General features: G+C 35.1%; 6 protein-coding genes across 10 annotated transcripts in view; 5 read left to right on the forward strand and 1 right to left on the reverse strand.

Annotated features, from left to right (window-relative positions):
- The window catches only part of LOC114301825 (protein FAR1-RELATED SEQUENCE 1-like), a 1839-nt gene extending 674 nt beyond the window's left edge, over positions 1-1165 (forward strand). The window contains exons 1-3 of the mRNA XM_082899592.1: positions 1-631; positions 719-859; positions 952-1165. The exon at positions 1-631 is cut by the window's left edge and continues 674 nt beyond it. Of these exons, the coding sequence (XP_082755718.1) occupies positions 1-631; positions 719-859; positions 952-1023 (844 nt within the window). The 3' untranslated portion in view covers positions 1024-1165. The remainder of the gene's footprint in view (positions 632-718; positions 860-951) is intronic.
- A 14971-nt stretch (positions 1166-16136) lies between these two features.
- Positions 16137-28702, forward strand: LOC114317243 (RNA demethylase ALKBH10B). 2 transcript variants are annotated; one of them, XM_082899593.1, is made up of 9 exons: positions 16137-16891; positions 24800-24930; positions 25022-25139; positions 25693-25809; positions 25915-26030; positions 26132-26286; positions 26433-27499; positions 27593-27887; positions 27986-28702. In XM_082899593.1, the coding sequence occupies exons 1-7, from the start codon at positions 16387-16389 to the stop codon at positions 26920-26922; spliced, it is 1632 nt and encodes a 543-aa protein (XP_082755719.1). In that variant the 5' UTR covers positions 16137-16386; the 3' UTR covers positions 26923-27499; positions 27593-27887; positions 27986-28702. The 2 variants fall into 2 exon arrangements, with proteins under 2 accessions (XP_082755719.1, XP_082755720.1); XM_082899594.1 differs by lacking the exon at positions 27593-27887.
- A 762-nt stretch (positions 28703-29464) lies between these two features.
- On the reverse strand, positions 29465-31064 carry LOC114317207 (putative galacturonosyltransferase-like 4). Its single transcript, XM_028263911.2, has one exon. It carries the CDS (start codon positions 30753-30755, stop codon positions 29691-29693), a length of 1065 nt encoding a protein of 354 aa, XP_028119712.1. The 5' UTR covers positions 30756-31064; the 3' UTR covers positions 29465-29690.
- Positions 31065-36155: 5091 nt separating this feature from the next.
- Positions 36156-37677, forward strand: LOC114317255 (protein FAR1-RELATED SEQUENCE 5-like). The gene is made up of 2 exons (XM_028263966.2): positions 36156-37228; positions 37308-37677. The coding sequence occupies exons 1-2, from the start codon at positions 36156-36158 to the stop codon at positions 37675-37677; spliced, it is 1443 nt and encodes a 480-aa protein (XP_028119767.2).
- Positions 37678-71168: 33491 nt separating this feature from the next.
- On the forward strand, positions 71169-73495 carry LOC145803813 (uncharacterized). Its single transcript, XM_082897174.1, has 6 exons — positions 71169-71184; positions 71923-72050; positions 72198-72759; positions 72923-73142; positions 73230-73319; positions 73441-73495. The coding sequence occupies exons 1-6, from the start codon at positions 71169-71171 to the stop codon at positions 73493-73495; spliced, it is 1071 nt and encodes a 356-aa protein (XP_082753300.1).
- A 10927-nt stretch (positions 73496-84422) lies between these two features.
- LOC114290702 (piezo-type mechanosensitive ion channel homolog) lies at positions 84423-121211 on the forward strand. 4 transcript variants are annotated; one of them, XM_082899599.1, is made up of 21 exons: positions 84423-84938; positions 87109-87189; positions 91033-91192; positions 91297-91454; positions 92117-92273; positions 92504-92690; positions 94578-94693; positions 94879-94950; positions 105463-105678; positions 105764-105941; positions 106743-106871; positions 106971-107144; positions 107317-107550; positions 108038-109585; positions 109935-112444; positions 112828-113223; positions 115441-115599; positions 116879-117388; positions 118388-118529; positions 118625-118769; positions 120931-121211. In XM_082899599.1, exons 9-21 carry the CDS (start codon positions 105592-105594, stop codon positions 121064-121066), a joined length of 6348 nt encoding a protein of 2115 aa, XP_082755725.1. In that variant the 5' UTR covers positions 84423-84938; positions 87109-87189; positions 91033-91192; positions 91297-91454; positions 92117-92273; positions 92504-92690; positions 94578-94693; positions 94879-94950; positions 105463-105591; the 3' UTR covers positions 121067-121211. The 4 variants fall into 4 exon arrangements, with proteins under 4 accessions (XP_082755725.1, XP_028090451.2, XP_028090452.2 ...); XM_028234650.2 differs by having other exon boundaries at positions 84433-84938; positions 94879-94963; XM_028234651.2 differs by lacking the exon at positions 115441-115599 and having other exon boundaries at positions 84433-84938; positions 94879-94963.
- The last annotated feature ends 16147 nt before the right edge of the window (positions 121212-137358 follow it).

The following is a 137358-nucleotide window of genomic DNA, read 5'->3' on the forward strand; positions in this document are numbered from 1 at the left end:
GAAAGAGGTTCCTCCACAATACATTCTGAAGAGGTGGACCAAACAAGCAAGAGCCGAAACTGCGCAGCACATTAAGGAAAATGACATTGAAGTAGATGCGAAATTCCAACAAGCTTCGCGGTATAAGACATTGATGACTGCATTTAGAGCAGTAGCAAGTAGAGCTGCTGAAGCTGAAGAAACATATGATTTTTGTATTGCACACCTTGCTACATTAGGTGCAGATGTTGAAGGCAAGTTAAGTGCTCATTTTGGTATTGGAAATGAAGTATGTAATGATAATGATACCCAAAGCTTTGAAGTGGAATGCGAAGATGTGAATCATGTTCTGCAACCAAAAGGATTGAAGAAAAAGGTGGCAACTAGTAAGGGCAAAAGGAGGGTCAAAGGTGGATTCGAAGCGGCGTTGGTAGCGAACTCCAAAAAAAAATCCCGTGCTAATAGCTTGGCTTCGTCACAATCTATTGCAAGTTCAACGGTTGCACCTTCTCCATTATCTGTTGGAGGAGATATATATGTTCGTGAACATGTTCCTCCGCTTCAACCTCTTCCTCCCCTTCATCCTCTTCCTCGATCTTTTCCCATGGGTGGTAATTACATTCCTCCGCCATTGATGTATCCCACATATCATGTAAGTCTTACTTTAACATTGTATTTTTTGTGTGGATATAATATGTGACTAAAACCATAACTGAAAGCATATATGACATTCTTGTAGGCGAACAATTTGCGGGAGATGTATGTGGTGCCAAATTATTTGCCAACTCAACCAACATTCCAATCACTACTACAAGGTTCATGTGGATATGACATTGGGTTTCGATATTCTCAAGAATCAACTACTCCAATGTGTACTGAGGTGCGTCCTTCATGTATTTATAGTTTATAGTGGCTGAAAATTCTGTGATATCATGTATTTATAGTTGCTTAAAAATTGTCTTTCTTTTTTAGGCTATGGACAACCATCAACAGAACCAAACTGATGCTGAAATTGGGCTGCAACGTGAAGACATGGCCTCTTAAATTGTGAAGCAAACTGTTGCTACAAAGTGATGTTAAAGTACCAATGTGTCAATTTTTAAGGACCAATGTATTAATTTAGATGTTAAAGTTGTACTGGTTGATGTTCAGTTACAGTTGATTTTAATTTAAATGTTAAACCCAAGTGAACTGATTCTGTTATTGTTAATATCCTTTTTTAAAATATGTGTTGGTTGGTTGATGTTCATGTTCATGTTCATATTGAACATGTTATTGAACTGGTTCTGTGTTCATGTTCTGTGTTGAAGTTGTTACAAATCAAATGGAAAGTGCATTGAAATAGAAAGAAGAAAGTTTAAGTCAGTAGGGTTGATATGCTAACTAAGAGAAAAATGCAGGTAGCTTACTGGCATGCCCAGATAGAAAAATGCAGGTAGCTTACTGTCTTTAATAAGGAATGATTTTGACAAATTCTTCCTGCATGACTGTTTGAGATAATCTGCACCCATACAAATAGGTGATGCAGCATTTATAGGAGTGGTACAATTAACAGGAGTAGTCGATGCTGGACCAGATGGTTTGCATCTGTCTCCTGGTGACACTTCTAATCTGGCATTTCCTCCAGCATGTTCACCAGCTGACATGGTATCTGCATCACTCTGTCTCCTTTTTGTTTTCCTTTTCACGCCTAGATCCATGGAAGGACTCACAGCATTGGTCTTTGATTTGTTTGATTTTCCAAGAGATGTTCCATTAGTCTCCTTCCCAACAAATTGATTGATTGATTTATGAAGGTTGCAGCTTCCATTTAACGGACCTGACAGTTTTCGCTGAGTTCTTCTTCCTCTGTTGTTTCTCAATTCACCAATTCTAACAGCAGCAATCGTATCAGTCAACTTTTGATGTGATTTCTCCTTCTCCGTAATGCCCTCTTGTCTTCTGTCATTCAGATGTTTCCCTTCTCTAGAATCATATGACGCAATCCCAGCCCTTAATTTATATTTTACCCTGTGCTGCTGCCTAGTTCGACAAGCTATGGGTGTACACCAACTTGTTCTTCCAACCGGCGTTTCTTGACTGATATACACCCACTTGATGATGCATTGGCAAGGCATCTGCCAACCTCATCAATGTTACTTCTTTTCAGAGCTCTTACTTCTTTTATTTGCTCATTAACTTCAGGAGATACTTTGTTTGCATTTTCAATCAAATTGGTGGTTAAGTGTACTCCATCATTTGACTTGGCCTTCTTTGGTTTTGCCACTAACTCAATATCACTTTCCTTCCTCACATTCTTAGCCTATATATCATTTGACATAGCTTAATCTTCATGCTTTCCTGTCAAAAGTTCTCCAATCAATAGCCTATATATTTGTTCATTTCTGCCATGATGTTGAAACTGGATCTGCAATTAATTTGACAGTAGCATCCAAACATTTCTGCCATAAAAGCATCCTTTAGATTGAGGTTTGGTTTTTGTAGCAACATGCTCAGCAACATGGCAGTCCAATGCTTCAAGGAGGAGAAGGGTATCCTGATCTGTCCACATAAATCATAATCTGCTTGTGCAACAAGAACAGAATCTGCCGGTGCAACATAACATTCCATCATTCATTCCAAAATTCCATCAGAATCAGCCTGTGCAACATAACATTCCATAACATTCCATCATTCATCATCACAGAATCTGCTGGTTATCATGTATTATAGTTACATAACATAACATTTCATCATTCATTCCAACATTCCAAAATTCCATCATTCATTCCATAACAAATAAGAAGTTTAATGTTCCCCAAAATTCATTCCATAACAGATAATAGATAACAAGTCGGAGTACATAAAATCCAAAAAGATACAAACTTCCATTAAGTTCCCCAAAAATACAATAAAGTCAAAAAGTTACATCATAAAGTACAAAATGATACAAAATACACTGAAGTACACCATCTTTTTCATATTATTTTCCATCGTTTGCAGCCTTCGACCATAGTCATTTTCCATGTCATGAAGCCTCATCCTTACATCGTTCAAGTCTTCTATTGTTATACCAGCAGCAGCTGTACTGTTGGAACGGATTCTGGATGTAACGTCTTCATCATCTTCAGACACGAACTTGAAGTAATTGCAATGATGAGGGGGAGGGTTACTCTGCAATGCATGCGAATACATTAGTTCAATAAGACAAATATTAATGTGTGTAATAAAGGAAAAAAATAGCTAGAATTACCAACTTACATATTTCAATGGGCAAACAAAGTACAAACGCCCTTCATTTCCGTTCTCGTTGGTTCTTACAATATGTATAGCAGCTGTTCTTCCACAATTGCACAGCCTCGGTACCAATCTCATGTCGCTAATGTTAGAAGAAGAAGCCATTTTTTAAATCTGCATACATGAGGAGAAGGCTAATGAGAGTTGGTGCTAATGGAAGTTGGTGCTAATGGAAGTTGGTTCTAATAATATGTCCCATAGGAATAACTTGAACACATTGTTACAGATGCAAACTAGTTCTGATGTTAACAAATGCAAACATGGTTATTAACAGATGCAATTGTCTAGAAGACAACTTTGTTAATATTTGCTTCCTTTTATTTTATGCTAGAAGACAACTTTGTTAATATTTTATGCTAGAAGACAACTTTGATAATATCTAAATTAAGTCTATCTCCTTTCTACACCAATTGGCCCCCAATTCCCTGCCACAATATTTTACAAGGTGGTTGTCCATAATCTTTTTTCAGTCAATCTTTCATAATCCGGCAACCAAACAATTAGGAAACCATGCCCAGTTGTTACCCATCTAGCAACCCAGGAAGCATCCTCTATCTTATGGAACTCCAATCCTAAAAGCTTCACTAGCCCTAATGCCGCCACAATCCTAAAAGCTTCTTGTATATCTGCATTCTGCACCATTTTTGAACAAAACTATCAGTGGGCACTCCATGAACTGCTTCTTGTATATCTGCTCCATTTTTTAACAAAACTATCTATCTTTGTATTTCCCCATTCTCGTTGATATGCAGTTTGTAACCCTTTTATAAATTCTCTCTAATTTAATAATGATGCACGAGTGATGCAGTACGCAGTAGAAGAAAGAGAGGGAAATACTGGAAGAAGAGGGCCACAAGCCTTAACACAAGGCCACAACCTAGAACACTCTCAATTCATTAATTCCAAGCTAAGATTACTATGCAAATACCAAATATTTATAGGCTAGAGAACCTAATCAAAATAGGAAACTAAATCATAATCTAGACTCCTAATAAAATTCAATCAAGTTGGGAAACTAAATCCTAAAATAAAAGGAAGCAAATATAGTATACTCCATCAGATTGTATGGGTCAGAAAATTCTCTACATCACAAAAGAAACAGCAAATCGCATTAGTCCTACACAGTAATTGCAAGGAAAGACCTTTAAATTCAAACTCAGAACAACTAAATTTTCAACAACAACAAAGAATCAGATTCATATTTCAGCACTGTGGGTTGGTTACATTCATATTACATAACATCAGAACTGTGGGTTCATCTTTACCCTCATCATCTCCAAAAAATATTACCAAATCATCCTCAAATTGAAAAAAAATTCAGACGTTAAAAGCCCTAAATGTTTAGCCGTTCGAATAGAAATTCGAATCCCTAATTCCTAATTCTGAAATCCCTACTTCTGAAATTCCTAATTTTTCTAAAAGCCCTAATCCCTAATTTTTCAAAAACCAAAATTCCTAATTTTTCAAAACCCAAATCCCTAATTTTTTTAAAAAGCCCTAATTTTGAAATTATAAAATCCCTAATTCTGAAAATATGGAACGAGCAGATGAGGGATTCCCTTTCACTCTAACTTGTCCATATCAATTCCAAACCCAAATCTCAATCTCAATCTCAGATGTCGGAAGACAAAAGATCTTTGTTCGAAGACCAACCTGGTTCGTGAAGAAGAGATCTTTGCTCAATCGATGGTGAGTTCACGAAGCGTAGAGCTGGAGCGGTGGAGTTTGCCGTCGGTGAGGATGGAGCTCGCCGGTGAGGATGGATTCGCCGGTGAGGATGAGGGATGGGTTCGACAGAGGCGACTGCTGCGTAAGAGTGAGAGTGAGAGTGAGAGTGGTGTGTAAGATTGAAAGTGAATGCTGTGTTGTTGTTTGTTTGGGCGGGAAGCATAAAACACACTGTAATTTGATTTTTTTTTTTTTTTTTTTTTTTTTAATATGAGCCGTTGGATGACAAACGGGTCATCGTGGCCGTTGCCCGCAGGAACTCAAGGACCCTCCTCAAGGAGAGGATCCGAACTCCACGCACACACCTTCCCTTCCTCTTCGTCCTCGTCCACGTCAATTAGCTAGCATTGGGAGCTTAAACGTGGACCCAATAAGTGTAAAGAAATAAATAATAAGAATAATAATCTATCTATCTATCTAAATGTGTCTTAGGTCATCTTCAACCGTTCATCAAATTCAATATCAAATTTAAATTTGATGAAAAAAGTTATTTTTTGTATTCTAACGGTTGCATCAAAACAGTATCAAATTGAAAAAATATCAAACGTTTTACCAAACTGAGGACGGTTTGTTCCTTTCACCAATTCACTATGCATAGCCGTTAAAGCAAAAATTTATAAAAATTTTATACTACGAGGTCGACCACCTGGTTGACTACTTGGTCGACCACCCGGTTGACTGACTCATGCAAAAATTGGCCTGCGAACTGGTTCAAATTATTGGTTCAAACGGTTCAAAAAAAATTTGAACCGGTCGACCCACCGGATGTTCCTTTCCTTTTTTGATGCACACTACAGTAACCATAACTATTGAAGTTACGCGTATCAGATCAAGAAAATCAACTTTTTTTTACTCAGATTTGATGAAAATTTTGCTAAACCGTTAGAGATACTCTTATATACCAAAAAAACAAAAAAAATCATATAATGGGAAGATTCCTGCTTGCTAGTGTCAACATAAATGTGTCTCATATACAAAAATTATGAATGGGGCCTAAACCTATGATATTGGATTTCAGAAACAATATCTTTATCACTTCAATAACTCAGAATATATATATTTTTAAATTAAAATTAAAATTTTATAAATTTAATAATACACACATTGAATTGGCACACATCCATTAATAATAATAATTGAATGTAATATCATGGTGTCGCTAATCCAATATAATAAATTTTATCATTTATCTTATTATGTATATGTGATAAAATAGTTTTCATTCTCATATGTAGATTTATAGGTTATTTGGATGAGCTAATTAAGCCTCTCTTTTTTTTTATAAAAACAAAATTGTGATTTATTTCCAAAATTATGTCAATATTTTTTTATTTTTTTAGTTTGTCTTGTGTAGCCGATCTAAAAAAAATTAGAAATTAAAAAGCCAAAAAAAAAAAGGTAAATTATTTTTGGATTTTTTTTTGTTTTTTTAATTTTTTGGTTTGTTCGTTGAGCTAAATCCAAAAGTCTAAAGTTTTTTTTTTTTGTTTTTAAATTAACTAAAAACAAAAAAAAAAAATCACAAAATAAAAGCAAACTTCGAACACCTTTAGTGTTAGTTAATGATATCATGTCATTGGTTTTACTCTAATAATTGGTGAATGTTAAACCCAACCCTTGAACTCTGAAGGAACATTATTGGGAAATTAGATTTAAATAGAAATAATTTAAAATCTCAGTAAATTTGAAAATCCAAAAATTGGATACAGATTTTTATCTAGAATTCTTTTTTCTTTTTCTTTTTTTGATTCAAATTTTTTATCTAGAATTCAAGTGTGTGGTGAAGGTTGAACGGGTGTATTGTGAAGTCTATTTGTAAAATGAATTTGAATTACATATTAAAAATTTTGAGTAAAATTTCCGAATAAAATGAATTTTAATTACATATTAAAAATTTTGAGTAATATTTCCGAATACATATTATTACTGTTAAAGTTTTGACATTTTCATAGAGGTGTAAATTGGAGTAAGTAATAATTTATACCTCATGTCGTAACTCTCACTTGGACCAAAAACACAAACTCATTTACATCTCCATAAAATTATGAGAAAATTTGTCTAGGGTCCCTCTCCCACTTTTCGTAATGGAAGAGATCCACAAAATTATTTTTTGATGTCTAAAGTCCCTAAACATATCCCTTCTTTGTCTCTCTTTCCGTGCCCGATCTAAACGAAGAGCTACCATCGGAAGCTATGGACAAACAACTCTCTTTCCCTCTACACTGAGACAGCACCACTGCGAAGCATCGACCAACACCAACCTCAACACCACGCGCAACCATGGCAGCAAGCTTCTGATCAACTCTCTCTCACTCTCGGCGTCGCTGCCGCCGCCGCCGCATTTTCACTCTCCACAACACCACTCCCTTCAGATACACCGTCTCCCGCCTCTCCTGGCTCCTCCGCGTCTCTGTCTCAGATTGCGATCGCCGTCGCCGCCGTCGAAGAAGAAGACGATGATTGGTTTTATGTTCTTCATTAATTGTACAGTACTTATGAAGGGGGTAATTATATACTTTGACTTAAGATGTGAGTGGGTTTCATAGGCCATTGGTGTTATGTTATCCACTAAAGTGGTTTGATTGCTTTAATCTCCTTGCAACATCTCCCATTAAATTTGGAAATTTTCTTGTTAGTTTTCCCGTGGACGGAGGTCAAACAGTGAATAAGTAAATCTCATGTGCAGTACTTGTGGTTTGTTTTCTTCATTTTTCTTCAATTTCCTTGATTACACTAGTAAAAGATCCTTGGGGCTTCTATGGGCAATTAGAATAAAAATGCTAATTTAGTTTGAAAACGGTTTCACTGACAAAATTCACAAGAAGTACCACCGGAAGCATTTGGGCTAACGAGTTGAAAAATTGTTAAATAATTAAGATTTAACTGGTATATTATTTGGAGCATATATCTAATAAAAATATTATGCTACACTCTTCCAATGGATGTGTTTGTGTTTGCAGTGTGTTTGTTAATGTAGGAATTTAGAAATCAAAAAGCAAAATATAAGAGAAAGATCAGTGGCTTCCCATGAGGACATAGCTTTGTAGATATCCAGAGAAATTCCTTATCATTTTCTCTGCCTTCAACAACAACAACAACCATCTAGCTTTGAATTTCTCTAGTCCAAATTAGAGAAATTCTCTCCAAACTAAAAAAATTCTCTCTGGTTTACTTAAAATTTTCTTTGATTTGTTTACCATTTTCTCTGCCTTCAACAACAACAACCATTTGAATAAATCAACCCCAACTATTAATTAAACAACAGATTTAAGAACATAAACCTTGCAATGGTTTGGACTAGAGAATTTCTCTGGATTGTTCAAATTTTTCTGGTTGTTCAAATTTCTCTGGAAGCTTTGTTATTGCCTCATGCTACCTCTAGTTGATCATTTGTCATCTTGTGTATTTGTGTTGATGCTATCAAAGTGCTCTTGCTTATATGGCTTTTATGGTGCTACTGCAACTACTTATTTGATGTAGGAAGAAGAAGATGATGATGATGATGAAGGCTATCAAAGAATTTCTCTTGAGGAAGAATTTGAATTTGAACTCAGAGAAATTGGTCTAAGGTCTGTCAAAATGATTTCATAAAATGATATTGTGATCTAGAGAAAATTAGTTAAAATGAATCCAGAGAAATTTGAATTTTCTCTAGTTTGAACTGAAATTTCTCTGAGTTGGTCCAGAGAAATTTTCTGATTTGGATTGAAAATTTCTCGAGATTAGTCCCTGGTATTAAGATTTTTCAACATAGAGTTTGTCATTTATCTTATTTCCATCGTCAACCTCTATGTCATGTTGCATCTCCAAACCACCCTCTGATATTGAACCACAAGCTTGCCCTTCATGATCATTTCCTTCCCAGAATTGTCATCAATCTATTCTCAACATTTTCAACTCAGAGAATTTCTCTGGACTAATTTTCTCTGTACCAGAATTTCTCTGGACTAATTTTCTCTAGACTAATTTTCTCTAGACCAATTTTCTCTGGATTAACTTGAGGGACCTTAGACATTATGAAAATATTAGATGTCCTTTATGCTATAAAATCTTAATACAAGGGACCTTAAAAAAAAAAAAAACTCAATTATGAGAAAATTATAAGGCTTTTGGTGTGTATAACTTTATTATTTGTTAACATGTGCCCTAAGGACGTATGTTAAGAAGATATTAAATAAATACATTTATATCAACTTGTATAAAAATAATTCAATTTTAAAAGTTGTCTTAACTAAATTTTTTTATATTTATAATGAGACCAATATTCTTTTTTGCTTTGTACCCTTCTCCTCCCTTATTTTTTTTTATACCTCTTCATTTTCATTCAAATTTGATGTTTATATTATTTTTCTTAAAAAATTAAAATTTATTTGGGTGAAATTAAAAAAAAAATCAAATACTAATTATTTTCATATGATTTTTTTTGGAACATAAAATAATATTTAAAATTCACACACACATATATATATATATATATATATATATTTATTTTTATTTTTGCAGAACTAATTTATAATTTTTTTAAAAATAAATTCAAAATACAAATTCTCAAAAAAAGAAAAGAAAAGAAAATTGTCTTGTAAAAGCAAGGGTGCTTATGTCCATATGACCAAAAAAAAAAAAAAAAAAAAAAAAAAAAAAGACTCTTCAAAAATATCATAATTAATTTTCCTTTTACTCTTACATTTCCTATCTGCAAGTAGAGGTAATTAATAGTCATTTATTATTTTCTTAACATGTACCTTAGTAAGATCCAAAATATAATTATGTCTAGTTATTCTTATTTAAATGCACATTTCCCAAAATTACATAATTAATTTTCCTTCTACTCTTACATTTCCTATATGGATGTAGGTAAAAGCCATTTATTATTTTCTTAACATGCACCTTAATAACATTCAAAATATAATTATGTTGAGTTATTCTTATTTAAGTGCACATTTCCCAAAAATTACGTAATGTTGTTAGGCAAAGTAATGTCGTGCTTTAATTTTTATTAATTTTAGTGTCTTATTAACATGTGTTCTTAGAGCACGTAATAAAAAAGTTCAAAAATATTATACATCTTTTATTATTCTTAAAGGGTGATTTGCGATGATCTAAATAAGTGTATTTTTTTTATTTTTTATGAAATATGAGTTAGGTATGAATTAAGTTTGAAGTGATGTGATAGAAAAGTGATGTGACTTAAATAAGATGATATAACTTAAATAAGATAATAATTTTTTGACATTTTTAAATTATGACAAACAATACCTTACTTTCATATATAGCGGCAAAACATTTTCACGTGAGTTCTAAGGATATATATTACTAAAATCCTCAATTTAAATAGTAAAATTTGTTATTTTTATGCTGTTTTTAAGAGATAACAGAATAAATATCACTAATTAAATAGTATAAATTATTGTTCTAAGTTGCCAAATAATCTCTTCCCTATGAGGCTCCACTCACCAGGCATCGTATGCGTCACCTACTTCGTGTGCCAACTGCCAAATTGAAAATACCTAACAACAATCAGTGCTGCTACAGACCCCACTGGGGGTCGACCCCCAGTGACGTGGCGGGCCTTCATTGGCCAGTTTTCTTTTTTTTTTTTTTTTTTTCTTTCTTCCAATCCCGTAGTGCCACGTGGCACTGGGGGTCGGTGGGGGTGGCATTTGCTGGGGGTCTAAAGTATTATTCAACAACAATACTATAACCACAAAAATAGATTTTTTTAGTAATTTTTTACTTTTTTAGCTAAAATATGATATAAAAAAAATTAATATGCGTGGGATGACCTTTAGTTTTTTACGAAAAAATATACAAAAAGTAGAGTGAAAAGAGAATTTTTGAATTTTTGATATAAATTGTTGAATTTTTAATTTTTTTTAGTGACTTTTAAATTTTTAGACTAAAAAGTTTATATTTAAATTTTAATTATATTAATTCAGATCTCGTTTGGGAACATGCTATTTTAAGTAACTTTTTGACTAAAATATAAGGTAAAAAAAAACTAATATGTTTGGAATGACTTTTTAGTTTCTTATGAAAATATGTGTAAAAAGTAAAGAGAAAAAAGAATGTTTGACTTGTTTGTATAGGTTATAGACTTTTTAATTTTTTTTAATAACTTTTTGACTTTTAGACTAAAACAGACAGTTTCCAAACAAGGCCTCAATCTTCGCTACATAATAATATTTCCTACAAAATTTTTTTTTTTTTTTTTGGGACAACCATTTTTGCAAAAATAACCAGAGGGCAACCATAAGTTATAGTTTTACATTAGACCTATTTGGTGCACTTTCATAAGATCAGAAGAATCATTTTCTCAACTTCTAAATAATAAATTTTTTGATTTCTAAATAAGTGCATTTTTTGATTTTTATTTAAAAAAAATGTAAAAAAGTAGAGAAAGTGGATAGAAAAGTAGAGAAGAGATGTTGATTGATGTGACCTAAAAATAAATGTATGTATGTAAAAAAATATGTTTTTTTAGTGCATGCCAAACACCTACTTAATAAGTTATAAACAGAAACCGTACTGAACAGTTTGACATAAACTCCTAAAAAAAAAATGACAAGCAGCTTAGAAAAGTTACATCAAACAAAATAATCGATTGAGATTAGCTTAATTGATCTGTTTTGTACATTTTTATCTGAAAAGTCAAATATTTATTAAATATAAAATTGATAATTTGTTTGTGTAGTAATATGATGATATTAATTAATTGAGATTAAACCTATAAATTTATGTAAAAATTCTCAATCCATCAATAATAATTTTCTTATTTTTATAAAGTAAAATATAACAGTATTTGATAATTTGTATAATGGTATTTTCATCCCAATCCAATTGGTTTGGATTGTGAAACCCAAGTCTCTCACCACCATGTGATTGCTAATATTCCTTCGGAAGGGATTCCTACTCCCATAATATTATTGCAAAATAAACATAATATATGTAAAGATTTATCGAATTATTAATCAAATCCCACCACTTTCAAGACTAAGGGGTTGTTTGGGGTGTTCTAAATAAGTGTACTTTTTGTCATTTTGGACTAAAAAGTTAAGGGAACAAATATGAATATTTGGATTAACTTTTTGACTTTTTATGAAAAAATATGCATTAAAAAATTATATAAATTAGTGTGTAGAGAAAAATTATGATTGAGAATTGTGCGGCCATAATTTTTTATTTTTGATGAATAGTGATAACTTTTTAACTTTTTAATTTTTTTACGCTTTCCAAACTTGGTCTAAAACAAACAGGGTCACCTAAGTTTCCTAAATTGAAGTTGATTTGAGGTTGCTTTTATTTTAGATGCTAGTTTCTCGTTTGGAAGCTCACGGGACTCGAGTGAGTGAGCGGGTGATCATGGAGGGAAAAACAAAAGTGGTGCACCGGTGGGGAAAGCTCCGTTTTTGTCTTTAATATATCATTTTTAAAGTTATGTTTGGTTTGGGCTTATTGGTTAAAAAAAAAATACAAAAGGCAAAATTTGTTACATAAGTTAATAAGACAAAATATTACATTTAAACTATAATCATTATGCTTTTTTCTTTCATAAAAGTCAAAAATAAAACCAAACAAGACTAAAAAAATCAAAAAAACCAATTTATTCTAGCTCTTCACAAACGAAGGCTAAACAGGTTTAGTACACGAGTTTAATTTCTCTCAAGTTTAAATTTAAATTTAAAAGAATTTGAAGGCTTATAAGGGCCATTATGGATCATATTTTGATAATTCAAATTATTCATTTTGTAAAAATCTTAATCTCCATGCATATTATTCATTCATAAAAAAATTAGATTCATATTATAATCGTAATATTTTTTATTTTATTGTGTCTGATTCTAAAAAAAATGCATAATCCATTTGAAATATATATTTGTTGTTTATTTTTTTAAAGATAAACGCCGTAAAATAAAAATATTACAATTATGGAATCGATTTAATTTTTTTTCTTCCATAAATGATATATATTGATGTCTTATAAAATTAACTAATTGTAATTGTCAAGTGAATTTTATTAATTTTTATTTAATATATTTAATTTTAAGTGCTAAATAAAATCGTGAAGCACTAACAAACCTAAGAGTTATCACCAATTTTTTCCTTTTGATTTTTCATTTTTTGGGAAACCAAACAAGGCGTAACCCTGAGTACCGGCCTATAAAAAAGTAACTTTAGCTCTTCTTTGTTTTTGCCAACCCTGCCGTGAACATCTCCGCCAAACAAATTTTCCACGTGCAGTAGAGATATAACCTCTAATCAAATATATAAGCTAACTATTTCGATAGGTAAATGAGGAATTACACTGACACGTGAAAAATGTTTTTGAAAAATTGAAAAACATAATAAATATTATTCTTTTCGTCCCATATTAATCTATTATTTTATTTTTTATTATTTTAAAATATTAATCTCTTTTTAAAAATCAATAATTAAAATAATATGAATTTTTTGTTGTCTTTTTTTTTTTTTAATTCATTAACAACATAAAAAGTATAATTATGACAATTGATATTCTCAAAAAAATATACTATCAAAGGATAATTTTGAAAAATTAATATCTTCAGGCCTCTTTTGAGAAGTGAGTTAAAAGCCACTTTTCAACTTTTAACCCATTTTTAGTCACATCATCTTTCATATTTTTTATACGTTTTTTCAAAAAAAAAATAAACAAGAAACAGTTTTAAACCATCTTCACAAAACACCCCTTAAAGTGTAATAATTGTATTACCAAAAAAATTGAAAAAAAAAATTATTATTTTGAGACAGAAATAGTATTTTTTTTGTAAATAATTTTTGTTGCTGGCACTGATGTGTTGTTTCTCCTAGGAAAATTCTAAAGGGTAGGATGGGTACTATGTGTACTTTTGTTATGTATTTTTATGATATATATTATATATTTTTATAGTTATTATATATATATTTGATAGAATTAAAATAATTTATAATTTAAAAATAAAGTTGTATAGTAATCTTATGTATTTTTGTGATAATATTATAAACTTTTTTATCCAAATATTATTTAATCACAAAATGTGCAATATTTTTCACAAAAATACATAATATTACTACAAAGATACGTGACTTAATATCCAGTTTTTGAAAATATTTACCATGAAAATATATAATATTTATCACAAATATCGTAACTCAATCAAAAAATTACAAAATATTTATCATGAAAATATATAATATTTATCACAAATTTACGTAATACATACCATTTAAAATTTCCCACATATATATATGTATATATTAGTGCATGTCTGTTCTCGTGCCTGAAGGCACAGTGTAAATAAAATAAGTGAGCCAAAAGAAGAAAAATAAAAATGAAAAAGAAATAGGAAGGAAAATAATAAAAATAAATAAATAAGAATGGGTAGGAGAGAGAGAGAGAGATTGCATGAGTGAACAAAAAGGGAAGAAAAGGAGAAGGGAAAAGAAGGTGTGTGATTGAAAATTAAAGAAATCTTAACCCTTAATGAATTTGGAAATTAATCTCAACCCTTAAAACAAAATGCGTCTCTAAGACATTTGGACACATTTTCAAAAATCTCCATACTTTATTATATAGATATATATGGGTAAATTACACTGACACTCTCTAAAGTTTCTATTTGATACAGATCCCCTCATGTTTGAAAAATTACATAAACTCCCCTTGTCAAATTGAAATGACATATTTGCCCCTTATCTTTCTACATATAAAATAATAAAAGAATACTGATATTTTGTTCAAGTCATTTCAAAAGAAATAACAATCATCTTATTTGGTTTAACTCACACAAAAAATTGAATTTCTTTATTTTTTTTTTATTTTTACTTAATTTTTTTTTAAAAATATTTTAAGCAATTTGTTTATTTTTTAGATACACTATCTAAATATACTTAAGAAGTATAATATTTTATATTTTTTTTTTAAATTCAACAAATACAAAAATTCAATACCATTGTAATAAATGTGAATGACGATATTTGGTAATAGTGCAATAAATGTGAGTGAATAGACAAGAAAGAAAAATGATGATGGAAATAACAATGAAAAATTTAATTAATATATAAAAATCTATACAAAAAATATTATAAAAAAATTGTGATAATGATATTGTTGTAAATATAAATCATGTTTATGGGTGTTTTGCTTTAAAGTGAAAAGTCACCTTTAAACTTTATCATTATGTTTGAAAATGTTATATAAAATTTATGTTTATATATCATTACTCAATAAGACTATGTTTAGATAAATTTAATGATAGAAAGTAGAATGTATTCATGATGATAGGAAGAAGAAATGGTAGAAAAACGACAAAATGGTTATTTAAAAAAATTTAAGGCATGACATCAACTATCCAGGAGACAATTTGAAATGAGATTACAAATCTCAAGAAGATAAATGTAATTTTTCAAATACGAGAGAGAAATCCATATTAAATAAAAATCTCGAGAGTGTCAGTGTAATTTACTATATATATATATTAATCTTTAAGGGAATTTTTTTTGAAAGAATATCACATCAGTGAGATTTAAAAAATAATAATTATAAATTAATGAAAAAATTTATAAATATTAAAAATTAAAATTATAAACTTTTTAATATATATATATTTTTTCCTGACATGGATGTAATCACTCCAAATATTTTTTTATTTTTGTTTTTTTGTATACATCTGAGATTAATATTATTCATGCGATTTTAGACATTGGGCGTTTAGAAGGAGAATTGAGTTAAAATAGTCCTTGAAAGATAAAAATAAATTAAAAATAATTAATAAAATAAAATGTCAAATTTAATTCAAAATTATTTTATTTTTTATTTCACACCTACCAAATCAATTATAAAAAAATCAACTAACTTTATAAATATAATTATTTTAACCAAATTAAAATAATAATAAAAAAAAATCAAATAGCCAACCTTACGAGGCCACTGTCACCATCCCCTCAAAATAATTTTGCCAGAATACCCCTACTCCCCAACCATATTTCCAACCCAAACGGAAACAACGGACCTTCCCTCGCCTGAGTTATGTTGGGATGTAAATAAATTATTAAATTTTTTATCAAATTTCTAAAATTTACGTACATATAATTTATATAAATTTTACATTCATATAAAAATTTTAATAATTTATTTAGAGTGCATTTTTCTCCTCACCTGACCATCACCAGTCCTGCTCTTTAATTTTGACACGTCATCAACTGTCCCCACACGTACGGACAACACAGCCAATATAAATGGGCAAAACCCTTGAGAAACCAAACCCTCGCTTGCATCCCCAACCTTTTGGCTTTCGCTCTCTCTCTCTCTAGAAAACCCGTTAAAAATCACCGTAATTTCGGCCGAAACGTAACCACCAAAACGATAACAGCATTCAACGAGAAGGAGAAGAAGAGTTAGTACCTGAGATGGCGCCGGCGGCAGGCGTTGAGTCACAATCCGACCGAGTCCCGATGATGATTCCGTCGACGGTTCAACAAGCTCCTGCGATGATGTCGGAGTCGTTTGCCAAGGACGCGATTATCGCGTGGTTCCGGGGAGAGTTTGCGGCGGCGAACGCCATCATCGACGCGTTGTGCAGTCACCTGAAACAGCTTGAGGGCGGCGGAGGATCGGAGTACGATTCGGCGTTCACTGCGATCCACCGGCGGCGACTGAATTGGATCCCGATTATACAGATGCAGAAGTTCTACTCCATCGCCGATGTCGCGATCGAGCTTCGACGAGTGGCTGAGAAGAAAGTGAAAAACAGAGAGGAAGGCGAGGATGTGAAGAAGAAGAATAGCGAAGAGGAGAAGAGTCGAGGAGTTTCTGAAGTGGAATCGACGGAGAGCAATGAAAATGGCGGTGGTGAGGTGGTGGATGAAGATTCGATGAGACATGATTCACCGGAGAGTGAGATTACTGATACAGGTAAGTATAATTTTAGTAATTTCGATGTTTAAGTTTTTATTTTCCTCGCTTTTACATGAATTTTCTGTGTATAGTAAAGTTCGTAGCTTTTATTTATGATTTTTTGAATTATTATTGGAAATAATGATCTCGAATTGAGTGTGCGAATAGGATCCGCGTAAATCGGACGCAGATTCTCAGAGTACTCCAAGGCTCTGCGACGTAACGATATCTCTGTCTAAGGGGATTGTTTGGAATAACTCAATAAGTACATACTTTTTATTTTTTTATCATATTATTTTTTTATTTTTTTTATATTTTTTTATAAAAATTAAAAAATATATTTATTTAAATCATTCCAAATTACTCTGAACTAAATTCTCTGTTTTCACGTTCTGGTTCTTCGGTGAGTTGTGATTATTTTTTTCATCATTATTATTATTATTTGGTTGGAAACTTTTCTTAAGCATGACAAAGATCTCTTTTGGTAAGTGAGTTATAATTTACTTGTCAAATTATAATTCATTTTTTCTTTTACAAAAATGTTATTTATAAGTAATTTTTAATCAAAAAGTTGATTATAATTATTTTTTAAAAATAGTTTAAATTTTAACCTTCAATTAGCAATGACTTTTTTAATTAATTTTTTAATTTTTTTAACTTTTTTGCTCGTTTGATATTCTTGATTGATTTTTTTAATTTTTTAACTTTGAAATGGTAGATTTTTTTTTTCCTTTATGATTTTTGGCTTTTTATGATTTTTAAATTTTTTTTTATCTTTTTGTAATTTTTTAGCCCAATTCAAAAACCAAACAACAGCTTAATTTTCTCCGATTTTGAATTCAACTGGGGTTTGGTGGAGAAATCGAGTAGTATGAATACAGTTTCTGATTTTGAATTCAACGTGCTTTCCGTAAAATAAAAAACAGTATCTATTGTTCAAACTTTTCAGGAGCGAATTCAGAAATTTGACTGACTAGCAGTTGTTGTATTATCTATTTTTTTTTTTAAAAAAAAAATAATCTTTTGGGTTGATTACACTTTTAACTATTGATCATAAAAATAAATAAATAAATAAACTCTTTTAGATGGGAGAAGGGAGCAGTTGCCCAGTAGTGTAGCTTTGTTTTAGGACGGTGAAAAGATTAGAAGTTTCGGGTTCCAGTTAATGGAACGCATGTAATTTAGGAAGAATTATGTATAGGTTTTAATAAGTAAATTTATTGTTTAATAGGTTATATGATAATTAATGGTATTTTTTATCAAATACTATTAAAAAAATCACTAACTGTTAATTTTCAGCGATAATTTAAAAATTGTTATAAAAAATATAACTAATTATAAGTTTTAGCGTCAGTTTAAAAAAATGTCACAAATTTTAAACTTTAAGTGATAGTTTGAAAAATTTACCACAAAAAAGTCACTAATAGTAAGTTTTAGCTACAATTTATAAAAATTGTTACAAAAAAATTACTAATTGTCCATTTTTAACAATATATATGTAAAAAATTGTCACAAAAATTATTTTTAACGACGATTTTATTATAACTTATTTTCAATAGGATTTAAAAGAAATTAAATCCAACTAGTTATATCTATTGCTAGTTTACCCTATAATTTGGCTTACTAACTCTTAACATACTATCTTAGCATAAATGTGTATATATATAATCTTATAGATTGACTCAAATTTTACTTTTATTCCTATCAAATTGAACATTTTAAAAGAGTTTTGAAATGATAGTTAAAAAATCATTATAAATTATCACATCACTCTCTCTATTTTTTTTACACATCTTTTCTTAAAAGTCAAAAAATTCTCAAATGGGCTAATTTTATTTTAAAAATAAATTTAAAAAGTTAAAAAGAGTTTTGAAATGATAGAAAAATGGATTTTTATTGATAAATCTCATTTAGAAGTGTTCTAACTCAAAAAGCAGAATTTTTTAACCCACTTAGGCCCATGTAGTTATATTTTTATTCCATAAAATCTTTTTTTCTTGATTTACACTATTTTCTTAAACTCTTATACTCTTATATTTAATATTGATATCTAATGTTGAGGGGAGGTGAGAGAAGGGAAATGACCAAGGTATAGGAAATTTCATACACAAATTAAATAACATTGATGTTATTATTTTATATTATAATATAATGTGAATATATTTTTAATTGACAACACATTAAAAACAATGTGAACATTCTCTTTCATCTGATGTGAACGCTCACAACACATTTCTAAAAAATTCTCTCTCATCTAATGTAGTGATGTGAATGTTCACAATATGTGAACATTTTTATTTTTAATTGACAACACATTAAAAATAACGTTCATTATATTTTTAATTGACAATACATTCTTATTCACAATATGTAGTGATGTGAACATTCATATCATGTGAACATTCTCTCTCATCTAATATAGTGATGTGAACGTTCACATTCTTATGTTTTAATATGAATATTCACATCATGTAATTGACAACACAATGACAAAAATTCATTTCAAATTAATATGAATATAATGACAATCAACATCCTGATACATGAGAACTACCAAAATATAATGACAATCAATATTAAATATCAACATTAATAGGGGACAGGAGATATTGAGGATGTTTTGATTTTCTTATCTCAAATATGATCTAATTGAATAGTCAAAAATCTCCCATAGAAATATTTAGAAATTTGTGAAACATATTTTGGGAAAGGGAGTGCACTACCAAAAAAAAGAAATGAATATGAATTGAATGAAATAAAACTCTTAGAAAGAGAATTTATCAAAAATGTCCCATAGAAATATTTAGAAATTTGTGAAACATATTTTGGGAAAGGGAGCGCACTACCAAAAAATTAAAAAATAAAAAAAAAATCGCATTGGCCCTGTTGGACAAAAAGATAAAATAGACTAGACTGTCCATAATTATGGATTGTCCAATCTGGCCCATGGAGCCTATTTTTTGGGCCTCGTTTCGATAATCCGAACTGTTAATGTGTAAAAATCTTCGATTACTATATCCCTATAAAAAATTACGTTAATCGGATATCGATAGCTATTTGATTGGATTGGATTTCTGTCAACCGTTTATTTTTTTACTGTCCATTTTTTTATATATAAATCTGACCCGATCAAATAACTATTGATATCCAATCAGTGTGATTTTTTACAGGAATATAGTACTCAATAAGTTTTACACATTGAACGGTTTGAATTATCAAAATGAGACCCAAAAATGGACTCCATGGGCCGAACTAGACAGTTCAATCTTGATCTCAACATGAGACAAGCTGGATCCAAGAAATTTATAAAAATTTTAGTGTACTAAAATAGTCAAAACTAAATAACCCATTATAATAGCGAACTTTCCAAACAAGTTTGATTGGTTGAGTTTCTAGATTTTTTTTTCAAATTTTAAAATTTAGCTAGTGAAAATGAAATTAAAATAAAAACATTCATTGTTTTTATATATATTTTTTTAGCCGGGAAATAATTTTTATAAATTTTTAAAAATATTTTTTTTTGTTTATTTTTGTTACATTAATTTTTTATTTTAAAAAAATCAAAAAAACAAAACTCAACTGAGGGTATGTATGACCAATTTTATTATATTTTATTTATCATGTGATGTTACTTTTTGTTTATGTATATTATTATGGGTCATGTTTTGGTACACACCTTATTATATATTTTTATAATAAATGTTATGTAATTTATTAACAAAGTTACAAAAATTTTGTGATTAAAAATGAAGTTATACATTTTTTTAGTAATGTTATGGATTTTTGTGATAATATTACATATTTTTTTATTGAAACATTTTTTAACCACAAAAAGTTTAATACTATTACAAAAATGTGTAGTTTTATATTTGAATCACAAATTGTGGTAACTAAATCAAAAAATTAGATGATATTTATTACAAAAATGCGTACCATACTCTACAAAAATATATAATAGGTTTTATATGTGGGTCCGTTTGGCAAGCAAGGTTGGGGCTAAAGTAGCCACAAAAGACAAAATAGGCTATTTTAGCCACAACAAACAAAACATCACATCCAATCCATAATCATTACACTCTTCTCTCACAAAAAAAGTCAAAAAAGTCAAAAAGCCAAAAAGTCCTTTCCAAACCAAGCTTTTTAGCCCAGGCTAAAATAGCCAAAATAGCCAAAAAAGTCAAAAAATCAACCCACTTCCCAAACGGACGCACAGCCTGACAAGTTTGGAGATTAGTTAAAATAATCATAAAATCAAAAAGTCATTACTAAGAAGTTAACTATTCTCTCTTTTTTTTATAATTTTTTTGTAAAAAATTAATTAAAATAGTTAGTTCTCTATTCATTAGAATTTCCTGTGTTATTAGTGAACTCCCTTTATAGTGTGTGCTATATAGGTATGTAATTATGTATTTTTATAATAAATATTATGTAAATTTTTAGTAAAATTATCACAAATTATAATTCAAGAATGAAATTTTAATTTTTTTTTTTTTTTTTTTGTACAAAATAAAGATTTCGTTACATACAAACATTTGCCAAAAAAATGGTAGCATATTATTTGGTGGACCTATTGTGAACCAAATTTAGTGATTCGAATGGTTTATTTTTAAAATTTTGTAAGGTAAAATAGTACTGCAAAAAATTAAACATGGGGAGTTATCAATTTTTTTAAATATAAATAAAATTTAAATATATAAATATTAATAATATCTGATCATTTTAATTTTTTAAATAAATATTTTACCCAACAAATGGCCCTCCAAGTTCATACATTCTCTAAAATTATGATGAGAATTTAGGGTTGGTTTGGAAAGTAGGTTGGTTTTTTGATTTTTTTGACTATTTTAACTTGGGCTAAAAAGTTTGATTTGGGAAGGATTTTTGACTTTTTGATTTTTTTTGTGAGAAAAGAGTATAATGATTATAGATTAAATGTGATATTTTATTTGTTATAACTAAAATAACTTATTTTGTCTTTTATAACCATTTTAATCACAAATCATCTTTCCAAACGGTTCCTTAAACTCTCAAAATAATAATAATAATAAAAAGCTTTTAAGATACGCGCACAATAACCAATGCGAGGCTTATATTTCCCCGAGGTTTAAGCAAGGGTTTGAGTGTTTCAAGGTTTGGAAAGGTGTTGTGTCCTTTTTAACTGTTACTTATAGTTTCGGGAGTAGCGAATTCCGATTAATTGAATGGCTAACGAAACCTCGAGATGTGTGTGACCGGCTGCTGCTTATTAAAAAATCATCTCATCCTTGGTGGAGAAATTATTGCATGTGATATTCGATATTAATGTATTCTTCTGGTGCGTGTAATAATTTATAAATTAGCACTTAAATTATAACAAATTTTTATAAGGTGCAAACATTTTCCTTAATGATTATTAATCTGAACCCATAAATTTTGTATTAAAATCTAAATTAGTAAGGAATGATTTGATAAGCTGGATAAAAATAAACCTTTGATTGTTTTAATTTTTTTGTCCTTTTGTAAATAAAAAATGTAATAGGTGAGAAACCAGCTTTTAACTAACTTGCCAAAAGATCCTTAAATGAAGTGAAGTAAGAACACTTACTTGTTTGGGACGTGAGTTGGTTTTTATTATTTTTTGACAATTTTAGTTTAGGGTTAAAAAGTATCGTTTGTGATAGGTTTTTTTTGACTTTTTTGTGAGAAAAAATAAAATGATTATAAGTTAAATGTGACATTTTATCCTATTTAGTTAAAATAGTCTATTTTACCTTATATGATTATTTTAGCCCAAAGGCCATGCCAAATGAACCCTTAATAATTTCTCATGTTGGCAGCGGTTTTGTTGTTTCTTTGTTGGATTATAATTCTGAGATTTTATGAACCCCCGATCTCCTCTGTATGTAGGTCGTGTTCTGCGATCCTGAACAGGCACACTTAGGATAGATGGTGTTTGGACAGCTGGATAAGCTATCCAGTTCTACTGTTTGGAATTCTGTGTGGTTCCTGTTTTTAGGAAACAATTTTGTTACCCACATTACTGACTGATTTCTATTGGGATCTTTCTTGCACTGGGGTCTAAAGTATCGACCCCAATAGAAAGCCAAGATAACTTTCACCCATAATGAAAGTAGGTGAATAAAATGGAACTGCTATTTTAATCCTATCGCCACCAATGCCCTGCATTCATGGCCGCAATCATGGGGCACTAGATTCCTTCATTTAAAAAAAGCTGCAAACACTTGTTTCCAACAGCAAGGGAAAGGAAAGGAATTTGTTTTGGTTGTCATGCATATAGAACATGTTATATTTTATTGGGTAAACAATTGTTTCAAGCTTTAACCAGTTTAATTTTTCTCACCTCCATCAATAAGCTATATGATGTTTAATTTTGATATGGAAGTTGTTGGATGACATTGAAAAATTATGTCAAGTTCAAGACATAAAATAGTAGTTTATCGTGTTTTAGTTTACTTATTTTTGACAGGCGAAAGAAACTTGTCATTATGAAAGGTGCATGCTACATATAACAGAAATATCGATATATAATACAAGTAATATAAACAAAATAGCTAGAAGTTAAGAAATAATAGAGTAAGGAGATTTAATCATTCAAAAGGATATATTTGTGATACCCTCAAACATAGGGTTGCTAGAACTAATGTGAAACAATGGTTGTTGACTATTTACGGATTTGAAAGGACAAAATCAATTATATAGATGCTAGTCAATATAAGAATAAAATTTAACAATGGCAAGTAATAATAGAGAATGATGATTGAACCACCAACGCAGTTACAAATCAGAGATACAAAATTTAATGTGTTCGTATGTGGGCCAGTTGTTTTTGGAGAGATCTAATATGTTTTTTCTTATTAGTTAATGTCTCTCAATAATATTATTAGAGAAATTACAACTTGTCACAGAAAAATTTCAGAAATTACAAAGAAATGAGCTGAAATTTCTTTATGAAGCTTTCATAGAGAAATTTCTCTGTGAAAATATTATATGCCCGTTATCTTATAAAATCTTAATACTAATGACTTTAAACTAAAACCCCTTGTTTTTGCTCTCTTCTAATGTGATCTCAGAGTTACTGGTCAATGCTGTCTATTAAAATCCCTTAAAAGGAAAAAGGCAAGATATACAGAATTCCTACTTATTCATGACTTATATTTGTTTCTATTATTCTTCTATCTAGCCAAACTTCAGTGATATTAGAAATCTTTTTTGTGAAAAATTCTTCCACATTTGCTACATTACCTAAATGAGTCAATCATATGGCATAATGGCATTGGTAGTGCAAGTGTCCGGCAAAATTTGCTGCATTACCAAATGAGTCAATCATATGGCATAATGGCATTGGTTTGCAAGTGTTCGGCAAGATAAGTGTGGAATGTTTCTTTTTGCATTGCTCTTTTGCTGTTATGTTATGAATCCTTCTAATTAATTCGTAGTGTTTGTTGACATTATCCATGCATATCCATAAATTGTCTTTTGAACCTGAGTTGAAGTTAATGGAAAACTATTTGAGTTGAGTTGACATTACTGTGTTATAGAAAGTTTTTCTTTTAGTTGAAAAGAAATAGAGGTTTAAGAAGCCAAATAACATCTTACTGTCGCAATGATAACTTGACCAAGTCCAGCTGTGTGAAGGGAAAATGAATGGCTATAATATTCTTTAAACTTGAATTGCATAGTTGGTATAACAGTTGTTTTAAAGCAACAAATTAAATATTTCAAGTTAATTTGGGTTGATCTATCCCAACTGCCAACAGATCACCTCAACGTATGTTCCGCTTACACCAATTTCTGTTAACTGAAATTTCATCAGCATATGTTTAAATTCAGTTCTTCTGTTTCTTCTATTTTTTATGTTTTTTTTTTAATTCGAATCAGAATATCAGATTGTGGATTCCAATTCCATTTCTACTTCTTGAAATGCAGGATCTCAAGAAGTGCAGCCCACTGTAGAAAACATAGACTTGTGTTCTAACCATGAAGACTGTGAGGCACGTCGTGACCAGATCAAGATGACAAAAGGGTTTGTAGCCAAGGAGCCAGTTAAAGGGCATATGGTAAGTTCTTTCTTTCACTATTTTAAGTATCTTTCTATGTATAAGACTAAATAGCTGGTATGGATTGGTTGAAAGTCAAATGGACTGGCAGGTTAATGTTGTCAGAGGTCTCAAATTGTACGAAGACGTATTCACTAATTCCGAGCTTTCTAAGTTGAATGACTTCGTGAATGAACTTCGGGTTGCTGGCCGGAATGGTGAACTCTCAGGTGGATCTCCGTGCTTCGTGATGCTTTTATAATTAAACTTGTTGTTTCCTTTGGGACCAAGGTTTTGAGATAGTAAAGGACACCCTCTGTAGTTTTGGTTGAGCAGGTTTGGCTTTTTATATTTTTTCTTTTCATTCTTGTTAATTACGATTATATTTAGAAACTCATTCATCGAGTTTCATCCAGATGCGGATTTTAAGTACAAAAACTGCAATTAGCCATTCAAGTAGGAGATTGAGGTGCAGACCTCGCTTCTTGGAAGAAATTGTAGTTTTTTAGTTGTGCTCTTGAAATTGTGATTTATCTATAAGATTATGAATGTAGTGGTTAAAAGTTAAAAACTTTAGCAGTTCAACTTTAATAAAGGTATTTATCTTTTTATTGTTACTGGAATTAGCTCTGATACTGTTTTGAGGCTCTGCTAGTTGTATCAATTATTCTTTGATGATAGAATATGTTTTCTTGTGGTGGAAGAATGATGATTACTGCTACTCTTTTATGTTATCTTTCTTCACAACATTTAATCAGATTTTATATGAATGGATATATATAGGTGAGTCCTATATTTTATACAACCAGCAGATAAAGGGGAACAAAAGAGAGTTAATTCAACTCGGAGCTCCAATTTTTGGACAGATAAAAGAGGAGGCAACAACTAAACATGAAAAGAGTTAGACAAGATTCTCAAACCAAGTTTATTTATTTTTCATCTTCAAGAATCAAGGTTTCCATTCACCTTCCACCAAAGCCTTGTAATTATGATTTATGCTTACAGGTTATATCGAGCCAATTCCTACTCTTCTTCAAGGCGTTATTGATCACCTGGTTCAGTGGTATCTGATCTCAGAAAATAGAAAACCAAATAGCTGCATCATTAACTTCTTTGATGAGGTATGTTCATTCTCTTGCTGCTTTATCATGTTCGATCCATTTAATGTGCCTGATTTGTTTGAACTGTAAATGAGCTGAGTTCTTAATACTTGTTTATGTAGGGGGAATTTTCTCAGCCTTTCCTTAAACCTCCTCATTTGGACCAACCTATCTCTACCCTTCTTCTCTCTGAATCAGCGATGGCATTTGGGCGAACTCTCATTAGCGATAATGATGGGAATTATAAAGGGCCACTCATGCTTTCACTGAACAAGGGGTATACTCAAAAGTCCCTTTCATTTAAGTTCTTTGTTTACAATTTCTTCTTTCTAGGATTCATGCATTGCTAAAATTTCGAGTTGAGCATGCACCTAATTCTGTGTGGGAATTTGGCACTTGACATAATTCTGGTTACTTCTACAGGTCTCTTCTAGTCATGAGGGGAAACAGCTCTGACATGGCAAGACACGTCATGTGCCCGTCTCCAACAGAAAGGGTGAGTATCACATTCTTCAGAGTCCGGTCAGACATGAACCGAAACAACTCGTCAACAGTACCTCCTCTGACTAGAGCCATGACTCTATGGCAACCCGGCGTCACCAACTCATTTGCAACTCCAAATGGGGTTCTGAATGGCTACGAGGCAATGGATGTGATTCCTAAATGGGGAGTACTCCGTGCCCCTGTGATCATGTTAGCCCCAACGCGTCCGATGGTTCTGAGCCCCAAAACAATCCCACATGGTGGTACCGGAGTCTTCTTACCCTGGACCGTCGGATCAAGGAAACCAGCAAAACATCTTCCTCCGCGTGCTCAAAAAGGCCGGCTTCTCACACTACCTCCCCCTGTTGAAATGCACATATTGGATCCCACTTCTGATCCTGACATCAGCGTTGACGCAAAAATAGTGTGAGGTGTCCCACGGCAGCACCCGGGCAAAAAAAAAAAAAAAAAAAGTTAGCTACAAGCTCAAGAAGCGCTTCTCTTACTGTACAAACAAGGCCCGGGGTGCTGATAGATGAGTTTGCATTTGTTTTTTCCCCCTATTTTTCTCTACCCTTGCTTATTAGAACAAATTAAGTTTTAGTGTTGGTTGTATTAGCTTTTCTTGAATGCCAGTTGTGGTAGGGCTCTAGAGATTATTTAAGTTTTGATCAGCCCTTATAGAGTGCTGAATTTTGTAATAACTTAAGTTTCTTTTTTTCTTAATTAATCTTTTCAAATTTCACATCAGATCATTTTCACTTGTATGATTGTATTATTGCAGTCTGTCATGCAGGAAGAAGTGTTTGGTATCCAAGAAAATTTGTTCACATGATGTCGTAGAAAAATTGTTTCGCGTGAAAAACACTAGCCAAGAATCTTGTAAACCAAAAATTTGACTGATATCAAACAGTTAAGAGATTCAGCAAGATGCTTCCTGAGATCTGACGTCATTGATGGTATCGCGTGTTGGGTCCTATTCAGGAATATCGCAGGCTTCAAGGAAGGTAGAATTTTAGTTTCTCTTAGTACTGCATAATTGAGGACTTTGCCCCTCATATGCTGGGAAGCCACTTCATTTTGCTTTTGACTAAAAGCAGGTTAAAGGTGGGAGAATACAGGGAGAGAACCCTTCTTCTTCGGTTTTAAAAGAGCAGCAACGCTACTGAACCTGAAAAAAGTTATTCGAGAAATTACCGGGAAACAAAATATGTGGATCCTATTCATTCTGGGTGGGACTCACATCACGGAAAGTTTCAAGTTTACATTGCAAACTCCATTTTCTGGCCATTTTCCCAACTACTTTATTGGATTCCTAACCTTTTTTTTTTTTCCCCCCCTCCAAAAAGGGTGAAGATTAAGATGGCATTCTCAACTTTTTTGTTTCCCCATCTTGTAAGATTAGAATCAAACATTTCAAATGCATGTTTTTAAATACCTGCTTCTGTCTTTTGTCTCATCTCACCATTTTTTATCACACAAACAAAATGCAGAGAAGGGACGGCAAGGATGTCCAGCATCTTGGCATCTGCGAAAGGTTCTTCAGTTTCTTCATGAATAGCCTCGTTGGTTGCAGCCTCAAGCGGGTAACCACGGGTCATCCTCTGTCTGATCATGAATCAGTTGACATCCCTGTTGAACACAACGCGAAGCCAGCCCCCAACCATGGAGGAGAGGGAAGCGAGCTCCACATAGACCGTTCAAGTTCTGAAATCAAGGTTTTTTTTGGGCACACCAATGGGTTAGAGCACGGTGTTCCCACGAAAGATAATCCTCCGGTGAAAGAAGAAAAGGGAAATTTTCGGGTTGAGCGGGTGACAAGGGCAATAGCTCGAGTTCCTGAGAAGTTGACACCACCACCAGCAGGGGTTGAAGACAAAACAGTGGAGCTGCCTCAGAGAGCAATAGTTATGAATGGTATAAATGAGAAATCAGAAAAATTTATTGCAAAAAAGAGAGAAGATTTGGCAAAGACTGACAACCTCGACTAGCGTTAGTCTACATGGTGGCGGTGGGGCTCGGCTTTGCCACCATGACACTGGTGGGTTATTCTTAGAATGCATAGTAAACATAATCTATCTCTCTTTAAGCTTGTGTAAATAAGTTGATGATAAGTTTATTTAGTTTAATAGTTTTCTGTTGAATCCACAGGCTTTGGCCTTTGGCCTTTGTTAGAAATTGAAATAAATAAATAAATCAGCTTTTATACACCTGAATTTGTTCATATTCTCCTCTGTTTGCATTGGGGTATGTTTATTTAACCACAATAGTGTGTGTTCTTCCTTGCATAAGTCAAGTACCAAGATACTCATCTTCTTCATGGAATTGGTATTGTAAAAGTAAATCTGTTTTGTTACGGTTTCAATATCTGGTTTTTTGAAAAACATTAAAACTAATTTGGTAAAAAAATAATTAAAAATTTCAGAAAATTTTGTTGTTTTCATATTGGGTTGATAAAGTGGGTCACGAGCAAGGCTCAACCACTGCACCATCACCTTCGCCTTTCGCTTGACAGGGACATTCACATGCTGTTTGTATACACACCAAATTCAGCAAGAATTTTTTCTCTCTCTCTCTCTGTGGTCCAATCACTTCAATTGAAGTTGTTAAGGGGAAAATCCATTTTTCATCTGAATTCATAGTTGTGTCATTGAAAATTTTGAATTACATCGCTCAAAACCATGATAACCCATGTTAATATAAGGTAGAAAAAAATTTCAAAAAGATTAAATTGAAAAAAACCAAGAAAAGAAAAAGAAGAACAAGAAGAATTAAGAAAATAGCATTTTCAAGACCAAAAATTAGACCCAATTTTTAAGTTTAGTGATGTGGTAATTAATTAAAATATTAAAGATAATACTCTCTCATTACTTACATATCATTGGGTTTAGAAAGCGGTCTTATATATCATTTTCGATAAAAAAAAATATATATATATAATTATGTAGGGATTAGAGAAGACAATTAGTATATATAGATACCTTAATCAGAGATGGACATGGATAATCTGATTGAATTCATAACTCTACACAAATGACACCATCATTGTACCAATGCCGATACAACAAAAACTTGATTTCAAAAATAAAAATAAATCTCCCTCCATTCTCTCCATTTAAAAACACAACCATCTCTCTCCCCCTCAAGATCCTCTCTTTTCTCTTCAACCAAACCCTCCAAAACCTCCCATTTCCAACTCTACTCATCAAAAGTATGTTTAGAAGAATGGTAGAGATCATAAGGCGCCCAAAGATGATCGACATTACAAGGCTTCCTCGAGTCCAATCTCAACCAAGGCTTCCCTTTCCCGCTCCAATGCAACAGACTAATAGGCCCGGGATGCAAACTCCTACACTTACCTTCAATATTATCACCACCCAAACCATGTTGATTCCATCTGTGATTAATTCCCTTAATGTTTCCTGCCAAAACAAGCAGAAAAGGAGGCAAAGAACCCAAATGGTAAATCCTCTTATGCTTTTGTACCGCCATCCAATCCTCCACCCTCCGCGTATAATTCCCCTCTCTCCATTTATCGACGTCAACAACCATAACCCCCGTGTTGAAATAACACGGTTGTCGGTCCCCAAATGTTCCCGACAACTCCACGTCCGACCAAAAGGCATGGGTGAAGTACTTGGTGAAATTAGCATGGCAATATTCAGGTGCAGCTAAAACTTTGTCACCCAATTCAACTTCCCATAGCTTAGAAATGTCGTCAACCATGACTAAATCGGAGTCTAAGTAGATGACTCGCTTGACATCAATGGAGATGATGTCGGCGAGGTAGATTCTCGCGTAGTTGAGAGGCTGGTCGAGAGCTTGGCGGATTGATTTGGAGATTTTGTCGCGAACACGATTGGTTTGAAAGCGGTAGAGCTTGAAGTTGAGGTAAGGGAAGGTTGATTTTATGCTGGAGTGGATTTCAGGGTCGAAGTGAGACCAGAGGAAGTGGAAGACGATGTTTTCGGGGCAGGTGGAGTGTTGGAGGATGGAGAAGACGGCTGCAATGGTGCCACGGAGGTAGTTGGCGTCGAGGGTCATGGCAACATGGATGTAGTTTGCTTCACACAAGTCCCCGTTGCGAAAGGCGGGGGCTTCATGGAACACGGGGACATCATCGGGGGAGGAGGAAGGTTTGAGGAGGCGGAGGAGGGGGGTAGTGGTGGTGGTGGTGGTGGTGGTGGGTTGGTGGAGGAGGAGGAGGAGGAGAGACAGGAGGCCGAGGAGAGAGAAAGAAGAGGGGCTCCTCCGAAAGGCCATCCTGCCCTTTGCATTTAGTAAGGTGGTGTCGGGGAGAAAAGAGGTGAAGCAGCCATTGGAGGCTGGTTAAGAGAAGGTTTAGGAGAGGTTAGAAATGAATGATGATAGATTGATAGATAGAGATGGAGAAACATGGGAAGAGGGAAGGAGAGAGGTTGGTGGGATTTTGTGAGGAAGGGAAGAAACCTCGGATATAGGATCTTCTATTCTATCAAGGGCCCATGTTCATTTTCTCTTTTGTATACTTACAACTATTATATACTAGTTTTTTTTTTTTTTTCTTCTTCTTGTTATCGTTCAATCATATTTTCATACAATGGGATCTACTCTAAACATGAGATCCATTCAATGGTGCTTAGAGATGAAAAAAATATCATAAAAATTGAGATTATACATGTTATTTTATTTTCTTCTGAAGCTTATCATAAGCTTAAAAATGAATGAATTAGATTATCAAAGTTAAACTTGTGATGAGTTCCATAAGTTCAAACAATACAATCTTACTCTTTTGTTTTGTCTCTTTATTTTTCTTTTGAAAATAAATCATCTCTTTTTAAAAAAATACATATAATAAACAGTAATACTACAAATCTATAAAATATACTCATAAATTATTTAGAGATATCAATATGTGGTTCAAATTTATTTTACATATGGATTTCACAATAGACACTTTCAATCTCTAACATGCACCCTCATTCTTGACACAAATTAAGAAAGGACAGTCCGGATCGTTACATTTAATGTGCTACTTAATAATAAAAAAAAATATATCTAAAACTTAAATTTATAATATAAATTTAAATTCAGTATAATGTGAATTACATTTAAAATAAATCTAATTTATTTATTTTGGAAAGGGAAAATGAGTTATGGAAGGAGGCCAGAAAGGGAGGTTATAGTAGATGAGAGGGGTGGTGGGGAGGGGTCATAGTTGGCAAAAGCTGAGGTTTGGGGGTGGTTGAAGGAAGTGATAGTTGAGAGTGGAGGTAAAGTTAAGATTAGACAGGTTAAGGCGTAAAGATGATGGCATATTTGTTATTATGGTAATGCGGGTGCAAATAAATAAAATTAAAGGAATGTTTGGAAAGCGAACATTTTTGTCAAAAATCAATATAAAAAGTGTATTCATTTTATTTATTTTTTTTTTAACATTTTTATAAAATTAAAAATGTTACCAAAAAGATCAATTTCCTAATGAATCTTAAAATTTTAAAAGGAATGTAATTAGAAGTAGAATGTCAAATGACACACTACAAGAAAAAGCACTTTTGACGATTAAATTTTTAGTCGCCAAAAGTCCGTCTTTTGTCGTCGAAAGTCGAAATTTTACTTTTCCCGACAAAATTTTTTAGTCGCCACATTTGTCGCGTATACGTGGTCGGCGGAGGTATTGGCGACTAAAACTTTTTTAGTCGCCAAAATACAGGTCTTTGGTGACCAAAGTTTTACACTTTTGAAAATCATACATTTAACAACTAATAATTTAGTCGCCAATACTCACTGAATCGCCGACTAAACCGTTTAGTCACCAAAATAAAGACTTTTGGCGACTAATAATTTTAGTGGCCAAAGGTGTTTCCGTGGAAAAAAAAAATACCAACTTTTTTGCTTTTTCTGAGATTCAAACCGCCAACCTGTCCCACATTCCAAACCTTTAGCAACACACTTCCTCCACTATGCCACTACAACATCACATGAATGTATATGCAATATATATTATTTATATAATATATTGACCGGTATTAATACAAAACTATATATATAAATACAATTATTTTTATTCAATATAATTTATGTAAAAAATAAATTATTTACTAAAAAAAAATTTAGGCCACTTTTGGCGACTAAATCTATTATTTAGTCGCCGATTCTATAATTTTGGGCTACTATTTTTTTTGTAGTCGCTAAAAAATTAAGTTCCGCCTAAAAATAAGTAGTTTTGGCGACTAAACCTGTTTTTAGTCGCCAAAAACGTCCCCTTTTGGCTACTAAACTGAATTTTAGTCGCCAATTGACTGTTTTTAGCTACTAATTTTTTTTGTAGCCAAAAAGCTTCACTTTCAGCAACCACATTATTTTTAGTCGGCAAAACACCTATAATTGGCGACCAAACTGTTTTTCAGTCACCAAAACCATCACTTTTGGCTACTAAATTATTTTAGTCGCCAAAAACAGTCACTTTTGGCTACTAAACAAACTTTAGTCTCTAAAACCCCTATATTCGGCGACTAAACTGCCTTTTAGTCGTTAAAACCCTTATATTTGGCGACTAAACTCTTTTAGTCGGCAAAAGTGGTCAATTTTGGCTACTAATTCAATTTTAGTCGTCATTTGTTCTACTTTCAGCGACGAAATTTACATTTTTTGTCGCCAAAACTGCTTTTTGTTGTAGTGACATTTTCTTAAGGGTTTGACTTTTTTTAAATTGAGCATATTAACTAGGGAGAATTTGGGTTTAGTACGTTCATTTTGGGATCAATTTCGGTGATTTAAACTGTTCATATTTTATGATTTATTAAGTAAAATATTCATGTAAAAAATCAATATGGTCAGACATCGATAGTTATTTAAATCAATTTTATATTACAAAAAATGAATGACTATTTTTGAAATTATATTTGTCACTAATTTTTTGAAAGACAAATATGATTCAAACATATAACTAGTATGATCTGATTATTATAATTTTTTGCCTACGTTTGGGAAGAAAATTTTGGGGCTTTTTTGGCTATTTTAGCCACAAAAGACAAAATAGGCTATTTTAGTCACAAAAAACAAAACATCACATCTAACACATAATCATTACACTCTTCTCTCACAAAAAAAGCCAAAAAACCAAAAAGTCCTTCCCAAACCAAACTTTTTAATCCAGACTAAAATAGTCAAAAAAACCAAAAAACTAAAAAGTCAACCCACTTTTGAAACGTAGGCAAATATGATTACTTTACCGAACAAGTGTTACAAAGTGAAGATTTTAAATAATTGAAATTGATTTCAAAATGGGTCTAACCTGACCACTTAGAGAAATCAAATCCATTTTTAAAATGCGCAGTGATTGAGGGCCCCACGTTTCGGGGCTCGAATGCCCCGAAATTCCGTTTAAGGTAAAAAAAAAAAAAAAAAAAAAAGGAAAAAAGAAAGAAAAAAAAAAACAGTTTCCAAAATTAGAAATTAGGGGCATTAGGGGCAAATTTTTTAGGACCACCAATCATTTTTGTTTTAAAATATAAAATAGAATTTAGAAGCTACAAGATTGGACGCTTTTGGTTTTGATCGTGTCATGCATTGGCCCAACTGATCCAGTCCAGTATTATTTTTCTAAGACTTGAGAATCTTGTTTTAGTCATAGGGTGGAGTTGGATCAATATTTTTAGTCTGAAATTTTAATAAGTTGGGCTTGGAATTTATACTTTCAATCTAGGGGCTTGACAGCTATTAAATTATTTATTTATTTATTTATTATGAGGTCCTTAACTTTTGTAAAACCTATTAAGTTCTTGACTTTTAAATTATTTCAATAAAATCTCTCAAATCCTTATTTGTTTTCAATTCTAGTTATAGAGTTGAACATACGCGCCAACCAAAAACACGAAAACCCTGATTGAACTCGAAACTCAAGAATCTTTTTAAAACTATAATAATAATTAAATTAATTTTCTAATTATATTTTACGCACAAAAAATCTTAGGTTTTCGGTTATTAGTATGACTCACCGTTTAATCCGAAATAAAAAAACTTTAATCGAATTGAATTTTTAAATCATAATTAAATTAAATATTACACTTAATTAAATGTTCAAATTCATAAACTAATATTTCAGCCCTCATATTTTTCTTGAATCACATGTTGACCTCAAACTAGCATCATTACATATATATATATATATATATTTCTATACATTTCTTAAATAAATAATTTTGTACACAAATATTTTCAAATTGTACATAAAAATCATAACAAATTCTCCAAAATTTCTTTCACATGGGCCGACCACCCCTTTAACATATTATATGTACTTTTGAGATAAATTTGCTTGATTTTAGGAAGAATATTTGACTAAGGTACAATTACATTATGTATATGTCTTGTACTTGTAACCAAGTTAGTTTACTTAAGCCCTAACTCTACCTAGAACATATTTTGGTACACAATTAGGCTTCATAATCATCCTACATTCTATTGAATTCAAACTAAATCCAAAATATCTAATCCATTTCCAACTAAAGGGCAATTTGGACCTTTCACACCAATTTTGATATAAATACACCAATTCTCTGGGAGCTTCTATCTACACACACCAAATCCCCTCTATACACACACTTAATGATATTTAATTTTATTACAATTTTATCCCTAAGTGAAATTACTATTTTAGACATCATTGTTGATTCAAAACATCTCAATGCACACATCCATCTAGAGTTCACATCTGTTGCATCATGCACACATCCATCCAATTCAAAACGTCTCCAAGTTTGTAGCTTCATTGAGCTAGAAGTGAAAGCAAAGTATTCACTCATTCGTAGCTTTTTCCAAGTTCGTAGCTTCTTCCATTAAGCTCCAAGTTCGTAGCTTCGCAATGCACTCATTCATCAACCTTCCTCATTTACAGGGAAAGCATCATTGTTATGGAGGCCTTGCTTTCTGAAAATCAGCAAATAAGTGTTTATGAGAAACATAGCGAAGGAAATGTGAGTTTCTCTTTTCTTTTTTTCAGCGTCGTTCGGATAACCAGAGTCGAATTGTATTATTTGGTTCGAAAATCTACTACCGAAATAAGTATTTATTTTCGGAAGTTGTTATCCGAACAAAGTAATTAATTTCGAAAGTTGTTGTCTGAACAAAGTATTTAAATTCGAAAGTTTTTGTCCGAACAAAGTTAACTTTTACAACATTCAACTTCCAAAATTTTAAAATAAATTCGGACAACTACTTCCCAATGAAGTTAAAAAAAAATTTCCCATTTTATATTCCAATTTTGCAAACTACATACCAAATTTACAGTTTCGAATTGCCATTAAAAATTTGTAATGTTATAATGCCATTAAAAATTTACAGTTTCGAATTGCCATTAATCTTTATAATGCCATTAAAAATTTGTAATGTTATACAAAACATGTAGGAATATGCGTCAACTCAAGGAAGTCAGGTTTGTGCGGATTTTATGTTCGATTACACTACTCAATTCACAACTGAACAGGTTCACTCTACGAAATTATAATGATTATGTTTCGAATTGCTCACCAAATGTAAATGTTTGATAATATTTATTTAACTTTGTAGGTATTCAAAAGTAAGGATGAATTGCTCAACTGGGTACGTGAAGTTGGAAAGAGAAATGGTTTGGTCATTGTAATCAAAACATCAGACTATGGTGGAAGAAAAAAAAAACCCAGGATGTATCTTGCTTGTGAGAAGAGTGGCCAATATAGAGCGACAAAAAAGTTAAAACATGATGGCAACAATACATCAAGAATAACCGGTACGGAGAAGTGTGGTTGTCCTTTTGATATGAGGGTTCACAGGTTTACCACACGTGATGAATGGACATTGACCGTAGTATGCGGATTGCATAATTATCCACTTACGAAGCACCTTAAGGGACATACATATGCGGGGAGGCTATCAAAGGATGAGAAAGCATTGTTAATAGATATGTCAAAGAGCATGGTTCGGCCAAAAGAAATTCTAGTAACCTTAAAACAGCGAGATGCCCTCAATGTAAGCACACTTAAAACCATTTACAATGTACGCCATCGAAACAGGGTGGTACAGAGAGCTGGAAGATCACAGATGCAACACTTATTGGGTGAATTGGCCAAGTATAATTACATTGAGCGCCATCGGTCTGAAGAGTCCACGATGACTGTGACAGACTTGTTTTGGGCACATCCTACCAGTTTGGACTTATTTCGGTCTTTCTCACGTATATTAATTATGGATTACACATATAAAACCAACAGATATCGTCTTCATCTTCTTGAAATTGTGGGAGTGACATCAACTGAAATGACATTCTCTGTAGCTTTCGCATACTTACAGTATGAGAGGGTCGATAACTATGCGTGGGTGCTAGCTACATTGCGTGATGGCATAGATGGTTTTGTTGTGCCAACAATTATTGTTACTGACAGAGAGCTAGCCTTGATGAATGCCATACAGAAGATATTCCCGAGTGGCAGGCATTTATTATGTCGTCGGCATATCAGTAAGAATGTATTGACCAAATGTAAGAAAATGTTTGAGACACAGCAGAAATGGGAGAAGTTCAACCATGAGTGGAACTCTTTAGTGTATTCATCTTCTGAAATTCAATACGATGAGCGTCTTAAATCATTACTTAAGGAATTTAGTAGTTATCCTGATACAGTCAAATACGTCATGGATACTTGGTTGGTTCCTTACAAGGACAAATTTGTGGCGGCATGGACAGACACGTGTATGCATTGTGGCAATGTTACAACGATCCGGTAAGATTACTTTTCTTCAATATGTTAGTAATAAGTGCCATGTACTTGATTTTAATTTGACTTATATTGAATTGAACAGGGCTAAGAGTGCACATGTAAAACTTAAAAGACAATTGGGTTCATGTCAAGTCTCATTTCAGGCATCATTTGAGAAAATACGCAGTCTGCTTGAGTTGCAACACACTAATATCAAGGCTTCATTTGAGAAAAGTCTAACTATTGTGCAACATCAATTTAAACCTTCTCAGTTCAGGAAGCTACGGGGTAATGTGTCTATCTCTGCATTGGAGTATTTGCTTGTAGAGAGTAAGAGAGCCAATTCCATTGGTATTGATGTTGAAGCTTGTGGATGCGTCCTTCGCCACACTTATGGTTTACCTTGTGCCCTTGAGATTGCTGACTACATCAGAGAAGATCGTCCTATACCACTTGCTACCATACACTTATAGCGGAGGTAACTTTATATCTCCATATGCAAGAAAGAAGAGGAAACGGAGGTGAGTTATCATGCAGAAGTAGAGTTGTTTGTGAACAAGTTTAATGAAAGTGATAGAACCATGTGGTTGGAGCTTTTGAAGAAGTTGAAAGAGATTGTATATCCGGGAAGCACTTTTCTTGTTGAACAGGAGGTGAAGCCCAAAACACGTCCTCGGGATCATAAAAAGTTCAATGTTTCTACCCATCGTGACCCGTGTGCATTTGAGTTGGTGCAATTTGGACATGATTCCTTCTCACCTAGGGACACTCAAATCACTACATTAGCTTCTACTTTGCAAACCAAGAAGAAGTGACCTGTTAAGGAAAAGGAAAAGGTGAATCCGAAAGGGAAGGTATACATTACTAGAACAGTGAAACCTGGTGCATATGTTGATGCTTTCCCTTCTGGGTTGAAACCATACATTAAGTTTGTCAAGGATGTAGCTGCAGATGGGAATTGTGGTTTTAGGGCTATAGCTGCTTCAGTTGGTCATACAGAAGATGATTGGGCTCAGGTTAGGCGTGATCTGTTGGGTGAGCTGCACACACACAAAGAGGAATACATTACACTTTATGGGTCCTACGAAAGGTTTGAAGAATTAACAAGCATATTGTCATACTTTGAAGACAGTCCTGGATACTCACATTGGATGACTATGCCAGACATGGGGCATCTTGTTGCATCGTGCTACAATCTTGTGTTATACCACTTGTCATTACAGCAATGTCTCACCTTTTTACCTCTTAGAATAGTGCCAGTACCTCAATTTGATAGACGTGAGATTGCCATTGGGTTTGTCAACGGAAATCATTTCGTCCAGGTGTAACAGAAACTTATCAATTGGGTTTGTGCATGTACAAGAAGTTATGAGGTATGACCACTAACTCAATTGATATTTGGTGCAGGTTTTGTTGCAGCCAGGCCATCCAGTTCCTTCTATAGCCACTAATTGGCGAAAATACCGTCACCCTTGCGCTGTCGATTGGGATGATGCATATGTGCGTCGCATTCAACATTTCAAGGACATTATTCATGATAATGTAGCTACTCGAGAGACATTTGATGTTGTTGATGTCGCATGACACATGTATGCATTTGACAATGTTAGAATTATAGAAGAAATTAATGGATGTGTTTTTTATGTTGATGTGTTCTGTTTTGCAATCTGGATTGAATGTTATTGACCATTGTTACCATTCCATTGTAATAAGAAAATATCATTTACAAAATTAACGACCATTGTTACCATTCCATTCTAATAATAAAATGTCATTACAATACCATTGATGTCATTCCATTCTAATAAGAAAATATTAACCATTGTTACCATTACAACAATATCATCTTACAAAAAACACCCAAAAAAATTCATCAACTAACAAATAACATGTCACGAATCAACTGTATGCCTACGCCTACGCCTACAACTGTATGTCAATGTCGAAGATGGAAAGCGACCTCCAGTATAACTAGGTCCAGCAGAACAAGGTCTAGCTTCGTCAATGTGCTGACCTTGAAGGACATGCGTCATACTCTCGATAGCCTGGTAAAGTCGATAAGGATGTCGAATCCCCTCCTCATAACCAGCGTCAATAATATGATGTGAAATCTGCAGTGCATGTGTAATACGCTGCATTTGAAAAGAATATCACATTTTAGGGAACATATCAGAAAATAAAAAGCAAATTACAAATGCATAAGAGAGGATAATATATTACGTCGACATGTTGGCTGAAATCCTGATGGTCATGGACACGCGGTTCATCAGTGTACTCAACATATAGGTGCGTGATATTCTTATACCAATCCATGTAACCCAGTACACATTCCCAAGGCTGACGAACTGGTGTGCTCCTCTGTTGCTCAGATAACACGTGGTTATCCCAAGCCTTCCAAATCCTATCCAAGTATCTATACATGACTGTATATCATGCAAATATATTACCTCGAGCACCACGACTGGGAGCTAGCGGTGCATCTGGGATGGTTTGAACCCTGCCAAACTGCCTCAGAACTCTATCTAGATGATAAGGTTTGACAACGTCTAAGCACTTTAAGCATCCATGGTAGAACGTAACCGGGTTACACGGATACCGGTCTCTGCAACTGTTGAATGGATCCCAAATAACCTGTAAACGTAAAGTGTTTTTGAATTAAAGCATATAAAGGGTAAGATAAATGGAACGTGTTAAAATTATCTCAGGATGAGTAAACTTATATCAGTAGCTACCAAACTGTCAAGCTCGGCTCGAAAAGATTTCAAATGATCAATGGAGGAACCCGCCTCTCTCCTAGATGCCCAATGGTACACGTGTGGCATGTCTTCATTGTAGCCCATGTTCTGGTGAGGTCGGAATGCTCGGAAGTGCTCATAAATCCACACCTCCAAAAGAGTCATATAACCACTCATCTGCTTAACATCGGACCGGCTAGCATACCCCAACTGTTTGTATAAAATGCTAATGCAGCAGCACCCTAGGCGTAAGTATGAATGGATCCCAAATCCATCAATAAGCCAAGGTAAACAATAGGAACCCTGCCGCCACTCTTGTCACTGAAGAGTGTACATCCCAACAGAAACAAAAAATAAGCTCTAGCAGTGCACTGTATAACCTCTTCGGGGTCTGAATCTGTGACACCAGCAAACTGATTTCACAACCACTCAAGCCTGACTGAATTGCCACTAGCAGTAGAAACCTCTTCATGTGCTGCACGTTCAGTAATCCCCAAGCCATAAACCAGTAGTGTAACTGCATGATGATCTATCACATCTGGTACGCTGACTGATTTGCCTACAATGGGAAGGCCAAGAATAGTGCCAACACCATCCAGGGTCAAGGTTATCTCACCAACTGTCATGTGAAATGTGTTTGTCTCAGGTTGCCATCTCTAAACAAAACTAGAGATTAGAAGCTTGTTGACGAACCGATAAGTGCAACGAGCTAACTGTGACAGCCCAGACTACTCAATAATGGCTTTGAATCTGCTGTTGTTGTCTACTGACCACCATGGCCATGCAAGGATCTTCGAAGAGTGATTATGACACTTTAGGGGCCCTCGTTCCTATAACACAAATGATATCTCATTAGAAACTACTATACAACACTCACACAAAAAAACCTCATATACAAATGAATTTCACTTCTACTCAGGAATGTTTACCTCCCCGTGCCAAATAGCTGCAGCGACATGACTATTGAAACTCCGCAGTATTGATGGATCAGTCGGTCCACCTGGAAAAGCATGAGTAAAGTACTCTTCCTGGACAGTAGGAGAATCGGGTAAAGAGGTGTCCTCCACAGCAATGTCAGGCATATTATCACCTTGAACTCGTCTTTGGCTTCGGCTTCGACTGGCACTGGGGATATCATATTCTACCGAAACTGGATCACGACCTCGTCCACGCCCTCCACCTCGTCCCCGCCCACGCCTTCATCCCCGTTCATGGTCAACATCCAATTCACAACGTCGTCTATTTGAAGCAATAGGTGGGACACATTGTTGATATTCAAAATCCATATTATCTGCAAAAATTAATATGTTTGATGACCATCATCTTGATCAAACATAATACAACAATAATCTCATAATATATATAATTATAAACACATTAAGTATCACATTGTTAAAAATAAAATTAAAAAAAATATATAATCGATCCTAGTGCATTACTAATGCTCTTATTCCCTAATTCTATCCCCAAACAAAGCTATACCATTTTTCAATTCCATGTTAGTACCCATTGAAGCTCAAACAAGTTTTGAAGAGGCAATCTCAAATAGAATATGTAGTGATGGATTCATATAGGTATAAATTATGTTACAATAATTAAAATTTTAATGCATTTTCTCAAATTATTTATCACTCAATAACAGATTACCACAAGTGTAAAAAGAATATACAAAAGAATGGAGGAAAAAAAAATGTTCAAAAGTTGAAAACCGAAATTATATATACTGTTCGGAAGTTAAAAACCGAAACAAAAAATTATTTTCGGAGGTTGATTGTTGTCCGAATTTAAATTATTCGGAAGTTGACTGCCGAAATAGTCAAAAAAATTCGGAAACCTACTGTTGAAATAAATCAGTAATTTCGGATTCCTACTTCCGAAAAAATTCCTTAATTTTGGAAAACCAGTTCCGAACGGTTTGTTTACACTCCGTGGGCCTTCATTCGTTTTCAAAATGATAAAAACAAAACTCTACATTGCAAATTAAATAGGAATGAGGATTGAAAAGTAAACTCACCAAAATACGAATGAGGATTGAAAATGTGTTGGAATGCTTCAATGGGATGTCTTAATGGATGCAGCTTTGGAATGAAAGCTGTGCGAAGCTTCTATCTACACGGTAAGCTTCAGCTATGGGGTAATGTCTTCAACACGGTAAGCTTCAAGATTAAAGATGTAGCTCCAGCTTCAATGGCTATGTGTATTTGCACCGTTGGGAGAGCTGGGTTTGGGGTCGAGGGTGTGTGTGTGTGTATGAGGGTAGATGTGGAATGAACCGTGTGTGTAGTGAGTAAATTAATTAGGAATTAATTTTTTTGGTGTGTGTAGTGAGAAGGATGTGCAAAGAGGGTATTTAGTGTGTGTAAATAGATGCTCCCCAATTCTCTCTACACTTTTGAGCACAAAACACACTCACACACTTACATATCCAGTTGAGAGGAAAGAAAGAGCAAAAGAGTGAGCTTTGGTGATAGAGGAGATAAAAAGAGAAGAACCTTTATAGAAACTCTTCAACTAGGCAACAAGTAAATCACATCACATTCCTCCTTCTATTTCCTTTTTCAAATATATATTATTAGCGATTTAAAATCATATTTTCAGATGTGTTGTAATGGTGTTCATGTGTTCACAATTGGTAAATTGGACTTTGATCCTTCTTCTACTCATATTTCCTCTTAATAGATGCAAAACTACATTTTTCTTCATATTTCTTTCATGATTTCCAAAGGCATACCATCACTCTAAAAATATGAGTTATTAATACATTATTTAGTATATTTTAATGACAAAAGAAATGAAAAATTTTCCCTAGTTGGCCTCTTTTCTCACTAATCTTCTTATTTTAAGCATTATGCATGAAAAACCAATTTTTACAACCAACTTTTGAAAATTATAGAAAAATGTAGAAAAATATTTTGGACCACAGTTTTATGTCAAAAACTTCCTTAAAGAGTTAGCTTTCAAGGAAATTTGGTTTCTTTGCAAAAGAGTGAGCGGTTTGTAAGAAAATCCGATTTTCGTAACGGTCAACGAATCTAGACAGAATTGGAGTTTTTCTTAAATAACTAAAAATCTAAAAAAAAAAAAATTCCATTTCTAAAAAATATTCTGAAAACTAAATAAAATTCTCTACGAACCACAGGAAGGCTAGGCTTGGAAAAAATCTGAAATGGTCTTTTTGATTTTAATCTTTAAATGGTACTGAATCTGGAAATTTAGTTTTGCATTGGTGTTTTATGCTCTTGTCTTCATGAATATGCTTATTAGTATATGATCATGTCTTAGTATGTTATTGCGTGTGTTATGGTTATGTTCCTTATCTTCTTCATTTGATGTTGCTCATACTTATGTGGATATTACTATCTTGTCAAGTTGTTCTAACTTTAATTTAAGACATCTAACTTAGCGAAGGTAGTGTTGGGTTTTTAATCACTTGAATAATGAAAAGATAATAATGTGGGTGTTTGGAAAGTTGCTATTTTGGTAGGCTATTTTAGTTTTTGATTATTTTAGTAGGCTAAAATTTTTGTATTTGGAAAAATAGTTGGATTTTTTTGTAGTTGGATGTGATGTTTGTGAGAGAAAAAGTGAAATAATTATGGGTTTAATGTGACATTTTATCTTATTGACTATTTTTGCCTATTTTGTCTTTTTGTGAATTTTAGCCCAAAAAGTCAAAAAAAAAAAAAAAACCTTGCCAAACACCCCCAATGGGTTATGTATAGATTGATGGGACACGCTCTCTTAATTAAAGGTTAAGTCTTGCGTAAATGGTTATCGCGTAAACCATAGAATGGAACAGACTTATTTGCACTCTTGTGATGATTTTTTTTGGTGAGATAGTGTTGGGTCTAGATGGGATATTCAGGAGGATAAAACTTTTTTTGGAAGGATAAGGTTCAATTTGGGATAATAAAACCTTTTTCTTTTCGTCGTCTCTTTTGAGGTCCACTGATGGTGCTACACGGTATTGTCACGACCCAAACCTGCTCCTATAGGTTTAGCGTCGTAACCAGCCAGTAATCCTGGGATTACCAAAGCCTCTGTGACATATTGACATAGTATTAGGGGCTAGCAGAAGCAAATAACAAATATACAACATCCATTGAGCTGTACAGACTTATATGAGACAGAAAAATTTGAAACTTTTCATATACATATTTATGCACCATTCTTATGTCATCATATATATACAGATTAGACAAAAAGGGACTTAGCCTTATTTACAAAATAAACAAAGCCTTGTTTAACCAAACAAGAAAACAAAACTTGAACTTTATGTACTTAGTCATAACCACTAGGCATATCCGGAACCTCCACGGGAGGCACATAGGTTGGCTGACAAAATAGATTCCAAGCAGAAGCTCTAGACTTGGTCACACGGCTGATCACCTACATACATAAATAATACAGTGAGCTGGAGCCCAGTGAATAATAACAAAGTAAAGAGTTTTAATGAATGATGTCCGTCACAGAGTCTTATGCATATTCAGATTTCAGTCAGAAACGGATTCATATTCATGTGCTTATTCAAATCATATACAGAAATTAGAGTTCATGCTTAATCTTACATAGTACATCCGTTAGCGCTACAAATCACATACAAAGCATCAAAGGTCATACTTGTCAGTTCCATAAAGGAATCTCCGGCCGGGTAAGGATAACTTGTGAGTTCCATAAAGAAACCTCCGGACTGGGAACTTGTAAACTTGTCAGTTCCACCTAGGAACCTCCAGCTGGGTACAGATAACTTGTCAGTTCCATAAGGAACCTCCGAACTGGGAACTTGTAAACTTGTTAGTTCCACCTAGGAACTTCCAGCCAGGTATAGATAGATTGTCAGTTTCATAAGAAACCTCTGGTACCGGGAACTTGTAACATACTTGAATCATAGCATAATGTCACTTGTAACATACTTGAATCGTAGCATATTTTCACTTGTAACATACTTGAATCATAGAATATTGTCACTTGTAACATACTTGAATCATAGCATAATGTCATAAATGTTTGTTATAGTTGGACAATCATTCATAGAATGAAACATAGCATCTCATTGAACAGATCTTACTTTGTAGACGGAAAGTATCTTATCTTGAACTTAGTTTTACTAAGTTATTACTCACAGTGTTCAAATGCCTGGTTCGCCCTTGTAGCTGACCCTACACAATTTGTAATACACGTAGAAATTGGGTCACAATACAATTTATTCCATTCTTTAACTCGTTTAACATTCTTAGGCTTCTCTTATGTTCTTTAATTCATTTACAATGTTTAATGCATGCCTAAGAGTGCTGTGGAAAGAAAGAGAACGAAAAGCGAAGTATAGAACAACTTTTTAAAATTTTCGAAACAGGGCTCTCCACTCGTGTGTAGCTTAGTCCGCTCTAGCGGACTCCTTTTGGTCTGAAAAAGTACTGGTTACTTGCATTTTACGCTCGAGCGAGACTTTTGACGCTCGAGCGAGGAGTCTAGTAAAACAGGGTACGCTCGAGCAGGACTCTCAACGCTCGAGTGGACAGGTCAAATTCTAGGTTTTTCCAAATTATGTTTGAGCTTCAAAACTTGGTTCCAACCAATGTAATTAATATCATAAGACTCATATTTCCACCATATAACTTTTAACATGAATATAAGGGCCAATTTTACAGGATTTGAATCTCAAATTTACATAAATTCATCTCACAAACTCGAATCATATCAAACTCACTTCATAACTTCAAAGCTCATGCAAATTAATTTCTATATCATTTTGAAATATACATGCATGTGAATTATAGGTTTCATTTTCAACTTAAATAGTACAATTGATGATCAACTTCATGAAATTCAACATTATTATGCTTGCATGTGCCAAATAGCCTTAAATTCATTATAAAATGCAAGTTTGTACTCAAATATGCAAACTCATGACAATCCTTTACATGCATATACATACAACTTCAAATTCATCAAATTCAACTCAATTTATGTTCTTCATATTAAGCCCAATTCCAAACTCACAAATTCTAAAACTTGAATTGAGCTTCCAAATTAATTTCAAAACTTGGGTTCATACATGGCTTGTTTAAAACATACAAACTCTTAAATAATCAAGAAAATATGATCAATTTCAAATCATTTACATCAAAACTCCTTTAATTTATAAATTAAGCTCATTGTTCATAAACTCATAAATTTCCAAAGCTTAATTCTTATTTCATCAAAACATGAAATCAATTATTAGAAATACATGATGCATGTACAATTAGAATATTAAAACCTGTAGAATTTGTCCATGCATGTAGAAATTAGACTCAATTCATGCATGATATTCTAAAATCAAACCCAAAATAATTAATTTTTAAATTAATTTCCATAATCATGAATTACTAATTTCTTTTCAATCACATGAAATTGATCTCAAACTCATTTTTAATTTCAAATGTAACACAAGGATTCTATAAAATCAAACATGAATTTCATACCTTAAACTTTAATTTTAGCAAATTAGTTGATTTCTTCCTTAACTCTCTATTTCATCTTCAACTTAACTCAATCTATAGCCAAAACTTAATTTATGATCATAGATGTTCCAAAGTGTGTTTAAATTGAATAAAAATTTTAAATTAAATTTCATGCATGGATCAAACAGATTCATAATTTTCATAATAAAATAAAAACTTTGTCTCACTTTAGGATTAATTCCAAATTTCTGTAAGTTAGATTTTTCTAAAGCTTTTTCCTTTTTCTCTTCAAAATATGAGATTAAATTAGTCCAAATTCTTCAAAATCCATGATGCATGTATTAAACTTGTAGAATTTATTCATGCATGTAACAATGAGGCTTAATCTCACGCAAGATCAAAACATCAAACCCAAAATAATTAATTTCCAAACCATGAATCTAACTTAATCTCATCATCCTTGTTTTCTAATTTCTTCCCAATTATATGAAATTGAACTCAATATCATCATTAATTTCAAGTGTAATACATGAGCTCTACAAAATCAAGGCTGAAATCCTTACCTTTAATCTTTAATTTGATAGATTTGAAAGATTCTTGATGATCCTCCATTTTCCTTTCTTGAATTTCCTTTTCCTTGACTTGAATTCTCCAACACAAGTCTTTCTCTCTCTGTCTCTCTGTTCTCCTTTCTTTCCCCTCGGCTCTGTTTTTCCCGCACACACATGACTTGATAATAAATATATATATATATATATATATATTTGTTGTCTTGGACTTCCAATACACCAGCATTCCATTGTAATATAATTTTATTAAAAGTAAATTAATAAATCATTTACATTTAATTTAATTGGACATCATCTAATTTTAAATAATCTTAATCAGTCCAATCACAAATCCTACATAAATTAATTAGTCTAATTGACTTCCTTTAGAGCCCAATTAATTATATTTAAATTTATTAATCTCAATCAGATTTTTGATCAAACTCCCAAAAGGCTCCAAATATTAAATTAAACTTACTGTTATCATCAATTTTGATATCTCAAATCATTTAGGCCTTCAATTTCTGATCAGACTCCAAATTTTCGTTAATTAAATTACATATTCAAATTAGACACCCCATAAATAAATTTAATTCGTAATAATCACAATTCTCATTCTTCATAACTTAATTAACTTGATTAACTCCAATTAGGATCTAATTAATCGAATCTCAATTTTACTAAACTGAATCGAATATTTAATTAAACTCTCAAATGAATCTGTAATTAAGATTAAATTGATTCAATTTCTTAACTTCACTTCCTTAAGCCACTTGGACCCTTAATTTCTAATTCTAAAATTAAGTCTTTAATAGAATCATATACGAGTCAAATTCCACAATTCTCATAAATCCCAAATTAAATTTGGATAACGACTAATTAAAACCCCAAATCTCCTTAATTAACCAAATATAAAATATTATACATGGTGGGGTCGTCACAGGTATGTAATCATTGCAGGCATCTGTGGTAAGGTCTGCAAAGTAGTAAAATGAGAAGTTTTGAATAGTCTGTTGTCCAATTCTTGCGGTTGGGGAGGATGATGAAATCCTTTTAAGGGATTTCTAAATTACTAATATCTAACCTTGTAATCCTTTTATTATGGAATGATTTGTTGAAAAATTGGTTTTATTAGGCTTATTTTGGGTCATCTTTGAGCCCAAAATTGAGTGAGCCCCAAACGTCATTTGGGGTGAGTCCGAAAAGGTGATATGTTACTTGCCGCATGGCAAGTCACACGGTGAAGACGGTTTGTCAAAACCATTTATGAGCGAATGGAAAGTTGACGTCGTTTTCGGATTTGTGGAATTGACAATTTAAAGAAGTAAATGTGGGTTTCAATGAAATGGGTTGTCCCACATTAAAACTTTAAGAGAGCTTGTGTATGTATATAAGCTCTAGACTATTACACTTGGGTTGGGCCCCAAGGGGCACCCCAAGTTTGTAGAAGGGAAGAGTTATGGACAAAGTGAACATTAACCCAAACCACCACACACGCGTGTGGGTCGGGCGCGGGTGTGGGTCGGGTTGGTTCTAATATTAATTTTTTGAAAAAAATTCAAAAAATTAAATTTTTTGAACCGAAATAAATTCAAATTCAAATTTATTTTTTCTGTCCAAATATTACCTCTTCCAGTCCATTATTTCTTAACAGATTAATCAGTCCAAACAGGTCTTAAAATCTGTTGCACCCGAACATATTCAAACTCTCCAGAACAGATTCAAACTATCCAGTTTCCATACTAAATCTGTTCAAGGGTTTAGCATCTGTTGAAGTTACAAAAACTTTCCTGTTCGGACAACCTCTGTATGCCTATATATACCAACATTTCCAGCAGTGTTCTTAGGTTGAAAAAAAACTGTCAGGGAAAAAATCATTTTGCTATCCTATTTGCTCATTTGCATTATTTATTCTTCATTCTAGTTTTAGAATAACATAGAGAGAGTATAGAACACAAGGTTCTAGTTCGCCGGACAAATTTATTTGAAGTGCTACTACAAATTTGTAAAGATCATTGTATCTTGGAAGATAGACGCTATTAGTCCATAAGCACCGAAGCGGGGCAAATCTGTGTTAAGGATAGAGTGTCACACACTCGACTTGGTCTTTTATTTTAATTTTTGAATTTGGTTCGACAAATAAATTCGGTACGTTATTTATTTATTTGGTTGATTTAGTTTCAATTTATTTTATATACATAGAAGATTGTTCCAACATGATTATCATGCTTCATTACTTGCTTATTATAATTATGATGGTGTATTGGATTAGGAAAAAATGACAAGGTGTGTCTGCGTTTACTGGGCATTCAAAGTTCATGGCGTTTCACACCAGGTATTGAAGACTATTAGACCGGTTAAAGGCAAAACTGAAGTATTTGAAGACGTATTGCTACCCTATGAGAGTTAGGAACTAGTTTTGTAGACAAGTTTTGAGGTTATAAGTGTTTAATTGCTGGTTGTATTTAAAACATGATTTTGTAATCATTATATATATATCATTTGTAACCTATCATTATTCTCCGTAAACTCATGTAGTCCTTGTGTTAATACTTTGTCAAGATCTGTCAAAAATGTAGCTTTGCTATCTAAGATGGTTTGTCTTAGAAAGGAGGCTATATTGACTCCTTTGACCTTCTTAGGATCTTACTTGGTTATTAGCCAAGGGACTTATTACTGACGTTTCCTACTCTTGTAACCTTAGATAAACCCTATATTTATTTGTTAATATATTCTCAGATGTCCCTAATTTTTAGGGCATCACATTTATAATACATTAATATATATATATATATATATATATATTATTGGGGTCTATATTTTATCTTTGTTGATTTTATTGAAACTCGCATTTGTGATGATGTGTGATTGAATTTATTTAAGAAATTCTTTAATTTATACACAAAATTTTTAATTTATAATAATGCCAATGTATTTATTTAAAAAATATAATGTGTGATTGAATTTAATTATAAAATATTTTAATTTTTTTTAACATATAGTCTGATGGATGAACTTGAGATTTATAATTATTTTTTGGATCAAACTTAGACAGATATAGAAGCCCAATGTTAGGACCAAGTAGAGCTTGGATAGATACAAAATCTCTTATTATATAATGCAAACCGGATCTAAACCCAACTCGACTCGACGTTTCTCCACCCTCATGCGTGTACGAATAAGGAAACACATGTTTCTTGTATGCAATGTTTTGAAAACCGAATCGATGAGTGAACCGAAAAATAAACCAGATGGACGGGTCACCGGTTTAATTGTCGGGTCAAATTAGTCGGACTGTGACGTCATAATTAATATTATATAATTAAAAAATATAATTATAAATAAATAAAAATATATATAAATACTCAAATAAAAATAAAAATTGTTGCATAGTTGTAATGACCCCGACCTCCGATTAATGCTAATTCATGATTAATTATGCTTAACAGTAATTTAGAAAGGATTTGGGATTTATTTGCATGTGTATTGCATTATTTATGTGTTTTTATTTGTTTGCCATAAAATGATCTGTTCATGTTTTGACTTGAAATTGTGAAGTGGAAGCCTTATCGGCGTTCGAATCAGAAATTGACTTGATTTATGTGCTAGTTAGGATTTATAGAATTTTATGGTAGGTTTAACTAAAATTCGATTCGGAGCGATTAAATTAGATTAAATCATGTTAATTTATACTTGTTTGAGTTATTACACAAATGCCACTTAGTGACTTATTGAGACCAACTTCATTACACTTAGAAACATCTATCCTTAGCCATTTTTCTTGTCCAAACCGTGGGTTAGAGGAAGAGTGAGAGAAACTTGAATTCATCTAGAGATTGGGCTTGGAACATAGGAAAATTGAAGAGGCTTGGTAAATTTGAGCTCCTAGACTTGGAATTCAAGACTTGAGGTAGGAGATTTCCCTTTCAATTGTGAATTTCAGATTAATTCTTTCATGGTTCATGGTTAATTAGTGTCTAAAGTCAAGAATTGGTTTAAATGTTAAATTGAGTAGTAATTCATGCATGCATGCATAAATTTCCATATTTTGAGTTTGAATTTTAAGATTTCTTCCATGCATGTATTAATTTCACTCACATTGTGGCCATTTATCTTGTTGTCCATCAAATTAGCAAGTTTGAACATGTTTTGGAGGGTTTGGTTTCAAGGAGATTCTTGCATGTTACATTCCAGTTTTGTTCTTGAGATTTTATTTGAAATTGTGTTCAATTGACTCACCCTTGGGTTTTGATTTTACAAATTGATCTTTGAAACACCTTATATTATGAGTTTACAAGTGTTTTCCAGAAAATGGACCCAACAGGTCGAGTTTTGAGATGTTGAATACTTGGTTTGAGCTTGGGAGGCAAATCTGGAAATTCCAGAATTTGGCTTCCTCGCTCGAGCGAAAGATTCCACGCTCGAGCGACCATCGTTTGTTCAGAGCTACGCTTGAGCGAAGGAATGGTGGCTCGAGCGTAAATTGCAAGCTCTTAGGTTTTTGGTGCATGCAGACACACGCTCGAGCGACGAGACCTACGCTCGAGCGAAGAGCTATGTCTCACGCTTGAGTGAGTATCGAGTGGGCATCAAGCGTAAAATTTCAACAACCAGTACTTTGGCATTTTTACAGACCGCTCGAGCGAAGGAGTTTACGCTCGAGTGACCCCTCTGTTTTGACAAGCTCGCTCGAGCAAAGAAAGCCACGCTCGAGCAAGACCTCTATTTTCAACAAGTTTTGAAAAATATTTTCCAAGGCATCTTTGCATCCTCATTCCACCCTAGGCATTCCTAGGCCATGCTTTAGACCCCATAATGAGGATAAGAAATTAGAAACACACTAGGGGCCAATGAAATAAGTTTTGTGCAATTACATCGTGTGTTTCAAGTGTGCATCTGTTATGTGTTATGTAGGTTACGTGCCATATACCGTTTGACCAAGTTTACTCCGTCTGTCTGTCTCACGGCCCACTGTTAGTAATAACTCTGTAAAGTTATGTTTAACCTATGTATTTTCTGACTGGTACGGTATAATCTGTTTTCTAAAATGCTATCTTACGAGTGATGAATGAATGTCCAATTTTTTGAAAAGTATTTGTGGCACCCTTAGTTCACGTGGCCCTCGCCCGGGGGTAACAATACCGCGGTCAATTTGCACGTGGCCCTTGCTTGGGAGTAACAATACCATGGCTACTTGCGCGCAAGATATGGACCTTTGTGGTCGTTGGTACCAACTATATATGTGGGTCTCTGGACCAATCTAATCTGATAGCTAATGGGTGTACCACGTATGATCTTATGCAAAATCTGAATATGAAAATGTATATGAATTTGTTTCTGTTTGAAGTCTGATTATGCTCTGATTTAAATGTTGGATTCTAACTTGTGCTGGACATCATTCATATAACCCTTTTACTCTGTTATTATTCACTGGGCTTTCGCTCATAGTTTATATTATGTATGTAGGTGAGCCGGCACATGACCAAGGCCAGAGTTGACGACCTTCTGTACTGTTTTTGTCAGCTAACCGTTGTGCCTCCGAGTAGGTTCCGATCGAAGTTTAATGCCATGAATGTTTTGTATTTCATGCTAGTCTTAGTGTTTGTACTGTATAGTCAGATCTTGGGAAGTTCACTTCTGTAATTATTTTGTAAATATTGGTGTCCTTGACTGGCATGTTTATGTATATATAAATAAGTTTTGAAATGTTTTGTCCCATGTGCGTTATCACAGCTCATTGGACCTTGTCTATTTTGTATTATTGCTTCCGCAGCCCCTTATTACTTGATAATCTGTTCAGAGGCCTTTGGTAATCCACGGATTACTGGCCGGTTACGGGACTAAACCTATAGGAGCGGGTTTGGGTCGTGACAGAGTGGTATCAGAGCATGTGTTCTACCATACACACAGGTCCGTATGAGCTTAGGATGTCCTAGTAAGAGTTAGGGGCATTCCATCTGCATGTGTGAGTCTGTGGTAATGCAACTGAATATGAAAACTGAATGTACATTTGAATCAAATGAATTGAAGGAAACAAATAAGATTATGCCTATGCTTATTATCATTTGATGACTGTATAGTAAGATGGACAATGCAAGGGGAAGTGGTGAAAGTGAATCTTTAGAGGCTCGCATGGGCCGAATGGAATAGATGTTAGCAGCATTGACTGAAGCCTGGACACAACAACAGAGACAACAACCTTTGCCCCCTCCGCCTCCATCAGCACAAGCCGAGGCAGATAACAATGACATCATCAATCTGACACAGAAATTCATAAAAATGAAACCGCCAACGTTCTATGGCGGAATTGAACCTTTGAAAGCTGAGACGTAGTGGTTGCTTGAGATGGAAAAATTGTACGAAGTATTTCCTTGTACCGAAACTCAGAAAGTCCTCCTAGCCACCTACACTCTGAAAGATGAAGCTCGCAGGTGGTGGTTATTGATCCAAAATGGCAATGGGAATATGACATGGGCACAGTTTAATGCTATCTTCTATGACAAGTACTTTCCCCAATGTTTCAGGGATCGGAAAGTGTCGGAATTCCAAGAACTTAAATAGGGAAGAATGACTGTAGTAGAATATGAAACCAAATTCACCGAGTTGGCACGTTTTGCTCCACATATGGTGGATACTGATTACAAGAAAGCACGGAAGTTTGAGGGAGGGCTGGACCTGGAAATATTTGACCGAGTGGGTGTCCTAAAGTTACCTACTTATGTGGAGGTACTCGACAGGGCATTGATGATAGAAGCCACAGTAGCAGCTAAGAAACAAACTACAACACCAACAACAGAATGGAGAGGAAAGAGGATCGGATTCAGTTTCAAGAAAGGCCGGTCAGTTTCGAAGATGCAATATACAGGATCCTCCAGCATCTCTAGCCAAAGTAGCGAGTCTACTCCAAACTGCCCCGACTACGGAAAAAAGCACAAAGGTGCTTGTTGTCGAGCATCAGGTGCGTGTTTTCGCTGTGGCAAGACTGGCCACATGGTAAGGGATTTCTCGATAAAATCCAATGAGGTTAACCGTCCTATGCCAAGTTCCACTGGGTCTGTTTCCGCAACAAGACCAAATGCAAGGGCCGATGTTAGAGGGAATGCAAACAATGAAACATTAAGGCAAGGGAGAGTGTTCGCCTTAGTGCCTGGTGACGTACCCAACACCTATACTGTGGTGTCAGGTACACTCTCTGTATGTTCTCAAAATTCATGTGTACCGATAGATTCTGGTTCTACACATTCCTTTGTATCGCATGCTTTCTCTTGAAAATTGACTAGACCACTAGAACAAATGACATATGTGTTATCTGTATCCACACCGTCTGGGGATTTTATGATATGTACTCATGTTTATCCAGCGTGTGATATTATGATTGGTGATATGGTGTTATATGTGGATTTATTACCCTTGGATATTAGTCATTTTGATTGTATTTTGGGGATGGAATGGTTGACTAAATACTGTACTACCATTGACTGTGCAAATAAAACTGTTGTGTTTAGACCACTGAGAATGCCTGAATTTATTTTTATTGGGAATGGGGTAGTTCCTCCCCCGTATTTGATTTCAGCTATGAAAGCTGTAAAACTCCTTAGGAAGGGATGTAGGGGTTACCTGTGTTGTATATTGACTGCACCATCTGACAGTACTACTGTAGAAACAATCCCTGTTATTTGTGACTTTCCTGATGTATTTCCGACTGACTTACCTGGGGACTTAGTTGATAGAGAGAATGAATTCACTGTTGAAGTGTTTCCGGGGACACAACCTATTTCCAAGACTCCCTATAGAATGTCTACCTATGAATTGAAAGAATTGAAAACCCAACTGCAGGAACTGTTAGATAAGAAATTTATCCGTCCGAGTACTTCACCTTAGGGTGCTCCAGTTTTGTTTGTCAAAAAGAAGGATGGATCTTTGAGATTGTGTATAGACTACCGAGAACTGAATATAGTGACTATCAAGAACAAATACCTTTTGCCCCAAATAGATGACTTGTTTGATCAACTTCAGGGTGCCCAAGTGTTTTCCAAAATTGACCTCAAGTCCGGGTATCATCAATTAAAGGTTAGAGCTGAGGACGTAGAAAAAACTGCATTCCAAACCAGATATGGACATTATGAATTTTTAGTAATGCCGTTTGGGATGACCAATGCACCTGCAGCTTTCATGGATCTTATGAATAGGGTGTTTAAATCATATCTGGATGATTTCATTGTTGTATTTATTGATGACATTTTGATTTATTCTAAAGACAGGGAAGAACATGAGAACCATTTGAGAACCACCTTATAGATTTTGAGAGAAAAGAAATTGTATGCTAAATTGTCCAAGTGTGAATTCTGGCTTGACAGTGTGGCATTTTTGGGACATGTAATCAACAAGGATGGAGTTTCTGTCGACCCTCAGAAAATTGAAGCCATCGTGGATTGGCCTAGTCCGACAAATGTGACAGAAGTTCGAAGTTTTCTGGGACTTGCAGGTTACTACAGGAGGTTTGTAAAAGACTTTTCTAAGCTTGCCCTGCCATTGACCCAATTAACTCAGAAAAACGTGCCATTTGACTGGAGTGAACAAAGAGAGGCAGCTTTCCAAGAGTTAAAAACCAGGTTAGTGACTGCACCAATCTTAACCTTGCCTAATGGTACTGATGGGTTTTAAGTGTACAGTGATGCTTCCTATAACGGCTTGGGGTGTGTTTTAATGCAAAACGGGAGGGTGATTGCCTATGCTTCTAGAAAACTTCGACCTCATGAAAAGAATTACCCAATACATGATCTTGAGTTAGCAGCTGTAGTGTTTGCTTTGAAAATCTGGCGTCACTATTTGTATGGGGTAACTTGCGAGGTGTATACAGACCATAAAAGTTTGAAATATTTCTTCACCCAAAAGGAATTGAACATAAGACAGAGGCAATGGTTAGAACTAATCAAGGATTATGACTTGCAAATTTTGTATCATCCGGGAAAGGCTAATACTGTAGCAGATGCCTTGAGCAGAAAATCTAGTGCGAATTGTCATGTTTGCTATTCAACCGAAAGGAATTATTAACGGGCCTAGGACAAGATGGGTTGTTATCTGCTATTTCTACTCAACCTACTATTCTTGATGAGATCAAACAAAAACAATGTGAAGATGAATACTTGAAAAATATCATAGAGGAATTTGATTCGAAGCCAAGGCCAGGATTTGTATTTGAGAATGGTGTGCTGAAATTCATAACCGTCTTTGTGTGCCCGACTGTTGTGATTTGAGGAAACGTGTTATGACCGAAGCTCATAGTAGTAAATTTGCTATGCATCCGGGGAACACGAAGATGTATCATAATTTGAAACAGAATTTTTGGTGGCCTGGAATGAAAAAGAGTATTGCAGACTTTGTGGCTAGATGTCTACATTGCCAACAGGTTAAAGCTGAGCATCAACGACCCGCCGGTTTACTCCAACCACTCCCAATACCAGAATGGAAATGGGAGCACATTACCATGGACTTCATTGTGGGATTGCCTCGTTCTTCTCGAGGTATGGACTCTATCTGGGTTATAGTTGACCGTTTAACTAAGTCTGCCCATTTTCTGCCTGTCAAAACTATTTATAATGCCGATAAATTGGCCAATATCTATATGACTGAAATTGTGAGATTGCATGGAGTGTTAGTATCTATTGTGCCTGACAGGGACTCAAAGTTTGTATCGAGATTTTGGCAGAGTTTGCAATAAGCTTTGGGGACTGAATTGAGACTGAGCAGTGCCTATCACCCACAGATAGATGGCCAAACTGAACGAATGAACCAAACTCTGGAGGATATGCTCAGAATGTGTGTGTTAGACTTCCAAGGGAATTGGGAGACCTACTTGCCATTAGCCGAATTTGTGTACAATAACAGTTACCATTCAAGCATTGGAATGGCTCCTTACGAAGCTTTGTATGGAAGACAATGTTGATCTCCGCTATGTTGGGCTGAAGTAGGTGATATACCTTTGTTGGGACCAGAACTTGTGCAAGAAACAACCGAGAAAGTGAACTGATACAGCAGCGTCTGAAAACTGCACAGAGTTGGCAGAAGAGCTATGCCGATGTTCAAAGAAGAGAGAGGGAATATGAAGTTGGGGACCATGCGTTTATAAAGGTGACCCCGATGAAGGGTCAAACTCGGTTTGGTGTTAAGGGAAAATTGGCGCCAAGATATGTTGGACCTTATGAAGTTCTCGAAAAGATCAATCTGGTATCGTATCGGGTAGCCATACCTCCAGTAATGGAACACATGCATAACGTCTTTCATGTATCGATGCTATGAGAATATCTGAGAGATCCACTTCACGTCATCAAACCGACACATGTACTTTTGAAAGATGACTACACTTATGAGGAAAAACCTATCCAGATTGTGAATCGCCGGATCAAAAGGTTGAGAAATAAAGAAATACCGTTGGTAAAAGTTGATTGGCAAAACCACGGAGGAACCTATGCAACTTGGGAAACCGATAAAGACATGATGAAGAGATATCTAGAATTGTTCCCATTGGACCCAATGTTGATTCAGAATGAAGGTAATTCGAGTTTGGAGGACCAAACTCGTTTAAGGGAGGAAGACTGTAATGACCCCGACCTCCGATTAATGCTAATTCATGATTAATTATGCTTAACAGTAATTTAGGAAGGATTTGGGATTTATTTGCATGTGTATTGTATTATTTTTGTGTTTTTATTTGTTTGCCATAAAATGATCTGTTCATGTTTTGACTTGAAATTTCGAAATGGAAGCCTTATCGGCGTTCGAATCAGAAATTGACTTGATTTATGTGCTAGTTAGGATTTATAGAATTTTATGGTAGGTTTAACTAAAATTCGGTTCGGAGCAATTAAATTATATTAAATCATGTTAATTTATACTTGTTTGAGTTATTACACAAATGCTACTTAGTGACTTATTGAGACCAACTTCATTACACTTAGAAACATCTCTCCTTAGCCATTTTTCTTGTCCAAACCGTGGGTTAGAGGGAGAGTGAGAGAAACTTGAATTCATCTAGAGATTAGGCTTGGAACATAGGAGAATTGAAGAGGCATGGTAAATTTGAGCTCCTAGACTTGGAATTCAAGACTTGAGGTAGGAGATTTCCCTTTCAATTGTAAATTTTAGATTAATTCTTTCATGGTTCATGGTTAATTAGTGTCTAAAGTCAAGAATTGGTTTAAATGTTCAATTGAGTGGTAATTCATGCATGCATGCATAAATTTCCATGTTTTGAGTTTGAATTTTAAGATTTCTTCTATGTATGTATTAATTTCACTCACATTGTGGCCATTTATCTTGTTGTCCATCAAATTAGCAAGTTTGATCATGTTTTGGAGGGTTTGGTTTCAAAGAGATTCTTGCATGTTACATTCCAGTTTTGTTCGTGAGATTTTATTTGAAATTGTATTCAATTGACTCACCCTTGGGTTTTGATTTTACAAATTGATCTTTGAAACACCTTATACTATGAGTTTACAAGTGTTTTCCAGAAAATGGGCCCAAGAGGTCGAGTTTTGAGGTGTTGAATACTTGGTTTGAGCTTAGGAGGCAAATCTGGAAATTCCAGAATTTGACTTCCTCGCTCGAGTGAAGGATTCCACGCTCGAGCGACCATCGTTTGTTCAAAGCTACGCTCGAGCGAAGGAATGGTGGCTCGAGTGTAAATTGCAAGCTCTTAGGTTTTTGGTACACGTAGACGCACGCTCGAGCGACGAGACCTACGCTCGAGCGAAGAACTGTGTCTTATGCTCGAGCGAGTATCGAGCGTAAAATTTCAACAACCAGTACTTTGGCATTTTTACAGACCGCTCGAGCGTAGCGAAGGAGTTTACGCTCGAGCGACCCCTCTGTTTTGACAAGCTCGCTCGAGCAAAGAAAGCCACGCTCGAGCAAGACCCCTGTTTTCAGCAAGTTTTGAAAAATATTTTCCAAGGCATCTTTGCATCCTCATTCCATCCTAGGCATTCCTAGGTCATGTTTTAGACCCCATAATGAGGATAAGAAATTAGAAACACACTAGGGGCCAATGAAATAAGTTTTGTGCAATTAGATCGTGTGTTTTAAGTGTGCATCTATTATGTGCTATGTAGGTCACGTGCCACGTACCGTTTGACCAAGTTTACTCTGTCTGTCTGCCTCAAGGCCCACTGTTAGTAATAACTCTATAAAGTTATGTTTAACCTATGTATTTTTTGACTGGTACGGTATAATCTATTTTCTGAAATGCTATCTTACGAATGATGAATGAATGTCCAATTTTTTGAAAAGTATTTGTGGCACCCTTAGTTCACGTGGCCCTCGCCCGGGGGTAACAATACCGCGGCCAATCTGCACGTGGCCCTCGCCTGGGGGTAACAATACCGCAGCCAATCTGCACGTGGCCCTTGCCTGGGGGTAACAATACCATGGCTACTTGCGCGCAAGATATGGACCTTTGTGGTCGTTGGTACCAACTATATATGTGGGTCTCTGGACCAATCTAATCTGATAGCTAATTGGTGTACCACGTATGATCTTATACAAAATCTGAATATGAAAATGTATATGAATCTGTTTCTGTTTGAAATCTGATTATGCTCTGATTTAAATGTTGGATTCTAACTTGTGCTGGACATCATTCATATAACCCCTTTACTCTGTTATTATTCACTGGGCTTTCGCTCACAGTTTATATTATGTATGTAGGTGAGCTGGCACATGACCAGGGCCAAAGTTGATGGCCGTCTGTACTGTTTTATTCAGCCAACCGTTGTGCCTCCGAGCAGGTTCCGATCGAAGTTTAATGCCATGGTTGTTTTGTATTTCATGCTAGTCTTAGTGTTTGCACTGTATAGTCAGATCTTGGGAAGTTCACTTCTGTAATTATTTTATAAATATTGGTGTCCTTGACTGGCATGTTTATGTATATATAAATAAGTTTTGAAATATTTTGTCCCATGTACGTTATCACAGTTCATTGGACCTTGTCTATTTTGTATTATTGCTTCCGCAGCCCCTTATTACTTGATAATCTGTTTAGAGGCCTTTGGTAATCCACGGATTACTGGCCGGTTACGGGGCTAAACCTATAGGGGGTTTGGGTCGTGACAATAGTATTTATTAATAATATTTAATAAAATCATAATTGATAAGAAAAAGTCACTTGTTTTAAAGAAATTAATTTTTTTTAACATTCCATCCAAACAAATTGATTGAATGCTAGATTTAATTTTGGAGGGAAATGAAATTTTCAACTCTCCCTCTAATCAATGTGATTCAAATAATTTAATTGAATCCCATATAGAATTTTGTAAGTTTTCTTTGAAAAATCTTTTTATATAAATAGTAATAGAATTTCATAATCTCTTCAAATTTCAATGAGACTCCTCATTATGAGAAGAGATTCTCGAAGTAAGAGTTTTTAGTTAAAATTTTGAAATATATATATATATATATATGAAAGAAAGAAAAGAAAAGAATAAAAATTAAAAAAAATAAAGATTTTTCAACCGCTAGGTCGTTTCAAAACCGGTACCAGGTCACCGGTTTTCCCAGTTGAACCGACGGATCTTTCGATTTTCGCAATCTAAGTCGGTTTTCAACCTAGTCTGAGTTTTGGGGTTCTTTTGGACCAGAGCTAGGCCTAGGTCCCGATTTCACCGGTCTGACTGGCTAGTCCGGTCCGAGTTTTAAATCATTGCTTGTATGTGACAATAATGCTCTTCGATTGAAATAAAAACAATAAATTATAAATATTTTTTTGAGATTTACTTAAGATATGATTTTTTTTTTTTGTGTGTGTGAAACATTAATAAATTTTAAAATGTGATATTACAAACTATTTTATTTTAATTCTTTTTTTCTTATGAACCCAAATGTGCCATTAAAGTGAAAATTACACAAAAAGGTAGTCATTCACACGTTTGGGTTTAATTTTTGAGAAATAAAAGTAAGTTTTTCTAAATGTGAATTTATACATTGGGCAATTCCCACTATAGAGGTTTTGGATTTTACCTCATTCTTAGACAATCCCCACGTTACAAACAAAAAAACATAATACTCTAATGTAACACACTAAAAAAAAATTTAGTGTATTTTTTTCCAAATGTAACAACATGACACTCTTAAAAAATTTATTAGTGTATTTTTTTCAAACGTAATACTCCAATATAACACATAAAAAAAAATTAGTGTACTTTTTCCAAATATAACACTCCTACCTTTTCCATTTTCTTTTCCAAATTCCTTCTCAAATTTCCTAACCAAACACAACATTAATGTACTTTTCCTAAACGTAACAATGTAACACTAAAAAAAACTCCTTAGTGTACTTTTTCCAAACGTAATATTTCAATGTAACACAAAAAAAATAATAATAATAATAAAATTGTGTACCTTCCCAAACGTAACACTTCAATGCAACACACAAAAATACCAAAAAACTCCTTAGTATACTTTTTCCAAACATAACACTCAGTTTGAAATTATACATTTGTCCAAAATTTACTAAGAAATTTTTGTACTCATTTTAGAATGGTTTGAAGAATCACATATCTTTTTGAAATGATTTGAAGAAGTACACTAAATGGTTTTTTTTGTATGTTACATTGGAGTGTTACACTAAGAAATTTTTTTGGAGTGTTACATTTGGAAAAAAAATATACTAAGGAGTTTTTTTCAGAGTGTTACAGTTTGAAATTATATATTTGGTCAAAGCTTATTAAGGAGTTTTTGTACTCATTTTGAAATGTTTGAAAAACCTCACATCCTTTTTGAGTGTATAAAGAATTCCATATTTCATGTCATTTTTGTACTTATTTTGAAATAAGATTCCTATATGGAAATTCATCTCAAATTTGATTCTCATAAATTGTGTATCTTACATTTTTAGCACAAAAAAGAAAAAAAAAAAGAAGAAGAAGAATGAAACATAATAGAAATAAGGGTATAATCATAAATTTAATTTCTAAATAATATATTAAATCTACCTTTCCAAAATTAATGGGACTAATTAGTCTATAAAAAAATCATTGGGACTAAACAGATCACCATTCCTCAATATGAGATTTATAGGTAAATTTTCCTTATTTTTTTTATAATTTTAAAAATTAAATTATGCTTTTTAAATTTTTTAATCACATAAGAAATGACTTATTTTATTAATAAATTATTAAATTAATTAATAATTTTTATAATATCATATATATTTCAATTAACTATTCCAGTACTTTTAGTATTGTATAAAAGAGCCATCGTTATCAGAGCCATCGTTATGTTGTATCCTATTTCTAACTGCTTTGTTTCTTCCAATTAATCAATTCTGTTATTTATTTGATTAATCTAGTTTTCAGTTCATCTTAATCACCCACAAGATCGGTCTGTGTCTATCCACCTGGTTTAAGTCATCTACTTTTGTTCCCTGTCCAGAGTAAGTCCTTCGGGTTAGGTAGTGTAGGACATAGAGGTCTTCCGAATAGGGTCTGTAGTAAAACCAACTGGTATGTGGTAGCATGACAAGAATAGGGTATGTATTAAGATATCTGTAAAACTGATTAATTAAACAAAATAATGAATCGATTATTTAGAAGTAACTCATCAGTCAGTTTTAGGTCAACAACTTTGTCCTCAATACCTAATCAAGGATTAGTAATAAATGAAGAAGATGTTGAAATACAAAATGATAAAATTGATGCAGGATGGAATATACCCAAACTACCAATTAAAGAAATTTATAAAACTACTTTTATACAGAATGTTTTTAAAATAGCTCTGCATGTTAAAACCATTAAACAAGTTTATGCTTTAGAAAAACCTAGAGAAACTTGCCGATTATTTGATGCTAAGTTAATCAAAAGACATTTAAATAATGGTTACAATTTTATGCATATTGGTTTAATTCAAGTTGGTGTTAATCCATTAACCATGATAGGAAAAAATACCTTTGTTTTATTATGCTTAAGAGATGCTCGCTTTCTTAATTATAATGATAGTTTAATGGATATGATGGAGACTGGTCTTCATAAAGGTCCAGTGCATTTTAATTGTTTTCCTGATTTTACACTTAGTTTACGTGATCCACATATTTTAGATGCATTGACATTAAACATTCAATTACATGGTTCATTTACTAACATGAAAGAAAAGTTCATAATATTGCTTTAATATATCGTGTTCATTATAAATGCATGCAAACTAATTTAAATGTTCATGCTTTACACAAGAGTCCTAAAGATCAAACTCTATTAATTCAAAGCAGTAGTAATCATGAATCACATATTAATGTTCCTCAAATGATTGAAAGGAAAAATATCGACTTACCTGATCAATGGGATACTGTCAATGAAAATTACAAACATAATCAACAACAATCCTTAATTCAAGATATCCAAGATATTCAACAATACAATGATGGTTCTGTCCGAATTAAATTTAATCGTAGTCAATCCTCTCGACATAGTACATCTAGTGTTCCGACTGAGATTGAAACTGAAAATGAAATATTTAATACTCCTTTATTTCGCAAAAATAGTCAAATCCATCTTGGTCAAACCTCCACTAGTAAATTAAAAGGCATTGATAATACTACTTTTTCTCAAATCAGTAAACCTGTTTATTCTACACACACACATTTACCTGAAGAAGAAACTGTTTCTAATAATTCTCCAACTCAAACTGATTTTGATGAATTTGTACCTCCAGTCAATCCCCAATTAATGACAATCAAAAAAGATTTTAAACCTGACTTAGATAAATTACTTATTGACTTTAAATCTAAGGCAAATAGGACACAAAGACATGCTTATTATGCTAAACATGATCCTACTCAATATTCACGGATAACCAGAAAATGGTATGATTTTATGATTGAATATGGCATGAAAATCCCTTTATTTGATTACTATAATAATTATTACCAAAAGATTAATACAATCACAAAACATAAATGGAAAACATCTCCAACTACATCGATTAGTTCTAATCATCCTCCATTAGAAAACATCATTATTGATCATCAAGGTACTGAAGTTCTAGCTTCCCCTTTTAAATTGCCTGGCACCGACCCTGACATTAAGAAAGTCATTGAACAAAATAATTATACTAATTAATGTTTAAAAACAATTGGTAAACAACTAGATAAGATTGAAACCAATTTAGAAGAATATCCTAATAAATCTACTAAATCCCTAGATCAACCTTTACTTAATCTTCCTAGTCATCGTTCCAAACGAACCAGCTTAATTACTAATGATCAATCCACTGTCAAAGCTATTGAAAAATTATTTACTAAACTATCTACCTCTGATAATGCGTCACCCTCTAAAGATAAAGGTCTTACTGTTTTAAATCAACAACCTCATACTGAAACTGTTTCTACTCAATCTGAAATCGAAACTACTGATAATGAACTAAATCAATTAACTCAACAATCCCAATCTTCTAATCTTAATAAAATTCATTATCCTAAAGTTAATCCTCAAACTACAAAAAATTGGTATTCTAAACCTACTCCACCTGATCTCCAATATGAAGAAAATAACATTAGTAACCAATTTTCTGTCTCTGCTAAACGTTTATATGAATGGAATATTGATGGACTTAGTGAAGATCAAATCCTCCAAAAATTAAATAATTTATCTATGGTTTCCAATAGTTATCTCTCAAATTATCCCCCAATATTCTCAACCTGAAATTGTTTCCTTAATTACTTCTGGTTTTACTGGTATGCTCAAATCTTGGTGGGAAAAATATCTTACTGACGATCAAAGAGAATCCATAATTCATGCTAATCAAACTGATGAAAATGATCTACCTATCTTTGATGAAAATATTGGTTGCTGCCACCCTGATGGTATTAATACATTAATTTATACTATTGTTAGACATTTTATTGGGACTCCTACTAACATCTATTCTCGCATCCATGATCAACTTAGTAATCTTACCTGTCCAACCTTAAGTGATTTTAGATGGTATAAAGATGTCTTTACCTCTAGAGTTATGTTAAGAGAAGATTGTACTAAATCATTTTGGAAAGAAAAATTTATTAATGGACTACCTAGTCTATTTGCTCACAAAATTAGAGATGTTCTGAGTCAACCTACTGGTGTTATTGAATATGATAATTTAACCTATGGCGATATAATTAGCACTATTCAAAAAGAAGGATTAAAAATATGTATTGATCTAAAACTTAGTCAAAAAGCCACTAAAGATAAACATAAAACTAAATATGAATTAGGCAATTTCTGTGAACAATATGTTTTACCTCCTGTAGCACCATCTCGTAGGAAATCACATAAATATTCTAAGCACAAATATAAATCCAAATATTCTAATAAATACAAAAAGAATTATTCACCTTCCAAATCCAATGATAAATTTTATACTAAACCCAAAAAGAAATATTACAAAAAATCACATCCAAAATCTAAATCTAATAAAGATATAACATGTTATAACTGTGGCGAAAAATGTCATTATTCTAATAAATGTAAAGAAAAACAAAAATTAAAAGACAAGGTTAATCAATTACAAATAAATGATGAATCTAAGACTCAAATATTTGAAATCTTCCAATTAAACCAATCTGTTAGTATTTCCTCTTCTGATAATCCAAAAACTTCCTCTGATGATAATTCACCCAGTACTGATTCTGATAATAATAATATAACATTAGGATGTAATGATGTCTGATGTAAACCAGTTAAGCAAATTACTGTTCTTACAAAACAAAATCAAGAAGAATCTACTCTAATTGAATTAATTAGCAAGTTAGATGATCCCAATTTAAAACAAAAATACATTGATAAATTAAAATCTTTATTAATTCATTCAGATAATAAACCTAAGTTTGATAAACCTATTATTAGTTTATCCAAGACTTTAGAAAGATTTAAAAACAAAAATAAAGAAATAACACTTCAAGATTTACAATATGAAATCAACAAAATTAAACAAACTATCAGAAACTTGCAACAAAAAGATAAAAATTTAGAAGATGAAATTATTACTCTAAAACTTAATCAAAGTTTAGATAATTTCCAACCTAATCCAAATACATCACCTGATGCATCTGGAAATAATTCTGAACATGATTCTGATCATACTAATCCAGATAAACTCTTATTTGATAATCGATCTCATCAATCTAATAATCTTGAAGAAAAACGATTAAATCTAATCGATAAAATTTATATCCAAAAATGGTATTCAAAAATTAAAATCGTTGTTGAAGATTTTGAATTAGAATTAATCGCCTTAATCGATACTGGTGCTGATTTAAATTGTATACAAGAAGGATTACTGCCTACTAAATATTATGAAAAATGTCATGAAAAATTAACTTCAGTTAATGGTAGTCAAATGTATATTCAATATAAATTACCTAAAGTTCATGTTTGTCAAGATAATGTATGTTTTAACACTTCATTTGTTTTAGTAACAAATATGATTGATAAAATTATTTTAGGTACATCGTTTATCTATTTATTATATCCATTTACTACATCTAGTAAAGGTATCACTACTCATGTTTTAGGCCAACCTGTCACATTTAAATTTTTATCTCCACCTGAAATGCTAGAATTAAATCAATTAAAAAATTGTTCTATTTCTCATACTATTAACCGATTAACTCGACATGTAAATGTTCTTAAAGAAGAAATTAATTATAAGCGTATTGACCAACAATTAACTGATCCAGTTCTTATTTCTCAAATTAATGATTTTAAATTAAAATTAGAATCAACTGTTTGTTCAACTTTACCTACTGCATTTTGGCATAGGAAAAAGCATGCAGTAACTTTGCCTTATATTAAAAATTTTAATGAAAAACAAATTCCTACTAAATCTAGACCTATTCAAATGAATCATGACTTACTTGAAATGTGTAAAAAAGAAATAAATGAATTATTGAAAAATCGAATAATTAGTCCAAGTAAATCACCCTGGTCTTGTCCTGCTTTTTATGTCAATATAAATGCTGAATTAGAACGAGGTGTCCCTCGCTTAGTTATCAATTATAAACCATTAAATGCTATTTTAGAATGGATTCGATATCCTATTCCTAATAAAAAAGATTTGATTAAAAGACAGTCAAGCTGTTATTTTTAGTAAATTTGATTTAAAAAGTGATTTTTGGCAAATTCAAATTCATCCTAAAAATAGATACAAAACTGCTTTTAATACACCATTTGGTCAATATGAATGGAATGTCATGCCTTTTGGATTAAAAAATGCTCCTAGCGAATTTCAAAATATAATGGATGACATATTCAACCCATTTAGTCATTTTTCTATTGTTTATATTGATGACATCCTGATTTTTTCCAAATCAATTCATGACCATTGGAAACATTTAACTGCATTCTTTTACACAATTAAAAGCCATGGTTTAGTTATATCTGCTCCTAAGATTAAATTGTTTCAAACTAAAGTTAGATTTTTAGGTTATGATATTCATCACAATACTATTCTCCCTATTAGTCGCTCTATTGAGTTTGCGTCTAAATTTCCTGATGAGATTCTTGATAAAACCCAATTACAAAGGTTTTTCGGATCACTCAATTACATTGCTGAATTCTATAAAGACCTTAGGAAAGTCTGTCAACCTCTGTTTGATAGGTTCAAGGATAATCCTCCTACTTGGTCTTTTGTTCATACTGCTATTGTTAAACAAGTCAAACAATATGTTAAGTCTCTTCCTTGTCTTGGTATTCTTACTGAAAATTCATTCAAAATTATTCAAATTGATGCTTCTGATATTGGTTGTGGTGGCATTCTTCTCCAGAAAGTCACTCCACAATCCTCTGAACAAATTGTTCATTATCATTCTGGAGTTTGGAATAAAGCACAATTAAATTATAGTACTATTAAAAAAGAGATTTTGTCTACTGTTTTATGTATTCAAAAATTTCAAGATGATATTTTAAATAAAAAAAATTTACTTCGTGTTGATTGTAAATCTACTAAGTATGTTTTAGAAAAAGATGTTCAAAATCTTGTTAGTAAGCAAATTTTTGCCCGTTGGCAATCTATTTTAAGTATTTTTTATTTTGATATCACTTATGTACCTGGTTGTCAAAATTCCCTTCCTGATTTTCTTACCCGGAAATTTTTACATGGGGGTAAGGGATGACTGCTACACCATTTATTTCTTACCATAAATCCCAAATTACCTATTTTAGAACCCAGATCAAACAACTTACCTATCGTATTCATCGCTTCAAATTAGCCCGACCAACTACCAAAAGAGCCCAATACATCAATTACCACCAGATCCAAGCCCGTCGAAATTTACTTGCTCACAATTACAACTGTTTACATCATCATCAAAATTATTTAGATCTTCTTTCTAGTTGCTAATCATTGTTTCTTGCTTAACAGATGTCTCGTCTAAGGCCTCCCTCCAAGGCTTTGATCCCTTTGGTCCCATCTTCTAGTAAACCTAATCAACTTTTTGTTCCTCCTCTTTCGGAGTCAATAACCCAATCTCACCCTCTTGAAATGGTTAACCGTTACCAAGTCCTTGGTAACATTTATCGGCCTAATTACTCATCTGCTTTGGCCTCAGACCCTTTTGCTTCTTCCAGCCAAGCAATCTCAGTTACTCCATTCCCTGCTAACCCAGTCAGGTCATCTCGATCTGATTATACCAAATCACACACCACTAATCTGTTTTACAAAGAACCTAGTCACCCCAAAGGCCAAGTTATCCATGAAATTGCTAAATCCTATTTTGGCTCTGGATGCCATTTCATTCTCTCACATCCAGAGAAAACACTCACCTATTACAAGGATATTTTGATCCATCACCAATCAGTTTTGATCAAACCCATTTATGATCAAACCTATGCTAGCAAGGTTCTGTATCATTCTATTTACATTCATAACATTGTTTCCTTAGCTGATTAGGGTCCTCCTTATCAGTTTCGTGATTTACCTGGTCACTCTATTCAATACAATTACCATGATTGCATTAATGCTTGGTTCAAGATCTTCTTGTACCAAAATGAAACTTTCAGTCACTCCTGGTTCATTTCTTTTGATAAAAAATTCAAGTCAGAATTACCTTCCTAGTTTTTGAGATGGTGGACTCATTATGGTGCCATCTCGGATATCCTCCCTGGTGATCTTATTGACCTAATTAATTATTTCGCTTCTGTTTACCCATTCACTGCTCATTAGAGAACATTTCCATTTTTGTTAATTTTTATATCCAAATACAAAATCCCTTTGATATTTAAATGGCATTATGGAATTGATGATAATATAATCATCCGTCAACACTCAGTCAAGCGGTGGGCTAAATTCAATTTGCCCCGCATATTTGAAATTGTTCAAGAAGAATTTCCCATTGATCAATGTACTCCTACCCCTGCTATTGCTAAAGCCCAGCAGAATCCAACTTCTGCAATCAGCCAAGGAAGTCAGCCCAGTCTTCCTCCAATCAACCTTGGAAGCCCCTCATCTAGTGGTTCCAAGCCCATTTCTTCCAAGTCTAAGATTCAACCCACAACTGATAAATCAAAGGCCAAGGCTAAGTCCAGAGCCAAAGCCAAAGCCCCTGCAGTACTGGCTCAACCCAAGACTCAATCAAAGCCCAAATCCAAATCCAAGGCTCAGTCAAAGCCCATTTCACCTCCTGCTCAGCCCAAAGTCAAATCCAAAAGCAAATTCAAATTATCCAAAGATGAAGTGCTCCAGTTAGTCCAAAAGATCATGGATCAAGGTGAAGCCCAGTCAACCAGTTCAGAAAATTCAGAAGAAAGTTCAGACCAGTCACAATCTTCTGAAGGTTCAATTACTCAACCCGTCTCATATAGAAGATCTGAGTTCCAAGATGCTCAAGGCCCATATGCCTGATCAACATAAGATTCCCTATAAATACAAATTAGCTTCAATCAATACTCTTTTGAGAAAAGCTGCCAATTTGAATTTATATTGATTCCTTTAATCACATGTTCCACCGAAAGCATGAATAGTAAAAGTTACTGTTCATCAATCAACTTTTATTAAAGCTGCTCAACTATTCAATCAATCAGCCGAAAGCAACCGACAGCTCTGCTCAGTCTTCAATGTTGCCAGTTGCCTTCGATCAATCAAGCAATTCACATGCTGCATAGTTAATTTTCTTTTTTGTAAATTGTAATCAAATGAATTCATTCGGCACTTCTCAATTTTTTTCCATTCTTCAGTTCTTCAGAAAAAACAGAGAGCTCTGAGTGAAAATTACCTCTTCCCATTTGTAACCCAATTAAGATCCTTGCAGTTGCTACAATTGTAATTGTAAGTTATTTTCTATATTTTAATTACAAAGTTTTATATGAAATGATTTTGGTTAATTAGTGCATTCCAATTCTATTGTTCAATTTTAATCATATTTGATTTCATAATCCATTTTCTTCATTCTACTTGCAATTTATTTTTTATATTAATTTTTTTTAAAACAAAAATTATGACAAGAAATATTTATAATTTTTTAAATTACAGAAAGTATCCGTATTACAAACAAATCTCATAATTGTATTTGGTAAGCTATAGGTCTATCACTTGGTTAGAATGGGAAGGAAAAAAATTGAGTAATACTACGTTCAATGAATTTTGGCTTGTCTGAATCTTTTAAATTTGTGCATGTTGGTCATTTAGCCGATCATTCAACAACAAGAGTGACAGTTGCGGTTGAGTCATTTTAAAAAAAATTATGTAATATAAAGGACCAATTAGTAAAACTAGCTTCCAGGTCATAATTTTACATTTAAATATACTCACCCAAAAAAGAAAAAAAGACAAAAAGAAAAAACGTTAATACATCATATTTTGCTACGTTAATTTGGAAGAAATTTTGATATTTTTATTGAGTAATTGAAAATGTATTTTTACAAAATTTAATTAAGGGATATTTACCGATAAACCCATCCTACAAACAGTTTTACCAATTGGTCCCAATTTTATTCTATTGTTCTAATGTCCTATCAGTGAGGAAATATATTCATGTTTGATCCTATTCATTTGTTTTGCTTCATTTAGTGGGACAATTATACCCTTCCTTTCACACACTCTTTCCTTTCACACATTACCGATTTTCTAGGGATTACTTGCACAGATTTTGGTATTTCGTATATTTCTATTGGTGGGAAATTTGGGGTGTTACGTTAGGGTTTTGGGGAGGCGTGGGAGGTTGTGTGTTTGTTTTCTTTGTGTGACACACTGACGGCTCTTCAGAAGTATGTCATCGGTAATGTCGAGTTGTCAAGGTATGTTTGTGTGTTTCTGTTGTTGTGTGTTTGTGTGGTTGGTGATTTTTTGTTTTGTTTTGTAATGGCAATGTTGTTATAATGTAAAACACGGGTAACCACAACCAAGTTTCAGAAATATACATTGGGCAAAATGGAATTGTGGTCTTCGGTTTGGTGTCTGTATTTTGGTATGTGGTTTGGTGTGTGTCTGTTGATCATTTTGGTTTGTAATCAATGTGACGAACTGTTGTATGTCAATGTAATTTTCTGTCAATATGTTTCTCTGGTTACACTATTGTGGTTGGTGATTTTTTATTTTGTTTTGTAATGGCGATGGTATAATATAAAACATGGGTAACCACAATCAAGTTTATGACGCCACAATGTCACGTTAAGCACATTCCAATTCCATGGGTATAACCGAATTTGCAATTTCAGTTATGTACCGTGTTCATACATTAAGGTCGGTATCGGTGGTCATCGTAGATTTCCAGCATAACATAGTAATTTTTTTTGCAGGTATGGACACGTATATTTTGTTGGTGTGTTGTTATCACAACATGAACGCTGCGATCAAGTAGTATTTCCCGTATCGGTTTGACGATCTTTTCAATTGTGTGTGAAGGAAATTTGATGGTTTAATAGATGCTAATGTGTCCATGTTTTTCAATATAGACAATATGGTTTGCCTTGCACGGTCTTTTCGATTAGACCACATTGATGTCATCATTTAATCTTGGATAACGCAAGGTGCAGTTGACATTGGTGACGCAACTCCAACCCCACGAGCCGATACGTGTAACTTGTCTGTGCTTGCAGATGAGTCAGACATTGATGATGACCAACAAGATTTGTTTCCTAAATTTTGTCCTCATGCCGATAAGGTTTTCTTGTCTGCCTAATGGGTTCATGGCATCACATACGTCGGACAAAGTTTCGAGGGGGGAGCCAGTGAATTTCGCTGTGTCCTTCGCAAATATGCGGTTGAGTGTGGATTTCGCTTCAAATTTTTGAAGAATGACTCTATTCAGATCACAATGGTTTACATGATGAAGGAATCGAAAAAATGCATGTGGTCTATAAATGCACGAGTATTACGTGCTGATGAGTTTTTCTACATTCGCAAGTGGAATAGGGAGCACAATTGCGGTGTTGCCGTCCGAACAGCAAAAAACCCAAGGGCTGGGTCTAAATTAGTGTTTGATGTTATATCCGAACGGGTACGTGACAGACCGCTTACACGTCCGACTGATGTGGTGTACGACTTAAAGAAAATTTATGGATTAGAAATTAGCTACCGGGTCGCATGGTTGGGCGTTGAGAAAGCGTGTGGCGAAATGTTTGGTGCATATTCCATTTCATTCGATCAGTTACGGTGGTATAGTAATGCCGTTGTGGTCAACAATCCAGGCAGCTACATAAACATTGATTACGATGAACAAAATCACCGGTTTGAATGGTTTTTCATATCATTCAAAGCATGTATTGATAGGTTTAACCATTGTTGCGCTTTATTATTTTTGGATGGTACTTTTTTGAAGGGTAAATTTAAGGGCAACTTGCTAGCTGCCAGTGCGAAGGATGGCAACCAAGGTTCGATTTTAGTTCTACACACGTAATACATTGTTTTTTGGGTTTGTCACAAGTTGTATGGGTTTGTGGCATAATAATGTCATGCTTCTATGAGTGTTATATGTGTTAGTCGCATAATTTTGTCATGTTCATCATGCTTGCCAACTAACAACTTTTTACACAGGTTTGTTTTCATTGGCAATAGCAATTGTGGATTCTGAAAACACTGCAAACTGGTTGTGGTTCTTGCAACACATCGCCAACGTTGTTAGCAATGACAGGACACTTACATTCTTATCCGACCGTCACACAGGCCTCATTGACTCAATTCCCAAAATATTCCCATCAGCACGCCACGTGTTTTGCTTACAACATTTGCAACGGAATCTGCAGGACAAGATGAGGTACGTCAACAGTTTGTACCGAGCGGGATTGCTAAGTAAATTCCGGTAATACGCATATGCACCTACTGTAACAGGATTCAATGCTAGCATCGAGACATTCATCAAGTCTGGGAGGAATGTGGCAATATCTTTTCCGAAAGATATACTGCCACAGTATTGGGCAAATGCTTATTTCAGGTACGCACACTGTCTTTACACATAAACAGTTACACACAGTAAAGCTGTTACAACATAACAATTTTTCATTGTAACAAACAACGTGTGCGGCATACGTAACAGTATTTAAACTGTGTAACAGAGGTGCACATTACGGGGAGATGTGTTCTAACGCCGCTGAGTCATTCAACTCCTAGATCCGCGAAGGACGACATCTTTCCATCACCCAAATGGTTGATAGTATTCGGACAAAAATCATGAACCAAATGTCGAAACGCAAACGCAAGTCAACAGCATAGCCTGGAGTTCTATGTCCCAAGATGGAGGCTTGATTGGTGAAAGCATATAACAAAGGAAGGGCATGGATTGGAAGCCAATCAAATGATAATGTGTACGAGGTCCATTCGTATCCATCAGTGTTGGTTGATGTTGACAGGCCTACGTGCTCGTGTTTTCAGTGGCAAATTAATCAGTTACCATGTGCACACGCAATGGTTGCAATACGTAACAGCAGTAGAGATTTATATGATTTGGTTGAGCCATTTTACCATGCAGTTACATACCGACTGTCATACGCTTCAAGCATAACCCCTATTTCTATTGTTGAAAAACCATCATTCCAACTCGACGACTTTGTCATACACCCACCAGTTTAAAACGACCGCCGGGAAGGCCAAAGAAAAAACGTATGCTTTCTAGGGGAGAAGAAGTGCAGTTAATTTGTTACGAACGTTGTCAACGCATGGGGACCCACAACAGGAAGACATGCAAAGAACCAATTTAGCATTCCGAACATTGACGCAGCTTTTAAGTTTTCGAAGTTAGAACTACTTATCGCAGTCTAAACTTTTTCACCATTAATAATGTTGTGCCACCTCCACAACATCTACCACATCGTTTTGTGTTTGTTTTTTTGTTTACATGTTTGATTTTTATGAACATTTGCAAATAAAGGTATGTCACATATACCTACCCGTCCTCTATTTTACGAACATTTCCAAATAATGTGTGCATCACACACGTTACTTGTCCCGTCACTCGCAATAATGTCTTGTTCTAAATTACAACCAATTCTCAATTTTCACATAACATTTTTACATCCAAATGTTTATTTCAGATCCCTTCAATCCAAATGCTTATTCCAGATCATTTCATTTTGTTGCTATGCGTTTTTTTATGTTTCCTACTTTATTTATGAACGCAATTTGCCTCGTTGCTTTTCTGTCATACAAGGCAAATTTCCCTACAGTACTTCCTCATTGCCGAACGTTTTCGTACACAACAATGAAAAACATATCAACATGTGTTTGTTTGTCCGTTTACATGTTTAATTTTTATGAACATTTTGCAAACAACACTGTGTAACAGATATCATACCCGCCCATTTACCTATGCACACTAATGTATTGTTCTTCGCAATAATTTCTTGTTGTAAATTACAACCAACTCTCATTTTTTCACGTAACATTTACATCCAAATGTTGATTGTAGATCGTTTCAATCCAAATGCTTACTTTTAGTGCATTACACTTCGTGGCTGTGTGTTTTTTAATGCTTCCCATTTCATTTCCAAACGTATTTTGCCTCGCTAATATTTTGTCATAAAATGCAAACTTCCCTCCACTACTTCGTCATTATGACATGTTTAATTACACAACAATGAAAAGCATATCAGCCCATATTATCGGGCCATTAACACACAATAACAGTCTCCACAACAACTATACCCAAATCCCGACACGAAGCCACATCATTGGCCACGACATTGATTGTTAACACATCACATAACCACAAAAAACATTTTCGCATATTGACACAAGTCATCCACAAATAAAACAACAATACGCATACCAACATAAACACATTCGAAACCCACACCAAAACACACAACAAACAAAATGTCCATCCAAAAAAATAGTGTTTATTAGACTTCCCCAAAGCCATATTTACCGACACACAGCGGCAACACATTAACTAAAAATAACTAAGCATGTCCACTGCGTATCAACGTCATAAATAATACTAAACTATAAGTTGGAACATCTGGTGCACATAACAAAAACAAAATGCATAATCAAACTTCTAAAACAAAATATAAATTGTTCGATATTAATATTAACTTCCTACTTTCAATGAGACATTGTTATAGCAGCTTCACATCTTCAAGCTTTCAGCCCCATGACCGGATCGTTGACGAACCCCTTAACCATATTCGCTCGTAAAACACAGCCATTGTTACCTTGCAGAGAACGGCCCACGTCTGCATGGTGCACGTACTGCCTCATAATAGCACAAACAATGACTGCACAATCTAGACTACCGAGGGGGTGGAGAGAGGAAGCAAATAATACATTGTCAGTGTGACAACCATCAATCTTCCAAAAAAATTAAAAAAAAAACCAATATGTCTGGTTGCTGTAACAAAATTAGAGATACTTACGAGTCCGTTTTCTGTTGGGGGCAGTTTGCAACAGCCTCTAAAGGGTGGTTGAAAGTTTCCGCAATGCTCATCTCGTCCATCCCGTCCTTACGTAATGATCCCTTTATGACATTTGACACACGCTCTTTCTGTCACACAACAAATTAACCCAACAAATTACATACATATTTATTTTTCTTCATCACTCATTCCCAACCAACAAAATTCACAAATCAAATGCAACGTTCACATTACCAAAACAAGTGCTTCATTGTAATGCACATCTGTTCGACCAGATGAATGTTGTCTCATTGGATTAAAATGTTGCCAACTTCCATCCTCCGTGTCATACACCACAAGTGTCCAGTGCGTGTTATGGTATATAGGGAAATGAATGTACCGACACTCTTTCGATGCTGAAAAACTTTTCAACACATATTTCTCCACCGACTTCATGTTGTTGTTCCTCAACATGTCCTGCAACACAGCCAATGCATATGCATTTAAGACTTCGTACAATATTACGCTGTTTACCAACAAGACAAAATAACTTACCATGCACACACTATTGAAAAAAGTATGATTTGTCGACCACCTTTGACTGGTTTGTAAACAACATTTCTGCATACGCATCAATCACCTACCATAACATATCACCGTGTTCAATACACATTGACCACAATATCACGAGATTATAATACCACAACTACAGGTTATATTCATACAACAAAAACAAGTAAAATAACAAAACAAAACAAAACAAAACATCGAACCCAACTTACATTGCCACGCAGGTTGTCCCCCCGTATAAGATCTTTAACATCAGTAAAATAAACAACAACAACACTCGCCTTACCAGCCCACGTTACAGCCCTACACACAAACCACGTAACAAATCAACATAATGACATTAAAAAAAATTAAACACAAAAACATGGCTATACACAAATGCATACCTGTCACCATCCTGCTCGTACGCTTTGCCGTCATCATTTTCCAAGCCCCAAACCGGTTGTTCATGTCAAAACCAGACCACTTCTTCTCAGGAAGCACAACGGTTTCCACATCAACGACGACATCATTCATGCTGCATTTGTCACTAACCCTAATTGCATCGACGTGTGTGCCCGACTTTCTCCCACGCCCACAAGCCAAAGGATACTCATAATCTGACAATTTTTGTTCTTTTCTGACTTTGTTCTTGATGTTGCAGACGAACGAATTGTGTATCCCCATACCTCGGATGCCTTCCACCATGTACGGTACCACTTCCATTTCAGTATCTGACACATCTACAGCAGTTGGTCCACAAACATTTATCGGGCTAGAATCTGACAACGTGTGCATGAAAACAGATTCTTCTTCAGCATTTTTAGTTCTAGCAGCTGCAATCAGCATCACATCGTGAACCATCATCCCATCAACCCCACTTCTATCAAAAAAGTTAACCCCATCATCATGACCAGCGTTAACGTTACGGTACGCTTGTGTAACACAGTGAACCTGTTGATCAGCCAGCTGATCTTCAAGCACTGATATTGTCACGACCCGAACCCGCCCCTATGGGTTAAGGCCATAACCGGCCAGTAATCACGAGATTACCTACGGCCTCAAACTAAATAAGACAAGACTCATCAGAGTAAAAGGGGCCAAACGGAAGCAAATTTAAAACTTTGTCCATAGAGCCATGCTTATATGCACACCATAACATTCCGTATGTACATATGTTAATAACTCACAACAGAAAGTGTAATGACATAAGATTCTATACAGACAGGATCATCCAAACTAAGTCAACCCATGAAAACTATATACAGATGTATTCAAAACTTTGCCAACCTGACAAAATGTAAATACATAACAAAAGGGCGAAGACGGGTCTCGTGCGTGAGACACAAGGGCTGACTCTCTCAAAACCTTAGTTGTTCCATACAGACTTCACTGAGGTTGGGTCTGGACTTCTCTTGGCTCACCTACAAACACATGAATGAGCGTGAGCGAAAGCCCAGTGAATAATATCAAATCAAATACAGAAGTTACATAACAATGTAGAACAACATGTTCCAAATGGCCTTGGGCCCAATTCATATTTCTATTTAACAGATATATATATAACTATACGAAATTCAAATCAAGTGACTGTAGTTCCAAACATTCTAGCCTTTGGCCCATTCAGACTTCCATTCATGTCAAAACGGCCTTCGGCCTATTTATTTCTGCCACAACAGCCTTCGGCCCATTCATTTCTGTCAAAACGGCCTTCGGCCCATACATTCGTGTCAAAATGGCCATCAGCCCACTCATTCACGCCAAAACGATCTTAGGTCCATTCATATATGTCAAAACGACCTTCGGTCCACTCATTTCTATCAAAATGACCTTCGGTCTATTCATTTCTGTCAAAACGACCTTCGAATATATATGTCAAAACGACCTTTGATCCATTTATGATTATCGAAACGACCTTTGGTCTATTTATGTTTATCAAAATGACCTTTGGTCCATTTATGTTTATCGAAACGACCTTTGGTCCATTTATGTTTATTCCTGTCAGACTTTTGTCCATAATCCCAATTAGTAACTCATAAAGCTTATAAGGGAATAATAATTGGACATTCACAATCATTCAAATATCGATATTACTCACAGTGATCGGCTTGTGGATTTGCCTTGGAGCTTGACCCTATACATTTCATGAACACAAAAGGGTCACTAACAGTTCAATCCATTCTTTGATTCGCATATTCCTCTGTAGGCTTTATTCTTATCTCATTTACTCATTTACAATGCTTAACATATGCCTAAGAGTGCTTACAAGTGAAAGAGAACGGAAAAGGAAGCACAAAACGAACATACAAAATTTCAGAGAACAGGGTTCCCGCTCGAGCGTCAACTTCCCCGCTCGAGCGGACCCTTAAGGCCTGCAAAAGTACTGGTTGCATGAAAAATACGCTCGAGCGTGGAGTAGAGAGCTCGAGCGGAAGGCCTGTCTACAAAAACTCCCCGCTCGAGCGTGAGATATCCCGCTCGAGCAGACACCATGTCTGTCAAAAATGCTGGGAGCTCGAATTCTGCGCTCGAGCGGCATTTCCCCCGCTCAAGCGGACGTCAAAATTCTGGAAATTCCAGGTTGTGTTCTTGAGCTCCAATTCAATTTTCAACCAACAAAACATGCATGTTATGGCTCAAATCTCAAATATAATTATACTAACATGATGTAAACCTTAAATCACAACCCAACGAAGCTCAATTCACAAATAATTTACATGTATGCCCCAAAATATGTCAAACTCATCACCAACATGCTCAAATTCAAACATTCAAGACTTACTCTCCCATAATTTGTACATGCATGTGGGAGATGCTCACCATTCTCAACTCATTTAGTGAAGAGGTGGTCAAAACATGAGTTTCCTTTAACATTTCACATGGATTATACATATTTGTGCTCAACATGCAATTTCAAGGTAATTTCTTACATGCATGCACATATTAAGCTTCAATTCAACAAAATTAACCCAACTCATGCTCTTTCTCCTTGTTCAACTCTAAATTTACAAATAGCAAACAAGAATCCATGATTCAAGGGATAATTACTCACCTAGGAGCCTTAAACACCCAAGTTCTAGCCAAATCTTGAGCTTAATCTTCAAATTCTCAAGTCTTGGGCCCAAATTACACAAGTCTCTCCCTTTCTCTCTCTATAACCGGCCCTTCCTCTGGTTTTGAGTCCAAGGTCAGCCAAAATACAAGAAATGAGGGAATTGGGGTGTAATGCTCCTATCCAACAAATCCCACTAAGTCCCAATTTTAAGAATATTAAACAATTTGAGCACAATGCCATTAAATGAATCAATTTAATCTCACCAGAATCAATTTCTAATTAAATTTCACCATAGGCTCTAAAAATTATGCTAATCACAAAGGCGTAGTCAATTTTGGGTTCTGTGGCCGATAGGGCCCTCAATTTAATTCCCAAGGCAGATTATTCAATAGATATTCCTACGGTGAACAGATAGAACTCCAAAACCACATATTTTCGCATAATGGAACACAAAATCATATCAAAACACATAATCACATCATGTTAAGGACTAATTGACATATTACGGAACAGGGGTATTACAGATATTGCCTCCCTCAATTCCTTATTTTCAGTTGTCAACTTATGTATTTCATCATTCTTCACCTTCAACACACACCCGAACCCGTCAACAATGTTGACAGCTTGTATCTCTAATTTCTTACTCAAACTTTCAACTTCTTCCTCCAGTTTTGCTATTGCAACATCTTTGTTTTTGTTTTGCATTTTGAGTGGTGCATTTGCATTCAATGCTTCCTCTAACGCTGTTGCACAACCAACATCTCCCTTCAACGAATGTAATTCGCCATGCGCATCACCATCCTGCCCCCTCGTTGCAGTCCCCATCGCACACCTCACGCCAACCCCATTACCACTACCACAAACAACATCCTCCGACAACCCTACATTTTCCTCATTCAAGCCCTCATTTTTCCCACTTTTCACTACTTCAACTTCACCACAAACAGGACCATTGTTTAAAGTAATGTCATCTATTTATTCTTTATCCCCAGACTGTACTTCAATGTCTGTTGCCAACATGTCATGCTCAAACTTCAACGACCTCAACCGGTCGACACGTACCTGTCCAGATCATACCACACATAAATATAAATTACAACCCAAAATAAAAATATACAACCCAATACATGTACATGCACACAAACAATAAGTAATAACTGCAACGTTCACATCCACACATACACCCCCCCAACACACCACTAATCACCAATCAACGTTTCAACTACGTATTACGTACCTCGAATTTGCCTGGTGCAGCAAAATCAAAACCCCGTGACCTGGATAGCAAATTTCCTATATCCCATTTCAGGAACGAGGGAACATATTCTCCGTTTCGGGTTTAACTATTGTCGAATGTTCACAAAACCAATACTGCATGGCAAACACACAATTTAACAGAACAGTTACCTACATACAATAACCCACAACATGATAAAACGATTTATGCATACATATAGAGATGACTGACATACCAACAATGCGACCACACATCCGGTAACCTTCTCTGGCATACGGTAGAAATCTTTGATCGAACCCATCAGTGTTTGCAATATTGCCCCGGTCCAATCATATGTCTGTATATGATGCAAGTCATCAATATATCGCACAAAGGCCCAACTTATCGTTTCACTTGAATTGGGAAAAAACAATTTCCCACACACATACAGGACCAACAATTTCATCATGCCCTCTTCGTCCACTCGACTCCAACCACACATAGCTTTTTCAAACAACGTTTTTACCAGCTTCGAGGATATACGAACGGCGTTGTGGCATCTACGTTGTACAAAATCCGATACCGGCCTTTGGCAATGAGACAAATCAAGGCGCCTAATCCCGCATTGTATTCCAAATAACAGCCTTATGTCGCTTCTACCAATTTTCATATACTTCCCACCAACCTTGAATGCATTACACTTTTCATCATATGTCTGAATAATCTTCGATACAAGCTCATCGTACTTTCTAAAACCATTATGATTGGGCCTGTTAACACGGATTGCCTCGATCATTATTCAAAAAGGGGTTCTTCTCAACTGTTTGAAATGACCCGCCCTCAACAGGGACATTGTCACAATCTTCACAATTCTCGCAATATTCGAATGGAAATTAATTTGTGTTATCGCAGTGCGTGGCACAACAACTGCAGCTTTGCCATTTCCTTCGCTGACTGCATTATTAATGACCTTCGTTTGCTTAAACAATATGTGACCCTGCATCTTGTTCACCCCCATGTTGTTCATCTTTGCCCCCCCCGCCCCATCAATTCGTTTTCGCTTACATGAACGTGTCCACGGGCTTCGTTAAATGTCACTACCTGCAATACAAACAAACAAAAATAAAAAACCCAGTCAACATAACACAACACACGTTACCCAACCGTAAAACACACACATAACCACACTACGCGAGACGTCACAACTGTGTAACCAGATAAAGAGACAAACACAACATTATTGCGTCACACAACAGTTCTTCAGGCACATTACAAACCAGATTGGTCCATATACACATACCAAAACACACAACAACATACACACACCAAATCAAGGACCACAAATCCATTTTTTTCCCAATGTATAGTCCAACAACAATTACTGCAACCCAACGCAAGAAAACAAAATCAAATTAGAACATTACGGCTTACACCCACGATTGCGTGCAAGACAACAAACAAAGTACTGTCACACAACCACAGATTCAAACCTATAGACAAACCGTAATCATGAAGAATATACATGACATATAACAGCCAATCACACAACAGTTCGTCACACGCATTACAAACCAGATTGGTCAACATACACATAACAAAAAACACACCAAAGATACATACACCAAAACAAGGACCACAAATTCCATTTGGCCCCAATGTACAATCCAAAAACAACTACTGCACCCCAATGCAAGAAAACAAATTCAAATTAGAACATTACGGTTTACACCCACGATGTCACATAACCACAGATACAAAACCAACAGAGAAACCCTAATCATGACGAACATACATGACGCATAATAACCAATACGTAAAACCGCAAACGACAAACCAAACATGGTAAAACAAATAAATGTGTCATGACGATCATACACACACATCCTAATCGTAAAAACCCCCAAATCTTTTACCCTAACACAAGAAAACATATGAATAATATACATGGATGAGTGATATAGAACTTGTTGCCTTCATCGTTCTAGCAACGACCACTAATAACGACACGCAACAAATCCCTTGTACGGTGTGGTCCCCTTGCAGCACCTTCTCAGAAAACCGAAATAAAAAAGCCGCACCATATCACGACACACGATCCTTCCGTCACTGACTCACATCTAAATCTTGAATTAATGACGACAACCAAGCTCAATTTGGTATCTTTACAGATTTGGGGGGAATCGATAATGTAAATCCCAACAAAATAGGGTTTCAAACAACAACACACATTCAAAGTGGGAACGGCTCATATATGCGTACCCGTTTTCTGCGTGTGTTTACGGGTCGAATTCGGGTAAAAGGATGTCCATTGCTCTGTGTATCACGCACATCTCATTAGCCCATTACAATAAAAACAATAAAAAAAGAATAGAAACCCTTAGTGTACTTTCACACTGTGTGTCACAAAACCACACGCACACCGTTGCACATTCTCATCAAACGCGGGGCTAAAATATCACGTAAAGCACAGCTGTAACACTAATCAACAAAAACCAGTGGCAATTCCATCTTTTTCCAACACAAAGGACCAAATGGATCAGAAGAAAATTTTTGGGACTAAATGGAATACAAGTTCAACATTTAGGATTTATAGGTAACTTTCCCTTTAATTAATAGGATCTATATAATATATATTTTGGTAAATTATATTTTTAAAGATTTTTTTGACATGCTATCTAAAATTCTATTTTTAGAATAATTTTGTTAAAAGATTATTTATATAAAAATATATTATTTAATTGGGATTTTTATTGATAAATTTTATTTAGGAGTGTTCTAATTCAAGAAGTCCATAAAAGAAATTTATAACTCATTTAGTCCTATGTATTTATACATTTATTTCATAAGGTCATTTTTCTTAATTTACACTATTTTCTTAGACTCTTATACTCTTATATCTAATGTTGATATGCATTAACTAGACGCCACTATTTAATGTTGATATACATTACACATAAAAAAAATTAAACATGATTCTTTATTGATTGTCATTATGTTTTCGTAGTTCCTATGCGTCTAAATGTTGACTGTATATGATGACGTGAATGCCCACATCAAATGATGTGAATGTTTACACTAAAACATATGAATGTGAATACAAAATGATTTTATATTCAAATAAAAGTTTAGGTTTGTGATTGTGTAATTTGATGTAATATTGGTGTGAACCTTAACACCACCTTTATCACAAAGTTACACAACGTCATTTGATGTGAGCATTCACATTCACGTCATCTGATATGAACATTTACATTCACGTCATCTAATGTACACATTCACGTCATCACGTATAGTCAACATTTGGATACATGGAAACTACCAAAACATAATGATAATCAATAAATAACTATGTTTAATTTTTCGATGGTGTTACATGCACCAATTAGTGTACTAACTAGTGTATCAACTAGTGTTATGACATTATTACTAACCGCATTTATTATACACATTACAAATATCCAAAATTTCTAAAATGATGGCACATCATCTATTAGTACACTAATTAGTACATATAGTATTATTCTTAATTTTTGGTGTATAATATGAGTAATGCTAGGGATACCAAATTTTCTACCAAACAAATGACCAAATGTCTTACATGGGTGTGGGGTCCGCAAATTCGTGAACCTTACACCTATGTGACATATTTGATCATTTATTTAGTAGAAATTTTGGAACTTATAGCATTTTTTGTATAATATATATCAACATTAAATAGTAGTGTGCAGTTAATGTATTTTTTTGAAGCGAAGATCTGGTGAATAAAAATGATTTTATTTTTAAAATGAAAGGAGGGTACTTTGGTTTTATTAGGCTGAATGAGACCTAATAAGATAAATAAAAAATGATTTGATTAAAAACGGGATTTATGAAAAAAAAATTCCTATTTAATCACAGTACATTTTTCACTTATCAATTAATATCTGAGTTCTCATTTCACGCCCAAAACTTCCCCTAAATCTTCGGTTTCAATTTAACCCAATTATATATTTTTATTGCTATTTTGACTTTAGTATCTGAGACTTGTAGTCCGCAGATGATTCTTTGTTTTCTTCACCTTTAATTTAGAAAATTGGGCATTTACCAATCTCTGTTGTTTCTCATCAGTCTTCGTAATACAGAAAAAGGGCAAAAAAAGAGAAAGGAATTGGGAAGAAAAGAGTTGGGTTTTCTTTATTTATTTTTTCTTGTAAAATTTGTATTTTAATGTAATCTATTGATCAAAATTTTAATTCTTGAAGACATTTTTGTGTCTTTCCGTGATATGGGTTTTCAATTTTCCAAGAAAAATTGAAAGTCCATTAACGGATTCATGGGGTTGGAGTGATCACAAGACAATAAAAGAGCTGATTATGGGGAGTTTTCTTGGTGGGTTTGTCTTGCCTTCGCTGCTTTTGGCAGGTATGCTGTGAAGCCACATTTATCTATAATCTGTTTTTCTTTCTTTCTTTCTTTTTTTAAATAGATTTTTTTGGGCAAGATTTTTATTTGTGTTCTTCATTCTCGTGAAGTAAATGAGCCAGTGCTGTATTATGGAATTTCAATCTTTTTAGGTAGCATTTGTAATGACTACTTTCTAGATATATTGGTATAATGTGTTGGACCAATGTTCCTCTTTATTTGCTTTTGAAATTTTGCCAACTTCAGGAAACAAAAGCATTGGTTTCACTGAACTGGCTTTTAGATGTCTATGTCTGACTGTCAAACACATTGTTGAGTTATTCACTGAACTGGTTTTTGGATTAGGAATAATGTATAATATTTTAGACAATACAAATGATGGGTATGGTATTCGGAAGTGCTTGGAACATGTGGAGAATGTAATTTAGATGTTTATGTTTGATTGTAAAACACGTTGTTGAGTTATCCACTGACCTTGTTTTTTGATTAGGAATGATGGGTATAGTTATATTGGAAGTTCATGAAACAAAATCAAATAATACTGACAATACTAGTGATGCTTGCTGATGATAATACTGAATTTGTGGAACTTGAGGGAAATCTAATCTACTTTAAATGTTTATGTGTCTGACTTTAAAAATATCAGTAATAGGTCATTTACTGAACTAGTTCAATGTATACTGGATATTTGCTGAGAGGTTAGGTTTCTGTTAAAAATTAAATTGGGTTGTTCTATGGGATATAGACTTGTAATCCTTCATGGTTTGTGTCAAGAACTGTCGACTGAAATGTAGAAGCACATCTGAAGACCTGCTTCAAGTCATAAAAGCTGATTATTAATTCACTAGCCTTCCATTCCCTGTCCCCCCAAAACCATTGCTGTGTTGTCAATTTTCAGCCCTGATTAAGCTGCAGCAGGGAAACAGTTGAGCTCATCCAGTAACTGATGCAGTTAAAATTAGTGGATGTGTTAGTGGCATCAAAGATGCATAATTTGCACGCTAGTTAGGTGAGGCGGCTTTGGAAAGTGAGTGACTAGAATGATTTTAGAAAATGTGAACAGTAAGTCTTCTCTTAATTAAACAAAGGGACACATTTACTTTAGCCCATGTGGTATGGCTCCGGAGCACTTCCCCACCTGACATTTGAAAATAGCCAAAGACCACTCATGTGGTTTTGGAGTAAAGTGCTACCCTGAATCCGTTACGTTAGCTATGAAAGGGTGTGTATGCCCTATTTGTCTTCTTCTTCTTTTGATTCTTCTTTGCAAAAATTTAACATAATTTTATAATTTAAACCAGTGAAGCAAATATTTTATCTGAATTTCCCTAATTTTTAATTTAATCACATATTAAGCTATATGTGCACTGTGCGTGTATCATATATATACATATACATATAGGGGAGAGGGCGGGGAGGGGGAGGTGACTGGAGGTGGGGGAGGTAACTAGGGGTGGAAGATTTCAGGAACACCCGATTCACGTGCAGGGATGGCTGGTTGGCTGCTTGAAAGCTCCAATATTTATACCAAATAGTCCCCCTCGCCAGGGGTGGAGACAGGGGAGCTGGGGTACATCCAACGGAAGTTTCAACCAACCTTAAGAATCTAAGAAGTAATTCTAATATTTTTTTAGGGTGTTTGGATATTTATTTACTATTAGAATTACTTCTTAGATTCTTAAGGTTGGTTGAAACTTCCGTTGGATGTATGATGGCTTGAGGTCACAGCGAAGCCATTATTTAAAATTTTCTAGAGTGGCCCAATCTTATATTGTTGATCAGATATGGCCCATATGGGCACAAGAACAATGTTCACGTTAATTATCTTTGATGGTTATGAAGTTGATGATTGTTGACAAAAGTGGTGCAAATAGGAAGCTCTTTATGCATATAGAATCCAGTTTTTAATGATGTCACCTGTTTCTTCTCATACAGTTTGTAAGCAAAGCTGCAAAAATGATCACCTTGTCTTTATCTTAAATTACGTTAGTTTTAGTATGACTTGCCGTATATGCCGTATATGAATATATTTCTTGTATCCAAGTGAGCTCTAATTTCCTGAACTGCTGCTGTATTCTTTGCTGAATGCGTAATATATATACGTAGATACATGCTTACACATGAATTGTAACTGAGATAATGATTGCTTTTACCTTCTCTTCTCTTGCAGCTGCTTTGCTGAATTGGAGTTTGATATCTTTTGTTGATTTGGTAGCTTTTCTCCTTATTCGATTCACTGCTCCAAAAAGAGGTAGGCGACTTGTCTATATCTATCTTTTTTGATACCAGCATTGATCATCATTGACTTTCCTATATTATATGATATTAAATTTATGCTTGTGTGATGTTTTCATTATGGGTTTATGGTACAAACACTCCCTTCATTGGGGGGATGAGGGAGGTGTTATTAGTTGAGCAAACACTCACTTAGTGAGCAAATAACATGTGCATTTTTTGATTTTTAGGGTATGTTTGTTGTACGTTTCCATTTATTCTAGATAATTGAATGCAGAAAATTCAGAGGAATACCTGCATCTTTCATTTTCTTCCCCTTCATATTTACTGAATTTATCTCATTTTTATGCCAGACTTCCTTGAAAATCTTTGGTGCCTATCACTATTATATGGTGGATCTATTTTCACTTTTGTGTCATTTTGCCTTAATTCTTGTTTGTGGGAAGGGCTTTTCCAGTAGGCTGATGAATGTATTTAGAAGCTGCAAGGGTGCCTAACCTTTGCATCTCTTGGTCACCGATACCAATAATATTCTAATTGCTGAGCAGCAAAAGGGGAAGAAAAATATGTGGCTAGACGCAGCAGGCTTTTTTCATTAGAAGCAAAGTAAAAGGAAAATGTGCCTGATTTGACTGGTCTTGGTTGTTGTCTTACAGATCACTTTTTTGGTCATCCTTTTTTTTTTTTTTTTTTTTTTTTCCTTTTTACCCTTTTTTTTGAGGATCACAGAGAATTACTTCTGATGTGATTCTAGTCACTCTGTGAGACTTATTCATAAGACGCAAAGAAAGGAAAGGGCATAGAATGCTTCAAAACTTCTGGCATCTGCCTGTTTTTGGATGCCTAATGTAGCAGTAAATTATTCTTGCCCTTTATTTTAGTTGCAAGTGTTATGATTATGCAGTTGGAACTTGCAAGATAAAAGGTGCTCAGAATGTGGTGGGCATATGTTTGGTGCTGCTCAATGCTTGCTAATCAAAAGAAAAAAAAAAAATGAAAAAGAAAAGGTTATGGGTTGTTCCTTAGCCAGAGCAACATTAGGAAGTTCTTCAACATCCACCTATTGCTTGAATGGGATGTAGGAATTTCTACTATTTTGATCGGTTGTGTTTGGATCATGGATTTGCTAGGGATTTGGAAAAGGGAAAGGAAAAGGTTGTTATCAGGACATATGATGTGGAGAAACACTTCGATGTTATCACAGAGAGTTCGAAATACACAGGAGAAGGCCAGAGGGAAGTTCAAAGCACCTACCAGACCATGGAAGAAGCCTGAAGATACCCAGATGGGTGTCGGTTTGAGCCGAAAAACTCTAGGATGAGTGTCGGCTGGTCTGAAACCATCCAGAGAAGAGTCAGAAGAGCTTAACAGGCCCTGAACAGCAGCTGGAGGTCTTTTGCTGGAGCCAACAGGGTCTGGAACAGGTTGGGTAGTGACGGATAGTGGTCGGGTGGTGTATTGATGGTGGCTGGTGGCTGTGTGGGTGATGGGTTTAGGGTTTTGACTTTGATACCATGCTTATTTGAGAGAAAACTAACTTAGAGAATGATTAGACAATCACCCCTTTTTATATTGATAATAGGTAGCTTACAATGAAAACCTTGAAGGCACAATAAGGAAATAATAAAATGAGGAAATAACAGCTAATAGAATAAGAAAGTCCTAAGGCACTAATTAACGAATCAAAATATAATCTAAATAAGAAAACAAATAATAGAATGATCCTAACATATATTCTAACAAAGGTGAGGGAAATGGAAACAAAATTTAGCTTCACATTTCCCTCACCTTTTCTTTTCCCTTCCGAATCCCTACTTGAATCCGTGATCTAAATACAACCTTAAGTTCTCATCAGAGATGAAACCCATATATGCACTATCGATTCATCAAGAGCACTACTAGTATGGTACTTTAGAAAGAAGGGTTAAAGTAGGTGGTATGTTACCTAATACATCAATGTTTGTAAATGGTAGGACTGCAAACGAATTGCGTTGTTCATGAACAGCTCGATAGCTCATTTAAAGCTCGGTTCATTGACATTTTCTAAATGAACGAGCTCGAGCCAAACTTTTAGGCTTGTTTAGTAACACACTGGCTTGGCACGAATAGGCTCATGAACACAAGGTTGTATGATTCAAGTTATATTTTTAATAATACATCTATTTCATTTTTAATTCAATTTTGTGTGTGTGTGTGTGTGCGCACGTGCGCGCGCGCGATGTTTGTGCAAATTTACACATTAGATTGATGATTTTTTTAATAACATGAACATCTTTTTATATTTACCCATAACATCTCTTCCATCTCTTAATTTGGATTTAATGTAGTCTTCATATTCCTTGTTTGAACTCGAGCTTGAGCTTGGCTCCTTTATATAAAGTTCAACTCGAACTTGAGTTTACCAAACACTAGATGAGTTGAGCTTGGATATTTGAGCTCGAGTTCACCTAATATTTAGCGAGTGGAGTTCTAACACTCCAAAAATTGGCTCAGCTTGTTTCAGCCCTATTAGTGGTCATATTATGGTACATACTCTCACTGAACTCATTCCTCACTCAGTCCCAGTTCTAAAGTATATTTTTACTTCCATGTACTTTTGTTGTTGTTGTTGCTGCTGCTGGTGGCGGCAGTGGCAAGTGCTTATGGTCTTAGTTAGTGTAAGTCCTATGAAATTTGATTTAGTAATGTGGTGTTTTGTTGTATTTTCATAAATCCTGGATAGTTATGTACTTTCAATATGAGTATTGACAAATTTTATTCACCTTAATATACCACCCTTGTAGTCCCAATTGATTTCTAGGATTAGTGATTCTTGATTTGGCCAACTAAATGCTGAAGTTAGGTTTCAAAAGCTACTGTCAGAATGCTGAAGTTGGTCATTTGTATTTATTTGCTGGTTTCTTTTATGTCCTCTGATATGAAATTGAGTAGGTTAATAGAATTTCTACTGCAACTGATAGCCAAGTTTTGAGCTTTGAGAATGCCTATCTATTAGCACAAACATAAAAGAAATATAGTACAAAGTGCAAGAGGAAATGCCTTTCTAGCGAACAGCATATTAAATCATTGTAAAGACTTGTTATAAAAAAAACATGAAGCAATAAAAAGAAAAATGGAATCATACTTATGTTCCCGATGCAAGTTAAATTCTGAACGAGCGAAGGGCCACATAAGTATGTCGACTATCACCAATTAAAAATTACTGTTTCTTAAAGTTAGACCTCTTTCCCAGGCCTGATAATATTCTTCACCTCAAGTGAGTTCTTAGGTGGCACTTGAAATTAGCTTGTTTGGTTTCATAACTCAGAATTCACTTTTCAAAAAATTGGAATTTTTGTTTTTTGTGTTTTTTTAATTTTTTTAATTGATTTTTTTCATATTTTAAGTAATTTTTTTTAATTTTTAGATACACCTAACATAAATACACTTAAAAAGTATAATATTATTATATTTGTAAAAAAAATCTTTTAAAAAATCACTAAATACCAAAAGTACAAAAAAATACGAAAATTCAGTACGTTTTTCATATTCTTGTGTATTTATTGATTTTTTTAAAGTACTTTTTTTACAAATATTTTACTTTTTAGATACATCTAAGTAAGGTGCATCTAAAAAAGTAAAAAAATTGCTTAAAATTTAAAAAATATTCACTAAAAACAAAAAAAACATGAAAGACAAAAAACTCAATTTTCAAAAAATTAAATTTAGAAAATTGAAACCAAACACAGTTATTATCTTGATGCTTGTAAAATTGTTGCGGTGGCTATCTTTTACAATGCTTCTCCTGTTTGTCATGAATAATTTTAGTTTGCAACTATTTTTATCTTAATTGTACTAACATGTCCTTGATTCTCTGTAGGATTTCGTTTTCGAGGGAGATTTCTGTTATTGTGGTCTATTTTCATATTTTCGCTACTTTATATTCTTGCACAAGTAATATTTCTTATTTTATGGGCTATTGAGGATGGTAATTGGAGTATGGGAGATGCATGGTGGGCAAAGCTAATTGGATTGATGAAGTAAGGCTCATTTTTAGTTCTATTTCATTCTTTAATTTTTATATTACCTAGAAAATATGGTTACTGTATCCCTTTTGCTTGTCTGTGTTTTTATGCTCAAGCAGGTTTGACTCTTGGAGATCTCCCTTAGTAATCTATTTCTTGCTCGTACAACTATTAGTGGCTTTTGTTGCTTCTGTTGAAATCCGTGGGGACAATTATGGTCTGATTCCACCTCAAGATTCATGTTGGGGATATCTCTCATCCGTCATTGATCAGATTGGTTTGTGACTAGTTTATTGCAGCTTTAGTTTTTGCGAAGTTTATTTGTATTCCTTGTTTCTATTCATTTTCTTTATTCATATGTATATACAATTGCGTCACATAACAATTGAAAATTTGTTAAGCATTTGACATCCTGATTACGCATCCTCTAGCCTTACGTAAGGTGGGGGTGGTGGGAATACAGGGAATTCTTTTGGAAGGATAAAATGCTATGAAGTGCTTCTAGGGTGAGCCATAGGGTCACAAGTTGCATTAGTGTCTTAGATATGGTGGATGGATGGGGTTGAGACATTAGCTGTAGTGGGATCTTAGGGTTGATGGGTGCTAGCTAGGTGGGCAAAGTAACTGGTGTTGTGTTTAGTTTAGCAGTCAATTAATTTTAGACTAAGAAGAGGGAAAATTCTTGTAAGGTTCACAAAATTGGGAGTCCATGGCATAAGAGAGTGGCAAACATAATAATAATAAGAGAACAAAAAATCGGACTTCATTATTAGTTTGTTAGATCTTTAATCACTTGTTACTAGTCTTGTTTTATATTTTGGTTACTAAAGTTGCTGATGGAGAGTAAAGCATTCATACCAATTGCTGAACTAAAAGCATTCATTTTCAGTTGCATCTCATCATAAATTAAATTCTTTTGTGTGTTTTGCCACATGGAAGGTTCTCATCTTAGGGTTGCTTTCTGCTTGCTGTTACCCGCAATTCAACTTCTTTTGGGAATTAGCAACCCCTCTTGGGTTTCTCTGCCATTTTTCATTTGTAGCTGTATTGGTCTTGTGGATTGGTCCTTGACAAGCAATTTTCTTGGCCTTTTCAGGTAATTGCTTTGTGAATCTTATTCTTTGCTTCCAGTAATTAGTGTTTATTTCTTTTAATTTTTCCTTCCTTTTTTATTTTTTGTTTTAATTTTTTTATTGGATAATTAGTGTTTATTTCTTTTAATTTTTCCTTCCTTTTTTTAAATTTTTTGTTTTAATTTTTTTATTGGTCCGCTGCTAGCCTGCTATACTCTTCAGTTGCATATGTTTGACTATATGGTTTTTGAAGGTGGTGGAGGTCTCTTTGGCTATATGCAGGCTTCAACATTTGCCTACTTTATGTGTATCAGCTCCCTATAAGTCTCCCAGAAATATTACGTTGGATTACTGAATTTATTGGTCTCTACAAAATATCTGCTAAATCTGAGTGGCCGGAAATTTGTTGTGGTCTTTCTCTTGTTGTGTTCTACTTCATGGTATGCACATGTTTCTTCAACTCCTGTACCTTGCATTTAGTTCTACACTAGTGTACAAGTTGCTAGGGAAGTGCAAATATGATTATTTTTCATATTTTCGAAATTGAAGTTCTGCAAATCTACTGGGGTTAAATTCTTATTTTATTGGAAAAAAAGTGTCATTTGGATTTAGTTGCTTGTTCGATCTGTTAATTTGGGTGTTAACTTCTTATTTTATTGGAACAAAGTGTCATTTTGGATTTAGTTGCTCATTCGATCTGTTAAGTTGAAACATCCATCAAAAGATCTATATTTCATCCATGTTGAGGTGGGCTTGGAAAAACTAGTTTTCAGTCAAAGTAGTGCAAATAGCCTCTGTTCTTCTTCCGTTAAAGCAATTGAACAAGAACTTTTAATCCAAGCATATTTAATCAGATAAATCAAAGTTAATTAACCAAATAAGTACGAATAATGAAGTAGAGGGAATCACAAGAGACAAGGTTTTAACATGGAAAATCCAAACTCAGGAAAACACAACAAACATCTAGTACAAACTTAAAAGATCCATATGCCAAAGACCCTACCTAGCAGTTTCCTAGTTTTGATGTACTTTTAATTAGCCAATTTTCACTAGCTGCGTCAAATCAAATCCACATGATCACGATGCACGTGCTCTAAATACATATGCAGTAAGAGCCACTAAAGGTGCCTCTTCCAACTTTCACACTTATTAGATTTCTTGTAACCTCTTTCAAGAATATGAAAGATGCTATATGAATATATAAAGCTCTCTCGGATTTCTTATGTTCGCAATGTATGCTATAATATGCTCAGGAAACCCTAACATGTATGCCAAGACTCCAGTATGTAGTAGTAGGAAGACTTAAGTGCACAAGGAATACAAATTTACAAGAATTCTGTTCTTGACATGCTCAGGAACTACCCTATTCAATCGTGCAAGATACTGTTCCAAATAATAATTTGAAACTGACCAATCACGAAGTCCAAAAATAAAACCTACTTGGTCCTAACATCATGTCCACTAGTTAAGGAACAAAATTTGTTTAGTTTCTATCAAAATGGCTAAAACATTTTCGTTTCCTAGGAAACCAAAATGGTAAATTTGTTGAATACTGAAATTCCAATTTTTTCCACCGAAACATACCAAAATACAACCAAACAATATGAAACATACCGAAACAATGAATTGCTTAAACACTTATGAAGAATATCCAACAATGATCATTTGTAACTACCTTTGTTGTCAAAAAAAATATTTTTGAATAAAGAAAACTATAAATTTATTAGAGAATCTGATAAACTAGTTAGGAGAAAAGGCAAGATAGAGAAGAGACGATTAAGTCACTTAGGGCTGGTTTGGCAAATGATTTTTAGTAGTTTTTTTTTCTTTCTTTTTTTTTTAATTTTTTTTTAATTTTTTTTATCGACAACAAGAAAGGTATTTTATAAATATATAAAAAGATACAACAAGAGGACAAGAGGTCCTCTACACTAGATCATACAAAATACCAAAAAGGAAAAGGGCAAACGAAGCCCTTAACCCTCCGATCTTTTGAAATAAGAAAAAGTGGAACCCCTTTAAAAGGAGTGGAAACGGATAGTATAAAGTTGTTGCTAAAAAAGCTAAAGCGTTTGGTAAATTCTAAAAAAGTTGATTTTGTTATTGGGAAAATTCAAGCAGGGTTTGGAATTTTTTTTAAATTTTTTTAGATCCTTCTAGAGTAGGACCTGAAGAGTAAAAAAATTTAATAAAATTTTACCAAAGAATAAGATGGGTTGGTTAACCTCTGATCGATGCCTATACATGGTTCTTGTGTCTGTGTTATACATTATCGTTTGCTTGGTTTAAGGATAGTTGTTAATTTTCTTTTATATGATTATATTCAGCTATCTTGCATTAAACGTGATTTGGAGGAAATGGAATTTATTATGTCCATGAGAGAAAGCAACTTGACTGAGCAGCTTCTTCCCTCGAAGCATTCTTTTTTTATTCGAGAGTCAAGGTAATTGACCTGGGACATCTTGTCATTTTGTTTTGTTACTAATTAATCGTTGTGATTATCCATACTTCAATTTTGCGTGAACTGTGTCCACGCCTATGTCTGTTTCAAATATAAATCTTCAAAGCAGAACTTCAATGCCCCATGTCTTGCTTGCTAGCTTGCTGAATTGGTTTGATGATTTGCAGGTCTGGTGTAAGAGATACCAATGTTTTACTAAGGGGATCAGTTTTTCGGACCTTTAGCATCAATTTTTTCACGTATGGTTTCCCGGTACATATTCTTAAACTACATATTGTCATCAATTTTGATTTGTCTCTGCTCTATTTGACCAAACTGAAGGCATGTATGAAGATAATGATGCTGGATATTGATTTGACCTTTAAATGACATATTTTCTGAAGACTAATGAAAACATAGCGAGATTCTCTGCTGCTAATCAACATTGGGGGCTTTTTGGCAGATACCTCTGCTATGGTTACTCCAGGCATAAGAACCTACTCAAGAAATTGAACTTCAATTTGTACATTATATGTAATCAATGTAGTTGCTAGAAAACATAATTTTTTTTATATTATTATTATTAGTACCTATGTTACACAGGCGCATTGTTCACATGAAAGATATGTATTAGATGCACATAGTGTAGGTATGCGATATCCATCCAATATACTCAATAGGACATGAGCTAATCTGCACCTGCAGGACCCCACTGCCGCAAGTGTGGAACACTCACCAAGGTGTTCCTTTTCCAAATTTGATTCTAAGTCCAGATTTTACATCTACAAGTCCAAAACTCATTCATGGAAAGATATAATCAATAAACAAGGTTTAACACTACATTAACTAGTTTGAATAGGTCCGTGGCAAGGAAGGTGGCAGATTGTCGTTTCAAATTGTGGTGACGACAGGGAAGCGGCATGAACAGATCTTTATATTGATGTCTGCCTTTGGCGATGGCTGGGAGGGGGTGGCTCTAGTTATAGAAGGCTTTGGGATGCATGATGTAAGGGTGACGTAACATGGTGGCTCGAAGAAGATGACTCCTACTTCTGGGCCGACGCTATTGGCCCAATCATTGTTAGTCAGAAAAGGCCGTTCACACTGAGGTGGAGGTTAATTGGTTCCGGCTATTGGATAGATTGTTGGCGGGCACGTTGGCAGGAATGGGTGGCAAGGGCTTGAGTTTTGCTGCTATGGTTAAATGGGTTGATTGCTGGTGGCAACAATCGGGAAAGGTAGAGGTGCGACTGTTGGAGGATAAGGCTTTCCTGTTTGTTCTGGCGACCAGAAGTCAGGTGGAGGCGTTGATGCGATGACAATGGATAGTGGGTAGGTGTGATCTACTGCTGGAATGGCGGTCACCACTAACCTTATGTACTTCGGGGAAGATGTCAAAGCCTGAGAAGAGTGTCTGGATTTGGGTAATGGGTCTGCCTATTCACTTTCATGGGAAAGAGGTGTACCGTGTCATTGGCGATTGATGTGGTGGCTTTGTGGAAGCGGATGAGTCACCGGTGGACCTGAGCTTTGTTCGGCTACGAGTGAGATGTTTGGAGCACACACCGGCACGAGTCTCACTCCGATAGGGGATGTGGCAGTTCTCGCTACCAGTATGGGTGGAGGCAGACCCGACGGTAAAGCTGGTGTCACTGTCGGTCGAGAGGGATGGTAGATATGGTTTGTACAAGGAAAGGAGAAATCTTTTGCAATCAGATTAAAAATTGATGCGGATTTATGGGGTGAATGATTATCTACACAGATTTAGGATTTGGGGGGACATTGGGTAGCCGGGGCAAACGACCCAATTTTCGAGGGTTGTTGTGGGCCAACTAAGGAGGTATAAGGGGGAACGGTTGGGCCCTGTAGAGGCCCAAGATGCTTGGAAAGGAGAGGTGGGCCCAAAGAGTTGGGTTGGGGTTGAAAAAATGAGGTTTCAAGAGTTGGGCTGTGAGAATCCTGAGGAGGGCAATCCAATTCGTGACTTATGCCTACGGGGTAGCGATGTAGGCCAACATGTATTAACCAAAGCTAACCTAGACCTAACAAATCTGGGGTGGGTTAAAACGACAAAGGATTTGCAAGGGACAATGCACACTCAGTTGATGTCAGTCGGGTGGTAGTGGAAGATGACGACGACTAATGTCGACGGTTAGAGATGAAGTTGGGGTTGGAGCTGGTGGTTCATCGAGATTCTACTGTTGATGGGTTTGGATTGAGGTTGGTGTCTGATGTTGACGGGGCTAGCTCACAGTCGGAGAGCTTGGATGCTGCAGGTGGAGAGGATTATCCAGAAACGGAGACGCCTGGAGGTGCTTGCTGGGTCGACAGTGATGGGCAAGGGAAGGATAGTGGTGATAAGACGTTGCCAATGGTGCTGCATCGTCTAGCGGTGGAGGCTGGCCTATCGGAAAAGATTCTGGGGCAGAACCGAACCACAGTTGATGCCAAGAATGGGCTGAATGGGGATGAGGTGCTGTCGGCTGAGGCAATGTCAAAGTGGGTGCTTGAACGCATCAGTGAAGTTAGTAGGTGCCTGGGGTTGTCTTTTGCAGGCCACGAAGTTGAGGCTCTACAATTGTTTTCAACAGTGGAGGCATTGCGGCGGGAAGGGGCTCCTAACAAGGGGATCGTCACGCCTTTCGCTTATTGTAATCAAAATCGGGGGCTTGGGAACCTGGAATGTTCTGTTAATTATGACCATGGAGCGAAAAATGTAGGACGGGGTGTTAGAGGAGATCACAGGGGACCGTTGTTTTTGAAATGAAGTTAAAAATACTATCATGGAATGTGCAGGGTTTAAATGATACGGATAAACGGGTGGCGGTGATGGCAGTGTTGCGAAATGCAAAAGTTGATGTTGTATGTTTACAAGAAACAAAGATGGAAGTGTTGAGGATGGAGGTGATTCGGGAAGTTGGGGGGGGGGGGAGATTTGTGGTGTGGACATATTTGCTGACGTTAGGAATAACTGGTGGGGTTCTTCTTTGTTGGGACAAGAGGGTAATGGTTAAGGAGGAGGAGGAGGAGGAGGTCGAGGGTTTTTCAATGTCTTGTTTATTCCAATGTATGGAGGACAACTTCCAGTGTGGTTTCACTAGGGTGTACGGCCCAGTACAGACTTTAGAACAGGGAATGTTCATGGAGGAGCTGGAGAATATTGCATTTCGGTTGAATGTCCCATGGTGTGTGGGGGGGACTTTAATGTTGCCGGGTGGCTATCAGAGAAGGTGAGGAATACTCGGGTGTCAGGCTCAATGCGGCTTTTTGTTCCTTTATAGACAATTTGCAGCTGGTTGATTTACCTATTCAGGAGGAAAGCTTCACCTGGTCAAATGGGCAGAGCTTGTCTCGAATTGATCAATTTTTGGTTACTGGGAGTTGAAAGGAGCATTTTTCGGGAGTTGTTTAGATCCGGCTCCCTCGGTCAGTGTTTGACCATTGGCCTATTGTGCTTGATAGTGGGGGGAGTCGTTGTGGTCCAATGCCGTTTCGCTTTGAGAATATGTTGCTGCAAACGGAAGGCTTCATAGAATTGGTTCGCTGCTGGTGGAGTAATTATGTGTGTTCTAGTTCTTAGTTGTGTGTTGGCTCATAAATTGAAAATGCTCAAGGAAGATTTGAAAAAGTGGAATAAGGAGGTGTTTGGCCGGTTAAAGGGCCAAAATGTGGAGGTGGTGTCCTTAATCCAATCCTTAGATGAGCTTAGAGGTCCAAGGGGGGTTGTCTAGTGAGGATGTTGTCAGAAAGGAGGCGGCCAGACAAGACTTTGTCCGTATTGCCCAATTGGAAGAGGTGTATTTTAGACAGAAATCTAGATGTTTGTGGTTGAAGGAGGGGGATCGGAATACAAAATTTTTTCATCGGATGGCGAATGCATATCGTCGAGCCAATCAGATCAATAGGATATGGGTGGGTGGCCGAGATTTGGACACGGATGAGGAGATCAGGGAAGGGGTTGTGGGCTTCTATCAGCATTTGTTTTGACCCCAAGAAGGGGCGTGGTAGTCGGGTTTGGATGGGGTTCAGTTTGATAGGATAGTAGGAGAGGATAGGGTGATGTTGGAGCGTGCTTTTACGGAGGAGGAGGTGTTTGGGGCGCTATGGGCCATGAATGGTGACAAAGCCCCAAGTCCATATGGTTTTACTATGGCTTTCTTCCAGTACTGCTGGAGTGTGGTTAAAGCGGATGTGATGGCAACTTTGGACGCTTTTTTTTTGTATCTGGGTAGTTTGAGAAAAGTTTAAATGTGATATTTTTGGCTTTAATTCCTAAGAAAGGGGGACCGGAGGATGTCCGTGACTTTCGGCCTATTAGTTTGTTGGGAAGTGTGTACAAATTATTGGCTAAGGTGCTAACAAATGGACTTAGAGAAGTTCTGCAGGATATTGTGTCTGAGTCTTAGAATGCGTTTGTTGGGGGTAGATAGATTTTGGATACAGTTTTGGTTGCCAATGAATGTGTGGATTCGCGGCTTCATCAAGGGCGTTTTGGTTTGATTTTCAAATTGGATATTGAAAAGGCATATGACAATGTTAGTTGGGAGTTTTTGTTGTATGTGCTGGATCGTATGGGCTTTGGGGAGATTTGGCGCCAATGGATCTTGTTTTGTGTCTCAACTGTGAGGATGTCTATCCTGATTAATGGGACTCCAGCGGGGTTTTTTCCGACATATTGAGGTCTTCGGCAAGGGGATCCTTTGTCTCCTCTGTTATTCATTTTAATGATGGAGACGTTGAATAGATTGTTAGATAAAGCAGTGTGGGAGGGCCTTTTGGAAGGTTTTACTGTGGGATCATTGTTTGGGGCGACTATTGGTGTGTCTCATCTGCTATATGCGGATAATGCATTGATTTTCTGTTGTGCAGAGGAGGAGCAAGTGGGGTATCTAAGATGTGTTTTGCTTTGTTTTGAGGCGGTGTCGGGCCTCCGAGTTAATTTGTGGAAGTCAGAGCTTATCCTAGTTGGGGAGGTTATTAGGTTGCCAGCTCTAGCAAAGATCTTGGGTTGTAAGGTTTTGAGTTTGCCAGTATCATATTTGGATTTGCCGTTAGGGGCTTCATTCAAGGTAAATGGGGTGTGGAAAGGCATGGTGGAACGTGTTCAGCGTCGTTTGGCGGGGTGGAAGAAGCAATATCTTTCAAAAAGGGGGAGATTAATGTTGATTAAGAGCGTGTTGAGTAGCATTCCGACCTACTTCATGTTTGTGCATGTTATTCTAGTATCGGTGGCGCAATGGTTAGAGAAGTTTCAAAGGGATTTTCTGTGGGGTTGTGGAGGAGATGAGTTCAAGTACCATGTGGTTGATTGGGGACGGATTTGTCAACCTAAGAAAATAGGGGGTTTTGGGGGTTAGGAAGCTAGTGATTTTTAATAGTGTCTTGTTAGGGAAGTGGCGATGGCGTTTTGCTTGGGAGCATGATAGGCTTTGGCGTAAGGTGGTGGCTGCCAAGTATGGGGTGGGAAGGGGGGATTGTGTCTCTGGTGATGTGGCTAGTACTCATTAGTGTGAGCTCTAAAAAGGGATTTGGATGGAGAGGGTGGAATTTTGGAATTGGGTAGGTTTCAGGGTGAGGGATGGGGTGAGGGTATGGTTTTGGAAGGATAGATGGTGTGGTGGGATTTTAGTGGACGCCCGTTTTCCTTTGATTTTCAATATTGTGGTTGATTAAGAAGCTGCAGTGACATCCTTTATGGGGGGTGGGGGTGTGGTGGTTTGGGATATTCAGCTGCGGCGGCAGGTGCAAGATTAAGAGGTTGCTGAGTTGGTGGAGTTGTGGGACTGTGTTATGGTATGGAATGTGGTGGGGGCAAAAGGGGCGGCTTTCAGTTTCATCATTTTATAGGGGTTTGGTAGGGGATTTAGAACCAGTTTTTCCTTGGAAGAGTGTTTGGGTGCTAGGTGTTTTGTCTAAGGTGGCTTTCTTCATGTGGACGGCAACTTTGGCGTGGAATCTCATGTTGGATAATTTGATGCGGCGTGCACGTATGCTAGTGAATCGGTGTTGTATGTGTTGTGCTACTGCGGAGTCGGTGGACTATTTGTTTCTCCATTGTTCAGTGGTTTCGTGGTTGTGGGGTTTTATTTGTTCGCTCTTTGGAATTGCTTGGGTTCAATTGAAGGGAGTGGTGGATATGTTATGGGTTTGGTTGGGTGTTCGGCTGGAGTATTGGCGGCGGCGAGTGTGGTCGTTGGCGCCGGCTTATTTGATGTGGCTTATTTGGTTGGAGCAGAATAGGAGGACCTTTTTAGAGGTTCATCATGGTGTGTCTTGGTTAGAGAATCGTCTTCTTGTAGTTATATATAGTTGATTGGAGAGGAAGGTTGATCGACATATTTGTTTTTTAGATTTTCTAGATGATGTGATTGGCTAATGTTTGCTTTGTTTTTCCCTAATTGGGGTTGACATTTTGTATTCTTTGCATCATCTTGATACTTTCTTATAATATTTACTTATTTAGCAAAAAAAAAACTAGTTTGAATATGACCAATGCTAGACAACACCAGTGCACTTATATAAGAGGGTTCAAGTCGGGTTTAAGACCCTAGACACTACATAGATTTTCCTCTTAGATTCACTTACTAAGGTTAGGTTTTAGCATACAATTTTCAATTCTCTCAATCCTCCATCAAATAGGTAAAGTACATATATTGCTGTTATTTTTATCTTCTGCCAGCACAAGGGTCTACAAACTAAGGCTTTAAATTTGACTAATTGACCTTTTTGAACCTACTATGGTTACACAGGAAGGCACAATAACATAACCAGCCCATATACTTGCAAGTTGCAACAATAAAATACTATTACACCACAACCTTATAAAATATCAAACACCCTTGATTCTTTGAGAAGACATCATAAAATTGAATATAAACTTTCTCATCTACTAGTCCTTGTTAACCAAGGGTGCTAGGAGGGTTGGACTGGATATAGACATGACCTTTGGCATTAATTGCATAAAGTGGTTGGTCTCATATGAAATTTTTGTTCTCACACTTAACTACTCAAGCATTTAAAAAGTTAAAAATAAATAAATAAAATCAATCTGGCGGCAAAGTAACTTAAAGAAAAAATAGAGATTGATATAAATTATATTGAAAATTAATTGCACAAGGGCCAAAGTGGTGTGCATGTGAAAATTTCAATCTCCCATTTTCTTATTATACTATTTAAATGTTAATTGCATAAATGTTTTGGCCGTTTTGATGGAAACAAATGAAAATTTCATTCGCTCTCACCTACCATACATTGGTAGAAAGAACAAGAAAATGCCATTCCTGTCCTCCTTCAAAAATAGTGTTCTCCGTCCATCGCTGAACTGACCCACCTAGATGCGTGACAGGAGTCCACTTTCCAATACTGCTATGCCTTGTGGAAAATGGGTGCCCATACCACCTCCTATGGGAGATAAGAGTCCCACAATGCGCTTCAAATGCTTCTATATTGATGCAAATAGGGGCAGCAAAACAAGAAACTCTTATAGAAGGCAGCAAATAGGTGAACATATGCAACAAACAATGAACTTGCAAATAAATCTCCCAAAAAGACGAAATATATCTCTAACACCCTCAAAATATAACCTATCTAACAAAAAAACCCCAATGTCCCCAAAAAACCCTCACACCGCTTTAACTAGGCTACTCAAGGCTTAACACCTTAAAATGACAAAAACACCCTTCGCCAAAGATGGCCATAATTATTATGCTGTGTACATATTTACATGGTTTGCATCATACATCACAATCCTACAAAGATTTGGAAAAATATCTGTCAAAAGCCTATGGCTACACCACTCATACTGCCAAAACTTCACTTTATACTCACTCCCCCCACTCTAAAGCTCGTACTTATAAAAATCTTCCCTCTCCTTCATACTGTTTTTCCTTAATAACACTGTAGTACCAAGCCCCCCAATCATGCCCATATTTCCCATCAATCACCCTTCTTTAGGCTTTCTTTTTCCCAAGCAAACCTACACCAAATCTTACCTAACATTGCCTTTTCATTCTTGTACATTGCTTATTAATATTGTGGCTCTTCCATGCTATGTCTCAGAACCTCTTAAATCCAGTCCTTATTGAACACCTCGAACCTAAGGGATTCCCAAGCGACCCTCTCCAAAGGTAAACATACCTAATCCTACCATACAAGAAGGTACATAAGCTCCTTTCCAAGCTCGCTCCAAAGAAAATCTCTTATCAATTTGTCTAGTTGGCTAACCAAAAAATAAGAATCGTGAAGAGAGATAAGTACGTTAGAAGATCTGGAGAGATACCCTAGGTACTATCTGTTCCATGTAGCCAACCTCTTCTCGTATCTTTCCACCCTCATCCCACACCACGTTATTTTTAGAGGATGATCCCAATGGTAGTCCTAGATAAGTAGAAGGCAACTAGTGTTGAGTTAGGAATTTGGCTTAGAGGGGGCAACATTAAGTCAAAGAGTTACATCTTTTATACAAAACTAACAATGCACTCCTAAGTAAAAATTATTTTCTCCATGTATATACATGTTTTATGTAAATATGCAAATATCACAAAATTTAAATACCAAAATTTGAAAATTAGACCATCTCCAACGCTTCACCAAACCTGGCATTAAATTTAAAATTTGGTGAAAAAGCCACTTTTTTGACCTCCAACGGTTTCACCAAATCGATATCAAATTGAGAATTCACCAAACCTTTCACCAAAATGAGAACAGGCGCAGCATTTCACCAAATCACTATTCCTGACTGTTGGGGGAAACCAACCGGTCGACCAGCCGGTTGACCAACTGGTCGACCACTAAAGGGTTCAAACAGTTCAAAAAAAAAGTTCAAACAGTTCAAAAAAAAAATTTTTTTTTTTTTGCCTTACCGGTCGACCAACCGGTCGTCCCGGAAAAAGGTTCAGACAGTTCACTGCAATGGTTCAAACAATTCAAAAAAAAAATTTTTCCTTCACCGGTCGGTCGACCAACCAGTTGTCCCAGTGCAGATTTAATGAAAATTTGATTTGATGAACCATTGGAGCCCTCCGTATCAGAATGAGAAAAAAGTCACTTTTTTACTCAGATTTGATGAAAATTTTGATGAACCGTTGGAGATGCTCTTAGTTGTTAAACAAACTAGTAAATTCGTTTTAACAATCTTTTGTTGCAATTACTCATTACCATATTGTAAAGAAAGTTTGTAACCAAAAATACAATAGGAACAATTTACAATTTCACTGGACATAATAACATTATTACTGTTACTGAAAACCCTCACTAAATCACATGATTTAAAGGCAAAAGACAAGGGAAAGGAAAATGAAAGAATAAATGCAATCACCAACACATATTTTTTTTTGAATTAGTGACTAACCAAAAACAAGTGTTTTTTTGTTTTGGTGGCAAATATCTGTGCGCTTTTTTCTTTTTCTTTTTTGTTTTTGTTTTTGTTTTTTTTTTTCATTTTCCTAACCCAACCAAAAAAGAGAAAAGAAAAATCAACTTCTTTCACTATCTTTTCCATTAGCATTATCCAAGATCCAAACATTACATTAAATGGGGTATATTGCAGTGATTTTATTTTGTTAAAAAGAGGGGTTATAAAATTTAGATGGGCATACATGAAATTTTAGATGGGTCAAATTACAAAATCTCATTACAACAATTGGCAAAAGTGAAGTTTTGGTCTCAATAAAGTTTACTTATTTATCAATAAAAAAAAAAAAAAAGTTTTTGTAAATTTTCAAAGAGGGAGGTGCTCCTCTTGAGCTAATGGTGGCTTCACCACCAAAGGCAAGGAACAAACCCCACATATTAACCACCAAGGCCTCCGTATTAGCCTCCTCTCTTACTAGAATGAGTTTGCTTTTTCCTAGCTTAACCATGAGGCTGGACACCATTTCAAAGCATAACAACACAAGTTTCAACACTTTTAGCTCCTCAACTCCACCAAATAAATAATAGTGTCATATGCAAACAAGAAGTGCGGAGCCATTTAGTTAGCCACTAGAGTCACCAGCTTCTTTAGCGTACCACCATGGTTGCCACTACTATTGCAGCCACTGCAGCCTCCTTTTTCAAAAAATGAATGGGGTAGCTCTAGAGCATTGAAAGCTTTAACTTGTTTCTGGTTGAAAATTTCATTTTATTTTAGCCATTTCTAATTTGAGTTTATAAAATTTGTTTTGCGGCCAATAATTAGTCTTTTAACGCATATCCTTTTAAAAATCATGTTCATGGTTCATTTTAGAATTTTTTATTAGTTATAGCACATATGAGAAATTGTCCTATTCTTATTACAAATTTTTTTGTTTTTTAAAAACTCAGGCTAACTTCCTTTATGATTGTAGTCATTATTGGGATGTATGCCTATCATCTCCTCTATAATCTTGGAAGCATGTTTTCCTGTGTAAGTTTGCATTTAGATAGCTTATGTTTATTTCTTAGCTATTATCTATACTATTATTAAGTGGAGGCCTAAATTGGTTTAGTGAAGCCTTTTTCTCTTCATGCCACATGGCAACTTTATATATGCTAAAATAAAAAAATTATTATATACAACGTAAGCAAGTTTTGAACCCAAGACCTTGGGTTTCATTAAGAACATACTTATCACTTAAGCAACATACATATTATGATATTAAATTCTTTATTATTAGTTATTTGAATTGCACACGCATCGTGTGTGCCACCTACTAGTAGCTATAATAGTAATTACAATACAATTTCCATTGTCATCTAAGTCAATCCGTTAGCTTTGGCTTATATGTAAAAAAATTTAGTGGTGAACTTGTCAGGTCTCTTTGTTTGCTCTTTCCTTCTGGAGTTTCCATTTTGCAAGCATCTGTGCATTTGGATTACTTGCGTATGTTGGATACATTGTATATGCCTTCCCATCCTTGTTTCGGTTGCACCGGTTAAATGGGATGCTTCTTGTCTTCATTCTATTGTGGGCTGCTAGCACATACATCTTCAATGTGGCATTTGCATTCCTGAATTGGAGAATTGGGAAGGTAGTCTTCCATTTGGGCATGCACTCTACCAGGTTGTATTCTGACAAGACTAGACGATTAACAATTCTCCTTTGAGCACGTGCAGGATATGGAGATATGGGAGTTGGTTGGTCTATGGCATTATCCCATCCCTGGATTTTTCTTACTTGCACAATTTTGTCTAGGAATTCTGGTAGCTCTTGGTAATCTTGTGAGCAACTCTGTTTTTCTCTACCTGTCTGATGAGGATGGGCGATTTCCAAACGACAACTGTACTGTTGAAGGTAGTTGGAGATTATGTTCTAAATTAACTAATTAATATCTCCCTCAGTTTCTGTTTTCCATTTGTTGGTGGCAGATTTACTTGGAGTATGACTCCTTGTCCTCTATATGCTCGAGTGTGTATATTTTTTGTTTATGTTTTTTGGGAGTTTATTTGATTCATATAGGTCTCAACCCTATTTTCAGATTAGGCCACAAAGATCCAGTTAGGGCTGCAAATGAACAAAACCGAGCTTTGTAGTGTTCAACTTGGCTCGCTGATAATTAGCAGTTGAGCTCGAAGAATTGAGCTTGAGCTCGGCTCGTCTAATATTTGAGAAACTCGAGTTCAACTTGACTACATAAATGAGCTGAGTTCGAGCTTATGCTTGAGCTTGAAAAGAAAAATCAAACCTAAATTATCATGTATTTGAAGAGAAAAAGAGAGAATATTATGAGAAAAATATCATAAACAAAAAAAACAATAAATTAATGAAAATATATTTGATATATTAAATATTAATTTATATATCCTTGTTCGTGAGCCTATTTGAGCTGAGCTTGTGTCTACTCGAGCTTGGTTCAATTACTAAAAGAACCTAAATATTTGGCTCGAGCCTGATCATTTAGCAAACGAGTCGAGCTTAAACAAGCTTTGAAAGAGCCGAGCTCAAGCTGTCCATGAACAACTTGGTTCTTTTGCTATTGGCAACAATGGATTGGTCTACGTCGAATTTCTCTCTCTTTATTTCTCTTCTCTAAATAAATATTATCGTCATAATTTCATCTATGTGATTATCTTCCCGTGTCTTTTTTTATTGCAGTAAAGGAAGAGACCAAGGTATTGATTGTGGCTACAATTGCTTGGGGACTGCGCAAATGCTGTCGAGCTATTGAGTTGGTGTTGATATTTCTCATTGCTATGAAACCTGGTTTCGTTCATGCTGTATATAGTATGTCTAGTTAGCCATAATTTAATTTATTATTTATTTATTCATTGACGATTCCAGGGTAATTTACTAATTGGTTTTAAATCCTGATATGTGCTTCAGTTATATTCTTTTTGACATATCTTTTGAGCCACAACATCAGCAAAAAGATACGGCAATCCCTGATTCTTCTTTGCGAAGCTCATTTTGCCATATTGTACATTATTCAGATTGATCTTGTCTCCAATTATTTGGAGCAAACAGGGTCGTTGAGCCTGGAAATTATATCTCAGTTAGGTATGCTTGTATGTTACTGCCTTTAAGAGGACATGGTTATGCTTTTAATTGTTCCTCAAGGGAAAGTTAAATTTTGTACAATTGTATACATTTCACTTTCGTTCTGTTTTTATGTTTTATTTTTTTTTCATGTGGTACTTAATCAACAAAACTTCTATTTGAAATGATGTAGGACTCCTTGAAAGTGACAGTTCCTGGGATTTCTTGGAAATAGCTTTGCTTGTATGCTTATGTGCAGTTCATAACCATGGTTTTGAAATGTTATTTTCATTCTCGGCAATAGTGCAGCATGCCCCTTGCCTTCCATTTGGATTTAGCATCTTGAAAGCTGGTTTGAATAAATCAGTTCTATTGTCAGTTTATGCCTCATCAACCATCAGAGACAGTCATACCGATGGTTCTTATGGTATGACTTTATTCGAAGTTTCACGGACTATTTTGGAATGACTTTTTATCTTTATCTTTGTCTTTGACTTCAGTCGGCAATTTTATTTAAAGATTTGGTATCATTTTCGCCACAAAATGTTTTATGTCATGGTTGAATCTTTATTTTAAGCATTATACCTCCTGCAAAATGTCTTGGAAATGTGGCTCTCATGCAGAGTTCCAGGATTCTGGAGTGAACTCACCATTCATTTATTTCTATTAGAGTTTGAAGTAATTTTTCTGTATAAGAAAATAATCTGTTGCATTCATTGGATGCGTTGAAAGATTACGAAAAATTGTCCGGAGAAAAGTTTATGGTGATTTATGAGGTTTAACAGATAATGGAACTCCTGTGTGAGAGCTGCATACTTTGACAATTCTAGTGAAAACTGCAGCTGCTACTTTTACTGTTTGTAGTCATATTGTTATTGTTGTTCTTACTCATTTTTTGTTTATTCTTCTTTCAGAGAGAAAGATAGCTTCATACCTCAGTGCTATAGGGCAGAAATTTTTATCTGTATATCGGTCGTTTGGGACCTACATTGCTTTTTTGACTATCCTTATTGCGGTATACCTTGTGAGCCCCAATTATGTGTCATTTGGGTACATTTTCCTTCTCCTAATCTGGATCATTGGAAGACAACTTGTTGAGAAAACAAAACGACGCCTATGGTTTCCACTGAAAGCATATGCAATTGTGGTGTTTATCTTCATCTATTGTTTGAGTATATTTCCCAACTTTGAGATGTGGCTGTCCAAGAAGATAGATCTTTTAGACTTGGGATATGATACTGAAGCTTCACTGTGGGAAAATGTTTGGGAATCTCTAGCAATCATGATAGTGATGCAACTTTATAGTTATGAGAGGAGGCAAAGCAGTAATATTAGATCAGATTACCCTGATCCAATGCAATATGGAGTACTTGGGTTTATCAGGCGGCTTCTGATTTGGCACAGTCAAAAGATTTTGTTTGCTGCATTATTCTATGCATCTTTATCTCCAATAAGTGCATTCGGGTTTTTGTATGTTCTTGGCCTTGTTGTCTTTTCAAATTGTCCTAAAGTTTCTCAGGTTCCATCCAAATCATTCTTGATTTACACAGGATTTCTAGTGATAGCTGAATATCTGTTTCAGATGTGGGGTAAACAAGCTAAGATGTTTCCGGGCCAGAACCACTACAACTTTTCCCTTATTCTGGGTTTCCAGGTATTTAAGCCTGGATTTTGGGGTCTAGAAGAAGGCTTGAGAGGAAAAGTTTTGGTGATCGCTGCATGTACCCTTCAATACAATGTCTTCCATTGGTTGGAGCAGGTGCCAAGTACTTTTCGAAATGCAGGAAGATGGGAGGAACCATGCCCGTTGTTCATCTCAGAAGAAGATACCTTGCCAGTAACTTCTGTTTCTAATGGTGAAATTAAAGCTTCACCAGAATCTAGTACACTATCTGCAAAAAGAATTGGGGTGACTAGCAATTCATGGCCATCTTTCAATTTTGATGTGTCTCAATCATCTCACAATGTGTCATCTAATACCGGAGACTCCCAGGATAGTAGCACTAGAAAATATGCATTTGGTTATGTGTGGGGAATCTCTAAGGAGAGCCACAAGTGGAACACGAAGCAGATTCATGAGATGAGGAAGGAGAGATTTGAAACACAGATGACTACATTAAAAATATATTTGAAGTTTTGGATGGAAAATACATTCAACCTCTTTGGCCTTGAGATAAACATGATTGGATTGCTTCTTGCCAGTTTTGCTGTGTTGAATGTTGTCTCTGTATTGTATATTGCATCCCTCGCTGCTTGCATTCTTTTGGATCGGCTTATTATACGAAAATTCTGGCCAATATTTGTCTTCTTGTTTGCTTCTGTGCTCATACTGGAATACTCTGCTCTATGGAAGACTGTTGTGCAATTGAATCAACATGACCCAAGTGGGACTAATGTGCACTGCCATGATTGTTGGCGAATTTCAAATTTATATTTCAGTTACTGCAGAAACTGTTGGCTGGGTATGACTCTCTTAGCATGACAGGGTTGTGGTTTGATTGAGAGTATCTACTCTGCTGTCTTTCAACATTGTATTGCTTAAAAGCTTGGAGTTAATTTTGTTCTGCATATCCAGAGCATTAGCAGATTAAAAAACAAATGTCAGCCCATATGTTTTTTAGAGACTTCTGTCATTCGCTGACTTTACAGTTCTGCAAATTGATCTAGTATTACCTGACTCGGACATATCTGTGCCTCGTTTGAAGCAATCCCAAAATATTGTTACTCAACGCCTTTAGTTTCTTCTTTTCCCTTTAAAAAACGTTTTTTTATCTGCTTACATAAAGCTGACATACTCTTTTCTTTTTGTAGGATTTACTGTTGATGATCCCCGAATGCTTATTAGCTATTTTGCAGTCTTCATGCTTGCGTGTTTCAAACTTCGTGCCAATCACATTTCTGGATTCTTGCTTTCATTTACATATCGCCAAGTGTTGTCTCAACGGAAGAATGCATTTGTTTGGAGGGATCTCTCTATTGAGACAAAAAGCATGTGGACTTTTCTTGATTACTTGAGGCTTTACTGCTATTGTCATCTATTAGATCTTGTGCTTGCTCTGATTCTGATTACGGGAACCCTCGAGTACGACATATTGCACCTTGGTTATCTTGGCTTCGCTCTAGTTTTCTTCCGAATAAGACTCCAGATACTAAAGAAGAAGAACAAAATCTTCAAGTTCCTGCGCATGTATAACTTTGCTGTTATTGTTCTATCACTGGCTTATCAATCTCCCTTCGTGGGGGATTTCAATGGTGGGAAATGTGACACAATAGATTACATTTATGAGGTGATTGGATTTTATAAATATGACTATGGGTTTCGGATTACTTCAAGATCAGCTCTTGTTGAGATCATTATTTTTACGCTCATATCACTGCAGTCATATATGTTCTCTTCCCGGGAGTTTGATTATGTGTTTCGATACCTGGAGGCTGAGCAAATAGGTGCCATTGTACGTGAACAAGAGAAGAAAACTGCATGGAAGAAGGCACAGTTACAGCATATTCGTGAATCTGAGGAAAAGAAACAGCAGCGTAACTTGCAAGTGGAGAAGATGAAATCTGAGATGCTCAACCTTCAAATCCAGCTTCATAGTATGAACCCTACCGCTACTTGTGGTGGAGACACTTCTCCCAATAGTGAAGGGTTAAGGAGGAGGCAGAGTACTTCTCTTTATTTGAATAGAGATTCTGGAGAGCGTGAAAAAAATGAAGATGTCACAAAAGAGGAGCTGAATATAGATGCGGACATGGTATTTCCATTAGAACAGCATGAATCTCCTAATGGTGTAAAACTGGAGAGTCCATCAGCAGTGGAGTCTACAAAACATTTAATGGAAGTACCTCGTTGTGAGATCGTTGAGCTTGAAGAGGATGATGTTGATTGTGCGTTAATTGATTCAGACAAGGAAAATAACGCTAAAGGCCAGGGAAAAGAAAACCCCTTAATTTCAGCGGTACAGCTCCTAGGTGACAGTGTTTCCCAAGTACAGTCTTTCGGAAATCAGGCTGTTACAAATCTTGTGAGCTTTTTGAACATTGCAAATGAAGATTCAGATACAAATGAGCACTCTTCCGGAGTGGAGGGATTACATAATGAAAAAGAGACTCCAGATATGAGGCAGGAGTCTTTGGATTGTTCATCTTCTCTGCAGTCCGACAAGAGTAGAACCATGTCTGATGGAGCAAGTCTGCAGATCGGGAGGATCTTCCATCATATATGGTCTCAGATGCGGTCCAATAATGACATTGTGTGTTATTGTTGCTTTGTGCTTGTCTTCCTATGGAATTTCAGTTTGCTTTCAATGGTATATCTTGCAGCTTTGTTCTTGTATGCTTTATGCGTAAATACTGGTCCGAGTTACATCTTCTGGGTTATTATGTTAATCTACACAGAGATGAATATCTTGCTTCAGTATCTGTATCAAATCATCATCCAACACTGTGGGTCGGAAATCAAATCAGTCCTTCTTTATGAGTTGGGTTTTCCAATGAATAAAATCACTTCGTCATTTGTTATCAACACATGGCCTCTGTTTCTAGTGTATTTGTTTACACTCCTACAAAGCTCAATAACTGCAAAAGACGGTGAATGGATTTCCTCAACAGAATATGATATTTCTAAGAGGAGAGTTTTCTTTCAGAAAGAGGTTCTTTTGAGTTCTACGTGGAATGAGAGGGCACGTAAGCTGCTCGAACCAATAACAAATGTGGTGAAAATGATATTCAGAAGCTTCTCTATCTACTGGAAATCACTAACACAGGGAGCGGAAGCTCCTCCTTACTTTGTCCAGTTGTCTTTGGATGTCCGTGTGTGGCCTGAGGATGGGATTCAACCAGATAGGATTGAATCTGGAATAAATCAGTTGCTTAAAATTGTGCACGATGAGAGGTGCAAGGAAAAAGACCCTAATATTTGCCATTCTGCTAGTAGGGTCCACGTTCAAAGCATTGAAAGAAGTTCAGAAAACTCAAATGTGGCCTTGGCTATTTTTGAGGTGGTATATGCATCACCATTATCAGAATGTACACTGACAGAATCGTATCAGTCACTAACTCCAGCAGCTGATGTAGCAAAGGAGATTCTTCATGCACAACATGAAGGTATTATTGAAGAAGTGGGATTCCCATACACTATACTCTCTGTAGTTGGAGGAGGTAAAAGAGAACTTGATCTATATGCCTACATATTTGGCGCAGATTTGGCTGTTTTGTTTTTAGTTGCCATTTTCTACCAATCAGTCATAGAAAACAAAAGTGAATTTCTTGAGGTGTATCAGCTTGAAGATCAATTCCCCAAGGAGTTTGTATTTATTTTAATGGTAAGTCCTTTTAATTTTATGTGTAATATTTTCAGTACTTGAAAATTAAATTCAACAGTAATTATGGCAAAATGCAATATAGTTATGTTTTTACCGAGTCAACTAGTTACTCTCTCATTAACACATTTCAGGATCACGACTATGAAAACCAATTGACTGGACTAGGTTTTCTAAGATGGTCATCTTGACAAAACCTGTCCAAATGTTCCTAGTTTAGAGACTGAACTTGCTGGTGTTGTTTTTCTGTAACACTGATGAAGACCAACATCTTATACAAGTTTATGCACACAAAGAAGTGTGACCTTTTTTCAGATAGAATACTATAAATATAGTTTGGGGCCTACTTTGAGATATTGAATTGACTCAGCGTAATGCTTTTGCAGGTTATCTTCTTCTTGATTGTGCTCGATCGCTTTATCTATCTCTGCTCGTTTGCCACTGCAAAAGTGATCTTCTATATTTTCAACCTCATCCTCTTTACATATTCTGTTACAGTGTATGCTTGGAATATGGAACCTTCAAATCGACAAGCCAGAGGATTTGCAATTCGTGCTATATATTTAACAAAAGAAGTTTCTCTAGCGCTGCAAGCCATACAGATCAGATATGGGGTTCCACATAAAAGCACTCTGTATCGGCAATTTCTGACGAGCAAAGTTGCACGAGTTAATTATATAGGTTATCGGATCTATCGTGCTTTGCCATTCCTTTATGAACTGCGATGTGTACTTGATTGGTCTTGCACAACAACATCTTTGACAATGTATGACTGGCTGAAGGTGAGTTTTTGTTAATGTTTTCTCGTAGTAGTGGTGCCAAACTATCCAGATTCAATTATGAAACTAATTAATGAACAGCCACTATTTAAAAAAACTGTTACTACTATTATTAAGTTGAGAAAGTAAAACTGAATTGATAGTGTAAAATAATCACATAAGATTGTCCAGTATATTTATGATGCAGATGAGGTTCACCTTCTACCAAAGAGATACCTCTGGCCAAAGTGAATGTGATTATCCTCAAATCTGTGTGTATAGTTATATTTGTTACTTTTTGTAAGATTAGTGTTTGTCTCTATTTCTGTGTTACATGCCTATTTAAATGTTTACATTGGAGCAAAAGAGTATTGCTGAGATGCTTAAGGAAACCGTAAAGAGAAAGTAAAAAACAATTTTGGTGCTATTTTTTTAATGCATTTAGTGGAACACATACATATTATAAAAGCAAACATACTATTAAGAAAATATTAATATACAATTGATGAAAAATGCTTTTGACTTGGTGTGGAGGTTGGGTGGGTGCATGGAGAAGGAAGGCTTGGCAATTGGTTCCGTTGGCACTTGTATGGCTGATTTAGGGTGAGCAGAATTGGAGAAATTTTGATTGCTTGGAAAGTCTGGTGTTTAAAATTGAGTGTTTTTTTTTTTTTTTACCCTCTCTCTCTATTGCGTAGAATTGGTTCTCAAGGCAAGTCAACCCGTCCTTGAAACAATTTTGGATTTTGTATAGATCTTTTCATAGTTTTTTGATGCATAGAGTTTTTCGGCTTCTCTTTGTATACGGATTAGGTACCCCCTTGGTGCCTTATCTTCTATAAAGCATGGGCACTCTGAAAATATTGTTATACAAGTAGTGGGTACTTACTCGGTACGGATACACATATTGATATGGCTGCACCCGTACCAGGAACATGAAATATGTATCAAGTATTTTTTATATGTTGTGTATGGTTCTGGTACGACATGGGTACGTTTCGGGTACTTTTGTCGGTACGTTGAGGCATAAATGTAATTTTTAAAAAATATTAATATGCTGGAACAAATATATTGTGCTTGTTTTTCAAAAAAAATATATTTATATATATATATATATATATAAGAGTTAATTTTGCAATTATCACAAATTGAAATTTTACGGCTATGTCGATCTCTCTCTCACAGAGCTGCTTTCTTTCGCTTTCTGAACCTTGATTTGAATTGATTTGTAAATTGGATCCTTAACTAGTTTTGGTATTAACCTCTAGTTTATAACTTACTTTAATTTCTTTTTGCATTTGATTTTCTAATTGTTATATATTATGCACTACTAGAAATTATATAAAAAAAAAAAGTTGTATTTACCCGTATCCTTTTTATTTTTTATTTATTTTTATAGATTTTCTGTATTGACATACCCGTAACATTCTTGTACATATATACATACCCACACACTTGCTTTCTAGCTTTTCTTATAAAAAAATGATGAAAAATTCACTCACAGTTAGAAAAGTGTGAAATCTTACAGGCTATCAGTTTCCTGTCCCTGTAAAATTTTCGAATATGATATTTTTGACTTAGGCATGACAGTTTTACTTCTGCACAAAGATATTTTTGACCTAGGCATAACAGTTTTACTTCTATCCAAAGGTCAAGCTTCCAAGTCTAAATTTATTATTTTAGGTGCTGTGAGCCTGTGAAACTTGATTCTATTATTTTGAACATACATTTTCCACCTTGGCTGTCTATGAGTTTCGAGCCAGTCAGGAATATAGTAATCAATACATTTTCATTGTTTGAAATTTATTATTTTCTTTATTATTATTATTTTTAGAAAAACATGAAATCTCTTTGTAAGAATTGAGAATTGAAGCATCTTTCACACATGTTGCAGTATCAAAACATCATGAAAACAAATATTTGTATAGAACTTCAATGTAATGTTCTAGCATGCTGTCTTCAGAGTAATATGATTACATAAAATTCTGGAATATAAAATAAGGTATTTAGGAGTGCTGTGACATCATGATTTGCTAAGATATCAATTGGTATGTCATCATGTGTCATTTGGTGGCAAAGGTTGCTAACCTGCTAACCGTGCAACATTGAATTCGAAAATATTTGTTATTGAAGTATCGTTTTTACTTCTAGTAAATATTCAATTTTTTATTTGATTATTTGTTGTAGAATAGAATTTTTGAAGTGCTTATTTGTGAAACTGATATTTGGCTGGTCATTTAGTTGGAAGACATAAACGCAAGCTTGTACCTTGTGAAATGTGATGCACTTTTGAATAGAGCCACACACAAACCAGGAGAGAAGCAGACAAAAATGACTAAATTCTTCAATGGATTATGTTTGTTCTTCATATTAATCTGCATCATCTGGGCTCCTATGCTGGTAAGAAATCTGGGAAGAAGATTCTATTCCTTATACATATGTGTGTGTGTGTATATATATAAATATTCAGTCATTTCAGACCAAAACCCTTTTCATTTTTATGCTCTCTTCTCTCTCTCTTGTTGGCCATATTTTCTTCAAATTAACTTAGTATCAGTTCAAATGATCAACCCGATTGAATCTTATACAGACTATAATTTGTTGTGACTCATCCGAGCATTGCTGGAAAAAAGAATTGTGGACCTTCGTAAGGCTGACATCAGCAATAGCCATGCTGATGTCAGCTTGACGCCAACGTGCATGAAAAACATGAGTTTTTTTACTCTTCCTGATACCAAATGCCTCTATGATAGAATTATGCATTTCAAAAAGAAATGACGGTAAGTTTTTTTCAAAAAGCGTCCATGTTTCTTGAACTAGTGGTCCACAGCAAACAAATTTCTCCTATGTGATCTCTCAAAGTTTGTCCTTAGGCCTCAATTTCCCAGAACACCTCAATGGATCTAGATGTGTTTGTAATCCATTGGAAAAGATTTGCAAGCTAGCTTTACAAAATTGTACGCAAGCGTTAATTTTGTGATGAGTGTTTGCACTTGCGTGTAACTTTGTTTGAAAGGTAGAATTTGGAGAAATCATATTGAACAATGTGAGAAGGGATATAGAGTAATGACAACGGTGCAAGCATTGTCTCTAAGAAAACTCAAGCATAACTATCAGCTTTGGAAATGCATGAACGCCTACATGCTTATCACCTAAGAAGTACAGACACAAACACTGTGTTTTCAAAAAAATGGGAACGCGGACTTGGCGAGTACACAACAATAATTTATTTATTTATTTTAAGATATTTTTATTTGTTATGTAGATTAATATTACATCCATGAACAATCAAAATTTATAAAAACTGACACTGATTCAATGTATTTATAATTAAAAAAAAACCACTGTTAAGTTAACTCTTATTGTTGGTTTTTTTATGGATGATTTATTCATTATTTAAATCTAAGCAAAAACTAATAAGCTTTTAACATCTACCATCCACAACATCCATCAAAAGCACTAAAGAAGAGTAGTTAAAAAAATAAAAAAATAAAAAACTAGTTGGAGTGTTCCAGTGTGTGTCCCTAGTGTGTCCCCACCTGTCCAATAGCACTACGACACCTATTTTGAAGTGTCGTGCTTCATAACTTATCACTCTTTAAACAAACAATTCGTTTGCATAATTGGCTGCTTACAAAGCTTGTATTTATCTATGTTTTTTTTTTTTTTTTTTTTGCAGATGTACAGCAGTGGTAACCCGACAAACATAGCAAACCCCATCAAGGATGCCAGTGTTCAGCTTGATATTAAGACAGAAGGTGGAAGGTTGACCTTGTTCCAGACAACTTTGTGCGAAATAATCCCGTGGGATAAGCTCAACAAAGTTGATCTGGATCGTCCAGGTTTTCTGGATACATACGACAGCAATGATATCCAACTAATATGCTGCCAACCCGATGCTAGTACTTTGTGGCTTGTCCCTGATGTGGTCCTTAACAGATTTATCCAGTCTATTGACATTGACACTGACACAAGCATGGATATCACTTTTACTTGGGTGCTTGCAAGAGACCGACCAAAAGGCAAGGAACTGGTGAAATATGAAAATTCTGTTGGTCCTTCATATCTTCCAGACCCGTCAGATGTTGTGGAAGTTCTCAATGGTTCTACCAACAGCTTTAGGATAAACAACACTTACCCAAGATACATTCGGGTAACTGGTTCTGGTGATGGCAGACCTTTTGAAGAGGTATGTTAGTTCAGTATATCTCAACACCTTTTCCTTGACGTAAATGCAATCTTTTCCATCCCCCTTTCCTTTCAGTGTCTGTCGTGTGAACTTTGTATTTTTTTCTTTTACCAATTTGACATGGCCATCATGGTGTTCTAATTAGAGTATATAGACAAAGTAAAATGATTTGGTAGTTCGAATTTGAGTTTGCCCGAATCACCCGAATTTGTGTATGCCGGTCGGCCGCCTGGATGACCACCCGGATGACTGGTGAAACACTTGTCTACCGTGGTTGTCACCCTTGTTGACCGTGACTGTCACCTTGTTGCTGGATGATTGGCTGGATGACCGGCAAGCCAAAATTTGGGCGATTCGGGCAAGCCAAAATTCAGGCGATGCAGCATTGCTCATAGACAAATGAACTGCTGAAAATTATGTGATGTGGAACGAAAGGAATTAGATGACAATCAGAAATTAATTTTAATGTTATTTTCTTATCTATAGTTTAATTGGTTTTATTGTTTTATTTAGTATTCAATTAAGGTAGTTTTTATTTTGGAAAATCTTAATGATGGTTTTTTTTTTATGCCTATAAAGAGGTCATTATGTATTTGGGTTTTTCGGCTTTGATGATGAACTGAACAGAATTGAATTTTTTTTTTTTTTTAATTTTTGAGAATTAGGGTTTAGTTTATTCTTCTGGTTTGTTCTGTTCTTTATTATTAATGTTCTGTCTGGCCATCCTACATCACTTATTAGGAGAATTTACCATTTTAATAGGCCAATGAACTGCTGAAAACTGAGGTTATTAGGACATTTACCATTTTGACAACTTCTAATTTTTTGTTGCCATTCGAAGTTTCTTTAAAATGTTTTAAAAAATGTTTTTGGAAGAACAAAAAATATGAGTAATGTTTTAGAGGCTATATATTGGCCTGTGTCCCCACTATAATGAAAGTAATTTTATTGTTTTAGACCATTATCAATCACAAGTTTGAAAAACCACTCTTTTTACAGGGAAATATGGTTTGTGCGGAACTTGTTATACATCGTGGAAGTCCTGAGTGGTGGTCCTTCCATGATATCGATTCACAAAATGTACGTGGATGTGGAGGCTTGGCAGGACCAACGGCCATTATTGTATCTGAGGAAACGCCACGTAGGCTTCAGGAAAACTTTGTCAATGTATAAATGTTGATAGTTTAGTCTCTAATGAATTATTATTTACCCTTGTGTTGTATGTATCCATTTCAGAGGGTTTTATTGGAGAGACTCTAAGCAAATTCAGCATCTGGGGGCTCTACATTACCTTTGTGCTTGCAGTAGGTCGGTTTATCAGACTTCAGTGCTCCGACCTAAGAATGAGAATCCCTTTCGAGAACCTTCCTACTTGTGACAGGTAATAGGAAAATTGTGTCTCTGGTCCTTGCTCGTAATTAATTATTTTCTGCAATAACGATTTGTTATCATACAAAATTAGTTAATGAAAACATCCCCTTTTTTAATTTTGTTAGTTTGAGGACAAAACAGAAAAATTGTTCTTAACAATTTGCATGTTTTACCGAGTTGAGACTAAAATGAAAGTTGCTTTCCTTAATTAAAAAAACCCCTAAAGTTAAGAAATATATATTTTTTTGGTTTGCCTTTATGATAGTGCTTTTTCAGTGTACCTCAAGGGATTCATGAGAGCTTCTATTTACATAACAAAACTACCTCATTACGCTCCCCATTTCCCTTTTTTATTACAATTTTATCCGTGTAAAATTATCAAAAAGACTAAACCCTTCGAGCATGTTTGTTTTGGGGGATAAGGGTGTGGGATTGGACTATTAGTCCCACCGGACTAATAGTCCATTGTTTGTTTGTAAAATTTTGCTCCGGACTAATAGTCCATTGTTTGTTTGTAAAATTTTGCTCCGGACTATTAGTCCCACAAATATGGGACTATTCTATCCCATGGGGGGGGTGTGGGATAGAAACCATGGGATTGGTATCCCATGGGATTATTTGGTGAAATGTCCATTTTACCCTCCATGCTATTACTTAGTAAACAATTAGAAAGGGTAAAATAGTCTTTTGAACATTTATAAATTATTTTTTTAGTGTAAAATTATATATTAAATAAAAAAATTAAATTATAAATTATAAATTAAATTAAATTAAAAATAATAAATTAAAAATTATGGACTTATAAATTAATTTTTTTTAGTGTTGTTAAAAAATTAAATTTACATATTTCTCTAAAATTATTTTTTTAGTGTTGTTAATTTAAAATTATATATTAAATAAAAATTATAAATTATAAATTAAATTTATTTAAAAATAATAAATTATAAATTATGGCCTTATAAATTAAATTTTTTTAGTGTTGTTGAAAATTTAATTTATATATTAAATAAAATTATTTTTTTATTGTCGTTAATTTAAAATTATATATTAAATAAAAAATATAAATTATAAATTAAATTTAATTGAAAATAATAAATTAAAAATTATGGCCTTATAAATTAAATTTTTTTAGTGTTGTTAAATTATAAATTATAGATTACAAATTTAAAATTATATATTAAATAAAAATTATAAATTACAAGGATAAAATAGTCTTTTGAACATTTATCCTTATCCAGTCCGTCTAACCAAACATTGGATTCATTAAAAATAGTCCAATCCAGACATCTAATCCCATGACTAAACAAACATAGGATACAAATCTAATCCAACCAAATAGCCCGGGGACAATGTATCCCGGGACTAACAGTCCGATGGATTACAATCCCCCCTTATCCAGTCCGTCCAAACAAACGCACCTTAATTTCTTAACCCTCATCACCACTGTGACTGCCATTGGCACCGGCACCAGCACCACACTCTCCCCAACTCGCCGCCACCCCTCTCCCTCCCTAGAACCACCACATCCCCTCCCTCTGTGAACTATCCCACCTCCTTTGCCCCTACCCCTGTGAACCACCCATGCACCACCTAGTCCCTCCTCCCTCCCGCCGAACCACTTCTGCCCCTCCTCCCACCTTGCGCACCAGCCCAGTTCTTCATGGTCAGAAGTGGTGGTTGAGGTGGGTGTGAGTTAGGGTTTGAAAGGTGTAGGGGTGTAAAGAGATGATGGGAGGTTAGTAATGAGAGGAATGTTTGGAGTTGCGAGGGGTGTGAGGAGATCAAATAAATTTTTTTGAATTTTTGAAGGAATGTAATTAGAAATTGAGTATAAAGAGGTAGTTTTATTTGTAAATAGAAGCTCCCTAAATTCATGGTTTTTCAGAAAGCCTTTTGACATAAAATCCATGATTGTTGAATTGGTAAGGTATAAGATTGAAGAGTTCAGAGAGCTAAGATGAAGACAATAACCCCCTATTAATAATACTAACTTCAATTTTTAAAACTGTAAAACTATGTATCTATATAGCACATCCCCATTTTGTTATGCGAGGCAAATCATAGTAAGCTTCGCTAATAATGTTGTTGTTTTCCAATTTTACGCTTCTCAGACATATTCGTAAGAGTTAAGTTTCACATGAAAATGTTGTACTTTGTTGGTTTTGTAAAAGGTTGATTGCCATATGCGAGGACATATATGCTGCAAGAGCGGAGGGTGAGCTTGGAGTCGAGGAGGTCCTCTACTGGACGCTCATAAAAATTTACAGGTCACCGCACATGTTGCTCGAGTATACAAAAATCGAGTAGATTCAAGCATATCCAGTTATTGTGAATAGAATACTGGTAGGTGATATACCGATTCTTTGTAGACTTTGATACATAATGTTTTGGTTTTGGATCTTCATGTACAAATATTAATGGTATTTCAATGTAAGCAGTTTTGCTTCTCTTACTTTGGAATAGGCATTGAAAGAGGTGATAAGTTTTTTTTAGATAGTAGTGGCTGATTCAATAGTACCCCTCTTTGTTGTTGAAGAGGCAAAGATTTATGTGGGATGATACATTCAAGATCAGAGTCTCCTTTTTTGTTTTATATTTTATGCTAATCAGAGCATACAATGGTCAAATATATATAGAGAGAGAATACAACTCAAGATTTAAGAGCAAAGGAAATAGAGCAGTGGCTGCTCAAGATTTTTAGAGGTCAATATCAAAATGAGGTTTTATTTAAGCTTTTTGGAAAGTTGGGGCCTTTGATAATAAAAAAAAAATTAAAAATTTATTGTGGGCCTTAAGCGAGTGTGTAAGTGGCCTAATGGTTAAGTCATCTTTAAAAATAAAGAAAAAAAGTGATTTATTTACTTATTTTTTTGTTTGGAATTTTGGTTTTCAGAATTTGTACTACATACATTTATATATAAGAGTTTTAAGGAATAGATTTTTTTTTGTCATCGAAAGTGAAAATTTTGTTTAAAAAAAATGTTTCACGAATAATTTTTATCGTTGTCATGGTAGTTGTTAAGAGGTTGTCTTGAAAAATTAAAAAAATGACTTTTAACGACAAAATTTTAAAAATATTGCTAATAAATATATTTTTATAAACATAATAATTTAGTGTTAGAACATAGAACGGATTATTTTTTGAGACAATTTTTTTGGTCCCAAAAGGATAGTGATTGATTTCTAAATGTCTAATTTTGTCTCTAAAAATACAATAATATGATACTTCTGACAACTAAAATATTTTATTCCTAAAAAATGATTTTGTTCTTTACTTTTTTGTCTACAAAAATTTAATTTGTTATTGTGTATAGAGTAGGTGTGTAAAAAGGTATGAAAATATGTTAAAAAAGAAAAAAAGAAGAGTGATTTTAACTATTTTAGCATGATTCTTCCAATCTTAAAGACAACTCCAGCAGGTGGGTTGTTTCTCTTCTTAACTCTCTGTGGTTTAGGTTTTGCTTAACATCATCCACATAAGTTTGCCATTACTGAAAATCAATCTTTGCATTTTGACAAGAAGAAAGGAAAAAGCAATAGATCCAACTGTTTTTTAATTGTTAATTGAGCATCAAATTGCTGGAGTAGTTGCAGATAGGATTAGAAGTTATGGAAGCTTTTTGTTGTCTCCATTGGCAATAAAAAATAATAATTAAATTAAATTAAATTAAAAAATAATTGGATTAGAAGTTATGGAGGGTGCATTTTGCATGGTTGTGGGCTCATGACAGGCCCACCTTAGTCATCCGAACTTTCATCTTTAAGATCTATAGAGAAGATCATTCATATCAAAAATCATGTTAATCGGATCACATTTCTCTCAAAGAATAGACAATAAGTAACGATTTAGAAATAAATCAACCATTTTATTTTTTTTTTTGTTCATACAAATTTGATAAAATTATGTAACTATTAGTATTTGATCAACTTGATTTTCTAACTAGATAATCTACCGAACAAATTTAACAAATTAAATTATTCAAATCACTAAAATAGATTCCACGTGGACCCATGGCCATGCAAACCAGATTCTTCAATCTAAAAATTAGATTGGAGATTAGATTGGAAACAAGCTTGGTTGTTCAATTAAGTACATTAGATACTGTTGTTAACAGAGCAACATGTTCCAGTTACAAAGGTTGGTGAATCATCATAATAATAAATTAAAGTTTTAAGAACAAAAATTTAGGAGCCAAATTGTCTTTTAGGGATAAAAAATTTGAATTGTCAAAAATGTCATTGTTATATTTTCAATAATAAATCTGGACATTTAGTAATGAATTATTATTTTTTGGGGACTAAAACTTTTGTCTTAAACAGTAAATCCTTTAGCGCAAAATTATTTTAAGTAAATTAAAAAAAAGAACAAATTTTGAGGTTTAGAAAAAATACATAAACCTCATAGGTTTGAAATAATTACACAAACCTCCCTTTTAATGTAGATGGTATAAAAACATAATGATAAATAAAGAAAAATATACATTTCAGTATAAAAGATATGATAATATCATTTTTTATCTATATAACTAACATATTATTGATGAAAATGAGGTTAAATGTTATTTGAATTATAATTTTAAAGGTGCTCAATGTAATTATGTCAATATTGTTGAATTTATTTATTTTTTCTCAATCTCAAGAAAGGTTAGTATATAATATATCCAAATTATTTTGTCCTTTATTCGCAACATTTTAAAAAAAGTTTGTCGCTAATTTTTTTTTTTAGTACTTTTTGTGATGACTCACTCGATAACAAGAAAATGTATGATAACTCTATCCCGTATTAAAAACATGTGTTTCTGTATAAGGCCATAGGTAATCGTGTGATTATTGGCCGATTATGAACCAAATTTTTAAAGGCGGATTTGGGTCATAACAGAAGATCTCATAATATCTTTTACATTAAATTTTTATATTTAAAAAAAAAAAATTGAAATCTTTATACATTGTAGTACCATTAGTCTTATGGTACTTGGGGGAATCTAGAATCTTTATTCTGGTCCCATTGGAGGTAAACTGTGAAAATAATAATGTGAGGATTATAATACTTTGTTTGGTTATTAGTATTTGTTTTTTCAGTTGCATGTGGCCCATGAAGGCATGAGCCTGATTATTAATGAAAATGGCTACTTGATAGCCTCTTAAATTATATAATCATTTTTGAGAATGTTGAGCCATCCATCAACCATGTTAATTATATTTGTATATCCCAATCCAATTGAAAGAATCAAGATCACTTGCTCACAGTTATGTCTCATTTGCTGTTTCTTTACATTTTATTGATTTATAAGATTCTTAATATCAACAAAAGTGAGTTTATGAACTAATAACATTCAAAGGGATAAAGAATGATGCATAGAAGGGGACACATGACATGAATTTATATAAAATAAGTCTTCTTTTTATTACCCTTTTTTACTATATATTAATATCACCACATTTTTTTCTTTTCCTCAATTTATTTTATTGAAATGTTGTCCTAAATAAATAAATAAAACGGTTTGCCTCCATGTTGCTTCTCAACCTTATTAACACTAACAAAACAAAATTTGTTGACATGTTGCTTCTCAACCTTATTAACACTAACGCTTTTTGAAATTTTTCATGAAAACAAGATATTTCATAGTGAGAAAAAGATTTTCTAGTTAGACTATTCTGTTAAGTTTTGATGGAGATTAAACTTTTGATAATTCAAACTGTTCATAAAACTTTTCAACCAAATCATTCATATAAAAAATAAAACAAAAAAAAAATGATCGATTGACCACAGTCACATAATCACGTCACATTTATCTTCAAAAAAAAAAAAAAAAAAAAAAAGAAAAAAAAAAAAAGATGGATCATCAAATTAGATCCCATGATTGGCCCACCAAAATCCAATAGCTCGATCCAATCAAAGGTGGTGTCTAGAAAGGTAGTTGTTCACCTTGTGAAGGTGTTTGCCAAAGGAGGTCTCTAGCGATGGTGACTGGAGGTGGGTGCGGTCGGATGTAGTGATTGGAGGGCTTGAGAGGAGTGAGAAATGAAATTATTTTTTTTCTTTCTAAAACATGAAAAACCAACTCTTTTTTTTGTGATTATGAAAATTTAATAAATTTTGTAAATTGTTTATAGTATTTTGAAAATAAAAATAGAAAAAAGTAAGTACACAAATTTTGAGGTTTAGAAAAAAGTAATAAAAAAAGTAAATTACAATAACACAATTTGAGATTTAGAAAAAATACATAAACCTCTTAGTTTTGAAATAATTATACAAACCTTTCTTTTAATGTAGATGGTATAAAAACATAATGATAAATAAAAATATATATATATTTCAATATAAAAAAATGATAACATCATTTTTTATCTATATAACTAACATATTATTGATGAAAATGAGGTTAAATGTTATTTGAATTATAATTTTAAAGGAGCTTAATGTAATTATGTCAATATTGTGAAATTTATTTATTTTTTCTCAATCTCAAGAGAGGTTAGTATATAATTTATCCAAATTATTTTGTCCTTTATTGGCAACATTTTAAAAAAGTTTGTCGCTATTTTTTTTTATTTTTTTTATTCTTTGTGCGATGACTCACTCGATAACAAAAAATTGTATGATAATCTTATCCCGTATTAAAAATATGTGTTTTTTGTATGAAGTTGTAGGTAATCTTATGATTATTGGTCGGTTGTAAACTAAATTTTTAGGGGCGGATTTGAGTCATAACAAAAGGTCTTGTAATATCTTTTACATTAAATTTTTATATTTAAAAAAAAATAAATTGAAATCTTTATACATTGTAGTACCTATTAGTCTTATGGTACTCGGGGGAATCCATAATCTTTATTCTGGTCCCATTGGAACTTAACTGTGAAAATAATAATGTGAGGATTATAATACTTTGTTTGGTTATTAGTATTTGTTTTTTCAGTTGCATGTGGCCCATGACGGCATGAGCCTGACTATTAATGAAAATACTTGATAGCCTCTTAAATTATATAATCATTTTTGAGAATGTTGAGCCATCCATCAACCATGTTAATTGCATATGTATATCTTAATCCAATTGAATTGCAAACCCATCAACACTAAAATTAAATCTCTGATTTGGCATGGTCTTCATAATTTTGTTTTATTTCAAAACATATGGACTTGATTTGAAAGAATCGAGATCACTTACTCACAGTTGTCTCATTTTCTGTTTGTTTACATTTTATTGATTTATAAGATTATTAATATCAACAAAAGTGATTTTATAAACTAATAAGATTTAAAGGGACAGAGAATGATGCATAGGAGCGGACAGACGATATGAATTTATATAAAATAAGTCTTTTTTTATTACCCCTTTTTCTTATATATTAATGTATGAGTACGAAATAATCTTCTCGTATAATCCTGTTGATCAAGTTTGCATTCCTCCAAACGTCGTTGCTTTATTACTTAAAAACACAAATGTGAGCTAACCGGCGGGTGTGTGCCGGAAACCCCTCCGATGCCTAAGTCAGCAACTAGACAATAGAGTAAAAATTAGGATACCTGTACATAGGTCCTGCTATGAGCTTTTATTGATTCTGCCCGGCCCAATCCTAGTAGGATTCCAACTCTCCTTATAAGAGTCCTCCTAAGAATCACACACCCTACTCACTACCAACCAAGTGAGATGGTTTGCACAATCCTGGTAGGACTCTACTCTCCTTAGCAGAGTCCTCCTAGGAATTACATTCCCAAGGATAATAAATATTCTGATTACTCCTTCCTCACTACTTGTCTAAGTGAGATAGTTGCAACTCTTACTCTGGCTAGCACAAGACATTACTGTGCTTACACAGCTCGGTGCTAATTAAGTTAAATTAGTCAACCTAGTCTTTGGAATGACCTTCTGTCGAGCTATCTGTTAGCTCGGTCCGATTCCCACAGATACCTTGGTCTACGACCGCTAGACTAGGCCACTGATAGCCCACATTTGACCGAACCAATGCGACCAAGGACCAAGGCTACCAAGATAATTACCTCGGTCCGTGACTCAGCCTAAGACTATATCTATCTCGGTACATTCCAACGGACTTACTTAGCTCGGCCCAATTTATGCATAAATTACCCTCTCAATTAATATCATCACATTTTTTTTCCTTTCCTCAATTTATTTTATTGAAAATGTTGTCCCGAATAAATAAATAAGTAAATAAAATGGTTTTGTTGGCTTTTTGGCTTTCGAAGGTTATTGTTGTAATTGCGAGCGTGCCAGCAAGGATCAATTAGTCCTTACAGAAAATTAATTGCTAACCAATTATCAGACGATTATGTTTTGGTTCTTTCAGCCTCAATGAAGAGGACTTTTACTGGTGGCTTGACTTTGGAGAATTAAACAGATAACAATGAATTGAAGAACAGTTGAAATATTTTATTAAGATGAAAAGATTTACAATGATCCAAACTCAGCCTCGTAGAGGTTTACAGCAACTCTACTTGGAATTACTCCTATGAAACGAAGTGCAGTGCAGGAATTTTAAAGTATAGTAATGTAAAGAACTTGTAAATATAAAAACTGTAAATGTAAAGCTGGAAAGGAAAATAAGTATAAAGGACTGATTTTTTGGATCTGAGTCCGAGAGCTTTTTCTGGGGCCTTCTCTACTATTTATATTGCTCCAGGATGACCATCGAATTGCATTTCCAACCGTTGAACTACTCATCCATGATCATCGATTATTTTGCCCCAATATTAGCTCTATTACGCCATTACTTGCAGTTAAGCTTCCCTCTTAAATTTGAATCTGAAATGCGAGTAACTGTTGAAGCCACGTCACTTTGTATCTCTTTGTTGATCCGCTGCTACTCAGATCTCTTAATAACCAATACTAACTGCCACGTGTACGATCAGGATCGAGGACCTGAATAATCTTCCTATATTACCCTTATTTCGCCACGCGTCGAATTGTAATTGGCTTGTACAAAATATGTAGCCAACATTACCCCCCGCACTAATATACCCAATACTTGGTGATATTAGTGGATCAAAGTCTTTTCCCACATCTTAGAACGTGCATGGTTTCCAGAAATGCAACTGTCATTTATCATCTGCATTAAACTTCCCTTCAATCTTTTGAACACCTCCACCACCTTAGTATTCGAACAGACTGATACACTTTTTATGGCCGAATCAATTATCTTCTTCATTGATCGAGCACACGAAGAGTCATATGATGATGTTGTTCCTCCTCGAAAGAACTTTCATGCATTAATTGGCCACTTTTACCCACCCTTCTATATTCAGGTCATGGATGCCTTTGCAGATTATCAACCCTTGGACTTCGAACATATTGCCCTTAATCCTTCGATTTAGAAACTTATAAACATGGACATGGGAAGGTCCTTTTCTGACTCATCCTCAGACTACGAACAAACTGCTCTCAATCCTTTGATTCAAAAAGTTGCAAATATGGACATGGAAAGTTTTCCTTCACAACCATCTGCATTGGATAAAGCTGCAACTTCTTCCTCTTCTGGGGCTTCTGACTGGACAAACTGGTCAAAACCCGAGGCCTGTGATTTGAGGGAGTGAATCAACCATCACTTTGTTGAGTTTACTGACTCTTTAGAATTCTCTTCCTATGCGCGAAGCTCGGTGGTCTATCCTTACGTGCCCATTGACCACCGACGCAGTTTGGAGGAGAATCTGCTTGTGGCATGGTATACATCTTCCATGTCTACAAAGACAGTGCATGTCGCCCGATGCCTACAAGAGGCACAAAGGTACAATCCATCATTCTTAGCCCAGAAGGCGAAGATTTGTTCTTCTGATTGGCTCGATTATATCAATGCCTTTGTTCCTTCTGCCCTTGCTTCACCTCTTGAGATAAAAACATCCACACCTTCTCTTCCGCCACGTCCTTGCTGGACAGAGAAACTGAGGCTTGCCCTCTCCTCGGATAAGGTCTTTCCACCTTACAAACCTCCACCTTCCCCTATTCCGGCTGAGCGGAAGCAAGCTTAACTTTTGTTCGCGGCTTTCTCCTACTTGCCCTTCAATGTTCTTGAGGACGAAGTCCCTCTTAAGAACCTTCGATGGGCTTGTGATATTCTGACTCGGGGTCACATCCTCAACCCCCTCGCCCAAGCAGAGCTTCACATGTTTTTGGACCAACTTCCATTGCTTCTCCACTGGCATCGGACCTCTATGACCACCACACAATCTTTAGACCAATTTTCATCCCTTCGAATTCATGCCCAGTACGAAGCAGAAAACTTTATTGAAGAATTCGATGATTTCAAAAATAAAGATTCTACATACTGGGATGACTTGGATATAGACGAATTGGAACAAGGATTGAGAGAAACAGCTTTCGAAATAAAGGCTGAAGAGCTCTTTTACGAAGTGAGAGCACATCAACTCATGCAGCCAATGTTAGAAGAAATAGAGGACAGAATAAAGAAAGAACAAAAATTCATTGATCATAGTTGGACTAAATTTTATGATCTTGTTATTTATTCCATTCCCTAGTTTTATGAGCTTGAGTTTGTACCTAAATAGGGCCATTTGATGTAACTGCTTTTGCTTTAATACTACTAAGACTTCTCTTTATTTGATATGGTTTGATCTTGTCTCCATTTGTCTTTAAAAGCAATTTCAGAGCTTCGAATTGAACAATCTTTTCCTTCGAACCTGGATTCAATCGTTTTAACAAAACGACCATGAACTTTTCCAATTTATGGAATGCAGTAGATAGTTTTTTTTTTGTTGTTTTTCCATTTGGGATCCATGCTTCGAATCTAACAATCTCACTCTTCAAAACTTGTTTCAATCACAACCAACATATGGTTAATGATTAAGTATGATCAATCAGTTTTAAATTGATCTTTTTGTCTTGAACAATAGTCCATACTTTCAAAAATATGGAAGCTCCTTTTGAGGGCTGCACTGTTTTAGTTCAAAAAGACAACTTTTCTGACTATTGGTTTCGATGTTTCGAATGCCAATTTCCATTCCTAAGGGATTTCTAGTTTTACTTCGAAGAACATCACTTTAATTGAGAAACCTAAAACAGGTCTTTAATCCCTTTGAAGGAAACGAATACTTGAGCATTCTTGCATCCATTGGGTACAGAATGTGCTTCGAAGCCGGCTTCTTAGTTTCAAAGCCGTTGTTATTGGACTTTTGGCGCCAAAATCTGGTGTGTTATGTTTTGAATACCAATTCCCATCTTCACAGGGTTTCAAGTTTCACTTCGAAGGTCATTGCTTTCATTAAGAAGCCTAAAACAGGTCTTTAATCCCCTTCGAAGTAAATGAACACTTGAGTATTCTTACATCCTTAAGCTTGGAACGTGCTTCGAAGCTGGCTTCTTAGTTTCGAAGCCGTTGTTATTTGACTTTTGGCGCCAAAATCTGGCTTCGAAGCCAAACATTCTTCTCCTAAGCTGGTATCAACATCTGGGATGTGTTTTTTCCCTCTAAGAGTATCAATATTGAAGGAAATTCTTCGTATTCATACTTTTAGTACTTAATGAATTTACACGATGTATCTTTCAGATACAAAGGCTTTTGAAACCCTTTTATTCTGCATTCTGAAATTACTTGCTTGCTCAACATACAAACCCTTTACCTCTATTCATCTCCCACTTCTTTCTACCCCTTTTCCCAACTTCGTCCTTTGAGAAAACATTCTATCAATGGCTTTCACTTCACTGAAAGTGCCAGTTGTAGAGCGTGTGAGCCCATCTGTAGCCCTGAAAAGGTTCATTGATGCAGAATGTGAAAAGTACAAAGCTGGGGAGAAAAATGCCATTGACGGACGTATCTTCATTCCTCGTTGTCATGTGCAACAAGACTATGTGCTTGGCCTCATATTCAAGGAAATTCCTATTGAGCTTCCAGCTCTATACCCTCATCTGGAAGACCATTGTCTCCTTTACGAAGGTGGCCTTGACTAGACGAACTGGAAGACGAACCGCCCCCACCGATGCTGGCCTACGGTGAGACTAGAGTGGCAAGAATGGTATGATCGAGTTGTCCCTAGTAGGACCCTAGACCTTCAAGAACTCTGCCTCCTCGACGCCCTCCGATTATCCAGGTTAACCATCTCAGAGGACCTCTTTTTAATTCCTGCTGCTCTGTGCTTTTGGAATTCTGTTTTTAATTTCTTCCAATTCAGATGTGGGATGATGGCCCCTACTGCTCTTGACATTTGCCATCTTTTAGGATTATCTCCCATTGGACCAGATTATCCTGACCTAGCAGTCCCTTTTTTCCTCCCCTCTCTTAACTCATCCTATAGTGATTTTGTCAAGGCTGAGAATAGAAGGGAGGTCTTGTGACCGATAGGGAATTCTTCTTTTTCTTATTATGTTGGCTTTGCAAGTTCCTTTTCTGCACCTCCTTTCAAAGAATTATGCCTGAATTTGCCCCTCTTGCCAAAGGCCTTGTTTTACAAAAGAGGATGGCTTTAGCCCCATACGTTCTAGGTCACGTATATAGAGTCTGCTCTCTTTTCTGTGAGAAACCCTTAGATGTCAATCAAGGGGGGCCGATTTGGATTATTCAGCTTTGGCTTTTTGCTTATTTCCCTGAGTTATAATCCAAATGCCTTAAATTTTTTGAACTAGACCCTCTTACTCATGGCATGAGGCTAGCCAATGCTTCTATTTATCCTTCTACTTTTGCTTTTTACTTCTCTTTCTTCCACCAACTTTCAGCTTCTCATCTTTCCTCCTGCTTTCGTCCCTTCGAACCCACTACTATTGGCCCACTTTGGTTGAAGAATTTCCTAAGTGATAGGCTCTGTGCTTCACCTGCTCACAAAGATATATGGGCCTCCATTTTAATCCCCAGAGAATTATTCATTAGGACCATGAACTCCAGAGCTTACAAATGCATTGCTGAGCCCTATTGTCCTGCACAATTTGCTAGACAATTTGGCTTCACTTAGGGGGTTCCCAATACCTCTCTGTAGTAACACCAATCTAAGTCTTACCACAAGGGATGTGAAAGTTCGAAGGTCTAGACTGGAAGAGGCAACTTCCAAATTTATACAGGACTTGGTCGATTTTGAGTACATCTCATTCCTTCCCCAAGGTAACATTTTGAAGAGATACCAAAATTGGTGGGTGACCAATATGGAAGTGCACCTGGCCATTTCCCCTCAAGACCTACCAACGGTGTTGGATATGCCCAAGCCCAAAGGAGCTGGAGTTGTTACTTCTTCCACTGTTCTGACCACTCCAGTTCCTGTGCCTACCTCCACACAATCTGCTCCTGCTGCTTCAACTCCTCCTAGAGTTACTCGGGCCACCTCGAAGAAAGGTATATACCCTTATCTCTTCTCTTTTTACCTTTTTTATAATGCTTTCAGTCTTATCTTTAGTTCTTCTTTTTGTGAAGGTGGTGTAGGTGCCTCACAGGAAGACTCTCCTCAGAAGATTCAAGCTCTAAATCTCCTTAAAAGCAAACGGCAACAAAAGAAAAGGAAGCTTTTACTTGAGCCTGAAAGGGAAGTTTTTGAGGTGCAAGCAGAAGAAGAAGAAGAAGAAGAAGGGTTAACTCAAGAGTAAGAGTCTCCCCTGAAAAGAAGGAAAAGAGTAACTGTCCCTTCTTCTGACTTAGTTCAAGATCCCACACATGAGACAATTGTCAGAGTGGAGGAACTCACTTCTGAAGAATCTGAATCCCAAATTGGAGAGAAAGAAATTGAGGAAGAACATTCAATGCCAGTACAAAGAAAAAAGAGAAGGAAGAGGACTGTCTTTCCTTCTGATTTTGTTGAAGACCCTATACATGAGGCAGCTGCTAAGGCAGTGGAACAAGAGCACTCCAAGGCCATAATTGTCTTTGCGAGAGCTGAGAAGAGATGACAGCAGCAATTCTTAAGAGATGAAGCTGCTGCTGCTGATGCACTTCGAAGGGATGCTGCAAGAAGACAACACATTGCTGAGCACTACTCTCTTCGAAGCTCTCCTATTGCTACTGTCACTTCTGAAACAAGTAACTTCTTTAAAGCCTCTACTGTTTTTTCTTGTTAATTTTTTGGGTATTGAGCCTTGACATCACTTTGTCCTTCTTCTTCTTTTGCAGCAACAACTTCTGAGCTTGTTCTTCCAATGAGAACTCCTTCAGTTTCAATTGAGGTTGATCAGATGCAAAATGTGAAGACCATTCAGATAATACTCCCACTTCCTAGGCCTACATTCCATGTACCCCCTTTGAGGCCAAACATTCCTGCATCTTTTCCCTTTGGATTGAATCCATATCTCCCTTTCTTATCTTTGGATCTACCTCTATTTGATTCTTTTCCGAGTCTTGCTCTTTTCCCTCCCCCTAAGGAAATTTCAACTGTTACTCTATCTCAGATGATAGCTGATTCCCCTAAAGAGGGTGCTAGTGGCTCTCCAACCCATGGTTTATTACCTTTATCTACTTCCAGCCCTTCTTCCCTTGACATATTTGTGGCTAGGACCATAGAGACTGCTGAAGATGTTCCATCCATTTCTCCTATCCCTATGCAGTCCTCTGTGTCTTCTACCACTACTTTTTCTGCACCCCTCATGTCCATGGGCGAAGCAGATGTCTTCGAAGCAAGACTAGCTAGTCTCTTCGACATACCCTCTACCTCTCCAATAATTAATGATGAGGCTAAGCCGTTGGTTCTAGCTGACTCCTTGTTAGAAATTCTTGAGAGCTCCTCTTCCTCCAGTAGGAAGCCTTCTACACCTCTGATGGATTTAGACAGCTGTCTGGAATTACTGATATCTTTTTCAAGGATTCCTTTCGAGGCTTTGCAAAGGCCTATAATAAGAAATGGCTTACTACAGTGCTGCAACGTTGTTGAGCAATCCAGCATGACTGTCTCAAGTCATCTATCTCAGGCAGCAGCTACTATTGACTGCTATATCAACATTTGTCATATTGCCAAGGCTGCAGAGGAGAAATTAGTGAGAGATCAGAGCTTTGTTTCCACAGTACATTATGAAGTCTCAGTGCTGAAGGAACAACATTCCTCTGTCTCCCATTTTCGAGCTCAACTACTGGAGAAGAAAGCTCAACTTGAGAAGGAGCTGTCTGTAGTGAATCAAGCCTTAATTCAAATTGACACCAAACTACAGATCACCAACCAAGGATTGGCCGATCGAAAGTAAGAAATGACCACAGCCATTCAGTTGGTTCCCTCATTTAAGAATAGGAAGTCTGTTATAAAAGAACAATTAAGGCATTGTAATGATTTTTGGGCCAATTTATGGCAAAATGTATTTAACTCTTTATGAAGAAAAACAAATTCTGATTTATCATTTGAGTATTCTTGTGTTCTTTGCTTGACATTTATTCTACTCCTTGTGTTTCCCAAATAGTTGGAAAATAAGGCTTCAAATATCTGCCATTGATCTTTTTGAGATGTATGTATCCATTCAAATTTCTCAAATGTTATGCCCCAAAAGGCAGGACTCTATGAATTTGATATGGTCCTTCCCAGTTAGGTGACCATTTGCCAAACTTATGACTTTTAATTCCTATTGGGAGTATTGTCTTCCATATCAAATCACATTCATCAAAGCTAATGTATTTAACTTTCTTATTGTAATTTTTGGCTGCTTTCTTCTTTTGCAAAAGAATACTGTTTAATGCCAGAATTCTGGCTTCATCTATGCCTTCTAATTCCAAGCACATACTCTGATGGTATTGCTCAGGATTTAGTTGGTCTTGGCATCTTACCCTCAAAGATTTAACATTAATTTCCACAGGTAACACTGCATCATGCCCATACACCAAGGTATAAGGAATAACTCCTGTGCTTGACCTTGGGGAAGTTCTATAAGCCCACAATACATCCAACAATAAGTTATGCCAATCCCTAGGATTGTCTTCCACAACCTTTTGTATTCCTTTCTTCAAGGACTTATTGGATGACTCAGCTTGACCATTGGCTTGTGCATAATAGGGGGTAGAGTTAACAAGGCTAATTCCAAACTCTGCTACAAAGGATCTCACCATTTTTCTATCGAACACAGTCCCATTATCAATAGTTATAGTTTGTGGGATGCCAAATCTATAGATTAAATCCTTGATGAATCCAATGACCTCAGTTTGGTCTACAGCCTTGTATGGCTTAGCTTCAACCCACTTAGTGAAATAATCAGTGGCTACTAAAATGAAACAATGATGCTTCGAAGAGGGTGGGTGTATTTTCCAGATCATATCCATGGCCCATCCTCTGAATGGCCAAGGCTTCACTACTGCATGCAGGTCAGTTATGGGCACATGCGTTATTGTGCCATGCTTTTGACATGCCTAGCAACCTTTTGCATACTCTATGCAGTCTTTAAGGATAGTTGGCCAATAGTAGGAATGCCTTCGAAGCAACCACCTCCTCTTCACACCAGGCTGATGAGCACCACAGATGCCTTTGTAAACCTCAACCACAGCTGTTAATGCTTCTTTTGGGCCCAAACATTCCAACAATAGACCATCTCCATCCTTTTTGTAGAGAGCATTGCCGTATATGATGTATTGCATGAATTGCAATTTAATTTTCTTGCTGGCCTTCGAGGATGGACCAGCCAAGTACTGCATTATTGGATGTCTCCAATCTTGTTCCTGTAAGTCATTATGATTGACTTCCAGGACCACATTCCTTTTATTTAAGGGTGGTATAGATTTCTGGTATGTTGTTTGGTTTATGTCCCTTCGAGTATTATCCCTTCTCTTGAAATTCGAAACTTTCTGAGCCACATCATTAGCTCTATTATTCAAGAATCTTGGGACATAAGTTACATTTGCTATTTGAAATTGAGAAAGCAGATATAATGCAACAACATAGTATGGCAACATGCTTATACTCTGACATTTGAAAATTCCTTTCACTTGGTTAACCACCAATTGAGAATCTCCAAATATGTCAACTATATGAACTTGTAGTCCAATCAGAATTTCCAATCCCACTATTAAGGCTTCATATTCGGCTTGATTATTAGAACAAGTACTTTCATCCACCCTAAAACCATGTGTGGTTTCTATTCCTTGTAGTGACTTAATCACTATACCAATTCCAGTTAGGCCATTGGCTTTCGATCCATCGAACCACATTTGCCATGGCTTAACACTAGCCATGCCAAGTTCCATTCTCCTGGCTTTCTATTTGAGATGGATGATCTGCCAAAAGATTGGCTAAAACTTGTCATTTCACTGCCCTTTGGGGAACGTATTCTAAATGAAATTCTGATAAGGCTAGTATCCATTTGCCAATTCTTTCCCTCAACATAGGTCTAGAAAACATATACTTAACCAAATCTGTGGTTACAACTACCAAGACAGTTGTAGGCAAAAGATAGTATCTTAATTTCATTGCAGCAAAATACAATGCAAGGCACAACTTTTCTACAGCTGAATATTTACATTCAGAAGAATTTAAAAGCCTACTAAGGTAATAAATAGCTTGCTCCTTGCCTTCTTCATTGTCTTGGGCTAAGAAAGCTCCCAACGAATCTTCTGCTGCAGCTATGTACAACTTCAAGGGCTTGTCACCCTTTGGTGGCATTAGCACTGGAGGGTTACCAAGTAGGCTTTGATACCTTCGAAAGCAGTTTGATGCTCTGCTGTCCACACAAATTCTTTTTCATCTTTCAGCCTTAATAAGGAAGAAAATACTTTAGTTTTCCCTGCAGTGTTAGAAATGAATCTTCGAAGAAAATTAACCTGTCCAAGAAACTTTTGTAATTCTTTCTTACTTCATGGAGGTCTGGCTTCAATGATGGCTTTGGCTTTATTCTGGTCAATTTGTATTCCTTTCTTGTGTACTACATAGCCCAAGAAGTTTCCAGATGATACGCCAAAAGCACACTTAAGAGAATTGAGCTTCAATTTGAACTTTCTCATTCTTTCAAAGGCTACTTCTAAGTGAAATAGATGTTCCTCCATGGATTGGGATTCAACTACAATGTCATCAATATAACACTCTAAATACCCTCCAATAAGGTCATGAAAGATAGTGTTCATAGCCCTCTGATATGTGGCCCCAGCATTCTTTAGGCCAAATGGCATTTTAACCCATTCGAAGGTCCCAATATTCCCAGGACATCTAAATGCTGTCTTGTGAACATCCTTCTCCGCAATGCAGATTTGGTTATAACCAGAGTGCCCATCCATCATTGATAAAATTTGATGTCCTGCTGAACTGTCCACCAGCAAATCTACTATAGGCATAGGATATTCATCTTTTGGAGTTGCTAGATTTAGGTTTCTAAAATCAATGCATACCCTCATTTTGTCATTCTTCTTAACTACAAGCAAAATATTAGATAGCCATTCAACATACCTGGCTGTCCTAATAAAGCCTGCCTTGAATAGTCTAAGAATTTATTCCTTAACTTTTTGGATCACTTCTGGACCCATTCTTCTTGGCTTTTGTTTGTATGGCTTGAAGTTAGGCTTCATAGGGAGCATATGTTCCACTAATGACCTATCCAATCCTGGTAGTTCATTATAAGACCATGCGAAACAATCTTTATATCTCCTCAGAATAGCCAACAACTAGTTCCTGTCAAGATTATTCAACCAAGCACTTATATAAATGGGTTATTGTACAGAATCTTCCCCTAGATTTATTTCTTCTAAGGGGTCTTGCATCT

This window comes from Camellia sinensis, chromosome 12, assembly GCF_055761805.1.
Source record: "Camellia sinensis isolate YWXY chromosome 12, ASM5576180v1, whole genome shotgun sequence".
NCBI lineage: Eukaryota > Viridiplantae > Streptophyta > Magnoliopsida > Ericales > Theaceae > Camellia > Camellia sinensis.

What these genes read in the sequence shown, in the direction of transcription:
- LOC145803813 (XM_082897174.1), top strand. An exon ending in TTTGTCCTCATGCCGATAAG is followed by an intron (nt 72,051 to 72,197) that starts GTTTTCTTGTCT and finishes GACTCTATTCAG; the next exon opens with ATCACAATGGTTTACATGAT. An exon ending in TGGGCAAATGCTTATTTCAG is followed by an intron (nt 73,320 to 73,440) that starts GTACGCACACTG and finishes ACTGTGTAACAG; the next exon opens with AGGTGCACATTACGGGGAGA.
- LOC114290702 (XM_028234650.2), top strand. Translation starts at nt 84,890, where the DNA reads ATGGGGAGTTTTCTTGGTGGGTTTGTCTTGCCTTCGCTGCTTTTGGCA. An exon ending in TTTCGTTCATGCTGTATATA is followed by an intron (nt 106,872 to 106,970) that starts GTATGTCTAGTT and finishes TATGTGCTTCAG; the next exon opens with TTATATTCTTTTTGACATAT. An exon ending in AACCTTCCTACTTGTGACAG is followed by an intron (nt 118,770 to 120,930) that starts GTAATAGGAAAA and finishes GTTTTGTAAAAG; the next exon opens with GTTGATTGCCATATGCGAGG.
- LOC114317255 (XM_028263966.2), top strand. Translation starts at nt 36,156, where the DNA reads ATGTATCTTGCTTGTGAGAAGAGTGGCCAATATAGAGCGACAAAAAAG. An exon ending in GGCAATGTTACAACGATCCG is followed by an intron (nt 37,229 to 37,307) that starts GTAAGATTACTT and finishes TGAATTGAACAG; the next exon opens with GGCTAAGAGTGCACATGTAA.
- LOC114317243 (XM_082899593.1), top strand. Translation starts at nt 16,387, where the DNA reads ATGGCGCCGGCGGCAGGCGTTGAGTCACAATCCGACCGAGTCCCGATG. An exon ending in GAGTGAGATTACTGATACAG is followed by an intron (nt 16,892 to 24,799) that starts GTAAGTATAATT and finishes CTTGAAATGCAG; the next exon opens with GATCTCAAGAAGTGCAGCCC. An exon ending in ATGCTTTCACTGAACAAGGG is followed by an intron (nt 26,287 to 26,432) that starts GTATACTCAAAA and finishes TTACTTCTACAG; the next exon opens with GTCTCTTCTAGTCATGAGGG.
- LOC114317207 (XM_028263911.2), bottom strand. Translation starts at nt 30,755, where the DNA reads ATGGCCTTTCGGAGGAGCCCCTCTTCTTTCTCTCTCCTCGGCCTCCTG.